This window comes from Hippoglossus hippoglossus, chromosome 9, assembly GCF_009819705.1.
Source record: "Hippoglossus hippoglossus isolate fHipHip1 chromosome 9, fHipHip1.pri, whole genome shotgun sequence".
Taxonomy (NCBI): Eukaryota; Metazoa; Chordata; class Actinopteri; order Pleuronectiformes; family Pleuronectidae; genus Hippoglossus; species Hippoglossus hippoglossus.
In genome coordinates, this window is record NC_047159.1 from 6,877,216 (window position 1) to 6,985,826 (window position 108,611).

The following is a 108,611-nucleotide window of genomic DNA, read 5'->3' on the forward strand; positions in this document are numbered from 1 at the left end:
GGCTGTTATCTGTTACTTTCTACTCACCATCCGTCAAACTGGATTCCCATCAGGCAAACTCCACTGCTGCTAAGACACCTGCTCTGCATCTTGCTTATCTCCTTCGCTTGTATTTTGTTCTTTTGACCTTCTCCTGTTCAGTAGGTGTTCACTGTCGTCCGCTCCGCCACTTCTAACAGTGGCCAGATGTCCCAGATGGTTGGTCGGGCTCTGCGTCGTCAGCAGCATGAGCTTAGCATGAAGCACTGACACGGCACGCCGGTCCTCCAGGGAGACCACCAAGGAAACCTGCAGAGCCGCACAGTTCACACTCTGTTCTTCTGCAGTTATTAAATGGTGAGATGGCTTCATTACATGGGCCACATAATATCTATAGTATGAGCGTCTGAGGCACTGTGAAGGACAGATGAAAGAAGAACTAACCGACGTGCACAGTTCGTACAGTTTCCCCCCAGTTCCGACATTTTCATTCCAATCGATTGTACAATAACTACAGATCAGAGTCATTTCATATTTAAGGTATTTGACAAAAATACACAGGATCAACATACAGCTTTCTGAGAAGGAGAAGTTTATTTTGCATCTCTGCTTCAACATTAATCTCTTCATGGTGCAGCCAGCATCACAAAGGTTAAAAACAGCAGAACTGTCTAGATTGAACAAGTGTGATAATAAAATGACTCCATTATTAAAACAGTCCAGGAACCCGCTACCCCCTAACAGCCTGCCTCCGGACACTATCTCAAAAAACTAAACCAGGAAACCCACATTTAGTAAACACAAATTCACATATCCGGCGTTTTGTGTGTCCATCGTCCTTGTTCTTTAACATCGGCAAGCTTACGTATCAGCACCAGTGCTGGCTGTGCCGGGCGTAAGGCATGGGTTCCTATTGTCAAAGCAGGTAATCCTCTCTTGATCCAGATTCTGTCACACTGTGAGAGTTGAAAATCAATTCTGGAGCCACTTAGGCAAAAAAAATAAAAAATAGAAGCTGAACAATATTATCGCCCATAAAAGACCCCCCCCCCTCCCTCATTCAAAGCACAGTGATCTTTTGTGAGGACTGCCAAATGTGTAGCTTTGTAAAAACAAATAGAATATATCTCAACATATAGATTATATAAAGCTTTTTTTAGGAGCTAGTAACAAAAATGACCGGAGAGATTCAGTCAGAAGGCACAGCGAGACAGTGGGGACAGCGGCTGCTCAGTGAGGAGACTGTAAACATTTAGTCCTGTTTGTCTGAGGAGAGCGATACCAGGAAGGGGCTGAGGGTTTCCAGGAGGCAGAGTGTTAGCCACTGGCGCATCGACGCTCCCGGAGTGGCAGTCACTTAAAAACCGTCCATTAAGAACAACGTTGTAAGGCTAAGAGCGCTTGATATAAGAAATCCTTCATCTGGTATTCAGCAGTGGATTCAAGGCTCCTCCCTCGTTCTTGAGACTCGCTCTGTAAGTCATGACATTAATTTAGATTTCATCCACCGGCACACTGGCCCAACTGGTGACCCATCGTTATCGTTGACCCATGAAATCTGAAGGCATAAGACCTTTGTTGGTCTTGCAAGTTGGCTTAACTTCATCAAATTACATGTGCTCTCTTAAATAAGGACGTCCAGTCCCCAAAGGATGTGGCCAACACACACAGAAACCTGAATTGGGTTGAAATTTCTTTTTAACTGGAGCATAATCTCCTTGAACGTCTCTCCCTGCTTGGTGAACAGCGTTCAGCAGTGTGGTGCAGGCTCCACTGGCTGACTTAGAGAGATGTGCGTGGCCATTGGTCACCAAGGTCTTAACCGACAGGCTAGGACCAGTAATCCGTTAGGCGTTGTCATATTTCTGCAGAGCCTCCTCTAGCTTGCCTGTGATTTTTTGAAAGAACGAAATCTGTTGCTGTAAGTAGTGCTGCATCTGGGCCTTGAAGTCGCGCACGCGGATCTGGTGGAAGTGCTGGATCTCAGCCAGCGTGGCACAGGAGATGATGTTGCAGCGCTCGTTGATGCCTTCTGCCTGTGCCAGGTCCATCTTACCCTCCTCCACATGCTTCTGGCTTTCTTTCACCTTCGTCAGGGCTCCTGTTCCGAGATAAAATACAGGCAGGAATTTAGAATATGTTTTGTTTTGTTCCATAATTGAGTGTTTTGCAAATAGAAACACACCCACCCCCTTTATTTATAAATATATATTTAATAACCACATGCTATACTAACCAAAGTGGGAAAACAGCCCACAAGCATGTCCCGTTTTGGGCAAAGTTCCTTTCCTCGAACCGGAGATTTTATTTCCTTAAACTTAACCTTTACCTTTTCAAACAGACTTTAAGACTCTAACTGGAAAGTTATTTTATAAACTGAATATTCTTGTCTCTTAAGAGTCATGAGAAACACTAAGCAGTGAATTTATAACTTCCGGGAAATAACCAAAAATAGTATTAAACATTTGGCATGAACAGTTTGTTCCAATCTCCCAAAGAATCAGAGATAGATCTTTGTCTATAGTTAGAAAACGTGAGGGGGCCCAACTCTAAAAAATACACATTACACAGCTTTTTATCAAACAACCATTTAGGGTATTTTTCATGCAGTTTCTTTAGTTCATCGACTAAAGTTGTTGGCAGCTCCAAGGACGTTGTTAACATTGGCAACTGCCTACCAAACATAAACAAGTCTGTTTGACAGAAGTTCTTATTCATTAATGCTGATGATATGATGATGAAATACACCATTCACAGCAATCAGTCACTGACCAGCACAGGTTTAGTGAACCCCCACTAACGAACACATTATGTACAGGCACCATGCTGGTCTCTTTAAATGGAAGCTGTAAAGGTTAGCATGAACAGCTGTAAATGTCCAGGGTGCATTTCACTGGCTGACCACACTTTATGTTCTGTGTGTAGCTCTGTGTGGAAGCCCGTCCTGGATGCTAAGCTAACATTAGCTGCTGGCCAGCTCTTAATTGGATTTAGTCAAGTTTACATGCTAGCAACAGGAGCCTAACTCCTTTTCCGATTAAATTTGCTGACATATTAGTCCTCGTGCTAAACTTGCAACATCAAAAGTTATTCATCATTCAATCCACATCCACTTCCAAGATGGTGGAAATAGGTTTAGTAGTTTATGTAATTCTGCTGAACCAAACAAACCAACAATCAAACACAGGTGGAAACATTAGTCATGTTTAATTCTATTATTTCTCCTCCATTGCTTGCTAGATAATTCCCACAGGGTAGCTTCTTTAAAAAAAAAAGCCAACTGACGCCTCTCACAGGAAACTATAACTTGCAAAATATACATTATGCATATCACACTCATACGGAGAATTTAATCACCATCACCCCTCAGTTTCCACGCTGCTGCTAAGAGCTTCTTGCTGTCGTCACAACCATTGTGATACCAAAAGAAGAAATTAGCCCGTATACAACTTTGCAGACAGATGGTTCTATGGGAGCAGAAGGCAGGGTCAGAAAACACCACAAGCTTATGACAGATGACTTATCAAGCTGCTGACATTTTCTGACCGAGCAAAGCAAGAAATGTCAAGAGCAATAAGTTTGACGTTGAAATGCAAGAGAAACAGACAGGACGTGACCTTCTGTTTGAACGCACCACTTAAACATGTCTCCATGTCGTAGCTGCAAGCGAAGAGGACGAATGGTTGGTTAGTGCAGCCACACGAACATGCTTCGGTCATTTCTTCGTGTTTCCTAAAGTTTTTGTCAGAATTCATTTATTTGTGGGTAAAAGAGAGGAACTCCAACTATTTCCCCTTTTCAATGAACTCTGCAGCCTTTGTGAGGCTCTAAGCACATGCAGGTGGTAAAGCCAGAGGCCGTAGGGCAACATGTCTTTGTTCCAGCTTCTCTTTTGTTTCCTCTGTTTTTCAGGTGGCTTACCCTTTGAGATTTGGACTAATGGAAACAGAAAAAAATACATTTAGACTTCACCTGCGACCGGCCATTTAAAAAAAAAAAAAAATAGACCTAGACGTTAATCGAGGGAACAGTTAGCACCGATCATGAAAAAGAATCCCAGTTGTAGCCATGAGATGTTTTAAACTCGCTGTAGATCTGTTTAATCTGATCCTGTTCATGTGGTGGAAACGTTGGTCAACTCAGTGCTTTGAAACAGGAAACCACCACTGATGTGCTGTGTGTAACTGTGATGATAAGTACCGACTGTGTCATGGGGACAGTGTTCTAAATGACATATGTAGTAATGTGAATGTATCTCTGTACATGGTCTAACCAGCTTAGGGACAATGTAATCAGCCGAGTGTTGACTATGAGGGTGAGGTGTGAGATTTGAGCCGTACAGGCAAGTGAAAAAACTTCCAGTTTTGGTCTGTCATGGGATTTTCGAGTCATTAGGTGAGTCACCAGCCTGCTTGTTTCCAGAAATGTGAGATAACTGACGACTTTGTGGCTACTCTCTTTACAAATCATTACCCGAAATATGCTCACAAACATCTCTTCATCCCGTCCTCCCAATCTGCCCTCTGGCTTTAGCTCCTCTCAGCTGCAGTTTGACCCAGATCTTAGAAATTCCTCTAATGCACAACAGACTGGATACGACAGAAAGAGAGGTAAAGACAACAGTGGAGCAGAGGGGGCGCAAAAACAACAGAGCGACAGGAACAAACACAGCTGTCAGAAGACTTAAATGGCAATCCCAAAGGTGTTTACTTGGCTTCCTGCATTTAAAAGCCCACTTAATGGACTGAAGAGGAATAATTGTTACCATGGACACTTCATGAGGAAGACATGAGTTCATCAATAGAGGACGGTGTCGGTAAACCAGAATATCTAAAGCCCCAGCGACAGGAAGTGAACTTTGCAGTCCTGCTAAGAAAAGGGAACCGGTCTTCTTGACAAGAAGACCTTAAAATAATCTTTGTGTGATCTTCAAGTTGCCCGTTTAGTCTGACCAACAGTCCAACCCCTGATCTTATTTCATATACTGTAATATATGACGAGGGGAAAAAAACATATCCCAACCATGTGAGAAGCTAGAGCCAAAAAAATGTTGTTTGTGCAAATGTATTTTTAAATAAAAAAAAGTGACTGAAACCATCAACAGACTATTTCTATAATGGACGATCAGTCAATTGCCTGAGAAGTAACTGTCAAGGTTGAACATAACAGAAATAAACTTTTCAATCATAAATGAAGATTTGGTCTGATCTGAAACAACTTAACTTCTGTCCTGAGCATTTGGAAAACAAATATCTGTGGAGCTTATTTGGCAGCGAATGTGACATTTTTGCAACAATAATGCCTGTTATAAAACAAATTGATAAAAAAAACATCTTAGTAACTCTCATTTTATTTACTATTTCACAGTATTCAGACTTTTATCACATCAATTTCATGCTGGCAAACAGCATCTGCTCAATAGTCCAGATGCTTGTACCTGGAGGTGTGAAGCATTGTAAACCAGAATGGCCCAAACCTCCACAAAGACACAGCAGTCTCCTTAAATTCAGTCGAGCTTCACCAAATTGCACACGCTCATAGAAATAAAATAACATTTTGAAAACCTCACAATGTTTACGAACTCCTCCTTGACGAAGGTAATAACTTGTATGAGGAAGGTTGTTTTTTTTAAATATCCAACATTTATAATGAAAAATATGAAGAAATAATATGTGAGATCCTCATTTAAATTATAAAGTAATGTTAAAGTGCATCTGATGTCTTGCTTCTACCATTTTTGCTTTGGTTACTCCTACAAAAATGACAATAAGCTACATAATGCTTTGCGTTAATATAAACCTAAAAACACATTCCAGATATAAAGCTGCAGAGTGATTATTGAGGTCTACATCATACTGCAGAGTCACACCATAAATAAGGAAAAGCACTGATGAGTGTCTCTGAAGAAATCCTCCCTGGGTGTATGGAGGTGGCAGCGAGCCCTCCTGGGCTCACTGGAGGCCGACACTTTACTGCTTACGTAATCTCTGGTTACACAACACCGAGCTACTGCGAGCTTGTGACCTGCACAGCAGCGGCAATACCCATCTCATCCCTCCACCACCTCAATCATCTATTTGTGCATGAGAGGACATTTAAAGAGCCTGTGACAGTATATCAGACAGACCCACAGCCTTGCCAAAGCAGTGACAGCTGAGAGGCTGACTCAGCAGGAAGACCTGACATCCTCCCAAAGAAGTACTTTCCCTCGACGTGCCTGCCATTGTTTTATCACTTGGTTTGGTGATAAAACTGTGACGGGACCAGAAAAATACAGCTGTCAGCAATGTGCTGAGTGGACAGAACGCATACGCAAAGTAAAAACAGTGATGAAGTCAGCCAAGCCAAAAGCTTAATAATTTATTATCTTAGCTTTAATTAATTCATATGCACTCTATGCTTTTAAGCAAGTTGATTAAATAACAGAGAGAGGCATTAGGAACTTAAATATGTAAATGTAGGGACATTAATCTCATCAGATGTCAGATGACGACTTGTTGTCTGAGCCATAAAGTGACATTATGCTCTTTTCTAAAGTCAACAATATTTCTTCCACCGAGCAGCACTGCAGGCGAGAACAATATTATCATACTGTTTACGAGTTCATGTTTGAAAAATAACTTGTCTATGTTCACTGGAAATATAAAGACTGTGGGTGGGGTTAAAAAAGAGGTACAATGTATGTTTTCAGTTCTTCAGAAGGGACCATTTATAAACTTTCTTTACTCACCCTACACAACCTCAAACAGGGAAGTTGCGCCTTTATTCTGCCTCACCGTCTCACGAACAGAATTGGGGTGGCAGTGTGACATTTTTACCAAGCGGCTCGATGTCTGTGTAAAAAAGGGGGGGCCAGCAAGGCTGATGTGTTACATCACACATCATGATATCCAAATCCCCAGCAAAGGCTTTATAATAAAAGGTCTTGTTAATGGCAACCTAGCAGGATATCTGATTAAATAGGTTATAGAATCTTATGTATGTAGTCAAATGTTTTAATAGTCAAGAGGCTCCACTGCTTCTTTAGTAATTGGGTAAACTCAGTAAAAGTTATATTTGAAGCCCAGCTTTAACTTGTAAAGAGCAAGTGTTTGTGAAACTCTCCTCCTCTTTCTCAGGAGCTTGAAACAATGAGAAGCAACAAATCCTGCAATATCAGATTAGGACAAAAATAAAAGTTACAAAAAGGAAGTTCGATAAGTTTTAAAAGCAAAGATATACGATATCAGTATCATGAGCTGGTGCTGTCCCTGCCAGGCTGCACACTAATGGCTCGTGTTTTCCCTGTGGAGGTGGGGATCAATAGAGTTCAGTGATCCGCAGTGGGTGGGAAAGCTCACATTTCCCTGGTCACGTCCGTGGGGACAAATACAAATCTGTCTGGAGTCTGAACGTCCTAATGAGACAGATACAAAGAGCTAAAAATGGAATTCAGCTGCGGAAAAGACTGATAAGCAAGAAAGTAACTGTGATATGACCGTAAGACCACCCCCACAGATAACCTTCTCTACAGGGGTAATGACCATGGATAACCTCAACCTGTACGTTCAAAGCTGCCAACGTTAACATTTCACTCTGTGCTTGATGTCAAATCTTGGTTATTGCTGCAACAGTGCAGAGACAAGATGATTCCAGTCTCTGCTGACCCGCTTGGCCGACTGAGCTTCTGTGTGGCCTCTTCTAAATGTGTTCTTTGTCACAACAAAAGGATGTGGCTCAGTCTCACTTCAGCTATCAAACAGGGACTATCGGTTGGTAACAGAAGAGGAGCACCTGTGGACATTTCCACAGAGAGGATATGTGTAAACAATGTATTTCATCCACCGAGGAGGTTATGTTTTCACCCCTGTCCATTTGGTGGTTAGTTTGTTTGTTAGTTAGCAGGATTATGCAAAAACTAGTGGACAGATTACCATGAAACTTGGTGGAGGGATGCGGTACAGGTCAGGAAAGAACTCAATAAACTTTGGTGGGGCTCCGGGTTACTTTAACATTGAAAGATAGGGTGTTTTTCAACATTTTCCTTGATTTCTCAGAGAATAATTCATCGATTTTGGATGGATGCAAATAAAAAATGCAGCACTGCGCACTCTGCTCAGTGTCATTCTAGTTACATATATGAGAGCATGTGACACATAGGGCGACGGGAGACAAACTCACAAAATGAACATGGCCGGTGTGTATGTTTGAGCTCCCAGCAGCACAGTACTGTCTTCACTCAATGATATGACCGAGACATCATATTCTTTCATATACATTTCTGCCTAACTACCTCGCAGTGAGCAGACAACATGTGTCTTGTAGTGATTATTCACATTTAATGCTCTAACAAGCGTTAAACAACAAGCAGCCATTCAGTTGTGTCCTAATCAAGGGAACACTTAGGATCTATAATGTAACGCACATTAACTGTTCCGTCACTGCCATGCAACATAATAAATCTTTATAGCCTCTCGCAGATACTGGCAAGGAAGAGATGCAACAGGCCCAGTGGCATGATTGACTAGACAAACTACCTGCTCTTTTAACAGAGGATAAACTGGGTGAGTTTGCATTTTAACCTTTCCTTCAAAGCGTAATAAATTATAAATGGATTCTTCGCTTGCTTCAAGATTAAAGAGAAATATAAAAAACTGGCTCAACCGGACTGAAAATAAATAGGGAAACTAAACAGTTTCCGTTCATCAAAAACAAGATGACATCAAAGTAATTCTGAATTCAATAAGCGACACGTGGCTTTTCTTTTATCTGCCGGACGCCCTAGATTTCCCAGCAGCTTTGTTTCCAGTCCCCCAGTGTCCTGAAGTCCTGTTTCACTGCACTCCGTCACCTTTTCTAAACAAAAAAATTTGCCTGCAGCAAGGTTTTCCATGTGTGGTATCAAATCAGAGTTTCTTATCTGTGGATTTAGGCTGGGCTTATCACACCAGACTGCGTGAATGGCTGTGTCACCTTATTTTTGGCTGCATGTGGCCTACGTGGCAAACTTGATTTGAGCTGAGTGGGAAGTTTGTGTCCTACTGCAGCCCAAACACTGTCTGTCCTGTTTCCCCAGCGTCGCCTATTGTGGCCTGAATGGGCCCAGTGTCTGTAGGGGACCTGACTGATAAACAAATAGGTCCACATGTGAGGTGGGGAGTTAACACAAGTCACCAGTTAACTTCTAAACTTAAAGGTTCAGTGTGTAGAATTTAGTGACATCTAGCGGTGAAGTTGCATGTTGCAACAGAATACCCCTCATCTAACCCTCCGCTTCCAAACAGTAGGAGAGAAACTCAAAAGGTGTTTAGTTTGTCCGGTCTGGGCTACTGTAAAAAACATGGCGGCCTCCGTAGAGAGGACCCGCTCCCGATGTAAATATAAAGTATTTAAATATAAAGGGCCCATTCTACGTAAAAAAACAACAACAATTTGTACAATTTGGATGAAACACACTAGTGAAAACATCACTAGGATTATTTTATAATACATTTTTGCCAATAAATCCATTTCACCTAAATCTTACACACCGAACATTTAACTTGTGGCTCTATATGTCACTTTCTGGTTGGAAAGTCCAGTTTTGGGATCCGTACACATGGTTAATGAAACACTGGACACCAGCAGGGACTCTGACTGGTGGATGAAAACATCCTCCTGATCTGACAGCCATGTGATTTTACTCAAGCGAGGCACTGCTACTGAACCCAAAGCACGGATTGAGAAGGATTAGATCACATCATCCTCTAATCTCGCAAGTGTAAATAGGCCTATGTGGTGTGCTGCGTGGCATTATCTCAGGTATGACTCTCAGTTGTCATTTGTCAGTGATTGTAAAGGTTTACACGTCATGTGCTGTGAATGACAGAGCACAAAGACGCACTCGTTGGCACATCCACATGTTGAGAAAGCCGTCAGTCAGGTATGCCTTGCACAAGGGAGGAGCGGTTAGGTTTGAGTGGCACGTTTTCTTTCGATGACCATTTTCTCTTCCTCATCTGTGAACCACATTCTCACCAACAATATGATGGTGATGGTAAGTGCTTGTCTCTATAACCCAGTGCAACAATGCTGTTCCTCTTGCATAACAGCGTTGCCTTTCATGAACATTCATTAACATGTAATAGTTCACCAACAGTGGAAAATCACAGCTAAACAGGTGCTGCCCGGTTGATTCAGCCGATGTAAACCAGTTCCCCCAATGCAAACACTGCACATTTGTTTTGCAAAGTGACATAAGCTATATTTGTGACCTGATTAAATCTGATAACTATGCCTGTCTGAAACCAATTACATTGTTGATCTTGTTATGGCCAGAAAAAAATATTAATTTCTTTAACTTTAAAGCCAGTTGATTGTGCGTCAGCCAGATCTGAGGTGAACAGTGAGGTCTGAAAACTGGATTTGAAATCCCACAGGTAGATTATTGATTTATTTCATATGGATATGTGTGGTGCATTTTAAATGGATTTTAATGGAAGCCAATTTCTGCCAGGGAAAGAGAAAAGGATGAATAATAAATCAAAATTATGAGATGAAAAAGTCGAGATAGTAAGTCATTATTTTTGAGATATTAAATATTTAATTTTAGTTAGAGACTAGTTATTTTGAGACGCTAAGGTTTTACAGTATTTTGAGAAATTTTGCAATAGCCTAAACTTTTTATCTTTAATTAATATATGTATTTTATTTTGTTCTATTTTTCAATAATAATAATATTACTCTATAATCAATGTAACTACACATTCAAAGTTGACAAAGTCAAAGTGATATTTTGGCTCCTGAGAAAGAAATCTTATACAAAAACATAAACACGTCAGTGACACGTGTGTTCGCTGTATCTGACAGTGTCATTACTTTACCTTTCTGGACATGGATGATGTCTGGGTAGTTTGCCAAGTGTCCTTGGTAAAGAGCAAACAAATCCATGATAGGGTCAAGATCCTTTCTGGGCTGCTCGGCAAAATACTCTCCGATGGCTTCATACGTGTCTCCGGTGAAGGAGATGGCCTGGTTCAGTCCTACTGAGTACGCCTGCTGGTCTATTTCAAAAGCCTGGCTGAGGAACTTGAACGACATCCCCACTTTCTGATACTCCTTCTTGAAGCCAGTGATCTGCTTGCGGGCGAACTCGTTGATTGTGGCATTGAGCTGCAGGGTGCTGTCGTCCATCCTCTTGGTGAACGTCTTGAATCCGTCTATTTTGCTCTCGACCTCCTGAAAGTCGAGCGGAGCTGCTGGAGTGCTGATGGTGAGGAAGAAGTTGGCCCCCACCATCTCGTCCTTCTCGGCCTTCCTCTTCCCCTGCTTCCAGGCCTTCTCGTCCGTGCTGTTGCAGGTGAGGAAGTGCTGGAAGACATCACACTTGGCCAGGACCGGGTGGCTGGTCATGTGGTTCATCCACCAGATGAGGCCTTTCCTCCTCTTGGAGATAAAGTCCTCCTCAAAGCGACCTGTGGCCTGCTTCTCGGGGATGTGTGGCACTGAGATGACGGGGAACTTCTCCACCAGGCGGGCGTACAGCCAGTCGAAGTGCTTGTACCTCCTGTTCACCTGGGTCTGCGTGTGGGTGGGGGTCAGCTTGTAGGAGATGTAGCTTTTCATCCCCTTGAACTTGGTCTGTTTGGTGGGGTCGTCGATTGTACAACCGAAGGGATACGGGTTCTCCTGCCACTCGGGACCATACTGACCCATCACCACACAGATCTTATCCCCATCCTTCACAAAGCCTGACGCCTCTCCCAGCACGAAGGCCTCACCTCCAGACTTGACGAAGGTGGAGAACCTGTTCAGATTCCTGCTGACGGTGGCTGAGCTCTTGGCCTGCTGCGCATTGCCTCTGGACGTGGAGGATGTGGACACTCTGTAGGTGGATGGCCCGTTGCCTTCAAAGTCATGATACCGTCCTCCCACAGTCCCCGGTTCATCCGCCACAGTGGAGCTGTCATCCCAGTCATCATCCCAGTCATCGTCGCTCACTTGGCTGGGGGACTGATAGGTGTGCTGCTGCTGCTGCTGCTGCTGCGGCGGTGGAGGCTGCTGTTGCGGCGGAGGAGCTGTGGGTAATGTGCTTAAACCTGGAGGAGACGGTTTGGAAAAGTTCTCGATTTTATTCGGAGGACTCAAAGAGCCGTCGAAGCCTCCGGGCGGGATGTTGGCGTATCTGGAGTCCGGGTAAGTGTCCCCAGATGTGCTGCAGCTGTTGTTGTTGGACGTGGAGGCGGCGTCGCTACTCACGATCTCCACGTAGGACGCGGGGAACAGTCCCCTCTCCCCTTTGCTGTTCACCCCCTCGAGCCAGCCCTCGATGTCCTGCTCGCTGTACAGGGTGACGATCTCGTTCTCCTTCATCGACACCTCGCCGGGGTTCTCCGAGTGGAAGTCGTACAGCGCCCGGGCTCTGAGCGCCATGATCCCCCCCCGCAGCTGGATGGAGCAGGGAGCGGGGACAGCGGGCTAACTCGCTGCAGGCTGGCCGGGGCAGGAGGGAGGCGCAGCGGGCACAGAGGCTAGCTTCGGTCCGCAAACTCACTCCTGCAACTCGGCGTACAAACTTCCCACCGTCTCAGGGAACCTCCTGTTCTCCGGTGCCCTCTGTGCGCGGCTCTTCCCGTTGATCGACCCGGTGCAGGGGGTTTGCAGCGTGTGCAGCTGGAGCGAAGGTATCTGCCGCTGTACCACGACTCTAATCCGGGCTCCGGATCCGGGCTGGACGCCTCTGCTCTCGGTGCTCCGCTGTGTCCGCACCGCGCTGCGCAGCATCCAAGCGCGTCGGGCAGGCTGGACAATCGAGGGCGGAGCCACAAGATGCTGCGATCCGCCCAGACTACACCAATCAACCGCCTGGGAAGAGCCACGATGAGAGCCTGGTCCTCAGACTGTGCATGTGTCCTCACTTGTTTCACACTGAAAACACACCGTGAGGAGGGTCTGTCCCATTTGATGAAGTGTCGTGGAACAGTAATTACACCTCTGATCACTTCAATAATAATCATAATAACATCAACTTTATATATTTAGCACTTTTCAAAGACAAAGCTAAACACTGTTTTACAATAAAACTGAATTTCAAGAACCAACAATTCTATCTTAACATAATAAACAAGATCAGACCATTTAAAATGTAAAGGTTCAGTGTGTAAGATTAAGTGACATCTAGTGGTGAGGTTGTGTGTTGCAGCTGAATAGCCCACACCTCACCCTCCCCTTCCAAACATGATAGAGAACCTGTGGTAATCATCAGTTGTCATAGAAAATCAAAAGGTGTTTGGTTTGTCCCGTTTGGGCTACTATAAAAAACATGGCGGCCTCCGTAGAGAGGACTCGCTCCTGATGTAAATATAAAGCATTTAAATATAAAGGGCTCATTCTAGGGTAAAGGAAACAACAATTCATACAATTTAGATGAAACACACTCGTGAAAACATCCCTAGGATTATTTTAAATTAGATTTCTGCCATTAGATCCCTTTCACCTAAATCTTATACACTGAAGCTTTAACTAATAATTTCAGCTTTACATCATACACCATTCATCTAATTTTATTCTATGATTTTTCATCTACACATCAGTTATCTTGCTCTGTGTTCCTCTGATACATACAGCTACAGGTTTAAGTCTGATTGCCCCAGGGGACCATTTCTACCCCTGATTTCCACCAACATAGATGTTAAAAACACTTTGGTTCCCCATAATACTGACAACAAAATCTCAGCGTCCTCATCCTATCAGCACTAATGTTGTTACACAACAGGGCCACAGCTAAAATCACAGGTCAAGGGTCCAAGTCCCCTGAATATATTTGATCATATCTTATTAAATCAGTTTCCTGGACATTATATTAAAGTTGTATTTCCACACAGCAATGTCTAATTGCTATTTCCATACCTTCTCCACACTCAGTATCAGAATCATAATGGGAAAATAATGAACTTCTTATCTTGATACATTTTTGACAGAATAAGTTTATCAAATGCCACAACTGTAGAATGTAAATACACTCAGCTCACCGTGGTATTTTACAGTATGATAAGGTTGAGGCTAATTCACTCATGGTCCAGTAATCTAAGATAAGAATGTAACAGATGTAGATTGGATTAGTGGATGTCAGGTTGACCTGATGAATGTTTTTGATTTTCCATCATCTGAAAGGAATGTCATCATAAAAACCTCTGACTTCCCATAACCATCACTCATCGAGACAGGATCCCTTCCTGTATGCATATTTTCAAGTCTGACGTAATTGTATTTATTCATTTTACAATCCCAAACCTCCAGAAATTCAGTTTACAGTCCAAAATGACAAAGAAGATCAGAAAATCATAATATTTGACAGTTTAAAAAGCCAAATGTTTTCTAAAAATGATAAAAATTATTAGTTGATTATCAAAATACTTTCCAAATAATTTTCTGTGGACATGACACATGAAACATGAAACATGGACAAAATAAAAAAATGAATGAAATTATTAATAAGATGAACTGAATTTGCCCATGTGCTATTTATTAATCAGATCTTTAGTCATTGCATGTTATTAACATGAAGTCAAGAATCTCAAAACCGTGCAGTTCAGGTTGAAGTGACTCTGAAACCCTAAAGTCAGACAGATGTTATTCAAATGTGCAGCTTCAAAGAGCCTGAAGTTCAAAAATAAAGGCATCTATTGAAATAGGATTAAAAAATACTTTCATTTTACAATTTATACAGAATTGTTTAGAGATTAATTTTAACAATCTAACTCTGCAGTAAGAACACAGCTTACTTTAACAGCTCCACTGCTTGTAGTCTGTAAACCCTGTAATGAAACCTACATTCTAGAGCTGCTAACTGACTCCTAACCATTGCTTTGAATGAACAGTTTAATCGTCTCAAAGTCTTTGTGCTGGTTCGTGGGCTTCTACACCCTGTGCTTCCCAGAAACTCCCAGAAGAAGCACAGAGATCTTCTAATGATTTTATAATTCCAAGTTATCATTGATCTTGTCTACAGAGAGAAAATGACCTAATCTGTGTCATGCTGGCATTTTATTACATAAGCAAACCATTCAAAGATGATACTGGACAACATAACATCCATAACGCCTCTTTACTCTGGTGGAGACTGCCTCCCTGTGGCTCTTTTCAGATCTTTTTTAAAGGGGAAGATTTTCAATTCTTTACAATAGGTAAAAAAATTATATGAATTATAACAACAAAAGTCACAATGAGCAAGACATTGGTTTTAAATAACTAGAGAACGCTGATCTAATATTTCTTATAATACAAATATCTTTCAAGGATACATTTGACAGTTTTTGTGTCATAATGCATTTTTTTTAAACCCAAATTAAGTTATGACTTTGCACCCAATGTGAAACATGACCTCTTATGTGTTGTTTATAGCCTTATAATTAATTATAATCATGGAGGTGGGTGAAGCTCAGGTGGTAGAGCATTGAGCTTCCCCTTGTCCATATGTTGACGTGTATTTTAAGTGAGACCCTGAACCCTTTATTGCTCCAGATGCATGTGTGGGGGGAAATGGTGCTTTGTAATAAAGCTTCTTTCAATGTGTGTAATATTCTGCATGCACATGTGGCTACTTACCCACCACATCCCTACAGGCCACTAGAGGTCTCTCTTCTCATGTTTGCTTGTGTTGGATAGTCTGAGAAACACAACAGTCCCATATTTGATTTACACACGTGTAAAATATTCAGAATATTGAATAAAGTTGAAAGCAAGTCTCCTGTATACCTGTCAGACCTGTGCAGAGGACACCCAGTTCACCTCCAGCTTAACTGTGTCCAGGGAGATTTTCTTTACAGCACATGCACATGAAATATTGAGGAGGAGTGTGCTCTCCGGGGAACAGGGATGATTTCAATATGCAGCTTGCATCACATTAGCTGTCTTGTGATTTATACTGCTCCTCTAATCAGGATGATAGTACGTAATAGCTTTGTCTGGGTTCCCTTTTGTTCTGTTAATTTGGCCCTATCTACCTCAATGAATTACCATGCCTGAATAGGGTTTCCTTTGCGAACTGTAGTGGAAGCTCATAGGAGCAATGGAGGTCAGATTTGCCATATGGTCAGTAAAGCTACCTATTAGATTTTAGTTAGATCTCTTTTGATTGCTTCTTCATGGCGGGCAAATTCCCTGTAGATTCCCAAAAAGGATAACAGATTACACAACATGCACTGGAAGTATAGAGTAACTAAATCCAGGATGACACAATTGCTGTCCTGACGACTGACACAGATTAACACATCACATGGTTGTGTATTCATCTGACACATGCACATCCTTCCCTTTGTCCACCCTGTGTATCATCTGAGCTGAGGCCTGTACGTGCTGCAGAGGGACTAGTCTTTAACTTTCAACTGTGCTTTTCCTCGCTGTGTCCTCTCCTTTCATTCATTATGTATCGTGAAAGGAATTACATCAGAGGCCGTTGCATTTCGTGCTGCTTGGAGCCTGATAGCACCGTGGAAATCTCACAGTATGAATAGTTTGGTTGTTCAGAATGGAAAATAGGAGCAATTGTGATATATTTTGGGACAACTCCACAATTTTGCAAATCTAATCATTTTTTGTCATATGATATTTTTATTTTTGCAGTATCTTAACAAGCAACGCTTTTGCAAAAAAAAAAAAAAAAAAACTTTTTTAGATATCGCTACAAAGTGACCTGTTGTCTTGCACTTATTGAACTTTATCGATTTTTACTTTTGGATTTAGCTTTAAATTTTATACTTGATATCATTGTCATTTATTATGTTTTTATGTTTTTGGTTGATAGATAGATAGATAGATAGATAGATAGATAGATAGATAGATAGATAAATAGGTAGATGATAGATAGATAGATAGATGTACTTTATTGATCCAAATTTGTAAATGTGCTTGTCGAAGTGTGTTATAACATTTGATGTAAAGCAGGCATTGTATGTACGGAAGGTCCTGAAAATTAACTGACTATCTCAATAAATTAATTAATATATTTGTGTGTATACATACATATTCTATACTGTGTGCATGTGTGCATGTATGTATGTATGTATGTATGTATGTATGTATGTATGTATGTATGTATGTATGTATGTATGCATGCAGTGTACAGTATATATGTATGTGTATATGTATATATACACGTATATATAGTGTCTATATATGTGTATATAAAGTGTATACTGCATACATATATGTATATATATATATATATATATATATATATATATATACATATATGTATGTATGTATGCAGGTATGTACACACACACACGTATATACTGTATATGTAAATGTATATATTCAAGATATTTATGGAATTCAGTCACATCGCTACAGCTGATCTCTCTAGTATTTTACTATTTAACGTTGTATATCTACATGTTGTTACATCACTGATAAGAGGAAGTGACAAAGTCCTCTCCTCAAGCCAATGTGAGAGAGATGATGTATTTATATGATATAAATAACCATAATAATAACATGGTCCATGAAGTGACTAGATCCACAAACTTTCTATGACACATATTAGAACTTGTCCGTCGTGGGACGTTGACGTGAAACCTGATAAGTCAGATTTCACGAGCAGACGGTTTCTCCCCCTCGGAGCAGAAATAGCCTCCATGTGTTTGGTCATGTGACCACGCTACGTGAGCGAGTGGACGTGCGTGACGTAGCGGTGCGGGGCTTCGCTGGTTTCCTCAACCAAACACTCAGTGACACACTGAGGCGAAAAAGCTGCTCCGCCGGCGGAACACGGCTTTTTTACCCACTAACAAAGAGCCGGGACCGAAGGGGCCTCGTCGTCCGACAGCGACTCGACCTCCGCGGCCGTCAAACTTGTCTCCGGGACGAAGGAGAAGACGGAGGAGAAGAATCCCTGCTCGTAGCAAAAACCCCACCGAAGGGCTGCTTCTTTTATTTTGCTGTGGAAAGGCGGGGAATACAAAGCGACGTGCGGCTCGAACCCGTCACATTCTGGGGACTAAAACACGGAGGGGGTTTACCACAAAACCAGCTGGTGCTGCTGTGACTGCTCAGCGATAGTACATGGATTATCTGGTGAGTGCAATGGCTGCTGGTTCGAGCCAAACACTGGTCCCAGCAGTTAGTTTGGATCAGGTGTGTGCTAACCCAACAACACAGAGGTGTAGCTGCTCTCATGCTAATGTGTCAGCTGTGTGTGTGTGTCTCTCTCTCTCTCTCTCTCTCTCTCTCTCTGTGTGTGTATGTGTGAGGTCTAACCGGTTGATCCAAACCACGATCTGTTTACATGTGAAACACCGATCGACCAGCTACACCCCCCTGTGGGTCAGTTAGCTTCACAATGACACGTTGGAGCTGTTGATGTTTCCTGAAGCTCAGGGTGAAGCTGCTGGAGGATCTGCCAGAATTCAGCTGTCACTGTCTCCTGGTTCGAGGTGCATCAACCCTCCTGTATGGTTTCTTTGACTACACGTCCCCAAAACGTGCCATGAGAGGTCGAAGCACTTGCACCGGCGTTGGCCATGGGAGATTATGGGGTTTTGGGCCCTTTGCCCACATTGTAGGGACAGGGTGGGTGCTGCTGGAGCCCTGCAACAATAGAGAGGAAGCTGTAACTGAGGGCTTTCCCTGGGAATTCATAACGCCACAGAGGGAGAGGACAAAGACAATGTGCTGTCATATCGGAGTGACAGTGTGAAGTGCACAGGAACTTGCCCACCCAGTGTTATCAGCCTGTTTGTAATGTCTCTCCCAAGACGTGGGACCTGAGAGGACCTTCAAACTTCACTAGGACATTTCTTTTTAGAGTCAAGATTACAAAGTCCTGCTCTGCAACAAAGAGCAATTGTGCCCGTACAGACTGATGGATGTCTGTGGCTACTGGCCTCTCTGTGTCCTGTGGTGATTTATTTTGTAAACTTGGTTACATGTCAAAGGAAAGTTGTTGGTACCAAAGGCACACACACATACACACACACACAGACAGACACAAAGGGTATTGTCGTCAATAAGAGCACCCTCGTGACATGAACTGAATGAAATCAGTTTCACCCTAAGCGCTCTTCTTTCTCTGCTTGATGTGCTGCGAGAACAGCAGAGCCTTTATTCACTTGCATTCACATTACATCATTAGAGATCAGTGGTGGTCAAGTAAAAATAACCCATACGTATTAGTCCGATTTGGAATATTAACATATTTAAGCTCTGCACACATATTGAGCGCAACCACGACAAAAATAGTCCGGCTTACATGATTGGAGATTTTCTGTGACAAACAGTTTTCTGTGCGAGGCACAGCTGTAACTCTGTGGACTGTTGGAGCTTGGCTGTCCTGAGAGGTCGGCCACTCAATAGGCGCAGGGCCTCCTCCCCTGCTGTGCCACGCTGGAGACCTGGCACAGAACCCGGGCCCAAGCTATGTCTCGTTCCTTTAAATCAACAGGAACTTGAAAAGATTTGTCACATAACGGTGGCTGGGCAGAGCAGGAATGGGAGCACATCAGAGTTGCACATTTGCTGGGGTATTAACTGTGGTTTAAGTTGTGAATGTAGTACATAAGGAGTCGGGCCTGTGCTGGATTCTGATTCAGCTGCATGAAGCTTTGAGCCCTCTGTAGAACTGTACTCCTGCCCGGTCCGTGCAATGGGGAAAAAAGATCACACGATACAGCAGCTCTGACTCAGGAATTTGGTGCTAGCTGTTGCCATGATACAGTCGTACCGAATTACAAGTGCAAGTGTGGAACAACTCTTGGACCCTAACTTTTTGCAGACTTCACCAGAAAGGACACAATGATCGTGTTGTGAGGGATCAAATAGATAAAAACAAACTAAGACTGTTTTCTTACTTTCACTTTCTCTAACTCCTACCAGAGCATTCAGCATTATTGTAGTTATGGATAGTAACTTTTTCTTTTGTTGGCCAATAATAATTAGCTGATGTGAGCCTGCCACAGACATATTATTACAGACATTTTTGTTTGCCAATATGTGCCGATATTAAAACTTTTATCATACAGAATCAATAATGCCGAAAGGATGACCAATAATGTTTCCTTTTTACTTACAGAATGTTTATTTTCTATAAAACTTTCAAGTTCTCTGTTTGTTTTTTTGTTTTCTTTTTCTTTCAAGTTTATGTTTAAACGATTTAGATTTCTTTGCCATAATTGTTTTATAATGTCATCGTGTAATCATTGTTATAATATATCGGCCGATATAACTTTTTAATCAGAGATTTCGTACACCCTAATATCCTTACCAGCACCAGCCCCCAAAATCCATATAATTCGAGCTCAACTCACTTCACTGCCTAATATTTGTTTATTTATGCAAATCCACCGCCTGAAGGTTATTTCATCAATCTCACTCAACCTTTGCCATTGATATCGAGTTATTTATGGCTGCTTCACACAAATGACTGAGGCTAATCTCAGGTGGACTGACTTTCAGGTTGTCTGTGCAGCTCTGCCCTTGAGGAAGACAGATCTATGAGGCTGTAAAATGCATTAGCTTTGCCTGGTGTTAAACAGCCAGTATGAGTTTAGTGGAATTTATACGGTGGGTTACATGTTTTTGTTGTGTGAAAAAGAGCCAAGCATTATTCCATCATATTATATGAATTGTTTTCGGATTTCAATTCAACGGTTCAGTTGAATGTTTAATTTTGATTGAATTCGATGCATTTTTGTTGCTGAACACTTTTCATCAAAAAGAATAACCCATTAGGTGTTTCACTCTTGTGAATGCATGCCAGTTTAAATATCTCTACTAATGCTGCCTAATAGCTAAACTATTTTCTTTGTTAGCTTGTATTTACCTGAGATATAACACTTAGGCTACACTTTAGAAAGAGCCGACTTGCTGTGAACATAACTACAGAGCTAATAATTATATTTTTTGAAGGGATGTTGAACCTCACATGAACTTTGTAAAAAATAGAGAAGAAAACAGTTATACAGCCGTCAGGACTATTAATAGTTTTGTCAAGTAAAAAGGACCAAACACCTGTTTAGCTTAGTTGTAGTGAGTACCCCTGCTGTCCACCACCTGTTTACATTATCCCTGGTTTCCTGTCTGTGTAGTTGCACGAACAGAACATGTAGATTTGTAATGTGGAGTGGTCTGACTGGTTGTTGAAAGTGTCAGATGTAAAGCAATAGTTTTGAATAAACTCAGCTGTTATTATTTACCACTCTTTATAACATGGAAATCAAAAAGCACAGTCTATTAATAATCATTACCCAGAAATCATGGCAGAATTCTAATCAAATAGTTATTAGCTTCTGTCTTAAGGCTCTTATTGAGGCAGGATTAACATTGTTTTAATGGATGAATGTGGGAAGGTGTCCTTGAAAATTCTGCAACTCTCACACTTGTGAAGATTTTAGAACAGCATCACACCTTTTAATGAAAATAAATTGTCTTGATAGAAGCCTGTGTGAGTTTTTGGCAGACCAGCTGTACTACAGGGCACATCTCCTGCACATAGCAGGCTATAACAGATAGACATCTCTCCACTGCAACACAGGAAGTGGAGCTGATGGGGATTTCTTGGCAGCATACGAGTCCAGCCTATGGGATCCAAGGCTGGTGTTACTGTTCCTTTCAATCTTGTCCCCTGTCTGACCGTGTTACACACATCACTGGTGCTTGCAGACATCTCTGCCAAACTCTCAAACAGAAACGACCGACTGCATGACGACAAGAGCACCTACACAATCACCATCTCACAAAAATATCTCTACAAATATGAGGTTAATCATTTACAGGTTTTACTTTGAACGGAGCGGTCAGCCAAGTCGGCCACAGTTCCTTAAACATACCCGTTATTTAGGTTGCGTTGCCCGCAGCTGTAATGTCAAATACCTTTTCTGAGCACAACAGCATTCCTGACTTTCTGTCCCTGCTTCTAACCTTCCAGCTGCACGTCAGGTTTCAGTGTCTGCTGGTTAGCTCAGTGCAGTGATTCCCCTGTGTCTGTGGAGAGTGCTCATGAGTCAGCATCTCAGGCCGGAGCAGCATCAGTGTTGCTCAGGAAGATGAGGGAATATTTATGGGGGTTCATAAAGCGATAATTATGAGGATCACTTTGAGTTCCATATTGATGTCAACATAAGTTGATGGACTGTCCGTCTAAAGAGGCATTAGTGAACTTTATTTATATTTTTATTGCATTTTATTTGCTTTACATTCTCTCAAACCATAACCACTCCCATTGTGTTGGTCCCTACAAAGCTTGTCCTCACTAGAAAAACAAATGTAGTGGACATTGATCTGCTGCAGTGGTGTATTATTCTACTCTCATTTCTTTTGAAGAGCTGTGGCTCCTTAATAGCCATAAACAAATGCAGATTGATAAGTAGAGCTTTATCTTGACCTGAGGTTCTGAGAAAATCATGTATTGTTGAATTGAGTTTAAATCAAATTGAATGATCTACTATAGAACTATATGACAAACAATTAAATCAAGATGAAAAATGTCACCTCAGTCAGCATTGATATTTATCACGATATTTTAAAATTATTATGTTGCAAATGTATCGACTGATATTTTCTTCCTGGTGAAGGTTCTGGTTTTAAAGTCTTCTATATGAGCAGAGAATGTCAAACACTTGTTACACAGCTAAACATTTTACAAAAGTGTTATATCTCCCCACTGAGCTTTTGTCATATTCAGGTTTTCTGCAGGGAATATGTGTGTATGTGTGCGTATTCAAACAAAGCTTCATGTTGTGTCAAACCAATAATATCAAACTAATGACATTGTGGTTGGTCCGTAATCACAGTCCTGGCACACACAGGCACCATGTGCACCCAGCAGTGTTTCCTCTACGATTTCTTTAGCGGGGGGTATAACCTTGGCTGTTGGACTGACCATTTTAAAAACTATGAAACAAGCTGACACTTCACTGCAAAACAGGAATAGATTTACCTGAGTTGCAAAGCTTGCAGCCTAGTTGAAAGTGTTTAATTAAAAAAATAAAATAAATTCAAGGCTCTGTCATACGGAAAAATCTACTATTACTATTTGGACATTTAATTCATTGGAGAATACTTGAGTTATTAGCAGTTGGGGTTTTCACCTTATTGATGGATTGGGAGTAAAGCTGGATACTTCTCCCGCAGTCAACTGTCCTTTCCCATAATAGCCACCAAAATAGAGAAGATGGCGGTAAAAAAGTGATGGTTAGTATTTATTTCAGTTGCTAGCAAAACTATCCTAGCTTAGTTAATTCTAGTTGTTATGGTAACAAAAGATGCTCTCAACCAAAGACTCCAGAGCGCTTTGATTCAACTGTGGGGGGAATTGGGAGGAAGGACAGGACTCCAGAACAGTACAAGGCAACCAGGCCTAGTGTGAGTACATCCTAATTCTGAAATCGGCATATATACTGTATATAGTGGTTATGCAAGACAGGGACAGTAAACATTTTGCTGATATTTTTTACGATCTACCAGCCTGCTGCTGTGATGGGATTTTTCCCGGTGCATGCGTCCGATGTCCAGTCTGATTATTCTGAGTGGCTTTAAAAGCGCAAGTGAGGGAGAGGAAGGGAAACTGCATCTTGAACAGTAGGTTTTTGTCTCTATAATCATTCAAATAAAAGTGAAATTAGTTTTACAGTGCAGTACAGTTAGTATTCTATGTTTAAAACTGCAGTTCATCAGCAGGTTTTGGCAGCAACTATCACAAGACAGCAGAGCTGACCAAAACAAGCTATTTGAACATGACTCACAGATCCCCATGAACAGACGGACTCCTGACAAACGGTCCCACAACAGTCACAGAAATCCCCACGACCGCTGTAAGCTCAAGTGGTCGATCGCTTCATCCTCCTCCTCCATGCAAAGAAAGCGCTGGTTGCCATACTTCATGCTTCGCGTACAGTATGGGGAATAGTGTGTGGGTGTGTAATGGTGACTAATCCAATTTGCAGTCTTATTCTGTATCCCTAGTTGTCACTGAGCCCTTAATCTCTGTGGAGAGAGAGAGATTCTCACAAACTAATCTCAAGCTTGTGTCTGTCCACTGATCCCTGAGAATAGTTGTCTTTTGGTGAATGAAAACGGGGCGTAAACACGAGACTATAGCCTCAGTGCCGAGCATCTACACGCGTACAAACCCTCACTCTGCTGCTCACACTTGAATCAAAATGGCTTGTGGATATGGGCAACTGACGGCGAGATGGTGAGGGGCTGGACTCGTGTTGTTGACCTGCCACTGCTGTGTGCCGGTACTCCTGATCATCCTCCGCCCATTCACTTACTCCAGAGGCTTGGCTTGTTTGTTGCCGGGGGTTACGCTTGTTGGTGAGCACAATGTCGGAGCACATGCAGCTCTCCCTTGCCTTGTGCAGGATTGGGCTTTACACGGTAAGAAATGTATACATGTTGCCATCTGTTTGTTCGAGAGCGGCAGGGATGTTGTGTGTGTGTGTGTGTGTGTGTGTGTGTGTGTGTGTGTCTGTGCGCTGAATTGAACACCGTTAGTTTCACCATGGTTTAATCTTTCACTGTTATGTTTTGAAACAGATACCGAACAAGCGCCAGTGGCTGCTGCTGCTTCACTGTTGCTTGGTCACTGAGTAGAGAGAGCGATTCGCTCCATTCGAGTGGGTGTCAATGTTATATTAAGGTGGAACAGGTGGAGATCAGCACTGTGATGTAAATTAAACGTACAGAGAACAAGCCGCGCTCTGAGTATCAAGGCTGTTTCTCTGACAATAGAAACAAAGACAGATAATGGTGCTTTATTCCTGCATCTCCATTCAGCTGCTTGGTCAGTGGTTGTTGATGAGTCTTAAGCACAGTGCATTTATGAATGGATACATTCATTTTATTCAACAGATGGAGGAAATGTGGTTAAAGTTGTATTCGTCTTCTTGGTGTTATTGGTAATAGACCATAACTGTTGTTTTTTTTTTTACATTTTCTGAAAAACTTAATTTTCTATTCCCCTTTCTAAATTTAACATGTGTAAACACTCAACATGTATATATGACATTACGTCTTTTGCTCTCTTCAGGCTGTTCACGTGTCTTCTTGTGCATCTAAGACGGACAAATCCATAGGGGAGAGCGAGACAGCGACATGTCAGAGGGAGTCTCTTGTCTGTGGCCTTGTACTTGATAATTGTGATAAAATAATTTACTACATCGTACATAGAACAAGCCACAATGCATCGAGTATACTTCAGAGATCTCCTACCTCTAGTTTGCACCAGTTGTAATTTAACCAAGGCTGATGACTCATGTTGCATATTGTCAGGTTCCCTGTTATTCCCTGACTAGCTGAGTTAGTCAGGGAATAACAGACGAGGGTTATTGTAGAGTGTGTAACATTAAGGTTTTGCTTGATTCGCATGATGCACATTCAATACTGCATCTCAGCCATGGCTAATCTTTTCAAGTCTAAAATAAGTGGAACTACAGCAGATGGGCATTAGGTTTATTGGAACTGAAGGTAACTGAACATGGTTCCTTTTGTTTTTGTGGATCATGAAGGCAGGTGTGTTTGACACTTTCCATGAGTGTACGTGCACAGCTACAGGACATGGTGAGCACAGCCCAGAGCAGTACAGGTCATTACTTGTTGTCAATATGTTGAATTGTGGGAAGACGGTTTGAAGATATTGGAGATTTTTAAGGCTGATAATAAAGTTTGACAAATGGTTTTGGACCAGTCGTACTATTAGAATGACGACCATAACAGCTCCCAGCCCCTCACTATGATAGACTGTGGGATTATTGAGTGCGTGAAGTGGGGATCAATACAAGTCTAAGGCTAAGGTTGTGTAGTTCAAAGAAGTGATTATTTTTATTGTCTTGTGGGCATTGAAGAGATTGAAGCCCCTGCTGAGTCACCACAATATCCCATACAGCAGTGTGCAAAATCAAGCCTCAGCATGTGATGCTCTGGGAGACCAATACTGTGATTCATCCCCACTGCTGTAACATGTATGCAATACAAATTAGAACTTTGTCGTGAGAGAAAAACTTCACACTGACCTAATAATGAACTTTATCAGTCATTTTAAAGCATGTTTACATTGGGCTTTTCTGTTTAGGTTTATTGTCTCTTGCTCTCATTGTCTCTTTGTGAACAACAGACCATTCTTGTCATGACTCTATATAATCGATACATGTTTTTGACGCTTTGGACTCTCCCATGTTCCTGCTGATTGTTCTCTGTGAAGTCACCCACTCACACTGTGCACACCAAAAAGGGCAGAAGAGACAGCATGTTAAACTTTTGCCAGTATTAGACACAACTTTTGATTAGTCTGTATTAGTAAAGCCTGTCAAACTGTAGCAGAGGACTGGGTAGTGGCACCAAGAAAGTAGAGAACTTGCTGTAAAGTACATCAACGGATGTCCCACCCTATACTTTATCCTGCATACTACCATAGAAGGCTAAATAATTAATTCACAACATTCATTTCTTACTGCTTAATTTTAGCGTTATCAGTACTCTCCCCAAAATGCTGCCAAATCACAACAGTTGCATTCTTTCTTGGTTTATTTTTCCCCTGTACTGATATCTGTGTTGGTCCAGCCGGATTTTCAACAGGTTTTTAAAGGGAGGCACACAACCTCACCTGACATTCAGAACTTGTCCTCTAAAGTCAGAAGAATAAAAGCAATGAGTGTGGTAATTCTTTTAAATTGTCATTTACTAACCATGTTAGTAGGCATCTTAATGTGTCTGATTCAGCAGGTGATTGATTCATTGAGCAGCACTTCTTAATGTCATGGAAAAAGGCCAAAATCTGTATTTATAGCAGATAAAGGTCCCCAGAGCCTTTTTTAGGCAATGCAGCCGCTGACATGTGCCTCCTTAAAAAGGTAATTACACATTGGGGCTCTGGAGCCTAAATAAATACTACGTGGAGATCTTACCACAAACTACACTGTCCATCACTTTGAATGAAACAACACAATACAGTGACTAGTCTCATTCATTAGAACAAGATAGATCTTTCCACTGGTGGAATGAAACAATGTAAACGCAGACGTTGTGAGGAATAACAAAGCATTATGACTAATATACAACACACACCCATTTATTATCCTAGAGATCATCAATTTGTGAGTATGAGTAAAATCCAAGGCTGACCTAGAAATAAAAACCTTGGCCATAGTTATCTGTGGCAGGGCTCCTGTTCCCTTCTTGTGTCAAGTATGAATCCAGATAAACAGTCCAATCATTCCACAACCCTGCCCAGAGCTACTGCTGCATAAGTTGAATCAATGTGGCACATAAGATGGAACAAAAGATCCCTTTGTTCCAACTTATCCTCACATACATATCTGACACATAATGCTGCATAAATCACATAACTTCAAGGCTGCACCTAGATTTTGTTTGAGTTCTTGGTAGCAGCAGGTGACATGGGGCATTAGAATAATTGACTGTGTGCACTGCAACCATAGCTACTGCTCTTTAGACCTTGTCTTTGCAGGATGCCTTAACCATTAAGGGTCTAAGTGATCGTATTGGGCATCTTGTGGTCACCTCATTATGCTATTAATGGAGTGGAACACGGCTGTTCCACTGGTTTGCAGGCTCCGACCCCCAGGCCCAAGGCCACATCATTCAGAACAAGACTTTCCAGACTGGGTCGTGCTTTACATAGCCTTATGTGTCAGATATGTATGTGAGGAGATTCTCCAATGATGTTAAGAAACTTAGCCAAGGTTAAATCTTTTACCTCACGTACAGACCTGGATAAAAATCACTCAGGACCTTATTTCTTCCACTAACTCCCTTTATAGTGGTCTAACATAGAAATCAATCCAACAGTTCTGCAATAAATCCTGTCTCCATGAAGTTTGTAATGTTTTAGAGGGTTGTTCTTCTTCAGGGCTGCAGATTGTGGTGACATATGCTATATTGATGGATGTATCTGTTATTTTGTCCAACCCATTCAAATTGGTGAGTTTTGGCTGAATAATTGAAATTGTTTGCATTAATAATAATAATACAAATATTTAGGTTTTTATATACACAAGTTATGGTCTTTTCTGTACTTATTATATACATTTTGTCGTGTCATGGACAAGGTGGTTTATAGATTATGAAGTTGTATGTTTTGGGCAGCTGCCACCACAGTGGTAACACCTGCATCCTGTTTACTGTGTGAAGATCAAATGAATGAGTATAATACCAATAATGCAAAGTTTGAGAGTTTATGTGTGATTCCGTTTAATTAACTAATCAAAGATTAGACAATTACATCATCCAGTTTATTTACCAGTATGCACCTATATGAAAACTTTAGATTTTTTTGAATAATTAATGCAGAAAATACACATTTGGGTTTAGATTTTACATAAAACATTTTGTTTATTTTCTTAATTTAAGTTCAATATATTTGGTTGTGTTTGTATTTTCTTTTTATAAAGACTTATTAATTATAAGTTCATGGTTAAACTGTAAAATATCAAGCCTCAATAACATTATATATGCCTGAAAATTTCTACATCCTAAAATCAGTGATGGTAATGGCCCTCAAAAATCAGTGTTGGTCTGACTCAGAGTTTAAACATCACTTGAAGAAAAATAACTTCAGTGAGCTGCTATGCACTTGAACATTTTGCAATGCACTTGAACATTAAAATAGAAGAGTCTGCTGCAGACAGTTTCTTCAGAAATAGAGCAGAATACCATTCTCTGTATCATTTTACTTGAATCATTTATCAGCCTCTTGCTGAAGGCTGTGTTTGACACCCGAGGAGTGAGAGTGTTGTGATGGTGTCCTTTGTCCCCTGGGTTCCTCTGCTGTGCACAGAGCTTTCTTTTTTCCTGGTACCACGGGCCTGATATGTTTGTCTTCACTCATCAGCTGTGAGCAACCACCTCCTCCTGTTACCTTTTCACCGATGCCATATCCGTTTAGAGTTGTGATTGTTACCATTCCCATTCTCCTCCCTCTTCCTTCTCTTTTAAGTCGGTCTTTGGGGTCAAGATGAGCTACCGGTGTCATCCAAGCCTTTACTGTTCTCTAACTGTCAGTAATTCCTTTGTGCCGCTGATGTTTTTCCAATGGATCTGCAGCATAACAACTTGGAGTTGTTGTTTCATATTTGTTCACTGTTGGATCAGAATTTTGCAAGTTCAGCCCGGCTCGCTACTTAATAACAGGACAGTTTTTGGAAGCAGAGTTTTTATGCCTGCCTGGTTTCAAATAGATAACTGTAGATGTTTCCAGCTGCATTGTTCAAAGTTCACAAAGACACCTCGGTGAGAGTAGGAAAACACAAATGATTGACGATGTGGCTTCTTGAGCTTAGAGGTTAAATGTCTGTTGAAAAGTTTCATTTGCTGTATATGCATGTACATTGTCAAAAATAAGAGCAAACTTCACTTTCTATGTAAAGGGAGTACTTACATTTGATTGTTTTGTGCTCCCCATTGTACTGCATCGTTTTAAATACTGTATTTGCGTAAAATGTAATAACCTATCACAATGTAATTTAAATAGTGCTATAAATAGCTTGTTATAAATTGCTGTGTTAATTGGTGTGTTAACATTTACCTGTTTTTATGTAAAAAGAACAATATGATAGTAGTTCTACTTATATTTCTTCTATCGATTACTGTTTATCCATCCAATAATAAAGCTTTTTAGCTCCTCTCCCTGTAAATTCTGCCAGTTACCGACTGGTCCACAGGGACCTAATCTGTCCAATTCAACAGTTAAATCCACAGGCGTAGGCGAAGGTGGTGGAGAGTCCTAGACAACAGAGAGCGGGCTGTTGTCGTGATTTTGCACGTTGAGCTGCTAGTCAAATCTGGCGCTGAGGGTGTGCTGCACATTCACCACTATTGGCTCCTGTAAACAGCAATTAATATCCAAAGCCTTTCCCTCCGTAGCCTCATGTTTCTTTCACACATGTAAATATGCAGAATCAAGCAGCACTCTGACATCTGTTTCACGGGGTCTTTACAGTAGAGACAATCTGCAGTCGACACAAATTTTGACTTCAACTGTCGAGGCTCTGAATTCACAACTTGTCCTGGCAGTTGGTTTGAATACAAATCCCTTTGATAATATTTCGGAAGAAATCTGAGTTGCAGTGTTTGGAGGAAATCCCAACACCTACCTCTGAAATGACGATTGTTGTCTGCAAAGGCATCCTGTTTTCAGGAGGAGGTATTTTTAGCTGTCTTAACTTGAGATTCTCCAGGAGTTGGGTGTAATCCACTCATCTTATTAACTCTTTATCACACTGATCATAACATGAACCTAGAAAAAGAAAATTGCATTTATATGGAATAGATTTTTTTCTATCTCAGTCAAATTGTGTCCTAACAATGATTTTAGCTCACATAGACATTTAGAATTAAATGCAATTAAAGATTCATACATATTTTCTAAGCCTTCAGGACTCATAAACCCCACAGACATATTGTTTTAGTCATGCCTGTTATGTCATCAACAGGTTTTTGCACCGTAAACATACCTTTTTCTCACACTGTGTAAGCAGCGTTCATTTCTAACTCACTTCCGTCCTTTTGAAAGGCAGGATGGGAGCAGCCATTGCCTCATCCTGGGCCTTGAATATCCCACACTTCAAAATAAGCACAGGACCTGGTGGGATGATGATTGAACGATCACCAAGGGTCACCCTCACGCTATAGAGTACCGTTTGGCTGCCAGTCCATACAGGGGACTTTTGTTGCGTCAAGGATGTTTGGGAAGGAATTTGGCTCTGGTTGTTTGTGGGAAACAACAAAGAATAACTTCCTGTTTTAGATCTATTGGCTGACAGAGCAGGGCGACGCCACATTTGGCTTTCGTGCAACATCTGCACCAGGAACTTAGGGCAGACTTTTTGACAGGACCACATTCTTTCTAGGCATGCCATCAAGTTGTTGTACATTAAGAATACTTTTTGATAAAACTGTTTAAAACCATAAGTGCAACAAAGGTGGAAACCAGGGAAAACCTACAGTTACAGAGGTTGGGCTGTGGGGTAGCATGTTTACAGTGCCAGCTAGTCATGGAGGTGGGATAGAAAAATGGTGTGACCAAAACAAGCATGTTTATTGTTTAAACCTGGGCATATAAGAAAATCAACGCTTCAGTGAAGGAAGCTAAGGAGATGCCACAGTGAAAACTTAATATTATCATACATGGGAAATGATGCACAACATTACACAGCTTGTTGCAACAGGATAGTATAATGTGTTAAGGTGGCAAAGTTGTGGCAAAGGTAAGGTTAGAATTTTTTTTCTAGATGCAACCAGACTCAATGTCTGTAAAAATCCAATCTTTTAAAACTGTGTGGATTCCATAAATGATTATAAGTCCAGTTTTCTTTTGAGTTTTGATGTTTGAGATTCAACAGTGAAAATAAACAAAACATCAACAACGCATGTCCATTATTCATACATTTCCAAATCCTTTAGTTTTGACTTGAAAAAAGTGTACTCTACCCTTTGGGATCAACATAACATATTTAATATCTAGAAATAGCTGATGATGTTTCTCTCAGTGAAACACTTTGTTTGGTCTATGAAGACAGAACTGACGACGAGACGAGACAGATGGGATGTTTGTGTTTAAGTTTCCACATCTCACTGTGTAAGTTGCATATTGGACCAAATAGTCAAAATAATGTCTCGGACATACATGTGCTAAACTCAGATTTAAGTTGAGCAGCACAGAGAAACTTTTTTTGGTAAGTAGAGGGAGTCTCCACATTATGTTGCATCAAATAGATTCAGAAATTTAAATAAAAAATCTGCATTTGTTACACCTGTCATATAATCATTTATCTGTTTATACATGAACAAATCTGTTCTGTTGTCCTGTATTCAGAGGGCCCACTTACAATGCCCTTGACTGTGAAACCCCTATCCTGCAGGCTTTTGTTGTTGTGAGATGTCTTAAAGGGTATTTCTCTTACACAATAGTCTTTGTTGCCCTGACATGACAGGGACCCATCTTCACAGTAAGCTGGGGTCTGCCTGAAGCACATATTCTAATATGCTTGTCACCAAGCCATTGTAATACCTGAGTGGGCAGCAAATTACTTTAGCAGTCCAAGCCAGTGGGCCTCTTTCTTTATGCTATCTGTCTTATTGGCTACCGGTCAAACCGAGTGAATTCAGATGGTTCTAAATGCAGACTGCGACTACATCTGTACAAACAACAGGAACTGGTCTCGTTTCTGATCGTTTCTATTCAGAGTTTTTCAGACTTTATAGAACGTGGGTGTTTTCTTATCATTATAAGATTGAAGACTTTATGTCGGACATTTCTCTTCCCTCCTCTTGGCCCAGTTAGAATTCAACAGCTTTAAATGTAGCAGCAGGTTTCAGTGGAATATGATCAAATCTTCTATCTGTTTGTGGTTGATTGTCATTGCAGTTACCAGCCTACTGTTATTTAAGCTTTCAAAGCGAAGGGATTTTTGATCATCCTCATATTATTTATCTTAGAACCGATCTACTGAAACCAATATTAGTTCAGAGTGAGCCTTTTTGTTTCCAGTGCTCTGGGTCAGTTTTCAGGGAATATAATGCAGAATGAAAATGTGTCATTTAACATGTGAAATAAAAAGCAGTTCAAGGAAATTGTTGACAACTGTGTGAGGTTGGATTTAAAAGGTTGTGTCAGAAGCAGAATCTTTTCTCCATTCAGATAAATCCTTGCTGCTCGCGTCTGCCTACGATGCCAGAGAGCGTGTAAAAATGTGACATAAGAGGAAAATGACAGCTCATAGTTGTTATGTAAAATCAGTCTGTTCCATTCAGGATAAAATCCTGCATGTGATTTCTTTCTGAATGGTACAATTTAATCAAGTTCCATTCAGAAAGAAATCACATTTGTCATTTTAAACCAGTCAAAGGATAAAAACATTCATCATTGTACAGTGACTGTTCTCGCTGGTTACTTTCTATTTTTGGAATATCTGTAACCTCTACACATGCTCACATGCTTAAGTTGAATCCCAGATCCCTATGGAAGACACTCCAGGTCTCCTTCATGTTGGGGTTTAAGGTTGGTCCAAAATCTATGGTATGGGAATTAAACCAAAAATCTTCTGCTTCTGTTTTGTGCAACTCGGAGAACAAATGTAAATACACCTTTTAATGACTGCAAAATGCAACAAATGTGTTGTGCAAATTGTTGTAGGAAGTTTGGGAAACTCTGAGACGAGACAAGATGAAGCTACATAAATAGATTTATTTGGAAAATTATATTTCCAAATGCTAACTTTGTTTGTGAAGTCATTTTTTAAAAAGAGACTTCAGGCGAATATACTTCAGGCCCAATTCTCCACCTTATGTCTCTTGGTGTCTATCAGCAGCGCAGTCAGTACAATCGCTGAGGGACTCCTAATTGTGACAGGGGAGCTGGTGCTGGTCATGCTCCAATTACTATTTCTGACAGCTCAATTTCCAGCTGCATAAAAAAGACGTCGCTCCTTGTTCAACACAAGTAATTAGACAAGTCTCTGCTGTGCCACAAGAACAGAATCAGGTCATAGGAACTTTTTAAGCAGCGGTTAACAACATTTTAACTGTCTGTCCAGTTAGATGAAATTGATCACACATAACCTGTTCCACCCCCAGATATACTCCTCTTTGATGAGTGTGAGACCCAAACCCTTATCAAGGGGTTTCCTCTTCCAGTTTTGTTCAATGAGTGCGGATATTTTTGTCCTCATGTGGAGGAAGTGTGACTAAAAGTGATGTGGGCCGCTGTATTGTATAATTGCATAGACATGCATACAACCACATATAATCATTTGCTAACTGCAAGCTCCCTTCTTAATATATAAGTCATTCAGAGTTAAAAAACAAACCCTGCTCTGATGTTTTCACTCCATCAATCATGTAAACTCAATCTTCACGGATGTTTATTGTCCCGGGTGACTAGGGCGGATGCATGTTGATGAGTGTTGTGTACTTATCTTTTAATCAGATATTTATTGATTTAAATCACGAGTTTCTCAACAGTATTTTGTCTCTAGGGTTGTAGGGCTGCTTGTTTTCACACAACATTTTACGATTCAGAAATTAGGCTCTGGCCAAATTAAATAAGAGTGATTTCGTAGAAAAACACATTTATTCCCCAGAGTAAGGTAATGACAGAGGTGTTGCTCTGACGTTGGCACTGAAACTCACAAATTACAGTAGCACTAGTATCACATGATTCCCAGTACACATAAAAGTCAATTACCCTTGTTGTATTCAAATAGGTACAGGATGGTATTATCTTAATGATATCCATTTCAAAAAATGTTTTTTGTCACACTACAATTCTTCTCCCACTATTTGCAACGTCAAAAGATGTTTGATTGTTTCTTCTAAAAACACACAGGATGAAAACATTTTTAAAATCTGTTTATGTGCATTATATGTCCATAAGAGGACAAGGCACATCTTCTGATAGAATACTTGTAAATGTTGATTAGATCATCAAATTACAGTGTAAAATGTGTCAAGACGTGGCTGTTGGCTGTGGAGTTCCACTCGTTTGGCTGCATCATGTATCTATATTGCTGGATTGCTAGGCTAACTGTATTTTACATACAACCTGATCCTGAGTTTCCACAATTATATCGTTTACTAATCAAAATCTGATGTATTTCCAAAGGTAGTTTTTCGATTTCTCCAAGTGCAGATGACTCTCTGTCGTCGTTACCACACGGATGTTGTTGAATAATTCTCTTGTTTCAGCTTGACCTACATTCACGTTCAATCAATGAGAGTGACTGTGACTCCTGTGTTTCATGCTGTGCTCTCTGTGAAGCCACTCAGGCCCATGTGAGAAACTGTGAGGCAGATACTCAATGTAGTCCTCAATCGAATATGAATTTTCTACAATCAAATGTCTTTTTTTCCTCTTAAGATTTAATTATGTAATTGAATTAAGGATATTAGTTGACAGACCTGACCCACTATCTCCCTCTCGAAACATATTGACGTGCAGAAAAAGAGAATCCGCTTCTTTCAAGAGAGGAAAAAATAGGCCGTGCTGGATTAATAAAATGCACAATTTAGCTCAGTGTGATACAGATGATGGTGAGATAGCAGAGACTTTCTTTCAGCCTTTGTCAGATTAATTTGTGGAAACATCAAAGCAACTCTGCTGGAAGTCCAAGGATGAAGATGTGCTTAGAAGTGTGAGTAAGCAGTAAGACACTGACGCATGGTGGTGGGTGTCTGACCCCTGCAGAGGTGCTTCTCCTGTATTACTGGTCAAGCCGTGTTCGTGTCGTGCTCAAATTATTGCTCTGTTTCCAAAACCGCTGATGGTTTAGTGTCAGTGAGATAACACTTTCAGCGCTGCAGATCCACAATCTGTTCTCAGCTCAAATATGTAAACCTTCCAAACTGGTTCTATCTGCGATCAGTAATGATTTGCATACCTTAGATGTGCTCCCCTGCAGTGTTATGAAAGTGAGGATCAGGCTGTCTGGGCTCAGTACGTGTGAGTGAGCTGCTGATCTGAACAAAGGCTGATGGCGCCCCCTGTTGTCATTAAACACACATTGACACAAACTGTATCCCAGAGAACGACTGAATGCACTGATGTTTTACTCATCTGTGTCATAAATCTTTTACGTCAGGTTTCTCTTGTTTAATGGCCATTGCACAATGCAACTCCAGCTCCGGCCCCCCTGTCCCTTTTTAAAACTCAACACTGGCATTTAGTGGAGTTTGTGTAACGAGGTAGTGACACAGACGAGTGCATTTATAGCATTGTTTTTTAATGTTAAGAGGATTGATAGTCATTGGTTTTATGTGTGAGTTCTCAGGCGACCACAAAATGTTCAGAGTTGAAAGAGGAAAAATGTCCCAAACCCCAATCACTGAAGTTTTTTTTTTTTAAGGCAAATGTACATAAGTTATTCCTTATTGCAAGATGCTTTCCAAATCTGATAAAACCATTTACAGTGATATATTGAAGCAAGACATCAAACAAGCTAATGAAGACTAACACTGAAAAACAAGTCCATAAAAGTGTGATTTAATGTGCTTTAAATGGGACGTTGTGCTGTTTTCTGTTAGAAACACTCAGGGCAAAGAGTGGTTGTAACTCACCTCACTGGAATTCAAGACTTGTTCAGATGCACATTGAAAAGGAAGATGACTAAAAACTGAATGATACATTATTAACAATTTTCTCTCTTCGAGCTTTGATTTAGCACAGGTTGTACATTTGGTTTCTAAATCCCCTTCATCTGTCAAACAGCTTGAGATCCTTCTTCTTGAAACGTAGTGATGTCGTCCAAAAGAAGCAGCTTAGATCAATTCATCGCTTTTGATCCCAACTTCAGTTCCCTGTTCATCTTGTAGATCTTTTACTCCTGACGTTTGTGCCACTGTAACCAATAAGCTATACTGGTCAGGTTGTTCTTGTCAACACTGATTAATTACATCTGCCAAGGAGGCTATGTTTTCAATGCTGTTTGTCTGTTGGTCTGTTGGCAGGATATTGCAAAAGCTACTGAACCATTTTTTATTGAAATTGAAGGAAGAACTCATTACATCTGGGGTTTTTCTCAAGAAATAATGCAGAGATCTTGATAAAATCAGTCAGTGATATCTACGAGTATGTGCAGTTTGGTGCAGCCTGACTGAACTTAAGGGGACTGTTGTCTACTGAATGTGCTCTACTGAGTGACATTCTAGTTTGTAAAGGTTTTGGTTTTTTGTATTTTGTCTGATACTAACAGGCAAAAATGCCCATTTTAAAATATCAGAACAAAATTATTGTCTTCAGACTGCTGAGAAAAACACAATGTTCACATTTGAGAAACTGGATCCAACGTTTGTAACGCTGCTGTCTGAAGCCATGGTTTGTGTATTTTGTGTACTTTTTTCAAGTATACCAAAACAACTGTGTTCTCTAATATGTATATTTTGATTCCAAACTAATACCGACAATAACAATTTAAAACATAAACTCAGTGTGCAAGTTCTATGGTCCTAGTACCAGTCACTAAAATTCCCTTGTGTGTCCTCCAGGTGGAGCCATGTAGTCACTGATTGGCTCAGCTGCAAATTCTGAAGTTAGTTTTAAAAATGACCCTCTAATATATTTGATGGTATTAATAGACTGAATTCTACATTTGTATTTCACAGCACACACAGCCTTGAATTAAACTGTGAGAATGAACCTTAACTTACTTACTGGAATTAGATGAACAAAGGCATCAAAGTTCTATATGTACCAGTCATATCCTACTGTATTTAAGGGGTCACATACTTAACCCTGTAAGGGAAATTCCTTTCATGTTTTAATAAATATTTTACATCACATGCTTAACTGTAGTTTATTTTAAGAGGCATTAACAATCATGGTCGTAAGAGGATGTGGGAACCAAGAGGCAAACTGGTGGTTTCTCTTATAGCTGAGGTAAGATGTAATCACATGTAAGAGCCACATCAAGTGTACAGTTCAAAGGGTTTCTATTGTTTGCATTCATTTTTTTAAACTTCAAAAACTAAAGTGAAAGGAGACACATAAATGAAATGTTTAAGAATCCTCAGCACAATCGATGATTACAGACTAGATGAATTTGCCCTAAACCATTGATTTGTGGGTATTGTGCTCTTTCTTTTTCTATTCTTGTCATAGTGTAACTTTACAAACAGATTTCACATAGCAGGGCATTTAAAGAGCGACATAACCAGACTTTCATGACTTTCATCTGGAAAATGTAACTACAGTTAAAGATTATCTACTCTCTGCAGACTGAAATTAATTCAAACATTTTTCCAAAATACAAACCACCTTAAATCCCCCCCCCATCCATTCACGTCAGGTTAACACCAGGTGCTTCCTTTCAAGTTAGTTTTTCTGGATCTCCGTTGGACTTTTTGACATGCAGATATTTTTCCAGTCCCCTATTATACACATTCATCTACATTACGTTAGGCTAGATACTAACCCTGTGGGGAGCCAGGCCCCAGGAAGGACTTAGGCTACCTCTGAATCAGGTTGTGCTGCACAGTGTCACAGGTAGGCCTGTGATGGATCATGGCACAGTTGGCCTCTGTCTGTTCTTTCCTGTCTTTGACTAAGTAAACGTTTCCCTCTGTGCTCAGTCGTTTATGAAAGCTCCTTTGCGCAATACTGGCATACGCACAACATCTGTCCATCAGCCTTGGCTCTTACTCTCTCTGTGTGTGTGTGTGTGTGTGTGTGTGTGTGTGTGTGTGTGTGTGTGTGTGTGTGTGTGTGTGTGTGTGTGTGTGTGTGTGTGTGTGTGTGTGTGTGTGTGTGTGTGTGTGTGTGTGTGTGTGTGTGTGTGTGTGTGTGTGTGCCGGGATGTTCTTCTATTTGTCTGGTGTCCATCTCTTTTTCTGATAAATTATGATTTTGTAAGTAATGGGAAGTCTTGTTTTGTGTTCTTTCTGGATCACAACGCAGTCCTTGAACAGCGTCACATTGCACTCACTCTGTCTTTTATATAATTGTTTATTTTGTCATTTACAAGAGGCGATTTCACAATGAGTGTTTGCATAAGTATGATCTAATAAGCAGCACTCACTTTTATGAACTATCTCAGCTCTTGCCTGTTGTTTGTTTGCCTCTCAGTCCAGTGTATCCGGCTAGAATGACTGTTTCATTGTGGTCAGCCCATCAGAAGAGTATCTGTGGTTGATCCTCTGCTTTGTGGTTTCACAATTCCTCTTCAGTAATTACGCTGAGGATGATTGACCATCCAGTAGGTGTCAGGCTAATGCAGAGCAAACATGCACTGAAGACTCCTGAATGATACAAATTTTCCTTTTTGATACCTTACTTTACAACATCCCTATTACATATTTGTATTTAGCTGTTGTTTTAGGCAGTTAAATTATCAGCTGAGTTATATTAATAACATATATTGAGTTCTCTGCCCGTCCTTGTAAAGACAGATGATGGATTTGTATAAAGTGATACGATTTTTGTCCTCTTTGAAGTAGAAGAGACATGTGGTGTCCATTGGCTTTAGTCGAACACTCTCTGTGTGGGATTTAGTCTTGCAGTTTGTATAGTGGTAGCTTGCATACACATTTTCCTGATTTTGTCCACAGACTTTTCTATCTTCACCATCTTTCACACACATGTTCGCTGCAGTCAGAAAGTATTAGGACAGTGGCACATGTTCTGCGGTGTTGGCTTTGTACTCAGACACATTGGATTTGAAATAAAACAGACTATAAGGTTAAAGTGCTGTCTCTCAGCAATGATTTGAGGGTGCACCTCAGTGTATGAATCATAGTCCCCATCTTCAAAAATCCAGGGGACATAAATATGACTGGAGTTAACAGAATCATGAACTCATCATGGTTTGTTATCTTCCCTGGTGATGATATCCCAGGCCTGTTCTGCAGCCTGCTTCACTTAAGTCTTGATGTAAGAGCTTTTTTACCATATGATCACTTGCTTCAGCAAGTGAAAGGCATCAGTATAATTGAGGACACACAAAGACTGGGCCAATCATGAGTGCTCCTTTTGTTGTTTAAAAACAAACAAACAAACAAAGCCCCCTCTCTGATGGCTTTGGACGCTTTGTTGGATATTCAGGGTCAGTGTCTGGACACTACTATAGTTAGACATCACACCACTCTGCACTGTAAATGCTTATTTTCTGTACTATTTTAAAAACAATGTGCAGGAGTACTCAGACCAACATCATTTTAACACTTTCTTACGGCACTGCACACACACACACACACACACACACACATACAGCTAGGTGCAGTGGAACCACACTGACCCCGTCTATCTCCTGGATCAATCCTCAGCACAGGCTTGTTGCATATGGATGTGCTGTATATATATACAACACCTGAATGTTCACATATAGCATTTCCTTTGGACCCGGCGGTGTGTAAGCATGTCACTGGATGATCCAAATGTAATTGCAGGCATCATCCCTCAGTTTGGCACCAGAGCAGCTTTGCTTAGGTGGGTTTGGACCCATGGAGACCGCAATCTGGTTCTGATTTACTTAATGGCTTTGAGACTGTTGTTCTTGAGCAGTTTGCTTTGCAGGGGAAATAGCTCAGGAAAATAAAATAACAAACAAGCAAGCGGCTCAAAAGCAAATGTGGTGTGTAAACAGTTCCCCGGCGGCGTTTGATTGGTCTTCACAACTGTGGCCATTTCATGGAGCCACTCCCCGAACCCCCAGCAACCTCATCCCTCCACAATTAGTGGGAGGTGAATGGGTTTATATGGAGAGTTGAGGGGGAACCAGTTAAAGTTGGCATCCATAACAGACTCCTCACAAAAGAGGTCTCCCCCTTAAAAGGTGGTGAAACTGTGTACCTGACCCAAACACGACGCATTGATAGAGGCATTTGTCAAAAAATGGCGCCGATGGGGTGAGGAAGGGTAGGTGAAAGTGGATTTGAGGTTTTGAGGCTGGCCCTACAAAGAGTCCGCCAGCCACAACGGAGGGGCCCAAAGCGTGTGATTATTAATTACCAATGGCTTCCCAGCCTTTGGAAATCAGGGGGCCGCAGGCATCAGATGTGTGGAAGAGGCAGAGGAGCGAAAGACCTGTCATTATCATCACAGAAACAATGCTCGAATTTGGCTGTCATGCATTTTTGCCTAATTGACTGTTTTGATGCAGGTTTTTTTTCTCCATTTTGTTTTTGAGGGGGCACTGATGCCCCCCCACTCCCCGGTCTTGATGAGGAGAACTTGGTGGGCTTTCAGCGTCACCCAGCAAGAACCTTCCGGAGGTTCTTTGATGGCAAGAAAAGCCCCTGGAGATCTCAGGGGCCTCATTGGCCTCCATTTATGTATCGGCACCGTAACACTCCATTTTTGATTCCTGACAAGAAATGAGTGAGGAGAAAAAGTAATGTATGGAAGGCATACAGTCTGTGTATGTGAATGTATGTGCTATATGGTGTATGTGTGTGTGTGCGTGTACGCACGAGCGGCCGAGTGGTACTTTTTTGTGTGTGTGTGAGACTGCAATGAAAGGGGGAGGCCAGGGACCCACAAACCACATGAGGGGTCTCCTAATTTGCATAATTAACTGTTGACACTAACTGTGCTTAATGAAGGCCTATTGAAGTCATTGACCCTTTTACACAGCCAGCCCCTGGGAATGAGACAGAGGCTCCTCCGGCAAAGGTTAAAACAATGTGTCTGGTTAACTTCTGACAAACGCGCCGAAACGCCCCAAAGTCTCAAAGATTCATGCTCAATGGTCGAGGTTATGGCGCAGAACGACCTGCGATTTCCCAGAGCTGAAACACCACCAGATGTTTGGTGCTGGTTACTCATCGCTCATTATTTGTTTTTTGTTCGACAGAAATTGCCCGGTCACAATTTCCTCTGGGATATGTGTAAGCAACTTTGATAGCAGAGTTCCCTTTCGGTAATATTAACAGTTCCAAAGAACTTGTTGTTGTTTTTCTCCATCCAAAAGGTTTTGTTTGGATTACGCAAGATTACACTTAAATTCCTTCATGCAGGTCCACGAAATTTGGCTGAAGGGACATGGGTCAAATTTATTATGTTTTGTTTTGGACCCAGGACATTTTCCCTAGAATTTAACATTGCAAGGGCGTTTTCCCAGAGAACAATTCATGGATCTTGAAAAAACTCTGATATATTTAGAGGACTGATATCTCCTGTTTGTAATTTAGTGCAGCTTGATTGAATTTAAAGGGACTGTTGGGCCTTTGCGGATGTATTGGTGGAGATATATGCTCCCGTTTAGATTTTATTGATCTTGTTACTAACATGATTCTTAGGAAAATGACATTTTTAACACAGTGTTTAATCTGTTTTCTAAACAATGTTAGTCAGACATTGAGTATTTGACGTCCCTACACACACACACACACACACACACACACACACACACACACACACACACACACACACACACACACACACACACACACACACACACACACACACACACACACACACACACACACACACACACACACACACACACACACACACAGGTGCACAGACACAGTTTACGTTGTGTGTGTTTATTAAGTATTTAATGTATTATATTTTAAAGCAACTTTACAAAAACGTTGCCACTGGGTTCACTCTTGAGTTATATCTAACACTAACCTATAGATAGCGTTGTCTGGGGAAGTGAGTTGTATTTGGGTTGCATGTGTAACTCCATTATTAGAAGAGGGTGGCACCGGCCACGTTTTGGCCAATAAAACAGCAGAAATGAAGTGAAAGCCTACAGTGTGTTAACTGGAGATGAATAGCAAGAGTAGGCTGTGACCAGTGCTTGTATTGTGGAAAACACACTCGCACACAGACAAACCACTTGGCATGTGGCTGTGATCCCTTCATACATGCTTGTAAATTATTTATTTAGTTGTTTTCTATTAAAAAGTTAGTAAAATCCGTATTTAAACTACTTTTATAAAAATCTGCTCAGTGGTTTGTCTGACGCATCGAACTGGAGGTAGACACAGTTCATCTGGATACAAGACACTGAAAAGGTCATCTTCACAAGACACACTGTAGTTACACAACGACGTAGCGTTTAAATGTAACTGTGGCACTCTGGATCACCTGTAAAATATAATGCAAAGGATATGCACATTAGAAATGGAGTACTCACTGTGTTGTCACAGTTGTCAAAGATTTTAAGACAGCAGCTGACCGACAGACAAAAAACGTCTGTTAGGGGAACTTGTCAAACATCAGAGCCATCTTTTATGTGTTATGACTAATTTCTTCTTACGCTTCTGAAACCACTTGGTCCTCCCTTAATGTCTGTCAATCCTCTAGGGTCATGACACTTCTCTTCCTGAAAATGCCCCTCTGTTCTCCTTTTGGCGTCACTGTTAGTAGTTGACTCCTATTAATGGCTTTTCCATTTTGTTGGTCTTAAAAGCCTCCAGAGGCCTATCTACCATTCCTGTCTAGGGTCTGTCGAACAGAGGGATTCTCTCTCTCTCTGTGTCTTTAGTTTGTCATAGGCCGCCAAAGAAAGCTTTTCTCTCCTTCCCTCTTAATCCACACACTTTGACGTGTTCAACGAGGTCACTGGGGATGTTATGAATGATCATTGTGAATCTGTTTGCATTGAAAAGGCCTTTCCAGTCTCCCCCCCCCCCCCCCCCCCCCCCCCCCCCCCCCCCCCACCTCCGCTCATCAACCTAATTCTCGGCTACCGCACAATGTATAAAAACAGATTTATTGTTCAGTTGGTCCCCATCAGGTTTTTTTTTCCCCAAAGGGGCCTAGAAATAGTTGATGGGAAGGGGTCTTTCACATATAAGGACAATGTCCTTAAGTTTGAAACTTTCCCACACTTGTTTCAGAAAGGGGCCCTAAGATGTGTTTTTATCAAAAATTGAGTTTGTCATCAATAGATAGATGCTCTATGAATATATATTATAACTGATGTAAGTGGGGCAAGTACCCTCCCCATCCACCCACCCTTTTTATGTCTATGAGATGGGGCGCCCCCCACCCCCCTTGGTTCTTGCACACTGGTTTGAGGGCCTTCAAAAGGGGGCCCCTCAAGCTTTGATCCTCTATATGGGTGCGGAAAAACATCTTTTTGCCCTACACTGTGCCCAGGAAACCAAAGTTTTTGCCGCCGCCGTATGCTAATGCAGCCAAGCTAATCACCCTACCCAATTACAAGATTTATATACCGTAATGGCACCCAGTGGTACCCCTTCAGCCCTTCAGTTCTGTGGCCCCTTATCTACCCTCCGGATGTCCCATGGAGCAAAGGTGTCTTCTGTCTGTGAATGCAGCTGCCTTGCCACCACCTCAGCCTCGAGCTTTCTTTTACAAAAAGAGGGTAACATGAAAACAAAATCCCGTGGGTGGGCCCCTTAATGCTGTCCCTCTCATTCTCCATCTAATGTACTTTTCAAGTAAATGTCGTGAAACACACAGTAGCTCTAAGGTGGACTCCAGACAGATAAATGTGTCGGGGGGGAGCTGCGGCCCCTCAGTCTCCTCAGCATGTCTAGGGGACCTGCTGCTTGGATTATATTTCTCCTATCAATATCTTACCCATCAAACCCATTTCATCTTCTCCCCATCATATTAAATAGCTCCCTCAGTGTGACTATAATTTCATACTTCAAAAACGCATCCTCATTTGTCATCCCTTGTTTTTCTTCTTTCTCTGCCTTCAGCCTGGTAAAATGTAATGTCTAGTAGTGTGTGTGTGTGTGTGTGTGTGTGTGTGTGTGTGTGTGTGTGTGTGTGTGTGTGTGTGTGTGTGTGTGTGTGTGTGTGTGTGTGTGTGTGTGTGGGGGGGGGGGGGGGGGGTGTGTGGGGGGGGGGGGGGGGGTGATGATGGAGGGACCACAAAGGTTATGAACTCCGTTGATGAGGGGACATTTGTAAGAAACTGAGTGTTTGTGCTAAGCGATAGTGAAAGTTCGACCCCAGACTGCACCGTAGCCCACTCCTGGCCCCTCTGAATGGGACATACATGGAGCCTGTGAAGTGCTGGCTGAACCCGCCAGAGCTCTTGGATCTTTCCCAGCTTCTCCTCAGGTGAACTCTTGTCCTGCTTGTTTAACGGGGGAACATGTTCTTCCCAAATAAAAGCACAGTAATTCAAAAGACAATCTATTTTTTCCTTGAGCTTAACACAAGATGTATTCCATAACTGTTCTTTCCAACTTCACTCGTAGACAGTGAACATGAACGATGAAGGGAAACACCATCTCAGATATTAAACTTAAAAAAGCCTGTGCATACTTAACTCTGGGAAACAGAACTTTTGGATTTGAGCAAAACATATTTCTTATTAGCTTCAAAGAGAGATGGAGAGTTATGGGTAATTCAAAACATTCAAAAGGGCAATTTCAGGTGTTGCAGGTTCGTTTATGAATATAATTGCTTCTCGAACAAAATATTTTTCTCACATTAGTCTGTCCCTGAGGTAATCAGCGTGAATCAGTCCATGCCCTCCTGGACAGTCTTGAGAGTGTAGGTGCTGTCGGTTTGCTTTGACCTGACAGATGGCATTGTTTTTACAAAATGGATAAAGGCAATCTCATTCAAATGGAAACCATTAAAAATAACTTAAATTGTGGCAGTGGAATTCTTTATTTACGTGTTATAACCAAGAGATTTTAGTGTTTGATTTTTAACACTATTGGTGTGGTTTCCAGTTTAGTTTTTTGCATTGGTGGCTCATGTGCCTGTTTTGCTAGTGGGGGAAGTAACAGAAACAGGAGTTAAATTAATCACGATGCTTATTTGCAGTGCACATTTGTTGTCTTGTCCAAATTCTTAATACATCTGTAAACTGTATTTCATTATTGACATGACAGTCTTTAATACAGGTTTTCATTGCACAGGAATGTTGACCAGACCACCTTCAAATATTACCTGTTGTCCAGCAATTTGCCTCTAGTGATACTGTCATTCATTCAATTAAAAAAAACATTTCAGGCACTTTAAAGGTCAGAGCCTTTGCAATGGCTTAGGGAAGGGTGCACTTGTACTAGTGTTTGTGTGCCTGTATGTGTGTGTATGTGAACCACAGCAGCGGGCACTTACTGCCACTTCCAGATGGTGCTGGAAACAAACAGGGCTACGCTGTAGGACCCCTCAATAGGACCGTCTAGACTGGTCCCTGACCAGACAGATACAGCCTCCCATCAAATTAGCGTTTGTCAGATTTATGGTAATGGTCCGCAACAGTCTTCCTGTCAGTGACATCAAGATTTACAGCACTGACACCCACCCATGACCCCCCTGCTACACACTACATATATGCCATCCTCATCCTGACTGTTCCCTTTATCCTACAAATGCACCCTCCCCTGCCCCGGCCACTTTCGCTCTCTCCATCTTTCTTTTCTTAGACCTTGCTCGTTGCTGCCGAACAACTCTTGCCTGCCACCAGGCCTTGTCTATGCAACTGGGAGGAGAGGTTGTGGAAATGGTTGTGTGTGTATGTCGGGGAGGTTTGTACGAATGCTGAGGCCATCAAGTCCCCCAGTCTCCCTCTCTGAAAGCATCACAACCCCAGTGGCAAAACCACCCAAGCCCCCTCTGCCTCCTCAACAATGGCTTGTGTCAGGGTTTCCTGTTAATCCTCTGTGATGAAGCTGGAGTGTTTTTTGGGGTGAAGGGTTGGGGAGGAGGGTGAGGTGGTAGTGCAGAGAAGCTTGAGGGGGTGTAGTTTGGGGGTGATACTGAGTGTTTGGGAGTTTAGAGGGTGAGGAGCAGAGGGGAAGAAGGGATACATTATTGGTGGTGGTGGTGGTGGTGGAGTGTGAGTGGAGGACAGACAGAGAGCCCCATGTATGCGGATTAGCGTCGCCCCCTCTTTCATGTCGGCGTTTTTGGGTGGTAACCCGATCCCCGGGCCCTAGCACCAGTGAGCCCAGTGGGAAAGGCTTCCTGACAGATATCCCGTCCATTCTCAGCCCAAATGTTTTTCCAAGGCTCCTCCTCTGTCTTTGATCCTGCCTCCTCCTCAACCACGCAGGGTCACAAGCTGCCATGTCAGGCCAGAGAGGAGCGGGCCGGCACTGGAGCTGCTCACCGAGGAGGGGAAGGGAGAGGGGGTCACTCTCATCTGTCCTTCACAAATCTTACCACATATTCCTGACTTGTCTTGGTTGTCTTTCAAAGATGACCTTACACTCCAGATGGCCGCTGTCACGTCACCTCATTCAGTCAGATTAAACCTGCACCTCTGTTAGTAAATAGCAGGCCATACTCATCTGTTTTTCTGTTTGTTCCTGGGACTGTGTTCACTATGACGAAACTCATTCTTCTGGGAATGTTTTGGTATTTTAGGCAGGATGCCATCCTTCTTCAGTCCTGTGTTGTATATATTAACTCTTGCTCGAGAGAAAAACTGAAATATCGCCCTGGAAATGTACAGTTTTACAGCTATTTGACTGTTTTTTTATATGGTTGTTTTCATTTTTTAGTGGTGAGATGATTAGAGGATGTAAATTCAGTCACAGTCTCCAGTTACAGTAATGCATGTCTTCTTACCTCTGCAGTGCAATAACTGCAGTGTGTTCCAGCAGAAAGCTGGGGGGCGCTCCAAGTTCACACTGTGGATTGCTGTGTGTGCGCGCACGTGTGTGTTCCAGCTTGTCTCCTTGTCCAGACACCTTAGCATCAGGGCAATAGTGTTTGAGCTCTGAAACGAGGGCCAGACAGACAGAAGTGGGATGAATGAATTGGGTAACAGGGGTGGGGGGGGGGGGGGGGGAGAGAGAGAGAGAGAGAGAGAGAGAGAGAGAGAGAGAGAGAGAGAGAGAGAGAGAGAGAGAGAGAGAGAGAGAGAGAGAGAGAGAGAGAGAGAGAGAGAGAGAGAGAGAGAGAGAGAGAGAGAGAGAGAGAGAGAGAGAGAGAGAGAGAGAGAGATGTTGCTTCAGAATAAGGGGATGATGTGCCTGCAAAACAGTGACAAGCAAATCAGCTTTAAAACAGGGCCTCCCCTACACACACAGACATGAAGGCATAATGGGTTGTGGGTTGTTTTGTCGACTTAAGTAAGACACGGTCTACTTCACCAGACGGGATATTGAGCTGGTGCATACAGGGTCATCTTGTTATTGCTGTATGTCTGTCATTACAGTCCAGTAGGTCTCTGTGATATTGTGTTTTAAGCTGTTGAAGTCAGCAGTAAACATATATTTATCATTCACTGCATCAAAAATATTCCACACAACTAGATATGCATTGTTGATACATGGAATTGGAGTGATGCGTACCCCCCAAATGTTTCAGTGTATTTTGTATGTGTGTTTGTGTGTGTAGGTGTCTGTGTTTGCACAGGGATCTATTTCTGATGCGGGGGTAATGAATGGCACCTGTTTAGTCTCCTTAGTTGGCCACCATTTTTGAAGTGCAGTAAATCTTGTATTTCATCACCCGCAGCTACAGTTGAAAGCGTATCACAGTGCTCACTGCCAAATACGCATTTTGTTTGTTTAATCTCGCAATTGAGGTTTCAAGAAACCAGTCAATCATGCCTGTAGTGACAAGCATCGTGCATCCAGTATCATCTCACGTGCACCTTCAGGGAAGAGAATGTGCTGTCACGAGAGGCAAGCGGAGGTAGTTAAAGGGCTGGTGGAGGAAGTGTTCAAAACATCAGGAGGACGTTAGTAACCCGATGTCTTGGTCGGTAAATATTTGTTATGTTATGAAGCGGAATAAAGGGCGGTGGGTGGTTTGGCGAGGTGTGGCGGCGGACGCAGGCCTGAAGCTGTCTGTGGTTGGCGCGGTAACAGCTAACCATGGGAAGGGTCCAGTGAGCAGCCTTGTGTGTCTAGCATGTCTCTCTCGCCCCTTAACGAGAATGGCATGCAGTGTGCCCCACTCACCCCCTTCCCTCACTGTACTGAGCCACACTGTGTCCCACCGTGCACCCCCCATCCAGCTTCAAAGCGGCAAATAACAACAACAACTGAAGGGGGAGAAGATGAATGAGGATGAATGAATGTGCCCCTTCCACCCCCCCCTTGCGCGCACACCCCCTCTACCTCCCTGGCTCCCCTCTACCCTTCCCTCTGTCCCTGACGGACTGTCTTCGTACATGCCCTTCTCTGCTACCGCCCTCTGCTTACCCCTGGTTTTGCAGGCCTGTGTTATGACTGTGGCCGGTGTGTATTACACACATATCTGTTAGCGCCACTCCTCCGTCGGGACGCCCATATAAAGGACTGTCATTTTCAAAGGTCAGGCGTGAGCCCTGCACACAAGTGTTGTCCCGACACTTGGTCTGGAAAAATAAAAACGGCTTGCTTGACCATCCGTGTCCTGTGTCTGTCTACGTTGGCTCTGTCTCGCAGAGACCAGTGTCTCGGATGTCCTTTCCCTTTTCTCCTCCCTCCTCCCTCCTCTTCTTTCCCTCGCTAGTGCCACTGTTGTTGGGAAATCAAGATACCCACCTTGTGTCACTTGGCAGCCAAGGAGGAAGTCATGGATTGCTATTTGGTGTGCCTATCTATTGGAACAGGAAATAAATGTGATACCACAGATTTTAATAGACATTATTACACTCATTAGCACCATTGCTGGACCGAGTGCAAACTGTTCATATCCGTTGGTCTGTAACCTACCTTTCAAAACACAGACGTGTTCCGCAAGGACACGACCCACAGATTTTTATTCTGAGTGCACATGATTTGTATATCTGAGGCTTATTTAAAAAAAAGAATGCACTTATGAATTATTCTGCGAGTGCTCTACATCCTGGTTAACCATAATCATAGTTTCCAGACTAATTAATGAAATAATATTTTGCTTTGTGTGTTTGCTTTGTCAACATGCCATGGACGGTCAGCAACAGCACTTACGTTAGCAGCTATGCCTCTGGATTTTCATCATGAAAGCTAAAAGCGGTCGGCATGCCCACTATGCCTCTAGTGACTGGAAGCTAAATGCTGCACACACTATTACATATCAGTGCAACTCGCAGGAATACAACAAATTCTAACACTAATACCAATGAAATTCTACCATTTTTAACAGCAACAACACAACTTCAAAAATAGTTCATGTTGTTTTGCATGGCTGCACCATTTGTTCAAATGGAAAATTCATATTTATTGTTAATAAATGTGTCATTCAGACTGATATATTTGGTATTTTTGGAAACAGATTTGTCATAACTTACTTGCTTAACAATCCGTGATGTTAAATGTTCATAAACTCATCTACCAAGTTGTGTATTATAAGTGCGGAATTTGTTATGTTTGGATAATGTTAGCCAAACATCTGGATAAACACAGTGCTACCTAATGATCCGAAAAACTGCTAATCTCTTCTGGGCAAAGCCGTGGATAAATGATGTGGTTGTCCTGAGTATTCCAGCAACGGCATTAGTCCATGATGGACACCTGCAAGCACCGTGAAGAAGCAGTAGTGGTGTTGGATAACAATTAAATCAAAATGTACTTAGACACAGCAGAGAATATAAAAACATTTAGCAGGAGAATTTGTTGGCCTTACGCTACGTGTACTCTTTTACGGCCCCAATGTTTAGTCATTATTTCACAACTGAAGCGAGTAGAAAACCAGTCCAAAGGAACTAGAAGCTTGTTGGGATACCTCAATGGGGAAAATGCTGTCATGTCACTGCCCGTTTTCCTGTCCTGTGGTCTCTTAACGGCAGCCAGAGAGTACGAGAATGAAACATGAACTAGTCTGCTGCAGTGGTAGCGGCTCCCTGTAACCCACATTTATTACCTCTAAAAATACAAAGTGGTTTTCTAAAAAGAGCCTGGCTCCTGTTCTGTCCAACTACGTCAGGTGAATTTGCAACACCATGGGTTATGACTCACTGAGAAAAACAGTTTTATCTGAATGGTTCAACGTTCGTTTGAAGTGGCTCAACGCGGTGCATTGATCTTTTTCCATCTACATTCAGTTCAAACATCCACGGATATGTGATGTCGGCAGTATGCAAATCGACCTACGGTCACTCGAGGTCAGCAGGCTGCAGGGTGGTGCTGGTTAGGCTGCATGCTGGAGAAGGGAAGAGGCTGATGCAATCCACATCTCGGTGTATTGTCATTGATTCAATACATAAAAAATATGAAACAACTACTAATGTGATACAAGTGATTTGTAGTGCCAAAGAAAATGCTCAGGATTAAAACCAAAGCATAGTGTAATGTGCCATAGCTGCTGTCTGCAGACCGATGGAAGTTGCACTTTCCGCTGGTAGAATAACTCAGCAGTGAGCTGAGCGTTTATATTCACAGCAGCACGAAATATTTTGGAAAGTTCATGTCTCTTGTCAAATTGTCTGTTTATCTTGAAAAAGTGCCAAACATTTGATGTGAAGTATTCTGGTGAAACGTGTAGCTTTTCACTACTTCATGTCAATCCGACTTGACCGGACACGCCTCCAACTCACTAGAGACTTGGCCGAGAGACTCGTTGAGAATCGTCCCCAGACGGCAGTGGAGACTAGAGGAGCGAGCTGGAGAAACAGCTTTGAGAGAGGGATTAAATGTAAATGTAAATGTAAATATGAAATGATTGTTCACAAATTGTTGGATGCTTCTATAAATAATAAAGGCATAGCGCCTCTGCTAGTAGTTAGATATAAATAGATCAGACAGTAATCTCACCATGCCTATGCTGTAGCATGAGGATTGTTTGAAGGAAACACTGGAGAACAATGAACTGTGGTAATTATTTTATTTTCATACCGTGGATATAGGGAATATGGGCTCTACCATCATTAACACCTGGCTAAATGCTGTTAAGTTTAAACGTCTGTATCTTTGAAGCTGACCCACCCACGTACAACTCACTGGTGGCTTCTGTTCTTGTGTATTTGAGCTCTGGTTTGCTGCCAGGAGGCCCAGTTATGTCACCCATTAAACGTCTCGACATCTTTTTCAAATTGTACGCCTGGGGTGGCTTTTTTTTTTTTTTTCTTCCATTCTTTCTGTCGTGCATCTTCTAAGGAGACATTTAATCTGAAAAAATGCAGCCTGGCTATGTCTTAAGTGATATATGTTGTCGGCAGTGTTTCCCATTTACATAAAGCCGAGCTAATCAGCTTTCACAACAACAGTGAGGTAATGTCTTGGCAGGTCTCTCAGTGAAGCACAATTAAAACATGTCCAATCCTATAAGAGGCAACCAATCGATAAAGTCTAGGAATGGCAGACTTTTTATGGAGAGTGCTCTGGCAAGGAGTGGCAAGTTTTTTTTTTTTCTTTGGAGATTGCCTTTTTAATGCACAGGTGGCCTCATAGTAGTAGTTTATTGGTACCTTAAAAAACAAGGAAGCAAAGCTGGCACATGTGTGACAGTACTTACTTTTATATCTCAGTCATTTCCATGTTGTGTGAACGTCACTCAAACAACATTTGGAGAACCGTTGAATGTTCAATTCAATTTCCAGTTTTAATCACAGCTTGTTTGTTTGGATGCCTTGAAAAGCAATGGAGGCGGTTGTCATAGCACAGAGTCTCTCGGCCTCAGTGACACAGCACAACTGATCATTGAGTATGTAGTTAACAGGGGAGGGGGCCTGGCTCGAGGTAAGCAAAGGCCTTTGGACATATTTTTATTTTCTCCTCTGCCTTTTGACCAAACTCTCCTCGTCAATCTTGTGCTGTCCAAGAGGGCCAGAGGTGAGAGCGCACATCTTTCTCTCTCTCACAGGGGCCACTGTGTACGTGGGGACTGCAGGGTCAGGCCCTGGATGCTCCTTCGGTAAGGGTTGTGCAATCTGAATTGTACAGGGCGGGAGGGAGGGAGGTGGGAGCTGTCGTGTCTGACTGCTCCCACATTTCCAACTGCGGCAGCAACCTTCTTTGTTGCCGTCATACACCGGGTCGAATAATAATATTTTTAATTTAATTTTACTGGGAAAATAAACAAGAGTTGTACGACTCCACTTCCTTCACATCTCCTCGCCCTAACCACTTGCTTCCTGACGGCTTAGAGCACTGACAGCAGATTTCACCTTCTCAAATCTTTACATGTAGCTTGAGGGAAGGTAGATGATGGGGGGGGGGGCAGCAAGGGGGCGAAGAGAGCATGGAAGAGAATAGAATGACCTCATCAAACCAAGTTTTTACATGTGTTCCCCCATCTGACACAAATGTGTTTCTGATCTTACCGTTTTTCTGGAGAGGGGAATGTTTCCTGTTTGAGTAGACTGCTGGGTTCACCGAGGAGTCGGGGGGTCGGGTTGCTCAGCCAACGTCTGGTTCTGTTGAAGAAGATTCCCCACATCTCCATCAAACAGCAGCTCTGTTTTGGCACGGCTCTGAAAACTGACCCTGGTGGTCACGTTCGTCTGGGGGTCTGCGGGAGAATCGAGACCGAAACACTCTTTACTGCTGCCGTGTTCTTCTAAAATCTGAAAGAAATGATGGTTGTGTCTCCTAACATTCTCTGCTTTACTGAGGAAAATGTTTGTTGTCAAAGATCTGAGCTCCAGTTAAAATCTGATTTCAGTAGGAATCTTTGTAGTCGTCAACCAAAACCTAAAACTTGAACATTTGCCAAATATTCTCCACCGTTGACGAAGAATATTTGTTTATCCTCTCGTTTGTTTATATCTGCTTCTCCCCACTGAGGTATACTTAATACTTAATGGCATGCCAAAGCACACCTGGGGAATGTGTGCACAGATGTGCAGCAGTTCATGTACACTTGTCCATGTGTTTTCCTTCCTGTCAGAGTCTTTGATCGAACAGAGTAGCAGTGGGTTGTGCAGGGTCGTCCCCTGACATGAGCAGTAAGTAATCCTGTGTTGGTGTTCTTCCACCTGAAATGTGATATAGTATATGGGAGAGTGTGTGTATGTATGTATGTGTGTGTGTGCGCGCATGCATATGTGTGTGTCTGCCCTGCCATGTCCAGACTAGTTCCTGTCTTGCTAATAAAAGAGATCTCTTTTTAGTTTTGGATACCGATCTCCCCACACAGGTTTAAAGATCTCATTCACGGTTCACACTGCATTTGCCCCTTAATGTCTCACAGCAGGCCCTCAGTCCCAGGCTGTGATTCATGGAGTGACAGGTCTGCCTCTGACAGCCATAAGGGCCCAATCAGACAGGGTCCACACACACACACACACACACACACACACACACACACACACACACACACACACACACACACACACACACACACACACACACACACACACACACACACACACACACACACACACACACACACACACACACACACACAGCAGACAAAAACATGTTCACCAGTGCTAAGGTGCATGCATGTACCGCTCCCATTTCCTTCCACATCTCTTTTCATGTAGACTTTAACACAATATGACATAATTACATGAAATCATGCAAATCAGACCTCTTGCAGTTTTATTCTTGCCATTGCTCTGATTCCTTCTTTTTTTACTGGAACATGAATAAACCTTTTTTTCTTCTTAAATCAGCTGATAAGCTGGAATCTTTCAGACCTTTGACATGGAGTGGGGTTAAATGCTTCATCATATAAAAACAGCTGTAATACCCATGGGACTCTTCCTGCAGAGCTGGAGAGACCCCAGTGTTTATTCCAAGATAATTCATTTTAAGGGTTGCACAATGTGTTGTCATCCCAAATGCAGAGTCTTAATTTAATCTAGCCCATCTCCCCTGGGGGGCATTTTTTTGTTTCCCAATGCATTTATTCTTTTGTTTGTTTTGTTTTAGTGTTTCCGGGCACTGTGCTGTAAAGGACCCCCACCGCCAAGACCCGAGTATGATGTGGTGTGCATTGGCCTGACAGGTGCTGGGAAGACCAGCCTGCTCTCACGCCTCTGTAGTGAGGGCAGTGACGGCATCGTTCCTACAACAGGTAGGTGAGCACAACGTATGGATCAGTGGAAAAACGTATTTCATTGCGCTTAAATAGAAGCACTCACCCTTCACAGATATACACCTAACTTCCCTCACGTTTGTACTTGCACGTTTTCCAAGCTTCTGAAAAGCTGTCATGTTCCTAGAACAAGTTGTCCTTTGGATTAGAACCACAGATAGATAATTTTGTCCAGGTATTAATGCTCGCCAATAGGGGGAAGCAAGTCTCCAGTATGTCTTTCAAAGCCCCAGCGCTCATGCCAGAAACACTCTGCTGGATCTCACTAGCCAATACTCAGCTTCTTTCCTCTAGTCAAGTGGGAGGCTGATGTTAAGTATGTCCAGAAGAGGAGGCTTTTGGGTTAGTACATCATCCTCCTGGTAGTCAACGCTGTGCTTTCCATATACAAAGCGATCCCTCAAGGACATTGACATTCCTCTTTCCTCCCCTGGCTTTGTCAGCAGTCAGCTTTGAGCCGTTGCAGAAAATCTCATTTTAGGTTTAGTCACTGTGCACGTTCACCATTACAAAATAATTCCCAAATGTGCTGCCTGCAAGTGTTGGCATGTACGTCCCCGTGGCAGGCGGTGATTCAAGGGAGCGATCACTTGTCGGCGCCCACCTTAATGGATAAAACATGCCGATTATTTACCTTAGCAGGGAATTATTTTAGTGAACTTCACTGAAATAAGACTTAGCTGTCAGCACCGTTTGCATCTGCCAACAGCAACAGAGGAAAGATCATGAAGAACAATGAGGGGGAAGTCTCTTGTGGCTCCACCCTCTTCTTACTTCATGATTTTGTATGTTGTAATGTGCTTAAATCCCACATTTAACTGCTAATTCAGATGTTACTATCATAATCTGCCCCCATCTCTCCTCCTGTTTTTGAATCTAACCACAAAAGGAATTCCCCCCAAGACAATTTTGCATGATTTGAGCTGAACGTTAATCCTCACCTTTGTCTTTACTATTTTAATCTGTGTCGCCGCAGAAAACACACCACACGATACATGGTAGCACTTTAGACGTCAGCTCAGACCTCCTCTACCTCCGACGTAGAACAAAACACTTCAGCTTCACTTGTTTTTCTGTTTTTAACCCGGACCCCACAAAGTGTTATTTTCCTCCATTTATACATCACAATGATGTTGACAGTCCTCTTTGTGTTCACCAGCTGGTAGTTTGGAAAAGGTACATCATCTCCTACAAAGACCAAATGATAAAGTGGATATTTTTTACGTCAGATTTTTTTTTCCCTATCCCTTTTTCTCATTATTAAAAAGCAATTCAGCCAACATTCCTAAATGTTGACTCTCTCTCCTAACATGTGCCGTCCACACACACACACACACACACACACACACACACACACACACACACACACACACACACACACACACACACACACACACACACACACACACACACACACACACACACACACACACACAACACACACAAACTTAATTTCTTCATGTCATTACAATGTTGGATTTTAATTTTTCTCCCCTCAGGTTTCAGCATCAAAGCAGTGCCATTCCCAAATGCCATCTTGAATGTAAAAGAACTTGGAGGTAAGAGATGTAGCCCATTCTCAATTAGGCTTTCATTTAATCGAACAATTTCCCCTTTCCCCCACGTTAAATCTGCAGTGGGAATTTATTGCTAAATCTGTCTTCTGTGAAATAAAAGTGGCCAGGTAATGATTTTCTTATGGGTCAGCCAAAAACAAGTTATAGCAGCAAAATGTTTTGATCCTCTGTAATTCAAGGAAACCTGTTCTGATATTATCTCTCGCATCTGTCAACAGTTAAGTGTTTATCCAATTATCTGTGTACGCTACAGATGCAAAAGCATGTTTGTTTTTTACCCCCAGTAGCATCACACCTTTCGTACAGACGTCAGACCTGTTAGTGGATAATAAAGTGGCTGGACAACCTGCACCTTGTTATTCCTGGAAATGTACGGCACTCGAGGAAGCTGTTTAATAAGCACAGATGAGGGATCTTGAGGTGGAGATACGTAAACAGACCCAGGGAGGCCTCCGCTTCTTAAAGGGAGCCTCCGGAGAGAGGGATGAGTGCTATCTCTCTCCTACTAGCTACTTAGTGACACAAGGAAATTTATGGTTATTTTGACAGTTAAAATAATTTATGGTTTTTTTTCTGCAGAGTATGGGCACATGGCAGGTGCAGTGCTTATTTTGAAGGTTCACCCAACCTAGCCTCCTGAAAAGATGAAAAACACTCTCTCTCACACACACACACACACACACACACACACACACACACACACACACACACACACACACACACACACACACACACACAGACACACACAAAGAGGCACCAGGGGACCACCAACGAGGGTGCTACCAAATTTGGACAGAGCGTATTAGGGGGTTTTGAAAAGAGTTTTTTCTGGATTGGGTCAAAGCCAGTCTGATGGGACATTATTGTGGTTGGAAAAACACTGGTCCCACGGATGACGCGTTTGATATAGAGAAGTTAGTGTAGGCTGCCACCACAGCAAAGGATGATGAAATCTGTTCTCTTTTTCTCGTTGCCCCCCCCCCCCCGCCTGGACCCTCACTGGTCGGCTCCTTTTCTTGTAAATACACAGAGCACAAGAATCTGAGCGATTTATGGTGCCATCCGTTATGGATATTTTGGAGAGGGTGAAAACAAGCACATGATGTTTTGACGTCTCAAGTGACTAGTTTTTATGTGGAGCGCAGTATTGCATTCAGGTTGCTGTCTGAGGTGGGTTGTTGACACGCGGCCCTCTTGTTTGGCCGAGTGAAGGCGGACACTTCTTCCAAATGTAAATGACGTAAATGTGGAGACAGGAGAGCTGGGGCACTTGCGTAATATTCCACGGTTCAGTTTTCGCAACGAGCGTTTTCTGATTAAATCATTCTCTTTCTCCACTGTTTGTACCTTACCCCTTTCCTCCTCTTAGCCTTTAAAACAGTAAACATTCCTGGTTTAGTGTTATTTTGCTCTGCACCAATGATGCGGAAAAATGATACAAGATGTGACGCACAAACATCAGTATTCTTGACCCCAAAAAAGCTTGTTTTACACAATACCTTTGTGGCTTGTTCTCTTCACTCAGCCTTGACTAAGGCAAGGGAAGAAGCTTGTTGAGGAGCGTGAAGAAGTGAAGCACTTACCATGTATTTCCTTCCTCTCCCACCGCAAAGCCCATTGAATGTCAATGAGGTATTCTCCCTTTATAGTATGAAATGTAAAGCAAGTCTTGCATATACAGGTAATCTTAAGTACCGGAGGTTGGGAAGAAAGTTTAAGGCACCAAATGCTGTTAAAGTATAGGCTAAGTATTTGCTCATTTTGGTTAAGGAGAGAAGGTCAAACACGTTAATCCCTTCCTCAAAAAACATTTACTTTCTCACATTTTTATCTGGAGTTCTTATTTGCTTGGCTGGGTAACCTTGATTATTGCTCAACCCATTTCATCTGAGAGATAAAAGTGTCTTAAGTTGAACAGGATGGAGGCACATGGGAGAGCAAGTGCAAAGGTCAACACCTTTGGCAGGCTGAGAAATTTAGCGTACAGCAAACAGCTGGAAACATGGCACTCGGAACTGGCCGAGGAGCCAGGTCTGTCTCAGTCGTTTAAATGTTGCAGGCTACGAGCCCATGTAAGTGTGGCTGACTCACAACTGTAACTTGTATTGTTGCTAAGCAGGGTATTGCATTTTTAACTCTCCCTGCCCTGAGTGCACTAGGCCAGATTGTTATAAGTGCAAGCTGTCCTTTAAACCAGAGGCACAGACCAGCCTGGGCAGGAAGCCCTGATGTACGATGCCTGTGATTATTCAGACTGAGCTATACGTTTGTCTCACTCATGCATTTGTCATTGAGGTCCCTGCCATCTTGTTTTCATTTGTTCCCTTACTCATCTTCAGCTCTGGTTTCGGTTTCTGCTTTCTGCCTTTCCTTTCTGCCTTATGTCCCTTCTTCTCTTTACTACTGCATCTGGATTTTGCTTTTGGCAAAATTATCTTTGTCTTTCCTTTGCCTCTCGTTCAGCCTTCGCTGCTTCTGTCAAGCTCGGTCTCCTCATCGATTTGACCACATTGTATGGCCTTGATAAATTCACACTGCCTCACAGTCGCTGTCACACAGGACCGGTCCGTCATCTAAGTTAGTGTCTTAAATACTATACTTACATGCAGGAAACCCAGTCCATTGTTTTCTGCTGAAATCTAACTTCTTGGCCACATATATGGACAACAGGGTTTCGAACCTGGACTTGCACGCGCATAACAAACAGGAAAAGTATCACTGTGTGATAATTAAAACCAAAGTCTGACTAAAACTTAAATAAATAAGTTGGTTTCCACAGCTGAACAGCAGTCTATTTAAACATGTGCACGCTAAAAGACAAACTGTGTGGTCTCACTACAGTCTGTCTTCACTCAGAGGAAAAAAAACCTCATCATGCGGCACTGTCACACAAGACCAATGCACTGAAAATATGTCCGTCTTAGTTTAGAGATCGGTTTAAGGCTAGTGTCTAAAAGTAGAGATGCACAGATCCTGCTTAGTTCAGTCTTGATACCGATACTGATACCTTTGTCTGATAGAGAATACTAATCTGATACCAGTGTCTATCTAATGTCAGCGTATTCATCACTGTGTGGAAGAGACAGGGATCATTAATTTATGTGTGAGGCAACGTCAGACTTGACTTGAGCATAACTTTGTTTATTAGTTATTTATACACATTTATTATTAAAATAATAAATAATCGTGTACCAGCAACTTGATAAATAACCCAATACCTGATCCAGCCTTTTAAATTAGCATCAGACTGATATCTGATATCAGTGTCAGATCAGCGTATCTCTGTTCAATAGTCGAGAGAAAATCGTCTTGTGCTTTTATCATTGCACCTTATCAAAGTACACAACATACACAGTGAGGCAGTGTCACCAGTGTGACCTCTTGTTTAAAATTCTCGGTAATTAGAAAATCAGGAATTAAACAAATGCACAGAGTGAATTGTGCGTCTTCATTCAAACACTGGCCAGCACAAAGAGGTTGATAGTTTCATTTAATCAATGAGCAACACTATTTTTGTTCTAATCGAATAAGGTGATTGACATTGAGAATCTTTATTCAAACAAGCATTTGCTCCCCTGCTGGTGCCAGGTATGAGGACTCAGAGGGAAGGGGACCTCCGGGGACGAAGGAATCTATTAAGTGTGTGTATGTGTGTGTATAAGTCTGGACAGTGACATGACGTCAGGTCTAGACGGGCCATTTCACAGTGTGCATTTATGCCACACAATGACAGCTGATGAAGAAGTGGTGCTAATAATCACCACTCGTTGCTATTGTTCTTTAGTGTTGCTGCTGCTGCGGTTAAAAATAAGGACTTTGGATTTGGAGTTCAGTCGTACATGTGTGCGCATGCTGTGTTCCTGATGAAACACTATCGATCATCTGGTTTTCCAATGATGTACTATATTACAACATAGGGAAAATTAAACGATTAATAATAAAAGATGTTTGCTTCAGTGCCAATTCAAATGTTTAATTTTTGAATGAGCAAAATAATATTCTCATGGTACATTCACTGAATGTGTGAATGAGATTGTTGTAAATTTGAACGTGCTACTTAAGCTTTTAGGTCATTTAGAGAGTTCATCTCGTCATTCAAGTCTACAAGTCTATTATTTACATACACAGGGAACACAAGGCAAGACGAGGGAGATTCAGGAACATCATTGAATATTTACCAGTCGTCTTTGGCCACCAACAGGCAAAGGAAGCATTTGAACATCTCATAACAAAACCACTAGGTTTTAGTCATCTCAGACCCAATGTGGTTCTTATTTCTATCAAACAGGACCACAGTGTGTGCTACTTTGCCCAGCAGGGCAGCTTTTCCTTTGCACAGGAAAATGACCTGACCAAAAGTGAAATTGTAAATTGTCATTTGGGTTTAAAGCAGATGGTTGCATTCACAGACTGTGCTGATTTTGGAGTTCTGAGGACAGCAGTGTAACTGATCTCTATTTGAGACCTCATTCAAGGATATGACCCTATTTGATGTTGGTTTTCTCGTTGATGCGGCTTGAATGGTGCATCACAGACATCGTGAGGGACATCCCATTAATATCATGAAAATATCAAACCAACCCCAACCAGCAGTCTGTTTTGATGTTGCAGTGGCAATGTGGTTGGTCAAATGTACAACAACAAGCAGCTTATAGATGTGTACACTCAGCTTTTTTTTTGTTCATATAGGGTTAAACAGTGAGGTATATGTTCTAGAGGCTTGATTAAAGTGTTGTATAAATAGCAAGAGTGTGGTGATTAATTATTACTTCAACCAGACATATAACTTGTCTATAACTGAAAGCTGCTGTACCAGCCAAAGTGGCACATTATGAAAATTACTCGCCCAATGGAGAGGAGGGGTGTGTTGGCAAATCAGAAATACGGCCACATTATTTTCACATAGTAACTCAACTTATTTATCTCAAGCATTCAGAGGTGCTGCATTTCTGTAAAGCATCTTTGTCAGTAATGTGTACAATGGTGGGCATAAACGAGAGGGAACCGTGAATGCTTTGAGCTCGGCCTCTCACAGGAACTGTTTGCTTAAAAAGACAGTGCTGAGACTACCAGTTGATGGGTGTATCAACAGCTGAAGTGTTTTTCACCTCACTCCAGCCCCAGCTCATTCCTCAATGAAGTAAGCAAACTTTATTGCTCGAGGCCTCCCTCGCTGGTCCCAGCCCTCCCTCCCATCACTCCATTGTAGATGTTTTGTTCAGGGAAAAAACACTGTCTGCTTTTCGTTAGGGAGGCTTCAAAGAGAGTTGCGTTCAGTGTTTCAACTTTCGAGAATGAAAAGAGACCTGATTAGCAACATGTTTATGTTTTGTATTGTAAGGTAAAAGCTGGCAAAAGTGAGAAATATAGGCAGACACACAGAAATATATTAGAGTTGTGTTTGAACTGATTGTGAATGTGAACCCGTAGCTTCATTAATACCCAACAACAATCAAAGAAGAAGCCTCAAATGTAAAATACAGGGTAATAGTTTTTGACTGCGTTGACTTATTTTAAAAATGTAGTCGATCACAAACCATTTGAATTTGCAGATGATTTCAGAAACACCAGCCATCAAAACCAACCGAAAGTGAATCTGAATTCCGGCCCATGAATCATCTGCTCTTAATTCTCACCACCTAATTGTTTACTTATGTTTTACTGACATTTTCTTCTCAGCTTAGTTTATTAACTCATTGTCACACTTTGTTGAAAGAAGAAGAAACCTGATCACTGGAATGCTGTCGCCACTTGTGTTTGTGTAAGCAGCAGATGTCTGCTGGTTTTCCCATTCTCGTCTCGTACCTGCCAACTCTGACAGCATGTACTGTTCTCCATATTTCTACTTCATGTCCTCAGCTTGATTTTTGTTTGTCTCAAACAGTGTCCTTGAAACCTAACCCATAAATACCTGAACAAAATCACACTGTGTGCGCTGAAAAATGGTACTGGAGGTTTTCCTATCATGAAGTAAATTAGTTAAAGTATATATAACTGTATTACAGCAACATAATTTAAGCTCAATCATTAAATCCTATGTGGGAAAAAAACCCCAGTATTTATCATAAAGTTTAAAGTTTATAATATTGTTTAAGGTAAAACTTCAAAATACCAAGCCTCAATTATACTTCTTTGTCATAAGTATATACTTTTTTTTTTACAAGCAACAGTCCAAAACCCCAAAATTACAAAGAAAAGCACAAAATCCTAACAACTCAAATTCTTGATCTAAGTGATATTTGTCATTTCTGATTGAAAAATAACTGACAAGCAAAAAGTATTTTAAAGTCCATCATCACTTATTCACTTTGCCCTCAAACGTAAGAAGTATTTTATGGACAGGGGGAGTTGGCTGCATCGGTGTGAAGTGCTTGCTGCTATGCTTAACACATTACAGTGCCCTGTAGCTTTACAGTATAATGTACATCTGCTTAAGATTCAAGTCTCACAGACCTTAGACCAATGTTATATATTGACATATTTCCTGCAGTGCATTGATTGAGTAATAACATTCATTGTTTCAGCCTCATCTAAAACAGAAGATGGAAATAGTTTAACTTTGTGGAATGAGAGAAGCTGTGTGTGTTCACTGAGTCAACTGTTGATATCATGGCATGAATTAGTTTTCCTAAATGGAGGGCATAGAATCATACTTACTCAGTTACTACTGTGTTTAAGTGACACTTGAACACATAAAAATGGTTCGAGTGGATTAAAACATTTTCTTCTATAATTAGAAACCATTTATCCAGGATTTATACGCAAGAGTCAAAGGGCAGCAAAGAAGACAGGAAGACAGAAAACAAGCAAAGACATGAGGTCTTACTCATCGTGCACTTATTTGATTAATGATATGTAGTAGGGCTGCCAGCATCCCTCAGGAATCATGACGTCATGCTTGAAAATCCTCCCGTTAGACCAATAGATGGCAGAAGTTGCCAACGAGATTCAAGACATGACGGACATTCCACCATTTCCAGGCAAAGATGAGAGAAACTTCCTAGACAATCTCTCAAGTGCCACTTTGTCTGATAGCTTTCCACTCCAGTGAGAGGTGTGAGTAGAAAGAGTGGGGGAGGAAAGAAGGACGGGAGGGGAGAGCACGATGGAAGGGAGGTAAATGTCACTGAGAGCACTTCGTGATGTTTAAACATTTGCCAGCCTCACAGTTCGTCACTTCTTGGCAATTACCTTACTATGAGCAACAATAACGAAACAACAGTTCACACGATTGCAAAGGAAGTAACCTCACCAGACGGGGGAGCATAATTTTAACCAGAGCGTGTACGTCTTCTGAAAGCAAACGCTCATCTCTGCACATGAAGAACATAAAAAAATTCCCTTTGTAGTTGTGTGTGCATGGTGTCAACAAGTTTGTTGAGCGTGTAGAACAAACATTTAAAACAATTTAATGGAAAACATCTTGAGGGAAAGGAGTGTGCAGCTGAGTTAATGAAATGTAATCATCGTGTAACGGCAGAAGATGAGACGTTTATTTTATGTCAGCAAATGTAAATCAGAAATTACAAAAAAACGATACTTTGATGTATAAACAGGAATTTTTTAATGCACTCTAAGTATTGTAATAAACACCTCGCATTATACGGCTTGAACGTTTTCCGTATATTGTTTACATTTTGTGTTGTTTAAAGTGGTTTTCAAACCCGAAATCCAGAAAATGTCGGGACACAATTTTCCGGCAGGAAAATGTCCAGAACATCCAGTCAAGGAGCGGCACCTGGTGAGAGCAGTAGGAGGCCGGACATGATGTATAAATGTTGCTGCGGAAAGCACAGTGTGTTTGTTCGTGTTAGTGTTTTTCAGCCCTTATCACCAAAAGCTCTTGAATCTCTTTGTCGTTTCAAGTTTACATCTTCGTTGTCGTCTTCTGCATCACACATTAGAAATGTCCTCAACACGCCCAATCACTCACTGCGAATTTATGAGACATTTTTCTGCTGTATTCTCACATGGGACATTAAACTATTGACGCAGCTAAAATAGTTGGCAGGAAAAATGCAAAACCGGGCATGCTGGAGGATATGACAAGTATATTGTGGTTTGTTTGCAGATGAGTCAAAGATTTTTGTTGCAGCCCCAGATTCTTTTATTGAGTTCGGGATTGTGAACAGGTGCAAATTAAGAGGGACACAGTGGCTGAAGAAATATTTGGCTTCAGGAGCAAAAGGGGCCAGGGCAGCAGCTACCAACACTACAAAGTAAGATGGAAGACAATGCATGCAAGTTTTCCATGAGAATAATAGGAAAGGACGTTTTTCTATCCTTCTTTTCCTCTTCGATAGCATCGCCTACGCTGTCATAGAGTGAAAGGTTGCATGGCCGGTAGTGGCGACAGAGGGAGGTGGTGATAAAAAGGACACGACTGACTCATTTTGTGAGCAAGCAGGTCTCTTCCACAAATCTCACATGAAGTTGCAGTGACGTAAACCATTGTTGGCGGATGTGATTGATCCAAGTTCTCGCATTTAAAAGAAGGAACCATATGTTGTTGACAAAGAATGAACCCGATGTCAGCGTATACAGCCTTGAAAATGAGCCCAGACTCAGTTTGAATGTTACAGTGAGGATGTGTTTTACTTTACACTAAGTTTGTGACTGTGGAGATCACTCCTGTGTCTTAACAATGACCCGATGAGCAAAAAAAAGAGTTGGCTTAAAAAGTACTTGATACTGCAAAACTTGGTGGTTTTGGTTTGACACAAAGCAAGAGGGGGAAATACTGTGGATGTCTGGGTTTTAAAATTGTAAATGAAAATTAGAGTCAACACGTGACACATACATTTTATTATGTATATTTTAACAAGCTACAAAAGAGGTAAAGAAAAATGCTTCTTCGTGAATGAAATTATACATTTTTGGAGATTTTCATGCTTTTTAATTTTAATTTTTTTTTTGTTAAAAGGATTGGAAAGCAGCAAAAGTGTTTACAAGCCTTTATAATTATAATATACAGAAGCTGTAGGTATTCCTGTTGTAAGCACAGTTTGTTCTGCCAATGACTCTTCATAGAGGCTGACCACTTTAACATCTGTCTACAGGAGCTGACCACATCAAGAAATACTGGAGTCGTTACTACCAGGGGTCACAGGGAGTCGTCTTTGTATTGGACAGCGCGTCATCAGATGAAGACCTCGAGGCCGCGCGGAACGAGCTCCACTCGGCCCTACAGCACCCACAGCTCTGCACACTGCCTTTCCTCATTCTCGCCAACCACCAGGACAAGCCTGCCGCAAGGACGCCAAACCAGGTAACCAGGCCCGGCTGCATGGCTGTTTTTCTTTTTATTACACCTCAAGCATCACTTACTGTAATCAGGTTCAGCACATGAACTTCCACAGATTCATAAAACTTGACATGTGTGTCTCAATCAGAAAAAGGGGTGGAACATTTATTAATATTCATTTAAGGCTGTGTGTCAACTCTAACCAGTTAACATGAGCACTGAAATGAAAACCAAGTCGTTCACCGTCACACGCACAGCTGAGGTGTGGTCAGTTTACCACTCTACCGTCAGACGGGCTGCAGTAGTACGTTAGTAGAAATGTCATGTAGTAGGTCGTGTCACCACCTCCCCCCAGGACAGAATTAATCACTGCTCATGGAGGCAGGAATAAAATACAGCACAACTAGGGTCGTCTCTCTGCTCCACCCCTCTCTCTGTTCTCTCTCTCTCTTTCCGCCATCCTCGTTGCTAGCCATGCTACACCACCACACAGTCCCTCACAGAATGGGCCGTTATGGCTAGCATTCCCCCGGAGTCTTACTCCCCTCATGCATACATACTCATGCATCATCTGCTCAGGTCTAGTTAATGTTTCTGAAGGAGGACTAATACTGTGAGAGGGTCGTCTGCTTTTCCGAGCTTAGACCACCAGTGCTTCGGCCGCTCTTCACTGATGTGAATTCGACAGTGGGAAAAAAGATAAAGTCCTAGTACCAGACTCAGACCCAAAACCGAACGTATCACTCCACCTGAATCAGTCTAACTTAGTTTAGCTAATTAGTATGGATTGGTTGTACTTGAGCACAAGGCGCTATAGTCACGGAAACCCACTAATCTTATTGATATTTTAAATGGCAGCTGCTTGTTTTAAGCCCGACAACACTGATCTCTTTGTTGGCTCTCATAACGTAGCCAATTTAATCCAGTATGTGAACTGCCCACACTTTCCTACCGGTCTTAGCGTGATGTGTCCTCTGCCATATTTGACCCGTCATTGCATCAGTCACTGGAAGTATTGACTTTCCTGAACTGTTTGCAAACACTGGTGACACGTGAGACTGGTTTATAGGGACCGAGGGATGAGATACATGTCGCCCAAAGGCCTTTTCTGCACCACGTTGGGTGGTGCTATTTCAGGTCACAATGAATGACTTTCATAAAGTGAGTTGGTTGGGGTGACGGACGAAGCTGATGTTATTACAGTTGATGCTGTACTGTGTCCACTTCTATCGGCATTTGAGCATATGGTAATTTACTGCTGCCACTGTCTGTTATGTGCTTTTACATTCCTTCTGCCTTTGTCATACATGCACCAACATGGAAAACATTAAAACAAACCCATACACAGACATGGAGTTTCTTATTTGCATTTGTAATTGAGCTAATAAGAATTTAGTCTTTAAACACAGATTTATAGATCCTATTTATTAAAGCCAGACTGATATATCACTTGGCCAATAATATCAGCCTTTTAAAGACATATCAATGTTTGCTGATATGAAAACTTTGATTTTACAGAAGGCATAAAATATGTGCATTCATGTTTACATTTTACATAAAAATATGTCAAATTTAAATGTAGTTTATATTTAGTTAGTTAAATGTTTAAAATCAAGTTGGTTATATTCGTATTTTCTTTTTATGATTAGTTAATAAAGTTTATGGTTAAACTTTAAAACATCAAGCCTCAATTACATTTCTTTGTCATAAATATAACAATATAACGACTATTTAGGAATCATTGCCATTTTCTCAATTTTATATCTGCTAATATATCAGTATCTGAAACTCCCCGTTATCAGTTTTGGCATCGGCCTTAAAAAAATCCATATCGGTCAGGCTCTACTGTTTAGTCTATTTATGACAAGCTGGGGATTTCTTTAGTCTTAACAAGGCTTTGAAATCGTCTGTCTGGGTGAAAACATCTTAATTCAATCAATAAATTAAATTCCACCGACACTGAAACTTTTCAGAGTCTCCAGGGAGCCACAGTCCGAGCACTGAACTCGGTTGGGGGGTTCAAATAAGATCTTACCTAACCTGGTTTTCTAAGTGTGTGTGTATTGTTTGTAATACGTCAGTGTGTTTGAAATTACATGGTCATTAGGAGTGTTACCATGCCCGTGTGTGCATTTTATCATCTGACTCATGGCTGTGTCACTGAAGAAGCTTCGTGTTCAGTGACTCACGAGTAATCTTTGCTAAGATGAAACAAAATCTTATAACAAACCATGAAAGGAATGACAGACTCCACCTCTTTGTTTATTTGCCTCTAGCTCAAGCTATTAAACAAAGTAATATTGCTTGTTCTCATTAATGGTCTAATAAGTCTAACCTTAAGGTAATAGTATCACATGTTATACTGTTGAAAATAAAGTGGGAAATGACGTGTCAATAGTAAGCCCACTCAACAACTGGAGAGTTCAAGAGGGCAAACCCTAACCAAACATTTGCTCAAGAACCGTATGGGGTCTCTTCCCGGAGTTTATTCTTCATTTCTCCGTGTTCCCATGTTTTTTCTTTCCCTTCATGTTCGTCTCAGTGATGGGAGTTTGAATCTTGCACACATACATTAGATTAAGTCTATAAAAAGCTATATGTGCTGTGATGAAACTGGTATAGACCCTCAAGGATTGAACGACTAACTTATTAACACATGCTAGTAAAGACCCGACGTGTGAGATAGTTTATCTAAATTCCTCAGTCGCTGGTCACAGATAGCACCCTGTAAATATTTCAGAGTTCGAATTTCTTTTTTTCAAATTAGAAATAATGTACATTTCTGAGCTTTCTGTCACTCTACTACACATTAGAGCCCCAACTTCAGTGTGGTTTGTCTCCAGGAAGTTTGGGAATATTTATGTCTTCTTATTACTTATTGATCAAGCTTGTCAAAATGCTCTACTGTAGAGCCGAGTTGCTTAATATTAAATGAAAGTTACACTAAAAGTACCAAGGTACATGTCAGAAACAGGTGGCAAACCACTCTTAGCACCGGCCGGGCTGGTCCTGTATAAGTGCAGTGTGTCTCCTCGGCTGAGGATAAAAGCAGAATTAAAGATATGCCACTTCCGATTTCTAAAAACTTATCACCGTCAGCAGCAGCAGGGACGTCGGAAGCATCGCAACGAGGCCTCCGAGTGAACCCTAGAAAGTGTCAGGCTATGTGCTGTATGTGCAGCTGCACTTCTGAACACACGGATCGCACATAGTATCACTCATTTATATAGGTTATCTGGAGTATGTGTATCTATGAATAACCTCTTTGATTGAATTAGTTACATAACTGCTGTAAGGGATGGGGTACACTGGATAAAATGTCCCAGATATTTTATGTTAAAGTTGTTCATGGTGTTGTCATGTATAGGACACTGATACGATAACAAATCCACCTGAAACAAAGCATGAATAGTGCTTCTCTATTCAAATTAACGTTTTTTTATCCAATGAAACTTGGTTAACATGGTTAGTGTTGTCTATTGCACTAAACAGTATTTTCAGTTTGGCCAATTTAAACATCCTTTCTGCATGGAGGAGTCTTCCCCAGCTCCCACATCCGTACAGAAAGAGTGCTTACATCATCTTACAACATAGCTGCATCCATTTTCAAAGAATCTTACATGTGCACGCATCCTTTAAAGCTCTCGTATAAGACACCATATATATACCCGCTATGTTATGTGTGTTTTCATTATTTATTAGAATTTCCATTAGCTTTTTCGTAAGGCGACGTGTCCCTTTAAGGGTCAGTGCACATTGCTTTGAGATGTTTTGGGCCAGTGGAGCTACTCCACTGAAACTTTAGCTTCATAGAAGCTTCGCCGAGTTCATTAGGTCATCAGCGGGTTAGGAGGGTAACGGTATACAAACACTGTACATCCGAGTGGGAGGTGAATGTCTTTTATGTTTCTTAACCATCAGAACTATTATGAATTGTAAATTTAAGTTGAACATAATAATTCTAGCAATATTACACTACAAAGTGGATCCGGTCCTCTCTTTATATTTATGTCTACTGTTACATTTGTTTTTCTGAGTTAACGTTGTAATAATGTTCACGGTCACTTTAATCCATAACATGTTGAAAAATGACCCTTTCAACAGGAGTCATAACCTTTGATCGACCATAACAATTTTCTCAGGAGAAATCTGTCTGGTTCCTTCTTTTGTAATCCCTTTGAAATGTTTAAACGGTTTAAGCATGTCTAAATGTTTATTCGACGGGTCACTCTAAATTAAAACAAGAAGTCATACATTAGGTCTTGTATATACCACATGTGATGCATGGGTACAATGTTGCGGGTCTTGCCACAGTTTTCCCCTTCAACGGTATAAATGGGGTTTCATGGGGACTATTTTACATGTGGACTGTTGCCACTCTCTCCATTCACTGTCTCCAAAGCATATCTCGGCAATTTGACCGTTTCAATACACGTAACTAAAACATAATGCTTAACAGCTGCGATACTGTTCCATCCCAAAATATCTACAAACAAATATTTAATTGTTTGAAGAAAGAAAAATAATAATTTGTTTTGATATCTTTGTCATCACAGAAGTCTCTAACCTTAAAATGACATACTTTGAAGTTCTCCTCTGAAAGTTATGTAAAACATTCCACATGAAAATGAAACGGATCCTGTATGTAAATAGAAAATTGCACATTCCCTTGGACGGTCATTAAATGGTGTATAATGTTACAACCATGGATGGAAGCCCGTAGAGGAAACCATGTTGTGTTTTTGCCTCTGGAGGTCTGTACGTGATCTAGATTGCAGAATTAGATTACGCCCACAGATGAATGAAATTTTGTATTGAGTTTTACTGGAACATGTATTGGATTTTTGCTGACGTCCCGCTGCAGACCCTTTGCTTTACCATTTTAACTCCGCAAACCTCCAAAGACGACAGCTGCAGAGCAGGTTCTTGCCTCTTGTGAATGTTTGACAAGCACCACCCATGAAACAAGCCCAAATTTAGTTGGTCTAAATTCTATTGGCTGCTACTCTGGCGATGACACTATACACAAATGACGTCTCCATATTGGCTTTCTTCTCACAGCAACCACTCTGTTGACAGAGCAAGGTGGCTCATTTCCTTAAAACACACACACACACACACACACACACACACACACACACACACACAAACACACACTTGCAGTTGCTAGTGCTGTTTTCTGGGGAAGTCCTTGTTTACGGTGTCACGTTCGGGACTAAAGGTGTTTCTGGCACTGCTAGAGCAAGGGGTGAGAGAGGGTGGCGGTGGGGTAATACAGCTCAGTGGGCTTGTTAAGGCCTCACTGGGGCCCTCTGTGCTGGTGCAAGTGTTTTTCAGGATCAGGGTAGGTCTGGAGGAGGTAGAAGGAAACGTGGGACAAAATTCCTTGTTGACATCAATCTCCTGCCGTTGGGGGGCCCAAGGAAGCTGGGAAGGAGTGGAGGGGAGGTCACCCTGTTGATATAACACCTCAACAAAGCAGGTCTGTTTGGATGGCTGGGCCTAATGGACTGCGTCCACGAAGAGGTCTTGTTTTTGAGAATTCTGTTAGTGTTGTGGACAGAGGTCTTTTTGGTTCTATTGCTGCTTGTGTTATCAGAGGAAGAGACAGAAGACGGAAAGAAACTGATGATACACTGTGTGAAGAGTGGAAAAATAATAGAACCCATGAGAGAGTCACAGAGAGGGGGAGAGAGAAAAGAGGGTAGAACAAGTATACGGAGTACAGAGAAGATAAGGAACAACGAAAAAAATACAGTGAAGAGGAAAAAGGGGAGGCTGCAGTGTCTAACCTTGAACCATGAGCCGGCTCTGCTCCAAAATTGAAGACAGAAGCCCTAAAACGTTGTGGTCAAAGTCCCCAGATGACTAAACGGGAAAGGCGCCCCTCCATACACTTCTCCTTCTCCTTCACACTCTCATTTGCACAAACACTCAAGTTAATCCAGCTCCAACAGACCCTTTATGATTTAGTCCTTTTGTGAGAGAAAAAAACAATGCCTGGTATGAATTGGAGCACATCTGTTTTCACTGCACCAAAACTTAATCTGATGTGGCTTATGCATTGTGACAAAGTTACACCACACAGACGAGCATCCGCTCAAATGCGTCATACACTGACACTGCAGTGTGTGTGTGGCATCAGTAAGAACAATAACGTTAATGACAGAAGGTCGGTGTTAAGTGTTAAACTGTGTTTTACAACCACTTTTTGTCTCAATTTCCAGGAAAAAACAAGACAATTGTACCAAGAGACAAATTTTCACCTCCTCACCAACCAACATGCAAACAATCATTAATGATCAATTTGTCATGTTTTGACAGAGACAGACAGGCAGACGCACACATACAGTCAGACACACGCAGGCACATTGACGCAGACATCCACGGTTTCACAAACACCACGTTCTCTGCCTTCGACTGATCCTAGATGGAATAATATTCCTCACGGGAACAATGTTTTCTCTTGGCTGCTGTTGACCGCTGTTGACAGAAACACAAGACAAGCTGAGAACATCTCCTCATTTGTTGTCAAGGCCTGCATATAAACAGAGGAACAGCCTCTCAGAGGTTCACTTCTACTGTAAATCACTGTGCTTGTGCAAAAAATGTTTTACTCTCTACAAGTTTGAACACCCGCACTTCTTGCTTGGATGAGTTCATCTCAGCTATACGTTGATTCAATAGAAGCATACACTACAGTTGGTGAATGGCATGACGAGTTTTGGATTACACTCATGGAGCAGAGTGTGGAAATCCCACTCTGAGTACAGCTGCCCCTGGGTGCTGTGGCCTTTTACATTCACTCAAACATGTCTGCATCTATATTCTGCGTTGTAACACTTACATACTGTGTATGTATGAAAGTGTCAGGGACACACTTAAAAACACTGCGGGGGGGTGATAGACAGTGAACGAAAGCATTACACATATCCTGAAATGCCATCTGATGAGTGGTGAAGTGAGACTTTGCATCTGCACTGCATAGATGAAGTCACTTTTGGCCACTCGCCTTGAATTTAACCCTTCATTTACACGCCTGTATCCATTTTATATTGAATTGTGTTTTGGAATTTATTCCCATCCTGCACTGTGCTGCAGATCCTCTCCTTTTCTTTCTGTGTCTGTACATTGCATTAAGATTCTTTTTTATAATTTGTGTCCCATTTTTTAAATTAAAAAAGGCTGAAGAGGGAGAAGAAGATTCCAGCCATTAAGAAAAATCAAGCTTGATCAAATTATGTTCATATATTTTGAGCCTTTTAAAAGTCACAATTTAAAGTTATGACCTCTGGGTTTTTAGCTGCTTAAAAGTGGAGTTGCAAGCCAATTGCTTGATGAATGTTCACTTTCTCTCTCTTTTCCCACAACCACAGTGTCGGAATAGTATCAGTTCCATTGATAAAGCATTAGAGAGAGGAAGTTTCCAATCTCTGGCCTCTCTCACTTTCACCACTCCCCCCTCTTGCTATTCTTTCATTCATCTGCGTTCATTCATCTGCCTGCTCGTGTTTACCCACTACCCCTGTCAGAACATTGTGGTGAAAAACTGGTAAACTGCTATACACTGTAACATGTGTAGGCCAATTGACAAATAGTACACCCCTGGACCTTGTTTTTGGAGAGTGCTGTATCTATAGCCTTATGCAATACATCCATCCACTGAGTGATCCCTTTATGGTTTGGCAGACCTTGTGTCATTTATTGTTTGTTGTCTTTCCATGTCCTCCTTTCTCTTTCCTCACTTTTAAACTCCCAATAAACCTCTAAAAATGTTGAACCTACTCCAGCATATGAAAACCTATAACTCACTGGGAGGCGTGTTTTCTGCAGGGAACAACCTCACCAACCCCACATCTCTGCAGCCAGTTTCTGTTCTCCTGTGGTCCACAGGAATGTGCCTCCGACAGTGATGGAAAACCCACAACCAAAAAATTGTTCTTCCCATGTAAAATGTCTCATCACCCAACCCCCCAACATCCAGTTAATGGAGACGTTCTAATCACTGATTGGTGGAACTGTCGGCGACAGCTATAGGTGAGGCCACCACTGGCGATTCAAAAAGCTGCTTGGGTCATGGTGTAGGGGAAGTAATTGTTACCCGGCCTTTTTGTCTCTATTATCAAGCTTCCTGAAATAAAGTGGGTGGAGTGGGGGCATGGGGGGGGGGGGTGGGGGGGGCTGGGCTTGGGTCTCTGTTTGATCATTGATCTCCATGACCCCATTTGAAGGGTCTTAATCTCTCAGTTGACCTCCTCAAGGATTTTTTTTTGAGGAAGGTTGACGGGGTGGATGTTGACCGGGAACTATTAAGAGAGTGTGGATGCTGTGGGGAAAGTGATGGGAGCGTGTTTCCACTCGAGTGGTTATATCACAGTGAAATGAACCTGGAAGGTGTGTGGATACACACATGTTTGCACAAGTTTACAGTATATGCAAATCTGATATATGGAACTTGGCGCACACACTGCTTTGAGCTTTCTTGCTGCTAAGCCACTGATAGTCGCACCCTAGTAAATTACTCCATCAAAGTTTACATAGTACCAGCTCACCCATGCTTAAGGGTTGAACTTTGTTTTCACGCACAAGCATGTTTTTGTTGAGCAATTCCTGGTGTCACATATTGTTTATACAAATATGTTTCCTCTCCTACTTTTCCCCTTTTCTCTTTCCTTCCTCTCAAAGCACATTGAGATGTAAAAATGTTTGCTACTGTAACTAGTTGTGAAGGTTGTGGTTGTAATATGATCATTCCCGATAAAACAAAAAGGCAAAACATTTTAATTGATATCCTGGCGACTAGAGGTGATTTTCTGTCCTACCCCCCAGTGGCTGAACGTGCAGCCTTCCTCTGAGGATGTTCCTCCGTCATGCAAATGTCGAGCTCTATCTCCAAAGAAGCTTTAAGGCTAACTTTCCTCTAGCCTTTGTGTCTCAAGTCCCCCAGGCACTACTCTCCATGACAATAAGAGGATAACGCTGTCTCAGTCTTCAGGGCTCAAACTGAATGTTGTGACAAGACAACCAGACTGCACCCTTTCACATACATCTGCTCCACAATTGAACCACTCCATACAATAAACCATTAGTATTGTCCACATCCTCATGATGGTTGCCAGTTGACAATGGACCATGTGGAATATTGCCGCAATATTTTTTTTTGTCTGTAAGAGTTGTGTATTTACTTATCCATGAAATTTATTCTTTTATAAAGGTTAACAATGATGCTCCATTTCATCTCTTCTTGTCAACGATAAAGCCTCCAGACCCATGTGGACTGACACAGAAAATTTACTCCAAATAGTTTTTTGACAGTTACAATTCATTTGTCAATGAGTGGATGAAAACAATGTGTAAACTTTTCACCAAGAACATTTCTCATTTGATGAGACTTACACTTGTAATTTGAAGTGTCTTCTGTGTGGATAAAATCCAGATACGATTTAAGACGCTTTCATTCGCACTTCATTCCACATGTGTGCATCTCTATTGGCCAGATCCAAAATATGATTGTGATCAGTCTTTTGTTTTTCCCAGAGTAGATACAAATCATGTCGTACAGATCAAGAGCAAGTAGTAAAATCTATTTTGAACATGCACTCCTCTGCCAGATCAGTCTGTGGATGTTTTTTACAGTTTAAAATAATTTCATATGACTTACATCTAAAACACTCAACAGTTGGAGCAGCTCACCAGTTCAGTTTGTCCATTTGATTTGAGTACAGGGATATAAGTTGATTTGTGCGTAATGATGTCTGAGAAAAGATGGAATTTGCAGCCTTACAAATGAGCCTTACTTTCTTTTTTTTGCTTCACAACAAATCAGTTTTGCAATACTGTTTATTGAGGTCACAGTGTCGTCATTCATTTGTAACTGCTCGTGCTGTGCGATTAACTAATAATGAGGTGTTTGTTGCGCTTCTTATTTTTGAGGTTTTTACATGTTGTGGGAGGAGAAGAAACACTGACAGGAAGAGCAAAGAGTAGAGGAGATGGACATGTTTTCATTTGAGTATCCTTGGTGTTCAGGCCAGATAATTAAGTTGTTCTTTTAACTTGTCTCTTCTTCAAGCCTCCAGATGCGTCTGAGTGTTGTCAGACAAGGTGTGTCGCTCCAACACGCCCATCGGTGAGCAGCTGTGCGGATGTGCTCTTTTATGCGTGCATGCGCACAACCATGGAAATCAGACAGTTGTGTTTTACATCAACAAACCTCCCCTCGTCGTTCTGTCACACTCCCACACACACACACACAGACACGCACCATGGTGTTATGTGGTCAATTCACTGCTCGCCCTCAAGAATGCAGCTACAGTCCGACTGCACTACTCTCAGACACGCACAAACACACACACACACACATGCATGCTGTGGTCTCTCTCTCTCTCTCTCTCTCTCTCCTTTACTGTTTTCAGCTGGAAAGGTTTAAAACACAAACCTACCCCAAATCCTTGGGAAGGAAACCATAAAGAATTGATTTGATGTGAAAAGGAAAACCACAATGCTGGGTGAATTGTGATAATGACAGACGGAACACTTCCTGGCTTCTTGTTTTGAGGGGAGATACTGATCTCAAGTAGTGTTACCTAAGATACTCAGTATGGCCAGGCGCAGAGATTACACTGCCGAGGCAGAGGAAAAGCAAGAGGGCCAAGGAAACACAAAGCTGCAAATAAGAACGTTCTTGTGGCAGAACGTCAGTGCCCCAGACCCCCCCCCCCCCCCCGCTTATCTCTCTGTCCATCGTCTGGGGCTCTTTTATCAGCACCCCAATTGTATCCAGGCCATGGGCATTGACTATGTTTTTATACAGTGTATGCAGCTCTAGGTATGCTTGAACACATTCTCACCAAGCTGCTGCACCCGTGACGAGGAACTGGTGGACAGCACCAGCCCCTTTTTTTATAGAATTTAAGAATATCAGCTAACTTTAGATTTATAATATTCAACTTTACTATTTAATATTGAATATTTAACTATTTAATTCTTCATAAAAATGTCTAAAAACGACTACACCTATGTGATATATTTTGTTGACTTGTGTACTTACATTTTTCCAACAATGTTCAAACCCAGAGAAATCCCCAAGTTTATTCAAGGTTTCATTTTGTTCGCCCTTTAATTGCGTCACATCCACTTTATCTGGAGCATCAGGAGTTAGTCGGCTGGTTTTTCCTTCCATTGTTTTTATTCGTCACTTGTAATGGATCAAGATCATTTTTTGCCGTTTCCCGTGTAATGTGAATACAACTTAAATACATTTTTTCATCCGTGAACATGCCTGAGTCACGTCAGGTAGATTTTCTCCCACAACTCCCATAACGTCATTATATTAGGTGTTTTGCTAATGTGATGATTGACAGACCCCTAGCGAAGAAAGTTTGTACACTTAAGAGAACCAGTGAGGTGACTTCTTTGCTGTTATACTTTGGAAGCGATGATCACGAAAATGTGGCGAATTCTAACCTGATTATCTATCGTTGTTTACCTTCCTCTGTCATAATATTGTGGGGATACCACCTCTTCCCTGTACATCATTACTATCAGTCTTCACTTTTATGATTGTCCTCCATTGGAGCATTTGTGAAGGTTTCTCTGTATTGTTGTCTTCAGCTCGTATGAGCCCTGATCATAAATCAAACATCTCAATATCACTAAGAACACACATCTGCATTGATATAATAATGCTCTGCTCTCTTTTCAAAGCCTCTGTGTTTTAGCGACTGCATTCCTTCATGGCATAACGACCTCCAGATGTTATCCTCCTAAACTGTACCCATGTACAATTTTTTTTTTTTTTTAAAGGCAGGGGACTCTTGCTAGAGTTGGATTTCCTCCGATAAAGCCACTTTATTTGAAAATGCTTATTCATTCATGCTTTCAAATGACTTTGGCGTGGGAGTCCCACAACAGAGCATTCTGGATAAAACATTAATCCATGCTTCACTAACAAACTCTCTCTGTGACTTAAAAAGACTAATGACAGCTTAAGATCTACGACTGTGTAGAGAAAAACATATAGGTCCATCCCAGGACTGACACTCAAGACTTTGTTACCTGTGGTGTAATGACCACAATGTCTTTTACTGATCTTCTTAGACCATCTGCTTGTGTTTCAGCCTGGCACTCCACTTGTCTCTGTGTATAGGTGCATGCACATATATGTCTGTGTTTTATTGTAAAGCTGAATCTCAGTTTTCCTGTTCATCCTGCGACCAACTTACCCCCTGTGATGGCAGACATGACTGATCTGCGGGCTTGTCAGGTACCATCAGCGCAAAGCTGGTGCCATGTGACGCCCCCGGCAGCTTGCCAAAAGCTAATTGTGCTAATTGGTGAGCGCCAATCCTGTAACAAGGCTTTGAGGGGCGACCCACCGACACAGATGAAAGCGCTCAGATTTGTCTTGTGTCAAGGACTTGTGGGTAATCGGCGCGTCCGCTGACCTGCGGGCCAGGAGGGCAGGACCACAGCGCTGTATCCAGTCTGTGTGTTGAGAGGGAAGATGAAGGGGGACAAGAACTGGAACATCCACCCACTGGGTCTTCCCACACATCAGAAACTGAAGAATGAAAATTACATTATTACCGCTGCTGACTGACACTAATCATTGATCCTTGAATGTCTGTCCATGAAACTACAGAAATATTTCAACATTATTTCTTGGAAGTTTTTACGGCCATAATTTCCCCTTTAGCCGGTTGCTTTTTTGTGGAAATATTAACTTTATTTCAACAATATATACACACAAACATCTATAAAACCTGGCCTGGACATAGACCACCACTTGTGTGCCTCTGACGTTAGTCCTATCAGCTGGTGGAACACAGTGGAGTATATATAATCCAGTGTCAGGATTGATAGATGAGACCAGAAACCAGACAAACTCTCCCAAGAGCTTTAACAGTCACCAGGTCATTTTACTTTTGCAGCTTTAGTTGTCTGATAGCCTTAGCTTGGGTTGGAGGGTGGGGGGTGTCTAGTGTTGGCTGTCTGCGAACGTGAATCGGTTTAGAAAAAAAAAGAAAAGATGAACATATGCTTCTGTTTGTTCCTTCAGCTGTTTGTTAGTTGTGTCAAGCTCATTCCACTGGGTGTAACATCCTATTTCCACAAATCCTTTATTTCAGTTTTCATACTGTCTGGGAACTTATGAAAGGTTTTCGCGCAGCACTCAGAAAGCCGTGTGCAGGATTGTCTGTCTTTAAGCGTGAGACAAGTATGACCAAAGACAATCTGTTGGCTGTAAACAATGTAGACATGATGGGGGAAAGCCGTCTGACAAGGTGACAGACACCGTCAGAGACAGTCATGTAGATGTTTCATAGATAATAAGAAGGCTGCATTCTTACATATTAGTCTGTCAAATTAATTCGACCGTGGAGCTTCAGTCAAGACTTGCACGAGAATGGTAAGTTAAGCACATTTTCGGTTATTCACCTTTATTTTCGTAAATATTGCAAACACCGTAAATGTATGAAATCTAAAACTTTAAATAATGAAAGCATTCTGACACTGGTACATAACTGTTCATCAATACTGGGATATCCAGTCAACCTATTTTCCAAACTACATCAAACTCAAGCAACAGTCGTCTATGACAAATTAATAAATATGAAGTTTCACACAAGGTGAGCTGCAACTCTTATTTGATGTAGTGTCTGATTGGAACACAAATACACTCTCTAACAAAGCCAGCGTGCAAACACACACGTACATACACACGCCACTTACCTTTCTGTCAGTTCTATTCAGCCCTTCAGAGAGATCAGTCTTGACTTCCAACAGAGGGCAGCCCAGCATCCAAATTATAAATCACTTCAAAGCTAATAAGAGTTATTAATGAACTGAATAATATGTGACCTCATCCCAGTCAATGAACAATTTTTCAGTCTACTCTTGAGTTTTGTTTTTAATTTATCTTGTGCGTTAATTGAACAGGTTTTTTTCGAGGTAGGTGGTATTCCAGTCTAAGTTACTGTAACATACTAGCACTTAGCCACAGGGGGTTTGCAGTCTTTCATAATAATGATGCGGCTTCCTGGAATTTACTGTATTTCATTGAAAACAAGTTACATTTCATCACAGATTAAAAAAAACTTCCAACTGTCAGTGATCTGAAGTTCTTTGCTTACATTTAAGGAGATTTAATTAAATGCGCAGTCTAAGTGATTGAAATGTATTTTGCTAGTTTCCCTTTATACTGTAATCAAATGTGAAATACAATATTACCTAATTACAGCTGATGTTTTTCTGCATACCTCGGTTAAATAGTGTCTGTAACTTGATACATCTCCGTACCCCGTATCCATTCAGTACAGCCATGGCTGCTGAGCACTAAAGTGGAGTACTTTCATATTGCATATTAAAAATTGTAACACAGCAGAACATTCAACAGTCAGTCAAGAGCGTTGGCTTTTGGTTGATATATGTTGAATGGAAAGAAAGATCAAACACTCCTCCCATTGACTTAGTTCCGTCTGTGACAGCTCATGTTGGAGGGGTTAAACCGTGTGTGCCAGAAATTAAATGAATGCACAGAATACTTGGCAAGTCACTCTTCCCCAGTGCAATGTAGCTACATGAACATGTAAACTGTCTGAGTTTTGCAGACATTGCTGCAGGGCAGAGGGAATTACACTGTCACACAGAGGATATGGAGCTGCCGTGATATCCTCTTGGCACATAGTTGACGACCATCCAGGTGGAAATTGGTACGCTCTGCCAAGAGGGAGGTTGCGAGTGAGGTAGTTGCGTGGGAGGTGCTCATCTGCATCGGCGAGCATTGTCTTTCATGTAAACACTATATGGCTTTACCTGTTGTAGCTGTCAAAGAAACAAGAGGAGCTTTGTGACGCTGGGCGTGGAGGCGAGCAGATGTTAACACTCGTGTGCAGGTGTGTTAGCTTTTGCACATCTGTACATTTTTGGCATTCGTGAACTTGTGCACATCTGTCGGTGCTGCAATCGTACCACACAGCAGGGACGCGTGTTAGTGAGATTCAATTTGTTTCGCTGTGCTTGTCGGTGAAAAATGTGCCTTTTGCGAAATACGCTCTTTCTCTGATGCATGTACGTGTCAAATTAAAGTATTCTGAAGATATTTTAAAAGAATCCAACTCACTGATTGTGGCCTTTTGTGTTTTTGTATTGATTAAAGCTACACAACCGCTTACAGTCATTCAGGAACTTGGCAGTTTAGTATGTTTGCCTTAGGTGCTGAATGATTTCAGATTTATGTATCTACAATACGTATATATTTTTTTATGTGTTTTGAATAATTGCCTCGGAAACTATTTTAACTCAAAGTACTTTTAACCCTGCAGTGTTACATGAGGTTAGCTGAGGTTTGAAGCTTCCAATCTAAGTTCATTCAAGTTTATGAAGTAATTTTTGCAATTTAAAAATGTTGTCCGGAGAGTTTCTAATGAAGGCTTCTCCGCTTTTCCCTGTCAAAGGACCATTATAATGAAGTGGTTATAAATAATATTTACTAAAGGCAGGATCTAAAGAATATATAAGAAGAGTATTACTGACACCTCGTAAAATACCTCTTGATTTAACCACCCTGAATGTTTTAAAGACAATCAAATTGGAGCATGTTAATGTTTTTTCCCTTGAAAAAACCAAAACACCAATCCATGTTCTTGCACTTTTTGACTTCATAGATGTTCATCATTTAAACCAATGGACTTAAAATGCAGAAGTGACATTAAACTGCCATAGTACAGTGGCAAAAAAACTTGATGCAGTAAGTAATGTTTGTGCCTTCTCACCAAATATCACGAATTCCAATGTTTTGCTCCAGCCAGAGCCGGTAAATATCCATGGCCACCCTGCCTGCAGACAAACAGCGAGGCACATTTAATGGCTCTGAAAAATGTCGACCAAAAATAGAGATGTGACCAACAGGATTTGGAAACCAGGTGTCTTCAGCGCCACAAGCCTGCCTGGGTACGATTAAACCCGCAGTATTATCTTTAACATTCTTCAAGCAAGATAGCATCATGCTAAAAGGGTTACTAAACATTACCAACTACTGCTTTTTTCTGACTGAGTGTGTATGCCAGCAACAGGCTCTCACATGATCTCCAGTCGGTGAATAGGCTGGATAGCATTGTGCGATGTGGGTTCCGATTACAAATAGAAACATCCCTATATTTAGAAAGGATTTCAGTGTGGTCCGCTCGCATGTGTTTTTTGTTTTCATCTCAACAGTACACACAGAGCCCACACACCCATGGGACCAAAATGTGATCTTTGTCTGGAGATGGTATTTGTATAATCATTAATCCAACCACACCACATGTGTTTACACACTCTAATTGTGTTGTGTTGTCTGCATTCTGTCCACATTGTGATGAGATCTCCGCTTACACGCAGGGTATTTAATAGGTTATTTGACCCACACAGAAGGAAACAGAATTCATTATTTTTCCCCACAACAATGCTTTCACTTGTTGTGGCGCCCGAACTATAGTGAAGAAAAGTAGTGTTGACTGGCGGCAGACAGAGTATGTTAGCGATGCTTGTTGGGGTCGGAGCAGAAAGGGAGATTTGCACATTTGATGATTGGTTCAAAATTATGGTGACTACAGCACAAAAAGGCCCAAGAAAAAAGAAAAGAAAATCCCTGGCACATCAACCCTTTTTTGGATCCACCTCCGCCACAGGAGTTCATTTTAGCAGGATTATGCAAAAACTACCAAACCAATTTTCTTAAAACTTGGTGGAAGGGTGTTATATGGGCCAAGGAAGAAACCATTCAATTTTGGAGCAGATTAAAACAATGGGGCAGACTACTTTTCTTTAGCATTGCAGGGATCTTGATGTAAAAACAGGCATAGTTGAGGAACTGATATAATTATTTGTCTACTTTGTCTCCTGTTTATTGCTCTTAATATGTGAACGCTAAAGAAACTTCTCAATCCTGACTTTATTCCTGAGTGGAGTCCATGTAACTATATTGACCAAAAGGTTGATAACAGACGGGATCTGAGCTGCTGACAAGGAAAGGTCACATCCAACCTCAGGAGTCGTCTTCTCTCTTATACTGCTACTGAAAGTCAGCCATCATCAAGCTTTTCCTCCTAAGTCCCTCCCTCACACATCTCATGGCCCAACCATCGCTGTTTGTAGTTCAGGGGCAGTTTCACTCTTCCTGTGCGATTTGCGTCTTAATCGTACCAGATGACAGATGAGTCCCCTGGGCTGTCTGGGCCACATGAGACGCTCCTCCATCGGCTCCTGTGATCTGGATTACCCTCCAGGAGTGCTAGAGACGAGCGTCAAAGGAAGACAGAAAAATCCTGCGGTAGTATTACCTAACAGATAATTTAAGGTTAAATAATGTAAACTTCACCACATCTTTAGCTCAATTGATTCACTTTCATTCAGAAATATCAACAAAACAACTTTGATGTTACAAATATACAGTACAGTACAGTACAGTTTGTCCTGTACTTTTGATTTGTACATCTTTCTTTCCAGTAAAACGCTCAATGATTCTGTGCAAATTTACCTCATATGCAGTTGCATATCTTTTGCATCTAAGTTGTAACTTCCACCAAGTGTTCCCTGTTTTTTCGCTTCACAAACTTTGCCCTCTGGGAACAGTTGGACGCTGTCTGCTGGAGCTGATGTGGGTGGTGTGAGCCGTGCAACCCTGCCACTCTGCTCCAGTGTCCTCGTCTGTCCCTGTCTGGCCTGCCCACCCCTCCACCTCCCTCCCGTGGTGTCCTTTCGGAGGGCCAGCTCCTCTGAACCCAAACAACAGTTCCATTTGTTCTGCCAGGGCTGGGAATGCACTCAGCCATCTTTAGCTGTGTTTCTGCCAGCCCCGCTGGATGCCAAACCTGTGTGGACCTTACTCATATGCCAGCTCCTCTCTTTCTTTTGCTTTCTTTCATTCTGTCTGTCTGAGTTTGTGACAGTGCCAGTGTCTAAGTCAGTGGTGAAGGGCCCTGAGAAGGCACCATCTGTGTGGCTATGTGATTGAGAGGCTATTGCACATTCTACACCACAACCAAAGTCGATAATACTGAAAGATATAGATTGTGTACGAGTGCTTTCCGGGGCAATTAATGAACCCAACCCTGATCAGAGTTACTGATATAAGTTGTAGATTCGTGACACAATGATGTTGGTTTTAACCTTTTACACTTTTAGTTGTAGTTCTGGTCATATCTTAATTTTTGTGATCCGTTCGTGAAGTTCATTTTTAATATGAATTCATGTTTAATTTCAAATGCGTCACAGAACGGACCCATGTTTGACGTAGTGTAGTCTACAGCATTAATTCAGACAACCATTTTCATTAAAGAGCATTGTGTCTAACCCTTTCCATTTTAGTTAAATGTTTTGTTTTGGCCTGAGAGTTATTGAAGAACATATTCATATTTTAAATTTGCTAAATTGGAGTTTCACAAAATATTTCACATTTTCTCTAGTGAGAAGGACGTCAGAAATATTACACAAATATTACTCATGAATATTAGATTGTAATTTTATAATTTTTCAAATCGAGGACCTTTATTCCTTTATACATTCACTCAGAGAGCAAGAAAATACAATTCATCAAATGTAATTTTCACCAGGTCTTCAGACTTTACATAATATGCAAGATGGAAAAAAGAGATATTTTGTGTTGTTGCATTCACATTATAAGAAACCTAACATTTTCATTTAACATTATCATACAAGTTGTCAGAATGAATGAATGAATGAATATATATTTTCAGCTATTTGAATTTGTGTATCCACTGCTCATTGGAGACAAATAGGCCATGGACCTGACGTGAACGCCTCATTGCCCAACACTCCTCCATCACTGTTGTGTGCCAGATGGATGAGTGAGTGTATGTAAACACTGCATAGTCTCCCAGCACTGATCTCAGTGCGGAACCAATGTGGAACTCTTTAGATTGCTCTTGAAGGACTTGAGAAAACACAAGTCGTTGATGGCAGCAATTCAGTCTCACAGATCGGGTTGTATCCATTACTCCAGCGAATGAGGGATACGGAGTTGGTCACTCAGAGGAACAGTGGACAGAAGTTATGAGAAACCCGTTTGTACTCACTGGTTGTTCTCTGTCCTGGTTCATTTGAGCAGGGTTTATCACGACCAGTTTTAAACAATGGCTTCAATTGATTTTCATTGCCCAATTTGTTCTTTGTTAACCTCGAGGTTCTTGTAGCATATTTAATTGACCAGGTCCTCAGGACGTTTGAAAAAGTTGAGGAACTGATGTTCTTCAATTTTTGTGACTACAATTCTCTCCTAGATTTCCTCTATGTGGGATTTAAACTCCCCAAATTCAGGCACTCTAGCGGCATCTCTGTCAACTAGACAAACAGGACACCAGAGAAAGTGGGCAATAAGGCGTGGGCAGGGAGGGCTTCCACGGCTGAGCGCAGAGAATGAAGAAAGGGGAGTAATCTGCTCTGTCTGGTACATTACCCATGAATGAGGTCTGAGCACGTCAGGGGACTCATAGAGGATGCACTCTGGCCTTAGAACACAAAGAGAGGGCATGGCCGGTCACTTTGTAGCACTTAAATCCACCACTCCAGCTTCCACACATCATTCACTTCAGTCATTTCTGTGTTTTTTTGTTTTTTTTTGGGACTTCGTTAACAAGTGTGTGACATTTCAGGCAATTTAGACAATCCAACGATACCAGATCAACAGTGCTCCTGTCCAAGCACATACTTCTGAATCAAATCAGAAATAAAATAAATTGATATATCGGGGAATGTGGAGTATTTTTCTTCTCACCTTTTTGTCGACTTATTTTCCGTCCCCTGATCTTGAGTAAGACCAAGCCCCTGCGTTCCCGTCTCTGTGAACTTCTTATCTATGTTAGTAGGCAAACACCTTGTAAACAACTGGCCATTTGATCCCCGTGCCCCATCTCTCTCCACTTTTAGAACCAAGTGGCCCCTTAATGGGGATGTCCTGGCTGGTATGGATGTGTCCAGACTTGTTCCACAGCCCCCCCGCCCCCAAAGAACAGGAGCCCTCACTGTGAATCATGGAGATGTCTCACAAGGAATATGCTCATCTTTCAAGTAAATTGGGCAGTGTTATTCTCCGGGCCTTATTCCTGACAACAGTTACCATGTAGGAGATCTGATTATAGCCCCCTGCAAGGTGCTCATGGCTTATTCTGTGGTTATGCTGTCACGAACATGAGATGGCCATGTCCTCAGGGCAACATATTTATTAGCCAGGCTTAATCCAGTGTGCTAATAGGGAGGGTCTGCATTCCTCCATATGAGCATTATGATCTCATCACATGTTGAACTAAATTGATATTTATTCTAGTTCCCCTGTACTGTTTCATTACCGGTGATAAATTGGTCCAAACTACTGTAGATTACAAAGAACAGACAGAAATGGAATAATGGCAGCGATGAAAGATCAGATATAATGACAGACTTTGAGAAGAATTCCTGATAGAAGTCTTTTTGCAGACTTAAAAGTGCATGTGATGCCACAATTTAGTTAAATGATTGATAACGATGTGGTACTTTGTAGTGAAAAGTAGGTTTAGTTCTGCACATTAGTACATTAAACAAGTGTAATTACTGTTATAATGTGATATTAAGATGACAAAGCAATGCTTGATACTATAGTTATACCTGGATCTGTTTGCATGCACAGCTGAGTTACAGTGGGCTGGTGCAGAAGAGGAAACCCAGGTAAGGTTCATTTTCCGGCCAGTCTGGATTCACAGGTAATTCCTGATGTAAAATTCTCAACAACGTCACTATCTCCGGGCAAAACTAATACTTTTGTAAGAGCGAGATTAAGATACACATGAGGTGGTGATGCGTTTTTTTGAGACATTCAGATAAGCAGCTTTGGACTGTTTCAGTAGATTTGATCTGCGTTAAGAAGATGCACACAGACAGTTTAAAGCATTTTGTTCTGCAGTGCAATACGACTGCAACAGAGACATTCACTGCAGACAGCATTGTGTGGGACTTGGCAGACACCCCCTGAAGCGTCTTTTGAAAAAGGTTACCTTGTTTGCCCCTTGAGCTATTTTCGCTCTGCCTCTCTGTCTGGACTCGCCAGTCTGTGAAAATACTCTTCTCTAACCTTACATCCTCCTCTCTGCCTTCCATCTCATGTCTTGTCATGACATCACCAACACGGTCGGTATCCACAGCAGACAGCAGTAAACGGGCGCTTGTTTAATAAGCATTATTAACACCTGCTTTGCAGCACATTCCTGATTACACGGTCTAATGGGACGGGCACTTCAGGTAGGATTAGTCGAGCCCGGGGGCCGACACCTGAACCTCCGTCCCGCTCTTATCTTCTAACTCAGGGCTATTGTAACCCAGCTCTGACTGTGTGTGTGTGTGTGTCATCCGTCTGTTTACCCGTACACACCGAGCGCTATGATCCGTCCTGTTTATCTGGTTGTTGTTGTTGAATTAAAGGAACTAAATTATGAGTTGAAAGACACATTCGTCCAGAAACCATGTCTGTATGTGCAGGAAACATTGTGGTTAGTGCTCCCATAACATGCAGCAAGTAAGTCTGTGTTGTTTTATATTTTCTCTGTTTTGAATGTGGAAATGATTCATTCTTTTGTCAAAGAACTGTATGTGCTCTTGTCCAATTTACTCCAAGTGACCTTAAGTCGCATTTTCCCAAAGATGCATTAAAAACTCCTTGTGACTATTTAGAACTAATTTAAACTGATTCTGTGGTGACTTCTGGCAAACTTCTCACTTCAGTTGTTTTGGAGAAGGACTGACATGGAACCACACTTCACAGTTAAGTTGCTGAGGATGTGAAAATCTCTCCCGTGTTGCGTCTGCTTGGGTTTCGTATGTATTAAAGTGTCACTTTGAGGTGAAGTCTGTTATCTAAACTTTTTTATTTAACCCCAAACGTAATCAAAGTATTGCAGCGCTACCGTAAAGCCCATCAGTGTCAGAATCCTAATGATGTGTTTGTTTTTTTTGGAGCGCATGTTTTGTCATGCCCAATATGCCATTCGTTCCGCTGCTAAGTACACATATAAAAGAAAACCTGTCTCGTTTCCCACACAGATCGTTTTTCTTTTCAGACCCCAAGTGGGTGGTGGTGATTGTTCTCAATTTTGCCTGTTAAATTGTGGGCACAGCACATAATTGTCTCTGTACCACCGGCATGTACCAGATTTGCAAAACCACCTTTTCATCCTTTTTTTATCCTGGTGGATTCGTGAGTTCTGAATTAAAGCATTTCCCCCGGTGTGCCATGTTGTATTATACCATGAAGGAACTGTGGGCTGGTAGTATGGTTTGTTTTTGGTGTTGGTTGGCAGACTGGAGGCAATCTGAAAGAAGTGTTAACTTTATTTAAAAAAAAGAAAACGTTAATTCCCTTTTATCTTTTTATGTAACACCAAATTCCAAAAGCAGTTTGAGGTAATCTGTAGTCCTCATGTATTCACCTTGCACGTGGCATGTTATGTCACTGTTGAGGACGAGTCACCGTCTCTCGGGTTGAAGCAGTGATTGCGAGGGAATGAGCAAAATGTCTGAGGATATGACTAAGCCCGCTAAGACCTAATGGGGGCTAATGGTGAAATGTTAGAGGTCCCTGATGTGATATGACCGGAATGACCCTGCATGGGTTAGCTTGCATGGATTCTGCCTGGTGTCTGCACCCTGTGGCATGACCAGTCCTCTGCACTGACATCCTCTCGGAACACTGTGTATCTGCTGATTAGTTTCGGGCACTTCCTGTCAGGAAGTGAATCGAATGATTTTAGGTATTTGAGAAGCAGCCTCCAGATGAATGCAGCGGTAGCTTCACTTTCTAAGGCTGTAAATGAACGAACAGGATACATGTCCTTTGCTTTTATTCCGAAAAAAACAGAACAGAAATCTTTTACTTTCTATGACGTGGAACAAAATGTTCAAATCTTCTTTTTCTCTTTAAATTGCTTCTTTATTGTTGTGCAGAAGGGGTTTTCCACTTTGCAAAATTTACGATATTGTTCCCTCTTTTCTTTGGTAATCCTAGCCTGTGGATGGATACAATTTATTTTTCACCTGTGGGAATGAACTGCCAGTCATTCACAATAGAGAGATTGGCATTTCACTTCTCACAGTCACGACTGAAAACGGTAAACATCCGCACAATGGCATGCGTAACGGAAACGTTTATGTGTAATAATCTCTTGTAATTGAGGCCTTCTGAAGTAATGCCGGGTGCTGAGGCCCGTTATTGTTTACTTGACATGCACACCAAACAGGTACTCTCACACCTCCAGTGGAGTCACCTCACCACAAAGTGTCTTATTGAGCCGTATTTATTTCCAGCAGCGTTGGTAACTGTTAAAAAGACCCAGGTGATACCCCTGTAGTACGTCTGTGCAGACCAACTGCTCTGAACAGACAGACTCGATAAAGGAAGATGAAAGCTTTGGAACGACAGCCACACAATGAAAATTAACTACTCTTTGCGCAACCAAACAAGCCACTGCCAGGTTTTTGGACCCAGTTCAATCACCATAACAATGCTCTCTCAGCAAACTATGCTTTATCTCCTCTGATTTAATTTGACTTTGATTTGGTAATTTACGTTCGTCTGAGTCTCATCCAGAATGTTCTCATTTTCTCCCCACGCTGAAGGCTTCACTTAATCACTTGGAGGTAATATGTTGATGGCACTAGAGAGGAGCTCTTTCTCAAGGCTCTGTTACTGATAGGGTATTTGGTAGTGTAAATGTTACGCAGTAATATATACAATTACCTCAGAGTGATAACCTCTGCTCCCAGAGGCATTTCATTACCTTCATAAATGTCGTCTTAATCAGATTAGAGTCATTCGATCGAAGTGATGTTCTTTTAATGATTCGAGTGCAGGTGTGAACAGCCTGCACAAAGAAAATGTGTTTGAGAGACTGTGTCATGAAAGGTTAGTTCCATGTAAACGGGTGGAACACAAGGAAACAAACAGTTCAGACTGTATTTTAAAATGTCGGAGACAGCTTCCCTGTTTTCTTTTGTTTAATACACATTCAAGACGTTTTGTTTAAACAAGTTTCCGAGGTCATAGGGATTGATGATAATGATTTTCAGCTTCCCAGCATAACTCTGACAGTTGGAAATATAAATGAAGTGATAGTATCAAAATATCTTATTGTTTAGAGATTAGTTTGACTCACCTATTCATTCAGAGAAGAACACAACAGTGGAGACATCTCTGGCTGTTGTCATGTGCTCGCTCCCTGCTCTCATCATGTGCTTTTCATGAAGCCATTTCAGCACGAAATCTAAAAAATGTTGGAGAAACACGTTTTTAAATTAGTTCCACCATCATACAGGAATTCCTGCTAAATTACAACAGTGGATACTGCATACAAGGGGGGAATATTTTTACATACATTTTGCTCTGGTATCTGGATTACTGTAACACCTAGTTCAAGCCATGAAAACACAGCAAAGCTCGTCATCCTGGCGTTTCACCTTTAAACGATAATCAAACCGCTACATATTAAAATTCAGTGCATTAGAAAATAATCAATAATCGAAATTATCTCCACACAAGTGTCATGTCCCCCCCTTTACCCTCACACAGACTTGGTTTGTGTGCCAGCATGAAGAGAAAAAAAGTAAAAAAATCACTCCCACCTTTTGTCAAAGGGGGCAGATACATACTTTAAAAAAATTCATCTTGCAAGCATTTACAAAATTACAGTGTTATTAGAAGTGTTATTATGTTTTGCATCATATTTTAACAAAATGCATCACGTTACATTCTGCCAAGGATTTTTAAACATTTCCAGGGTGCTTTAAAGGAGATCGTGACTAAAAGGCTACACAGATGTAGGTGGTAGTTGAATGCTGCAATGTGAATTGGTTCATAGATGAAATTGGTAAATAAGTGAATTGATGGTGGATGATTGGTCAGAAATGTTCTTTAACCATTGTAACGGACAAAGTTATTAAAAATGTAAGTGTGACTTTTGTTTTGAAATCTGACGCATTATCTCCTTCCTGGCCGTTCTTACTCACCCTCGACAGGTGGCAGACCTCCAGATGGCTTTTTGAATGTTACATCCGATGGACCACTTTCTCTTATCGCCAGAAATTAGTTCAGAAGTTGTCGGCGTGTATCATGTAGTTAGTTACACTGCCAGCTAAGTAATGTGGTGCAGCGTGTCCCACCCTGCACAGCTTATGGAGCTCAGCACAGGCTGAATCTTGCCTGACCCATTTCTAATCAATATGCTAGATTAATCAGAAACAAATGTGTGTGGTTTCCTAAGAAATGTTTGCACATGTTTTGGCATTTATGATGAAAATAGATAATTTATTAGAATTGAAGCCTTATCAATGACTCATTGAGTCTCGCACGATAACAGGCTGCATATATATGTTGTAATAACTGTGGGAGAGCAGGAAATCTTTAATAACCACAAGACACCTCTGTAATTCATCAGAGGAATTTACCTTCATCTTCTTTTTTATGCCAAGGGGTTTAGTTTTTATGCACTGAAATCTAGAATGTCTTAAATAAATAAAATCTTTGACAATGAGTGTGAAATTAATTTTAATTCCTTGGTTTCCTAATAATACATGTGGGGTAGGTGTAGGAATGTAGTGTTCAGAATAGCAGTCTGCTGGCGTTGCTGTGTTTGAACCGTTTCAGATCCCTGCTCGTACATAGAAATAAACTTCACCTAACTGGGACAGTAATTCTATTTTCAGTGGCCGGTCACTTGACTTTGCAGAAAGTGCAACGATAACTTTTGATCAAACTGTGTTGGGAACAGTCCAAGACGGAAGTGGCTCGTCAACCACTGTCCTCTGTCACATTTTGCACATGGTGAACTTGCAGGTCTTGGCACACGTTGGGTGGTGGCTGTGCTCAATGACTCATGTGGTGCCCAGTGTCTGAAACTTTCGTCAAACGTCTGGCACATGGTGTGTGTGTCACTGTGGCCTGTGACGCTGGTGTCTCGAAATTCCCTGGTGGCCGCTGATTGGTTGTGTGGAGGATGAGGCCCAGGTAAGGGCCAATCAATGGACCTTAAGAAGGAAACAACAGTGTGAGCAACTCTGTTACCAAATGGCGCCAACTGACTTGTTAAGATCACCCTAACGTTACCTTCCACTTGCGTCATTACTGAGTGGAAATGTCTAATTATTGCCAGCTCGTTTAGAATAATCAGAAGGATGAAAGTTTTTACATTAGTCACCAATAGGAATGTGATATTTAGTTTTTTAAGTTTTTATCTATTTCATTTTATTTTCATTTTTGTGTTAATTTCTTAAACAGGAGTTTAAATGTCGCCAGTAGCAGCTTCCATGATGTTTTTTTTGGAGATCATTACATTGTCAGATATAATCCAAAAGGAGACTTTTCATATTAAACGCTTCATTTAACTAGGAAGTCTAACTGACAACATGATCTCTTTGGCTGGAGAACACAACAGAATAAATGGAAACTGAGATAAGACACACAACAAGCACATCCAGCCGCACACAAACAGCATCAGAGCATGTGTTCAAAAAGGTCCAGGATTAAAGGTTTATGTTTCTGTGGGTTTGGCTGCAGAATGCTGTCATGTTCAGTTAAAATCTGCACTATTTAAAGGGAAGGATCATATTTAACTTGCAGCTCTTTTCTGAGAAGGGACAAGGTCGAACACAATAAGACAATGAAACAAAGACTTGCTGTGAACAGGGTGCAAAAGCATTTCTCGTGAAAAAGGACTATTGTCAGTTTCTCACTTGAATTGGAGTTTTCTCACAACTCTGATATGAAAATTCTGATCTAGTCATAAGTGTGTGGTGCTATTGTGTATGATATAATACCAGATGTCTGTTTCGTTGACTGTCTTTACTACACAAGTCGTGATGCGTCCCGATGCACGTTCTCTCCTCCCTCAGCTTGTTCTTAATGTCGCAGGAAAGAAAAAGTAAGAGCTGGTGATATTAAGAAGCTTGCAGGGGGGCGCATGTGTGCTCAACTCAGCTGGTCCGTAAACACCGATGCTCACGACTAACGTGATGCGATGCTTCCCTGTTGCGTTGGCTTGCCCTTTTGTTTTTAACATACCTCATCGTTGGAACAAGCTCCGGTCAGTGATTAATCGTGGGGAGGGCAGCCTGTGAGCTATAACCTCTCTTAGTCTTTTCGTCTAGATTTAATCATTAGTAGTAAGCATTCAGACCCAGCAGACAATCAATAACGGATTGCTGCAGCCCCGTCAAATGATTCAGCAGATGTCTGTATTCTTCGGGGGGGTGGCTTTTGCCTTAAGAGAGTTAAGTAATGTTGCAAAATTAGAAGTGAGCCAATTTCATCTTCCTCCTTCTCTCTGCAGAATAATCATTAAGAGAACTTCCAAAAGGGCTCATTGCCAGTCTTGTAAAGATGAGATCATTGTGCAATGTCAAATAATTTTAAGATTGGGACTAATGAAAACTGCAAATCGAGTGCAGTCAGCGTTTCAAACAGACATATCCGCTTGACTTTTGCTAATTTGCCATCACGACATTTCAGATGCCAAATGAAGATGAATGTGTTCTAAACCGTTTTTGCATAAATATTTCTGATGCAGAATTTAAACACAGCATCAAAAAGAGAAACCAGCTCCGTTTTTGAGTAGATTTAAATGAACATTTATATTATGAGAGGAAGGGAGAGATTCAGATGTTAAACAATGACACATGCAGCTGCCTGGTTCTGGAAACTGTGTTTGTTCATTTAGTAAAATGCATTTTAAAACCCCCATACGTCTGATTTATATTTGTCCTATGGCTGAGTTCAGACTCTCTCTCCATGTGTGCTGAGTGAGCAGACGAGACTGATGGAGGTACTGAGGGGGAGGACAGGGGATGAACAGCAGGAAAGCAGACAGGCGGAGTGGGAGGGGGTCAGGTGGCGTGACTTTTTACTCCGCAGCTCGCTGACCTTGACAATGGAGCCACAGCCATGACTCGGATGGCTCTCTCCGATAGCGTCTCTGAATCTCTCTCTCTCTCTCTCTCTCTCTCTCTCTCTCTCTCTCTGCGTCGCTGTCTGTTTCTCTTTCTCACTGTCTCTCTTTCGCTCTTTCCCTTTTTCTACCATCCCCTCTCTCGCAGCGAGCGTAGCCCGCTTGCTGCGGCTGCCAAAATGCACCACCACCAGAGCTGCAGCTCACCCCCCTCTTACCTCACGTCTGCTCTTTTTCCAGACAAGCGGGTTTAAAAAGTCAACTGCGTATTGAGCCGTCTAGACTGAAGCCGGTCAGCAACCAGCCCTCCCCAACCCCCAGCGCCCCTCCCCAACCCACTGACTTGTGAGTTGCTGGCTACAGTGGCAAAAACGGATGAGGAGCAGGTGACCTTGCTGAGCTCTGTCCCTCATTTCTAAAGTGCCAAATGGCTCTACGGCCACATTATTTAAACACACCGAGCACAAAGCTGGAACCAAGCTGAAGTTGGCCCTGGGTATGTCCACCGTAGGGAGAGGTGTTATCTCACTGGTATAATCTGCAAAATACATCATAAATGTTATTGCAATAATAATATCCGATGCATATAGAACCACTTCTAGACATATTCTTCTTTTTGCACACAATGTTCCCGATGGTGCTTTACTCTTTAAATATAATTCAGATGAGTCAGTCCAGTGCCTCTTTTTCTTTACAAAGTGTCAGCCTTTAAAATGAGGGGCGCATTCTCCCCAGATTAGTAACGTGCAGGTGCCTGTGCCAGATCGAGCTTCCTACTCTGCTGCCTGTTTCTCTTTTGATGTTCAGTTTTATGAGTAATTTTTAACTTCCTGTTTTGGACGCCAGTAGCAACTAACTCATTAACTTTACACATGCTTGTTATGCTTGTGTTATTTTACACTGACCAAATAAATCTTTTGGTTTGGGGGACATGCAGAATGATCAGCAGACAGGAACTGCAGAAGAACAGTCAGTGGCATCGCACAGCTCTCGGATTTCTGTTCCCCGCTGTCAGTTGATGAGGTGCACTGTATTACACCCTGAAGTGTGACATTCCATGTAAAGCAGCACGTGACGGTTTGTTAAGAGGTGTCTCCAGCCAGTGGCCGTTACCAGACAGTCGTTTAGATGACGGCGTTGACAGCTTTATTTGCCAACGTTAGCTCTTACAATTTTTTAAATGCCAGTCTGCCTTTTAATCTTGTTTTACATTACATGCCATCGCTCTTCATTGTGTGATTTAATCATTTAACTATGTCTCTTTATACGGAGATATTTGACAGAACTTCAGTAAGGTTTGCAGGTCCTGGTTGAATGTGGGTAATATCACAGGTGTAATCAGTGTTCCTTGTTTGTGTGATGTTAATGAAAAGGGATTGTTGAAACAGAGTCTCCCGTCCCACAGTCTGTGATCTACGTGAAACGCTGTGTGTTTCCTAAACAGCAGAAAAATGTTTCCGTGGAGGCTCGGCAGTGAGCTACACCTTTGCATTTTTGGAAGTGGAACAAAATGCCTGACTCCTGGTTGGAGGAAATTCATGGAAGGAAAGAAAATAGAAAAATGTTTTCTATTCCTCCGGATGGTGACCAGAAATGCTTGTGACTGTCAGTCGGCCAATTGTTAAGTTTTATTTCACCGCGAGCAGCAATGATAAGCCTCTAAGCAGCTTGCAAACATTTGGATACCACATGCATGAATTGTTAAATCCTTGGCAAGTGAGATTCCCAATTTGCAGTGAACCATTGTCAGTGTTGACTGGTTGTGGCAAGAAAACTTTGGTTTTGTAGGATGAACATGTCATTTATTTAGATTTCTTTAAAGTATGGATGTTGAAATGTGTAGTTATTTAGATTTTTTGTAATAAGCCGCTGCCACTTGAATCAATCTGCACCAGATGTGAGCGACCAAGCAATATCCAGACATCTGCATTTTGGGGGCGTCTAGGAGCAGAATATTTCGTAGTGAAGGCTCAGTGATTTCAGAAAAGATGTAGTAGAATTAAGAGATTAAACCTGTGAAAGAATTTTGACTTTAGGCCAAGCCATTTTTAAGATAATTGCAAAACGTTTACTTGATCATTAAGGCGCCACCTTGAGGCCAATTGTTACACAAATTACACAGACAAAAAATGGCTGCGTAATAAGTGTAATTTGCAACCCACCTGCTGATTTCTGTGAATTTTATGGTTTTAGCTGCACAAACACTTAAAGCCGAGAAAAATAAGAAAGAAAGATGAAAACAAGACCATTAGGGTCCCAGGACGCTTTGCTGCTTGGACGCTTTAAAGAAAAATCAGTACACAGACAGCGTGTGGGGCAACATATTGGACTCAGGATATATTGTTGTTCAGGTGGTAGAACGATCATCTTGTAATTGTAAAGTTCCTGGTTCAATCACCCTCCTCCAAAGAGCATGTTGACGTGTCCTTGAGCAAGACACTTAACTGCTCCTGAAGCTGTGCCAATCAGTGACTGTGTAAGTGGGTAAATGTGACGTACATTGCAAAGTGCTTTAAGTAGTATAGACTAGAAAAAGCGCTGTGTAAACGCAGTCAATTTACCATATAATTATATTTCCATGCATCTTTTCAGGTGGCCCTGATGTCAAGCTACACTCCACAGGATGTTTTAAATCCAGATGTTTTAGCTTGTAAATATATCGGTCTCTTTCATAAATGCCGGGCCACTTTTAGTTGTGTACTGTTGCATAGGTTTCCAAGCACCTATTAACCTCTGTTTGCACGTGTGCTGTGTGAGTGAGTGAGTGATTACACACACACAAAAAAGACTGCTGACCCTCCCTGCCAGAGGAAATCTCACAGATGTGTACCCAGTGCTCCATCCATCCCACCTTGGAAGATGAGGGTTGACAAACCAGTCAAGCTGCCCATATTGATTACCCTCTGGAGAATGTGTGCTAAGCGCAATATGTGAAGCTACTTAGAAACTTCTTGTTTCTTTGATGGTCCAGCTCTCTCACATCTTTGTCAATCCTGCTGGTGCAGCCGTCCCGCCCACCTTCATCTCAGTTTTCTTTCCTTTTCCCACCCATACAGCCTTTCTCATCCTGTCATCCCTGGGCTGGTGGGCTGGTGGTCTGTCCCTTTGGGAGGTTAAGGGGCAACGTGGGTGAGAGGGCAGTCGGCAGGTTGTGTGGGCACCACGCTCGCCTTTTCCCACAGCCAGCGTCAAATTATGCTGAACTCTGACCCCAGCGGGTCCTCACTCTCAAAATCGGTGTGGAACTCAATTCAGCTATGCAGACCCTATTCAGGGCCGGACTTTCCATTGGCGGAGAAAAGAATCCCCCCATCCCAATTGTAGTCAGTGCCCTCCCTTTGTCTGCTGGTCAAGCGGGGTCGGACGACCGGCCGCCACTAGCCAGGACAAGACTTCCGAAAAGCCTATTCAGCATGTGATTTGACCCCCAGGTTCCATTGCTGACTCACAGGGATCAAACGCTGGGAATCTCTGGGGGTTTTCTTCCATTGAGATTTTCATCCATTGAAACTTACCCTTTTGACGAAACTCAAAATGACTAATGTTTTTTGAGTTTCATCCTGGCTCCTCAGAGGTGAAACTTCTGTTTCAGTCTCTTTTGTTCTTCCCCTCTGAAATACCTAATTTTCGATGGTCGTTATTAGGTTTATGCATAATTAACTGAAAAGGAAAGAGCACATGGGGCAGCTTTCATCCCTGGTATGAAAGTGTTTGTTGGTGCTGTGGCAGCTGTTGCCTGGGCTGAGCCACAGCTTTGGCTGTACACCTCTGATTTCCTGGTAATGATTAAAACCAGTCAGAAGCAGTTTGCTAACAGAAGGAATTAATAGTGCATAAAAATAAACACATTTCCTTAAGTATATCAAATCTCATTTTTGATGCTGAGGGCGTGGATCCCCGTAACTATGCACACAGTGTTTTACAAAGAAACCACTGATGTGTGGATTTAAATGAACTTTCGCAGAGTGATTGAGAATAAATTAGAGACAGACTTGAAACAGCTTGAAAAGGTGCGTGTAATGTGTGTTTTATGTTAACGAGCTGTGGTTTCGTTATTTCCTTTGTGTTCTTATTAGTGCGTTTGTTTAGTATTTATCTGCTCTCGTTCTTTCTACTGTGAGAAACCTTCGTGTGATTTATTTACAGAACACAAACAAATATGTGTACTTGCGCAGACACATGAAGAAGCCATGTGACGATGTGGTCATGATTACGAAGAGGCGAAGGTATGCAAGGCAGAAAGACAATAAAACCCAGGAACCTTGAATTGCAAATATGATGGTCCCATGGTGTGTGCGTGTGTATGTTTTTGTGGGTTTGTTTGTCCATGTAAGAGAGGTGTGTGTGTGTGTGTGTGTGTGTGTGTGTCTGTGCGTGTGCGTGCGTGCGTACGTGTGTGCACAGACTCCAACTTGACGCATGGTTTAAATCTTTTGCAGAGGGGGAGCACTTTGATTGTAATGCCGCGTGCTGTGTGCTAAAGCAGGGGCCTGCTGCAGCTTTCAAGCTGGTCAACTGTCAGGACTGGAGCGTGAAAGGGGGGCCTCCGAGTGAAAGGGGTGGAGGGTCCCACTAGGGGGGTCTTGGAGGAGGAGGGGTGGCTTGTGACAGACCTCCTGGGCTTTGAGGGCCCTCTGTGTGGGCTGCTTCAGCGAGGCGGCCCTCTTCACAAGAAGACGAGAATGAGGGCGGGCTCAAGGGAAGGTGCTGGCATATTGGCCCCTGCAGCAGAGACCACGGGCAGGACGCCAGCTCCCCCGTTCAAGTCCCACAAACCAGATGTTCCTTGTCAGGGAGCTCTTGGCCTTTAATAAATTGAGTTACTGTAAATCTGTTATAAGGCAAGGCAAACATGGGCACCCCTCCCGCCCCCTACACTCATATCCCAGATATTCTGTCCTCAGACTTTTCTTGGTGTCCTGCAGGTCAACCCCTGGGGAAGGGGCCATGTCCCGGCTACTGAACCTGCCAGTCATTTTCCACACTACATGAGAGGACGGATGTTTTTCTTCCCCTTTACACCCAGCGCGCACCCTGACTATTGAAAATGTAATTCATGAACACTTCTTGACTGTAACTTCCCCAGGTTTCTGACACTCACTCCGTGATCTCTTTGAGGGACTTCACCCAAAGAGAAATGTGTTTTGAGAAGTTAGGACATAACAGAAACTCATGGGTTTAATAATCATCTTAAGGATCCAGTGGCTCATCTGTTTCTTGACTGTTCTGGTAACTGATCTAGTCTCCTGTTGAGCAGGGAGAAATGTTTAAAATACTTATCACAATACTGAGGAAGATATTTGCTAATATCAAATAATCAAACTGATATTTGTTTGCTCAATTAATTGGGAAACATAAAAAAAAGCAAACTGAACGTGCTCAATGTCCAAATGAGAATATTCCTGAGCACATCTTTAAAACCTAAAAAAAAAAATTGCTGCCTATATGGAAAGGACATTATCACCGTGTATGCTCTTAAGTGCAATAGCATTGTTCGGAGGAGCACACTAAAAGGGTTGGCAAGAATGTCCCCTGTGCAGTCTTGCTTAGATTTACAGCGCCTCTGAGGATGGCTCTGATCTGGCAGTGGTCAGTTGGCTTTGAAGAGAATTGTTCCGCAAGTGAATCACTTTGAACCTGCACTGCGCTGAGCCTTGGGGAGACCCATGGTCCCACGTGAGTGGAACAGGACAGTAAATCTAAAAGCCGCTCACTTCTTGCACTGTGACATGGGGACTTAAGTCTTAACCTGCTACCTCCAGAATCCCCTGGTCCAACAGTTCTCCAGCAATGGCTCGGTTCCAGGGTGGCTTCAATGTTTTTATGGGCTTGCTAGTTCTTGGACGTATCCAAAGCAAATGAACTGAAAGTACGTTTCTTTCCCCTGCTACTTCTCTCCATGCTTGAACTTTAAGTTTATAGTCCTTGTGTTACTTTTTGTCGTCACGGCTTCTTTTGAATTAAGAAAAGCATTTTTCTTCGAATTTTCATCAAATCGCTTTCCGCACGTTCTGCTTGGGACTTTGCAGTCATGTGCATCGGCAAACCACCACAATTACCTAATTGTGGAAGGAGCTGCAATAATAAAATTTAACCCATTGACGTCTTCAACTGTGCCAAGTGTGCAACAGTCCTGCCTGATGATTGGCCTGTTGGTCTTTGGTACCCCACTTCCTTTTCTGCTCCCTCAAAAATGCACCAGCCCCAACAGAGCCAATCAATTTTTAAGACATCAAGAGTGAGAAAGCAACAACAACACTGTACAAGGGCAACATGGAGACCACAAAGTCAGCTTTTCCAGCTTTTTTTTACTTCAAGCAGCCATTGTAGTTTTGAATAACAATGACAACTTCCTTAAAGACGAAAGCACAAGTACAGATGTGAGTTGGTGTGGACACAAGATGAGGCTGCATTTAGAATGGGCTCCATGGGGTCTAAGGTCCTCTCTTCTTGCAATTTATATTTTTTTACATTTTTACTTTTACTTGATTATCAACGTATCAAGAGACAGAGAGAAAACATGGCCAAACAGAAGGGGTGTAACATTCGGGGCCATCAGGACGCTCCCTTCATCTAATACTTCCCCCCACAAGGTGATCAGGTTGTTGTTTTGCTTGTTTAAGGCTCGCAGATAGTTATCTCCGCCGTGGTCCATTGCCCAAGGTGTTACAACCTTTTCTAAATAGGCTTCTAGTTTTTACTTACTGCCCAGTGGGCTGTTTCATTTGACACCTTCCAAGGTTTGTGGTGGTGCAATGTTTGTTTTTTCACAGGCTTCCCAACTCTTCCCCTCATGGGGACCTCCAGGCTTTCTCATGTCTTTAAGGCTCTTTAGGTAAGCCGGAAAAGCAAACAGAGCCATATCTATTATATGGTAAGTGGATCTCACATTACCCCTCCCATTTCAATGCAGTCGCCAGTGTGGGCCACTTTTCAAGTGACTGATATCTTCACAGGGGCCAACATGTCAAGAAATGGTGTAATTGATTGTCTTGGATATTTGAGTATGCCACTTTCCCTATTTCAGAGATCCCCTAATGCTTCCCTCTCCAGTTATATAGCTTACTCGTGTGGTGAGATTCTGACACATGACAGTGATGCGTGATAGACGTGTGGCCATGTTGGGAAAGAGCATCAGAGGCCATATCCGCCATGTTTTGAGTCACCGTTATTTTAAAGCTTAAAATATTATAATATGATATAATATTAGGAATTCCCCTCTAGAATACCTAATACCTGGAGATATATTTTGACCACATTCTCCTGCTTCACCATAGGTCACTGTTCACATGTGCTTTCAATCCCAAATAAAAACCTTGAGGCTGAAATCATTAGTTCTCAAATGAGTTTATTATTTATCTTTGGCCCACAAAGAAGTTTTGATAGTTGCCTGCAGTCAAGCAATGTTTGAGGGATCCCTTATCTGTTCAATCACTTATTTTTATCAGTGTCTCTTAATGCTTTGGCTTTTTAAAACATCGCTTAAAGGCAAAATCTTCTCAAGTGAACATTTCCTGTTCTTCTCTTTATGATCACATTACTTAAACAGGAAGAGATTATTAGTATTATTTGATATCATTAAATTTAGTTTTGATATTTTTCTCAGACTTTTGGAACCTGAGGCAACTGCAAGAGCCAGACTCGGCAGAAAAAACTCGCCCTCGATGAGAAATTGAGAGCTGACAGCACAGGTCATTTAACTTTCTTTTACGATACTGATCTGTGGCAGGAGTGCATCCAGCAACCCTGTGTCTGGCTTTGCTGTTAACCTCTGCAAGAATGCTGAAACTAACGTTAGATTTCCCAAATACGTGTGCATAGCGCAAGACCATCGAACCGCAGCAAGTCTTTTATCAGAAAGATCCTGAACATGTTAACTGAGTGCACTGTGTTGCCTTGGACCGGTGCCATCACTCTCTTAGGAAAGGAACGTAATCTGAGTCACTCAGCACAAACTCAATGGCAAAAAGAAACATAAGAAACAGACAGGATGTTGACCAAGTAATGACAATGTTCCATGACCATTACTACTTAAAAATCATGTTAAAGGTGGGTCAAATAGACAGACAAATTAATAAAACTAAAATTCTATATCATATGAAATGTACAGGCTCAATGAAAGCAGAACTGGTAGAAAAGGGTCAGTGATATGTTATGTATGTCATATGTTTTCATAAAGTCAGTTTCTATTATAACAACCTCACCTTCACTATTCTATTCTATCTGCCGCTGTCTGCATGAAATCTCCCAGAAAAATAATGGCGCGCTTTAAGGCACAAAGGAAGTGGGTCTGCGTCTGTGCAACCAAAACAAAAAGAGGATAGTGCTTTTTGTTTTCCCCTGTAGATGTCGATAGAATTTCCCAGGTAACAAAAATTGCATAGAACAACTTTCTTCTTTATTTTTTCTTTACCAGCAAAAGAAAAAGACAGAGTGATAGAAATGGAGGAAAAAGAAAAACATTTTTTTACCATACACTGACCCATTGGTGCTGTGTTTGTCCCGGGACTCGCGATGGCTACAAAGAGCTCTGGAACTTGAGGGTTCAAAACTGTTTAGATTGGTCAGTAACAGAATTCAAACTTATTCATCATCGCATTGAGAACGGGGGTTCTAGTTCAAATTGGTTTGCTTTGGGCGGTAGGCCTACAGCTGTATTGATGTTGCAATACGGTCTTTGCAGCAGCGATGCCAACAGTAATATCATTAGAAATTGCTAGGAGGGAAATGTTGATCTGTTTCTACTCAATATAAGTGTTAAAAAGATGCATGCTGGGATTGGATGCAGCTCAAACTATGAGCCTAATTAGAAATAAAACAAGCAGGTTGAAGAAATATTTATTTTTAATCTCATTTTAGATTTTTAAGATTGATTTTCTTTTAGCTTTTTGTTTTTCAGTAGCCTAAAAAAAGACTTAAGAGCACAAGAACACCTGCTTTCTAGTTTGAATCCTCACATTTATTTTTAGACTGGGCACCTCTGCATAACAGGGATATAAATGTGTCAGGGGGTCTTCTTCTATATTCTCAGCCGCCAACATCACGCACCTCCGTGACTAGAATTTGGCCCAAACTCCGTCTTCTTTTCTCTCTCTCTCTTCGCGTCAGTCTGTTTTGTGTGTTTTTGCCTCCCCGGTGCGTTTACTCCGTCAGGAGGCCAGAGCCCGGCTGCTGGTGGCGCGACATCCTCCTGACGTGACATGATGCCAACAGTGACCATCACATTTTGTAATCTGGCATAGGGTTAGGGAGCACATGCTATGCGTGCCCATCTGCTGCTTTAAGGAACCTGAACTAGTGCCAGGGTTGGAGCTTAAGCTTAGCTGACTAAATGTCCAGCCACTCCCTGCAGACACTGGGTCACAAATTGTCAAACCCTAATGATGCGTCTTCAATGAAAATACTTTTTTTCTATCTCATTATCCGAAAAGTAATTGCTGAATTGTCTCTTTTAATAGTCTTTCTGTCGGAAACGTTCAGTCCTTTTGGATTTCCCATAGCGATTAAAGAACTGTACCTAGAAATTCCTTTATAGACACAGTCCCACCCTGACAAACTTCTCCACAATAGCTCCTGATAGGTTTATTGGTTGGCTGATAACATCTGCCAATATGATCCTCTCACAGACTTTATAGTATGTGTTTAGATTTACTGAATTCTTTTAATTTTCTAGATTAAACAATGCTGAAAAGATGTACATTTATGTTTTATGTAAAGAAATTGTTTATTTTCTTAATTCAAGTTCTATATATTTGATATCATTTATTTATAATAAAGTTTATAGTTAAAATGTAAAATAGTTCTTTGTCATAAATGTCTGATAACGACATTTGAGGACTCATTATATATAATGATATATATACACACACACACACACACATCGGTATAGGACGTTTTTATACTCCCTAATATCATCATATTATTGGCATCTGACCCAAAAATCCATATTGGTTGGCCTCCAGTGGAGAAGGCATTTGTCTCATGATTAATATTTCTCACCAGTGACCTACAGGAATTCACACAGTAAAACTATGTTGCTACAATGCCGGCTCTCCCTGCGGCACTTGGCTTGGCAGCAGTCGTACACACTTACCAAGCCTCCTGCATAATTCTGCACATATGTGTAGTATATCAGATCTTGAATTAAACCTAAACAGATGCACTTTTACTTTAGTTTTTACTTTGAGGGTTTGCTAATCTGCCAAAACATACAAACAGGTAACAATGGCTGTTTTAAGTCTGTAGGAGGCATTGATCACTCCTCCACCTTACACAAATTAGTAATAAATCTCATTTTAATCTCTCACTCTTAAAACAGGATGAGATATACTTATCTTTAATAAGAATACTTATAATATCCAGGCTAAGCTATAGTTCTCAGTCCCTCTGTACAAATAGTCATTGTAACTATTTAGGCCTGTTGCCAAAGGGGTCTGCTTTCCTGAGTTTTATGACTCTCCCCTCAACAGTAAACCCCAGTGGCTGACATGGCTGGATTCCAGCAGTGGGAATACAGTTGACACAGACACAGGTGACTCAAGATTTTTTTGACACCCTTCTGCATCTATAAGCCGCTTTCTCCTGTATGCACAAGGTGAGGCCCCTGGTCTGTATGACCTAGAAGAAGCTAGACTGGATGACCCAGTGGTCATCCTAGGAGCCATCTGGCAACCCACGTCTTGTGTGGCTTACCCTTCCCACTGCCTCACGCAATTCCTTAAGCAAGCATAAGTGTGCTTAGGAGGACTTAATCTCAGAGAAACTGGTTTGGGCCACACTGTCGACTGCCCGTGTGGATGCACCCGACCGTCGGGTCATGGGGTTCCTTCAGCCGTGTCACACTGCGACAGGGTTGTCGGGGATGTGTCCTGTCCGCCTGTTGTGTTATTAAAATTTTGGGATTTGATCTTCTCTGTCGGTGAAATGCAGCACGTATAAAGGTGTTCATACCAACGAGGTGTTCAGTACAGTGTATGTGGGATTCTGTGGTATATCATGTGTTATCATGAGTGCACAACTGTAAAGCTGCACTAAAAACCTAATAGGTCGTCTGGTCTGGTTGGCGAGATCAGTTGTCTGTTGCCTAGAAGGAGGCATTAGCCACACAGCGAGATGCCCCTGGGTGTGTTCTGCTGGCCTGTGAGGCAAAGAGGGAAGTGAGAGAAGCTTGAGCCTGTCTGCACTTGCACAGAGGTCACTGCTGGCCTTTTGATTGTCTGCCAGTGCAGGGGCCAGAGTCTTCCAGAAGAGGGCCTTGGCTACAGGCGGACAAGTGAGCCAGCCAGCCAGACAGGCAGCCAGCCGCATCGTCTGCAGTCTAGGTCTGGGGCTAGAGCCTGGACTAGGGCAGCTCAAGTTACCCAGACAGATTTGTTAACACTGTTTGGGTCCGCTCGGCTTTCTAGCCAGGCCTCTGAGCCAAACGCGGCTGAGGTGACTTAATCTGTCATTAAACTCACATTACACCCGGACAGAGACTCGGCTCAGGGGGGCAGAGACGGCGCTCACTCTCCCACTCGCTGGCATGGCTGGCTGGATTTGAGCAGACACAAAGAGTACCCCCCCCTCCTCCTCCTCCTCCTCCTCCTCCTCCTCCTCCTCCTCCTCCTCCTCCCCATCCTCTTCATGCCACACACCATGGCACAGCTAGACAGCGCAGCACGGTCTAGACAAAAGCAATTTCACTTGAAGTTGAAAAGTCATTTGACTGTGTGACAGGCACCTGTGTGGGTTTGGTGGTGTTTACAGGGAGTGTGCGCCTCCATTTGTCTGGTTGTGTTGCTTTTCAGAATACACAGCGTTGATCTGTTCAGTCAGGTCTGTTGTATATTTGCATAAATATGTAGAAATACTATCTGAGCGCTAAACAGATTGTGAGTAAAATCATGTGTCTTTTCTTCCACCTCCGCTGTTTGTTTCCTTTAAACTCAATGTAAAAACCACACAATTAATTGTCAAGATCTTTGAATTCTTTAGATCTTTAGATTTTAATGTCTTTTTAATCTACGTCCTGATAATTTGGTAATAATTCGCTGGTCGTGTTACCTGATTCATCTGATTGACACATTTCTTTAGAAGCACAGCACATGTGTGATTGTGAAACTGAATAAATTAATGAATGATGTACACATGAAGGAATATTGTGTTTTCATTGCATCAGTGACATTAGTCGTGTTAAATTTTCTCTGAGCTGTCGTCAGAACACGTCTTTGATATCGTTCAGTCACGATCAGACAAGCAGGAGGCGACGGCTGAACTTCGTCCACGTCGGCCAAACCAAATTGCTTCCATTGCTCTCACATCAGAAAGCCTCACAACCTGCAGCAGCTTCAGAGGTTTTTGTTTTTACCGAGCAGCTGGTTCTGGTCCCCCACCCAAACTTCACCACACCCCCACTGATGAACACATGAGCTTTATAATCAGTTCCCAACGTATTTCTCAGAGGGAGACTGTTTAATTTCATGTAGTTTCATATTTATGTTACTGTGTTTGGTTTTCCCCTCTGTGCCTTTGTGTGTAAACGATTGTGTATTTGTTACTTTGTGAAGAAAACATTTTGTGCATGGAAAACTACTTGAACAGCGACAGGGATGATACACGAGGATCTTCCTTTTTTTTCCTTTTTTAATGTTCTTGGCTTCTCAGGACAAAGTGTGTTCTCTGAGAACTTAAATGCAACATGTGAACTAGGAGTTTTCTGGTTGTCTCTCTGAATCATAAGATGGTTGTTGATCTAAAATCATACAAAAGCTTTACCGTGTTTTCAACCCTGCTCAGAAAGCACAAGATAATAGGTGAGGACTTAAATCAACCGGTGTAATGTTTGTTGGAGATCTGAAAAATGTACATGGTGGTGTAATAGCACATGGACAATGCACTGAAAACTGGACCTATTATCAGGATTAATAACCTCAGACCACCTCTGTCCGTGGTTTGTTTGGTTCTTTAGTGAGAACACGCACAAGCTACGACCGTTTCCCTGAAACTTGGTGGAAGGATGGCGCATGGAAAATAACTCATTGGATTTTGGCTCTGGACAATGATGCAGATCCAGGAATTTCTTTTGTTTTTCACTTTCTCATGCATTCCAGAACATTTACACCAATTTGCCAGGAAGTAATTTATGGATCTTGATGAAACGAATCCGGCATATTAAGGGGACTGATCTTAAACATCTGTATCTAGCAGAGTTACATGTGGTTTCATAAGGTAACTGTTGGGCCTTGGCAGAGGTTTGATATCCACTGAGCACCGTTCGAGTCACTAAATGTGATCCTGTCTAAATGTCTGGAGTGACCCTGAATATTTGAACTGATCACTTTCTTTGTGTTTGCCGAACAGATCAAGAAATACTTTGAGCTGGAGCCGCTGGCCCGAGGGAAGCGCTGGATCCTGGACGGCAGCTCCACCGACAACATGGAGGCGGTGAAGGAGAGCTTCAGTCAGTTCATTAGCCTGCTGGAGGACAAAGACACTGAGCCTGCAAGGATATGATGCTAACGCTGCTAATGCAGAGACATTAGTTGCTAACGGCTAACAAACGCCACATCCTGCTGGCGCCCTCGGTCACACACTCATGCACAGACACAACCATGTACACAGGAAAACACAGCGGATGTGGGCCACTCTACCGAAGATGTATATTGTATGTTATCCTCCCTTCACTGCGGCCTCACGGTTTCAAATTGGAAGAGTGTGCGACAGCCGGGCGCGACACAACCTGAGAGGAGAGCTGCTGTTGAATCCACCCGACGTAAAGTCAAGAAAAGTCCTCGAACTTTTCCACAAATGGAAATATTGTTTACTACTGTCTGTGCCATTGTGATTAAGTGGCATCTGGGACCTTTGTCATTCCTTGTAGTCGATATCAATGAACACTAACACACACACACACACACACTGTCACTCACGTAGCGGAGGCCAGGTTGTCTGTAGATATGTTTAAAGTCTCCACTAATTCCTTTCCAGAATGTGTGTGTGGACACGGTTGGTTTTCTTTCCTGTGCGACGTGCTGTGTGAGCTCAGGTGTGCGTCTCCCTCTGACTCAGTAAAACGAATGTGGTGGTGTGATCGGGCCGCGTAGTTCGAAGCCTTGTGTTATGTACGGTAGTTACATATCGATGTGTCACGCCATATCCGCGTATCTAATCTGAATAGTGTAGTCTTGAGTATCTCATGGAGTATTATGTACATGCAAACGAGTAACTGCTGTGTACCCTCCTGTGCCGCCAAACACAACTACTACTTATCATGTGACTAAGTGCTCAGTGACTTTATGGAGACGAGAGTCTGAATGCTTTTTATAAATGTGCAGCGTAGGGTATATTTTATAGCTCTGTATGTTAACCTGATCAGATGTTTTATATCTCTCACCACACTTATGAATTCTTTCAAATCAAAGACCAAAATCAAATAGAAACAGCAGCGATGATTCACCGGGCTGAGAAATGTGACGGATTTCGATTCAGTGTTTAGAAAATATTTCATGTTAGTGTTTTTCTACTTTATTTGTTTGTTTTTTTTTCCTTCTGAATTTGACATGATCCCTCTCAACGCTGACTCCAGTCCAGTCCCCCGTCAGGCTGCAATACAAACTCTATCAATCAGCCGCAGCAACAGCTGCATCTGACAAGTCCCTGTCCGACACCCTAATGCCTTCCAACTGTCTGTGAAGACCCCTCCCTGTCTGCTGTTGATCGTGGACCCCCCCCCCCCCCCCCCCCCCATCTCATCCCCAGCCCGCTCCAACCAACACTGTCCCTCCCGCGCTCCGTTACTGCTCGGGGGGGGGGGGGTTTCATCCCAGATGCCGTCTTCAGGCCTCATGTGGTCTCCAAACATCTCAGATGGGTCCTATTCATGGTGCCACAGGTGTGTGGCTGTTCCCAGGACGTTCACTCCTCCTCCTCCTCCTCCTCCTCCTCCTCCTCTTCCTCTTCCTCTTCCTTCTCTTCCTCCTCCTCTTCCTCTTCCTCCTCCTCCTCCTCCCCCCTGCATTCATTTCTGTTTCTGTTGTTTTCTTCAGTGTTTCATCAGGATTTTAGATTTAATCTGTTTTTTTTGTACCTGACCAGAGATCTGGAAGGTAGTTTTTTTTTTTACAATAAAAATGAAAATGGTGCATTCTTTTGATCAAATGCAAAATAAATCTATGAGACCATGAGGGATTATACCAATGTTAGACTCTGCATATCATCCTCTGACAAACACACAAGTTTTAAACATTCACTGCAGTCTTTTATGCGGGCGGGGGGGGGGGCTGTATTTTCTGTTTGCTTTTGTTTTTTCAATCATGACTTTTGTCTAAAATGACAATTAAAGTTTTAAAAACTAAAATATTGTCTCAGTTGTTATTCACATGTTCAAATCTTGTAGTGACATCATAAATATTTCTCTGTGTCACAGTGAATGTCTCTTTCCTTTTATATGTAAACCTATAGAATACAGTATAGTACAGGATATTGTCTGACGTCACAGAACAACGACTGAACAGTGTAACGTGTGTTTGTTGTGTGTCACCTGTTTGTGTGTGTGGACGTTGCTTCAGACCAGGTATGAATGTGTTTCTAGGTTTTTGTTTTCAGTAAATTTCCGCCCC

General features: G+C 41.9%; 2 protein-coding genes across 3 annotated transcripts; one reads left to right on the forward strand and one right to left on the reverse strand.

Moving 5' to 3' along the window:
* Window positions 1–548: 548 nt before the first annotated feature.
* Window positions 549–13,021, reverse strand: snx18a (sorting nexin 18a). The gene is made up of 2 exons (XM_034595259.1): window positions 10,821–13,021; window positions 549–2,080 (listed from the first exon to the last, which is right to left on the reverse strand). Exons 1-2 carry the CDS (start codon window positions 12,367–12,369, stop codon window positions 1,827–1,829), a joined length of 1,803 nt encoding a protein of 600 aa, XP_034451150.1. The 5' UTR covers window positions 12,370–13,021; the 3' UTR covers window positions 549–1,826.
* A 4,592-nt stretch (window positions 13,022–17,613) lies between these two features.
* LOC117767529 (ADP-ribosylation factor-like protein 15) lies at window positions 17,614–108,342 on the forward strand. Of its 2 annotated transcripts, none has more exons than XM_034595262.1 (5): window positions 17,614–18,012; window positions 54,064–54,208; window positions 55,729–55,788; window positions 64,866–65,074; window positions 106,354–108,342. In XM_034595262.1, exons 1-5 carry the CDS (start codon window positions 18,001–18,003, stop codon window positions 106,504–106,506), a joined length of 579 nt encoding a protein of 192 aa, XP_034451153.1. In that variant the 5' UTR covers window positions 17,614–18,000; the 3' UTR covers window positions 106,507–108,342. The 2 variants fall into 2 exon arrangements, with proteins under 2 accessions (XP_034451153.1, XP_034451151.1); XM_034595260.1 differs by lacking the exon at window positions 17,614–18,012 and adding an exon at window positions 24,106–24,312.
* The last annotated feature ends 269 nt before the right edge of the window (window positions 108,343–108,611 follow it).

Bases quoted from the DNA above. Each gene is read 5' to 3' on its own strand.
- snx18a (XM_034595259.1), bottom strand. From the start codon at position 12,369: ATGGCGCTCAGAGCCCGGGCGCTGTACGACTTCCACTCGGAGAACCCC. The intron at 2,081-10,820 runs GTAAAGTAATGA...ATCTCGGAACAG, and splicing joins CATCATCCATGTCCAGAAAG to GAGCCCTGACGAAGGTGAAA.
- LOC117767529 (XM_034595260.1), top strand. From the start codon at position 24,259: ATGTCGGAGCACATGCAGCTCTCCCTTGCCTTGTGCAGGATTGGGCTT. The intron at 24,313-54,063 runs GTAAGAAATGTA...GTTTTGTTTTAG, and splicing joins GCAGGATTGGGCTTTACACG to TGTTTCCGGGCACTGTGCTG. The intron at 65,075-106,353 runs GTAACCAGGCCC...TTTGCCGAACAG, and splicing joins CCGCAAGGACGCCAAACCAG to ATCAAGAAATACTTTGAGCT.